This window comes from Chiloscyllium punctatum, chromosome 27 (genome assembly GCF_047496795.1).
Source record: "Chiloscyllium punctatum isolate Juve2018m chromosome 27, sChiPun1.3, whole genome shotgun sequence".
Lineage (NCBI taxonomy): Eukaryota > Metazoa > Chordata > Chondrichthyes > Orectolobiformes > Hemiscylliidae > Chiloscyllium > Chiloscyllium punctatum.
Genome location: NC_092765.1, coordinates 44231728 through 44375634, shown reverse-complemented (window position 1 = coordinate 44375634; position 143907 = coordinate 44231728). Strand labels below are relative to the sequence as shown.

Sequence of the window (143907 nt, the reverse complement as noted above, 5' to 3'; positions counted from 1 at the left end):
GTTAGTTAACAGGCTCCCTGACCAATGCATGCTGCCCACCTCCCCATCGTCTTTCCTGTCATTCTCTGGCCTTTGCCACCTTGCTATCACTCTCTGCTTTCACTGCTTCCCTGTCTATTCATCCTCTCCCTTCTGTCCTTTTACCTTCGAATGCTATTACCAGTTGAATCGTTTGTCGTACCTTTGAGTCATAGACATCTACAGCATGGACTGGATTAGTGGTGCTGGAAGAGCACAGCAGTTCAGGCAGCATCCAACGAGCAGCGAAATCGACGTTTCGGGCAAAAGCCCTTCTACAGCATGGAAACAGGCCCTTCAGCCAACTTGTCCATGCTGCCTAGTTTTCATAATTAAACTAATCCCATTTGGATGGGTTTGGTCCTTATCCCTCCTTACCCATCCCATCCATGTATCTTTCCAAATGTTTCTTAAATGATGAAATTGTACTCACTTCCACCACTACATCTCAGACACTCACCAGCCTGTGTGAAAAAAATGCCCCTCTGGACCCTTTTGTATCCCTCCCCTTTCATCTTAAACATATGCCCCCCTGCTTTCTGCTGCACTCACCTGAGTGTTGTTTACTCCCTTCAAAGTGTGTCTTGCAGAGACTGCAACTGGTTTCTCAGGGTTGTGAGGCAGTTCACTCTGAACACCAATTGTTGCACCTGAGGCTTCTCAGTGACACCACCTTGCACAGTTCACCGGCTTATTCAAGTACCCACCACTGCCTCGTTGAGGAGGGCACTAAGCAGGACCCCAACCTCAACAAACTCACCGAGAGCACCCATCATCCATTTGCAGGTCCTTGTTCTAAGATTTGACAGCATTCTCACCCTCCTATCCAACTAAGAGTTTCGAGTAACTGATTAAACAAAGTCCACAACATCATGATCCACATCACAAGTTCAACGCTCTGTGTTTCTAGAATGTGACACAGCTGACTCCTTATCGACAGAGTACTGACCTGCTAGGTTCAGCCAGTGAGTTGTGGGAATGGGGGTAGGGCCTACTATCGTAAAGGAGCAGCCGATTGCATTTATCAGCTCACGGAATTGTTGCAAAGAATTTTCCACCAAACCACGCACCCCATAAGCTCTTTTTAAAATGGCCATTTGATTCTGACTAGAAAAGTGCTTTCTAAAACTTTAAAAAGGGAGAAATAGGAATGATAACCATGAGAACGTCAACCATAGGAACAGGAGGAGGCCATTAAGCTTTTCATGCCTACCCTGCCATTCAATACAAGTATGGTTGAACAAGCTTTCCCATGCCTTTTACTCATCCTCGTGACCCTGTAATCAGAAAGCTATCAATCTCCACCATAAACATACTCAAAGACTGAACCTCCACAGGATCCAAAGATACACAACATTTGGAGTAAAATAATTTTTACCCCATCTTGGACCTAAGTGACAGCGTCTTTATTTTAAAATTGTGCCCTAGTTTTATTCTCCCCGCGTCTGCGTGGGTTTCCTCTGGGTGCTCCGGTTTCCTCCCATTGTCCAAAGATGTTCAGGTTAGGTGGATTGGCCTACTAAATTGCCAGTGGTGTCTAGGGATGTGTAGGTTAGGTGGATTAACTGTAGGAAATGCAGGGTTACAGGGATAAGGTAGGGAGGTGAGTCTGGGTGGGATGCTGTTCGGACAGTCTGTGTGGACTTGTTGGGCTGAATGGCCTGTTTCCATACTGTAGGGATTCTATTTCACTCTATCTTATTTGTTTTGCCTATCAATGATTTGTCTATCATTTAAATATTTTTCATAAAACCATGAGAACATAAAATGCAAGAGCAGAAGTAGGCCATTCAGCCCATTGAGTTTGTTCCACCATTCAATGACATCATGGCTGATAATGCTCAGCCTCAACGCCACTTTCCTGCCTTTTCCCCAGAACCCTCAATTCCCTTGCTGATTACATTCTTTCATTCTTTCATTCTTCAAAGTCCTCGAGAATACAGACTCAGTTTGCCCAATTTCTCTTCATAGGACAGACCCGCCATCTTGGGAACAAGTCTGGTGACCCTTTATTGAACTCCCTTGAAGGTCTTAATATTTTTCCAGAGATAAGGAAATCAAAAATGCACACTGTGATCCAGGTATGGTCTAACCAGATGGAAGTAATGATGTAATTATGCTTTACATCCAAATGCATTGTGTGTGTTAATATAACAAGTGTGTTCACCATGCTATTCCCTCTTCAAATGATTTACCAGTCTAAGCACTTTCAGTCTGTATTACAATGTAAAAGCCGACTATTCTGTACTGAAACAATAACCTGTTGATTCTGCAGTCCAATCACAATAGGAGTAACAAAATCACACTGGGAGCCAATCGGGGTGTGATTTCGGAGTTGAATTCTCATTGCAAGATCCAAGCCCTTGAGAAAAACTGACTTGTATTTATACAGCCTCTTTCACTGCCTCAGCCTGTCTCAAAGGAAGTGCATTGCGTTGTTACTGATGTAAAGTAATGTGGCAGTCACCTTGCATCAATTTGCACAAATAAGGGCAATGATTTACAATTATGTAGTGCCTTTAATGTGGTCAAAAGCCTCACAGTCCTTTATTATTAAACAATCTGGTAATGCAGCAGTAATCTGTCACTGTAATGAACCAGTTACTGAAGTTGTTTGAGGGCTACATATTAGTCAGGATGGGTGGAAGAAAGTCCTGATCTTTGAAATAGCACTAGGAATCAGTTATACCTATCTGAGAAGGCAATTCACCGTCTCCTCTGACAGTGCAGCATTCCCTCTGTCACTCTAAACTATGTGTGTGAAACGCTGAGGAGCACTGATTTCATCAGCCGAGGGAGAATGATATGTAGAGGTTTCCTTGCCCGTGTTTGACTTGAAGCAATGAGACATCATGAGGACTGGAGTCAATGTTGAGGAACTCCCTCCTGACTGTGTAGGGATTCTAATCATTCTAAAAAAAAGGGTTTTAAGAATATGTGAAGGGGAACCTTTTTACACAGAGAGTGGTTCATGTCTGGAATGAACTGCCACAGTTACAATATTGAAAGGACATTTGGATAAGCTCATGAATAGGAAGATCTGGAGGAATATGGGCCAAGAGCAGGCAGGTGGGGCTGGTTTAATTTAGGAACATGGTTGGTGTGGACTGGTTGGACCAAAGGGTCTGTTTCTGTGCTGTATGACTCTATGACTCTATGGATTTTGGTTACAATTATGGAGGAATTTGACATTCCACAGATGTCAAATTAGCTTTTCAGAGCTAGGGAAAATGTTTAGCAATAGTTATTCATGCCTTTAAAAATCCATAATTTGGAGATGCCGGTGTTGGACTGGGGTGTACAAAGTTAAAAATCACACAACACCAAATTATAGTCCAACAGGTTTAATTGGAAGCACACTAGCATTCGGAGCGACGCTCCTTCATCAGGTGATTATGGAGAGCTCAATCATAACACAGAATTTATAGCAAAAATTTACAGTATGATGTAACTGAAATTATACATTGACACATTGATTGTCTGTTAAGCCTTTCATCTGTTAGAATACAGTGATAGTTTCACTTCTTTCATGTGTAAATCACAAAACCTTTTTTTAAAAGTTGCATTCTTGACTTAGCTGTTAACAATGGTGATAGCTAGACAATATGTTGAAGGTGTTGGCCCCCTGTGTCCTCTGTCTATGACCTGCTGTTTAGATTGATTCTAATCTAAAAAGTGAGATAACAGAGTTTTACATAAATTCATGCAGTTTTTGAGCTCAGAGTTCTACATGAAAGCATGCAGTTTTTGAGCAAAGTACAATGTAACTCTTCAAGTACAAATTCACCCCACAAAATATATGTGTGCATGTGGGTCTTTGTCTGTCTGTGTGTGTCTGTCTGTCTGGGGTGGGGGTTGTGAGTGTGAGAAAGTGTGTGTGTGTGTGTGTGTGTAGTGAGTGCAGAGTGTCTTAAGTCTGTGAGGGGGTGCATGTGTGAATGTGGGAGTGTGTGTGTCTATAAGGGTGTGTGTGGGTGTCTGTGTGCGCGTCTGTATGTACCTTGTCTGTGTGTATGTGAGAGTGCGTGTGTGTAGGAATATCTGTATGTGTGTGTATAGTGCAATGGTGATCACCTGTAATGTGATATGAACCCAAGGTTGAGGCCCTCCCTATGGGTACCGAACTTAGCTATCAGCCTCTGCTCAGCCACTTTCCTCTGCTGCCTGTCCCGAAGTCCACCTTGGAGGATGGTAACCCGAAGGTCCGAGGCTGAATGTCCTGGACCACTGAAGTGTTCCCCAACTGGGAGAGAACCCTCCTGTCTGTTGATTGTTGTGCGGTGCCCATTCATCCGTTGTCGTAGCCTTTGCTCGGTTTCCCCAATGTACCATGCCTCTGGGCATCCTTGCCTGCAACGTATAAGATAGACAATGTTGGCTGAGTCACATGCGTACCTGCCATGTACAAGGTGGGAGGTGTTCCCACGCGTAATAGTGGTATCTATGTCCACAATCTGACACGTCTTGCAGCGTCCACCGTGACAGGGTTATATGGAGTTGGCCTGAGAGCCGGGCAGTTTGCTATGAACAATGATCTGTTTAAGGTTTGCCGGTTGTTTAAAGGCAAGTAGTGGAGGTGTGGGTCTTGGTGAGGTGCTCATCCTCATTGATAATGTGTTGCAGGTCACGAAGAACATGGCGTAATTTTTCAGCCCCTGGGAAGTACTGAACAATGAAGGGTACCCTGTCAATTGCAGCCCGTGTCTGTCTCCTGAGGAGGTCATTGCGGTTCCTTGCTGTGGCACGTCAGAATTGGCTGTCGATGAGTTGAGCATCGTACCCCATTCTTGTGAGGGCATCTTTGAGTACTTCCAGGTGTCTGTCTTCATCTGAGCAGATCCGGTGTATGCGTAGGGCTTGTCCATAGGGAATGGCTGTTTTAATCTGTTTTGGGTGGAAGCTGGAGAAGTGTAGCATTGTGAGGTTGTCTGTGGGTTTGCAGTAGAGTGTGGTACTGAGGTGTCCAGCCTTGATGGAGACACACGTGTCCAAGAATGAGACAGATAGTCGGGAGTAGTCCATGGTGAGTTTGATGGTGGGATGAAACTTGTTGATGTCACTGTGTAGCTTTATCAGTGACTCCTTGCCATGGTCCGGTTGGTTGGAGATCCTGCATAGAGAAGAAGTCTTGTTCAAACATGTGCATAAAAATGTTGGCATATTGGGGTGCAAGTTTGGTCCCCATGGCTGTTCCATGTGTCTGGATGAAGAATTGGTTGTCAAAGGTGAAGATGTTGTGATCGAGGATAAAGCGGATGAGTTGTAGGATGATGTTTGGAGACTGGCAGTTGTTGGTGTTGAGTACTGAGGCTGTTGCCGCGATGCCATCATTGTGGGGGATGCTGGTATAGAGTGCGGAAACGTCCATTGTGATGAGGAATGTTCCCGGTTCAACTGGTCCGTGGGTGCTGAGTTTCTGTAAGAAATCCATAGTGTCGCCACAGAAGCTGGAGATCCCCTGTACAATAGGTTTCAAGATGCCTTCCACATAGCCGGAGAGATTCTCACATAGGGAGGGCCTCAACCGGGACCTTGGGTTCATGTCACATTACAGGTGATCACCATTGCACTACACACACACACACAGATACTCCTACACACACGCACTCTCACATACACACAGACAAGGTACATACAGACACGCACACAGACACCCACACACACCCTTATAGACACACACACTCCCACATTCACACATGCACCCCCTCACAGACTTAAGACACTCTGCACTCACTACACACACAAACACACACACACACACTTTCTCACACTCACAACCCCCAACCCAGACAGACAGACACACACAGACAGACAAAGACCCACATGCACACATATATTTTGTGGGTTGAATTTGTAATTGCAGGGTTACATGATAGTTTGCTCAAAAACTGCATGAATTTATGTAAGACTCTTGTTATCTCACTTTTTAGATTAGAATCAATCTAAACATCAGGTCATAGACAGAGAACACAGGGGGCTAACTCCTTCAACATATTGTCTAGCTATCACCATTGTTAACAGCTAACCCGAGAATGCAACTTTTTAAAAAAGGTTTTGTGATTTACACATGAAAGAAGTGAAACTATCACTGTATTCTAACAGATGAAAGGCTTAACAGACAATCAATGTATCAATGTATAATTTCAGTTACATCACACTAAATTTTTGCTATAAATTCTGTGTTACGATCGAGCCCTCCACTATCACCTGATGAAGGTTTAATTATAGTCCAATTAAACCTGTTGGACTATAACCTGGTGTTGTGTGATTTTTAACTTTAAAAACCCAGTTACACCTCATTCAAGGGGCTTAACTTTTTCAAGTGTTTTAACAGTGTAAAGAGTGCACATTTTCTTCACTGCCAGTACATTGGGAATAGCAAACTGGAACCCTCTACAGCACACCCTGTCGAGTTATTGTACGAATAATAATATCTGGATTCCACGCCATTCTGGCTTGTCCAGAATCCCAGAATTGTCAGAAGCATCAGTGGTGGTTACAGACAGTTTCACGACAGCAAACTTCCAGTCACAATCTAAGCTGACACTCAAGTTCAGTACCAAAGTAGAATTGCGTTGTTGAAGGTGCCATCTTCCAGGTGAGACTTTAAAATGCATTGCTGTTAACACTGTCTGATCTTAATATTCCTTTTTGAAGAAAGGCAGTTCCATGGCTAATATTTAACTTTCGTAACTTGAAAAAAATATTGGTTATTTCATTTCTGTTTTGGGATCCTGCTGTGCTCAAGTTGGCCACTGCATTTCCTACAGTAACAGCATTTCAAAAGCACTTCATTGACTCTAAGGCATTTTTGGGTGACCTGAAGTTGTGTGTTCATTTTTTTAATTTCAAAAGTGTATTTGATTCATAATATATGTATCTATATATTATATATACATACATTCGAAGTCCCAAAAGCCGTTCAGTTCTCCACAGTGGCATATGAAGAAAACAAACAAACATTGGAGTTTGATTCTATTCAACAAATAAACCAAAGGCATCGTGTACTTGTGCAAGATTATGTGTGGCTGAGGTACTGGACAGGTCTGATAACTGAACCATCCCCCACTTACCTTCAGCAAAGTTAAAAATCACCTCAGTCCAACACCAGCATCTCCAAATCATGACTACTTATCTTCAGCAGGAAGACCTTAGATAGTGGTCTTTCTCCATTGCGCCTTGGCAGCAGCTGCCCTGAGCTTTAATGTGTACCTAAGCACGTAGTCCTGGACCTCAGAATGTGCCAGTCTGTAACACTCAGTCAGATCGACACTTTGCTCTGGAAGACCAACTTGTTTCAGGCAGACCAAAGAGTGTCTTTCACCAGGTTTATGGCCCTCCAAGCACAGTTGATGTTTGGCTCTATGTGCGTCCCGGGGAACAGACCGTACAGCACAGAATCCTGCATCATGGAACTGCTTGGGATGAACCTTGACAAAAACCACTCTTCGCTGCACTGGAAACCTCCTACATATCATTCTCCCTCAGCTGATGAGTCAGTCCTCCTCTATGCTGAACAGCCCATGGAGGAAACACTGAGGATGGCAAGGGTACAAAATGTACTATGGGTGGAGGTTTCAATGTCCAACAGCAAGAGAGACTCGGCAGCAGTACTATTGATCGAGCTGGTCAGGTCCTAAAAGACATAGCTGCTAGTCTGGGTCTGCGGTAGATGGTGAGGGAACCAACAAGAGGGAAAATCTTACTTGACCTTATCCTTACCAATCTGCTGGCTGCAGATGCATCTGTCCATGACACTGTGGACCATCAAGAGCACAACCTGTAACCTCATACCCGGAATAACTAACACTCAACCATTACCATTAAGCCAGGAGATCAATGGAGCCTGGTTGAATGGAGAGTGCAGGAGGGCATGCCAGGAGCAGCACCAGGTATACCTGAAGATGAGGTGTAACCCTGGTGAAGCTACTAGATTGGACTAGGCGAACTTGGGTATTGCAGATGCTGGAATTAGAGTCAAGATTAGAGTGGTGCTTCCTGATGATGGGGTCCTGCCCAAAATGTTGATTTTCCTGCTCCTCAGATGCTGCCTGATCTGCTGTGCTTTACGAGACAGGACTACTTGAATACCAAACAGCACAAGCAGCAAGTGATAGAGTTGAGTGATCCTACAACCAACAGATCAGATCCAAGCTCCATAGTCCTGCCTCATCCAGTTGTGCATAGTGGGCAATTAAAGACCTCACTGGTGGAGGAAGCAGTAATCCGCTCAGTGACACTCAGTTTGGGTTCTGCCAGGACCACTCAGCTCCTGACCTCATTACAGTCTTAGTTCAAACATGGACGAGGGGAGGTGAGAGTTTCAGCCCTTGACATCAAGGCTATATTCAACCGAGTGTGGCATCAAGCAGAACCTAGCAAAACAGGAATCAATAGGAATCGGGAGAAAGCTCTCCAGTGATTAGAATCATACCTGACACATAGGAAGATGGTTGTGGTTGTTGGAGGTCAGTCATCTCAGCTCCAGGGCATCTCTGCAAGAGTTCCTCAGAGTAGTGTCCACAGCCCATCAACGTTGCTTCATCAATGACCTTCCCTCCATCTTAAAGTCATAGGTGGGGATGCTTGTCAATGATTGCACAATGTTCAGCACCATTCATGGCTCCTCAGGTATTGAAGCAGTCCAAGTCCAAATGCAACAGGATCTGGACAGTATCCAGGCTTGGGCTGACAGGTGGCAAGTAACATTTGCACCACAGAAATGCCAGGCAACGGCCATCCCAATAAGAGACATTCTATCCACTGCCCCTTCACATTCAATGGTGTTACCATCTCTGAATCCCTCAGTTTCAACATCCTAGGGGTTACTATTGACCAGAAACTCAACTGGCCTTGCCACATAAACACAGTGGCTATGAGAGCTGTTCAAAGGCTAGGAATACTGTGGCAAGTAACTCACCTTCTGACTCCCCAAAATGTGTCCACTATCTACAAGGCACAAGTCAGGAGTGTGATGGAATACTCCCGACTTGCCTGACTGACTGCAGCCCCAAAAACACTCAAGACGCTTGACATCTTCCAGGATGAAGCAGCCCATCTGACTGGCACTGCATCCACTCCCTCCACCATCGACATTCAGTAGCAGCAATGTGTACTATCTACAAGATACAGTGCAGAAATTCACCAAAGGTCCTCAGACAGCTCCTTCCAAACCCACCACCACTTCCAACTAGAAGGACAAAGGCAGCAGAGATATAGGAACACCACCACCTTCAGGTTCCCCTCCAAGTCACTCACCATCCTGACTTGGAAATATATTGCCATTCATTCACTGTCACTGGGTCAAAATCCTGGAATTCCCTCCCTAATGGCATTGTGGGTCAACCATCAGCAGGTGGACTGTAGCAGCCAGCATTGCCCACATCCCACAAATGAATATAAGAAAAATTGAGTAAAGTTATCATGGAAAATGGGGCAAATGTGGGAGCTAAAGGTATTATTACCAGGTGTGAACATATGAAGATAACAAATAGGAGTGGAAGTAGACCATTCAGCCCTTCAAACCTGCTATACTATTTAATAAAATCTTGGCTGATGTGTTTGTGTTTCGGGTTCCACATTCCGAACTACCTATATAACTTTTGATTCTCTGTCTATCCAACTCTGTCTTAAAAATATTTAATAATCCCCACGTCTACCGCCTTCTAACACAGTGAAGGTGAGAAGGGTGTGCTGGATTTGATTGGTTTAATCCTTTAATTGGTCACAACGAAGGTTTAAATCTTATCTCCAATTAAATATATATTTTGCTATTTTTTACTGGAAGCAACAAGGAGCCAATCACAAGATTTTTCTGAATTAAAGAAACAGCAAATGTATTATCTGCTAAACCTGAGCAAATAAAAAAACGAGGTCAAACATACAGCCTCTGTGCAGTCATTTGGATTCACTCGCTCAATCACCCAATTACTCAATCCCTCAATCAATTCAGAGCAAGCCACTCAGTTCCAGGGCAATTAGGGATGGGCAATAAATGTCGGCCTTACCAACGGCACCCACATCCATGAGCGAAGAAAGAAAAGAGTTTGCTTTGTCCCATCTCAGTTTGTAGCAGTTCTAACCAGTTGAACATTCAAAAATCTTCAAAACTAATGGAGAATAGCCTCGTCACAAGGAACAGTGAAGCAATGATCTAATGGGATGGTGCAAAAGGGCTGTGGGGCTGAGTGGCTTCCTGCTGTTCCTATATTGGATTTAGTAACAAGTTGGCAATAGTGTAGGACTCCTGAGTTGGAGCTCATCCACTCCATCCATTTCTTTTCATTTTCTCTCTCCTTTTTCACCTCTTCCTCTTTTCTTTTTTCCTCCCTTCCTCAGGTGACATCAACGATGTCCAAGATGAAAGCCAGCATGGACTTTCAGCCTCAGTGTGGACTCAAACTCCTGGCCTCAGTGTGGACTCAAACTCCCGGCCTCAGTGTGGACTCAGACACTCGGCCTCAGTGTGGACTCAAACTCCCGGCCTCAGTGTGGACTCAAACTCCCAGTCTCAGTGTGGACTCAAACTCCCGGCCTCAGTGTGGACTCAAACTCCTGGCCTCAGTGTGGACTCAAACTCCAGGCCTCAGTGTGGACTCAAACTCCTGGCCTCAGTGTGGACTCAAACTCCCGGCCTCAGTGTGGACTCAAACTCCCAGCCTCAGTGTGGACTCAAATTCTTGGCCTCAGTGTGGACTCGAACTCCCAGCCTCAGTGTGGACTCAAATTCCTAGCCTCAGTGTGGACTCAAACTCCCAGTCTCAGTGTGGACTCAAACTCCCGGCCTCAGTGTGGACTCAAACTCCTGGCCTCAGTGTGGACTCAAACTCCAGGCCTCAGTGTGGACTCAAACTCCAGGCCTCAGTGTGGACTCAAACTCCTGGCCTCAGTGTGGACTCAAACTCCCGGTCTCAGTGTGGACTCAAACTCCCGGCCTCAGTGTGGACTCAAACTCCCGGCCTCAGTGTGGACTCAAACTCCCGGCCTCAGTGTGGACTCAAATTCTTGGCCTCAGTGTGGACTCGAACTCCCAGCCTCAGTGTGGACTCAAATTCCTAGCCTCAGTGTGGACTCAAACTCCCAGCCTCAGTGTGGACTCAGACACTCGGCCTCAGCGTGGACTCAAACTCCAGGCCTCAGTGTGGACTCAAACTCCTGGCCTCAGTGTGGACTCAAACTCCCGGCCTCAGTGTGGACTCAAACTCCCAGCCTCAGTGTGGACTCAAATTCTTGGCCTCAGTGTGGACTCGAACTCCCAGCCTCAGTGTGGACTCAAATTCCTAGCCTCAGTGTGGACTCAAACTCCCAGTCTCAGTGTGGACTCAAACTCCCGGCCTCAGTGTGGACTCAAACTCCTGGCCTCAGTGTGGACTCAAACTCCAGGCCTCAGTGTGGACTCAAACTCCTGGCCTCAGTGTGGACTCAAACTCCCGGTCTCAGTGTGGACTCAAACTCCCGGCCTCAGTGTGGACTCAAACTCCCGGCCTCAGTGTGGACTCAAACTCCCGGCCTCAGTGTGGACTCAAACTCCCGGCCTCAGTGTGGACTCAAATTCTTGGCCTCAGTGTGGACTCGAACTCCCAGCCTCAGTGTGGACTCAAATTCCTAGCCTCAGTGTGGACTCAAACTCCCAGCCTCAGTGTGGACTCAGACACTCGGCCTCAGCGTGGACTCAAACTCCAGGCCTCAGTGTGGACTCAAACTCCCGGCCTCAGTGTGGACTCAAATTCTTGGCCTCAGTGTGGACTCGAACTCCCAGCCTCAGTGTGGACTCAAATTCCTAGCCTCAGTGTGGACTCAAACTCCCAGCCTCAGCGTGGACTCAAACTCCTGGCCTCAGCGTGGACTCAAACTCCCAGTTTCAGTGTGGACTCGGACCCCCGGCCTCAGCGTGGACCTGGACCCCCGGCCTCAGCGTGGACTCAAACTCCCAGTCTCAGTGTGGACTCGGACCTCGGCCTCAGTGTGGACTCGGACACTCAACCTCAGTGTGGACTCGGACACTCGACCTCAGTGTGGACTCGGACCCCCGGCTTCAGCGTGGACTCGGACCTCCGGCCTCAGCGTGGACTCGGACCCCCAGCCTCAGTGTGGACTCAAACTCCCAGTCTCAGCGTGGACTCAGATCCCTGGCCTCAGCGTGGACTCAAACTCCCAGTCTCAGCATGGACTGAGATCCCTGGCCTCAGCGTGGACTCAAACTCCCGGCCTCAGCGTGGACTCAGATCCCTGGCCTCAGCGTGGACTCAAACTCCCAGCCTCAGTGTGTACTTGGACACCCGGCCTCAGCATGGACTCAGATCCCTGGCCTCAGCGTGGACTCAAACTCCCAGTCTCAGTGTGGACTCGGACCTCGGCCTCAGCGTGGACTCGGATCCCTGGCCTCAATGTGGACTTGACTCCTAGCACTCTAGCCTTTAGTTGAAGCAGGACGGGTCTGGGTTAGAAGGACTGTTATTCTGAACTCTTATTTCTCTATTTTTCTAATTTATTGCTGGACTTATAATTTCTTTATTTTTCTAATTCTTTCCCACTTAAGAATCTGTACCTAGGTACCTTGGTATCTAAGATGGCGCCACAACTGGGGACTTGTAAACCTTTCACTGTACTCATGAGCTTGTGACAATAAAGCTAATTCTAATATTGTACAGATCTGTAGAGTGTTAAGACCTGTCTCCTCCAGATATGAAGAGAACAAAAAGGAAGGCGATAATAAACCATGAAACAATGATCAGGTCACAGTACACTCAACTTTCAAAAGCCTGAGGAATATAGGAAAGACTGGGGACTTCCAGCTCTAAGGTTCTGGGAAAGAATAAATTAGAGTAGGAAACATCAAAATGTACTTTGATTAAAAGTAGTTTTAAAAAGAGTCAAAATTTTTTCAGTGTTATCCATTCAATTTAATCCCATTGTTTATAGTCAATAGCTGAATGCTATGGCAACAGTATTTAATGTAATTTAATCTCTTTGTTCCATTTGCTTTAAATTTAGAACAAAATATTCAATTGATACAAAAGAAATTTTGAAACTAAAAACTAAAACATAGTGACATCTGGTTGAGGGGCTCTTTCCCAGTAATCGCAACAAATAGCTAACAAAAATCACTTCCCAATCTGCAATACTCGAGAAACAGCATCCCAAAGGGAATGATAAATGGATATATACTGGGAAATCTCAGTAGGGCTGAGGAATTCACTATCATTGGAGGAATGCATGAGACTCGAATCTGGCCCTATGGGTCAAGCCACAGCTTGCCAGGCACACAACTCCAATTAAAATTAATGGGAATTCCTGAAATTCCATGGGTCGCAAAGTTAAACATTATATTCACTTCCAGTAGTGAGTCAAAGAATATACTTGTAGCTACACAGACTAATAGGGATGCCACTATCAGATTAGATCACGGTACAGTGCTAATACAATGGGTGCAGCACCAGTATACAACACAAACTAAATCTGATACATATAATCAGGATCACATAAGTGGCAACACAACATTGGTGAAAACATTGCAGTGAGTTCCCACTTTGAAAAGATCAACTTGATTAAAAATTCCAAGCTGCTTTTGCTACTTGAGCTCCTAGAGACATTGAGTCATACAACACAGAACAGTTTAACAACGTCCTTCCTACATTAGGGCAACCAGAATTGTACGCTGTGCTCTAAATGTGCCCTTACCAATGTCTTGTACAGCTGTAACATGACGGGTTAACTCCTGTACTGAATGCTCCAGCTAATAAAGGCAAGTATGCCAAACACCTTCTTCCCTACCCTGTGATGCCACTTTCAAGGAACTGTGTACCTGAACCTCTAGGTCCTTCTGCCTGACAACACAGCCCAAGGCTCTAGCATTAAAGTCCTGCCCTGGTTTGTCTTACCAAAATGCAACACCTCACATTTACCTAAATTAAACTCCATCGACCATTCCTCAGCCCGCTGGCCCGTCGTACTCCTGGATAACTTCTCCACAGTCCACTACACTATCAATTTTGGTGTCCAAAGTTAAAAATCACATAATACCAGGTTATAGTCCAACAGGTTTATTTGGAAGCACTAGCTTTCAGAGAGCTGCTTCATCATCAGGTGGTGTGGAGTATGTATTCCACAACCACCTGATAAAGGAGCAGCACTCCAACAGCTAGCGCTTCCAAATAAACCTGTTGGACTATAACCTGGTACTGTGTGATTTTTAACTTTGTACACCCCAGTCCAACACAGGCACATCCAAATCAACTTACTAACCATTTTACCTATAATCTCATCCAAACCATTTATATAAATGACAAACAACAGTGGAGCCACCACTAAACCTGAGTAAACATCGCTGGTCACAGGCCCCCAGTCTGAACAACAGCCCTCTACCACCACCCCTGCCTCCAACCATCAATTTTGTATCGATTTGACAAGCTGTCCCTGAATCCCATGAGATTGAACTTTACTAACCCATCTACCTTGTGGAATCTTGTCAAACAGTCTTGTTAAAGTTCATGAGGGAAACGTCTGCCGCTCTGCTAGCTCTCTGCTCCTCAGTTCTTCCTATCAAAGTGTGTGATCTCAAACTTACCTTTTAATGATATTGCTGGGCTATGCCCTTGCTCACTCACTCAGCCTGTCTAAATCTCCTCAAAGCCTCATTGCATCCTCCTCACATTCCGATCAGGTTTTGTGTCTTCCACAAACTTAGAACTATGAAATTGATCTCCACATTCAAATCGTTAACTTCCTACTACTGTCATTAGCCTCACAGTCCCAGACAAAACTGGCCAAAATGTGTCTACTACTTGCCTTTCTCTCGCTTCGTAGCCTGCCTGCTATGCAATTCTCTCTTGGCCTACCTCAGTGGAGGACGAGAGGCAACATAGGAATATATGGCTGATGTTATCCTAGCATCATCAGCAGCACAGAGAGTCATTGATGTTAGACCTGCTGTTCTGCACTTTGAATTTTTTAATGTTAATGTCAGTGGATGGGGATGTCCAGTGGCAGACACTTCAACAGATATTTCATAAGTCTGAGCAAATATTGATTACGATCAAAAATGAACCACATCTGGTTAACAATTGTGTCAAGGAGAGTATTCGATCAAGCAACTAAGTCATACGGAGGAACATATGAACAGGAGTAGACCATTCAGCCCTTCAAGCCTGTTCTGCAATTTAATGAGACATGGTATGATCTGTGGCCTAACTCTATATGTGTATCTTTCACATAAATCCCTTAATAACTTTGCTTTACAAATATTTATCTATCTCAGATTAAAATTAATGACTGATTCTGCCTCAACTGCTGTTTATTGAAGAGATTTCCAAGCCTGTTTGTGTGTAGAAGTACTTCCTAACATCTCTCCTGAATGGTCTGGTGCTAATGCTCAGATTGTGCCCCTAGTTTTGGAATTCCCAATGAGTGGAAATGGTTTATCTTTATCTACCCTGACCTTTCCAGTTAATAACTTGAAGACTTTGATCAGATCACCCCTTAACCTTCCAAATGCTTGAGTAAACAGGCTCAATTTGTACAATCACTCCTCATTGCCCCTGAAATCCAGGTATCAATCTTGAAAATCTGCATTGTCCTCCCTCCAAGGCCAATATGTCCTTCCTAAGGTGTGGTGCCCAGATCTGCTCACTGTATGTCAAGTGGGATCTTACCATGGTTGGTTTAACTGTAGCAAATCTTCTGCATTCTTATACTCCAGCCCTTTAGACATAAAGACCAGCGTTCAATTAGCTTCCTCAATTACATTTTGCAACAACAGCTGCAAAAATTACTCATAGGTATGAGGATTGATATTTTGTTAGGAACCATCAGTGAATGAGTATTAAGCGAATAAAGAGGGTGAAAATTACTGATGACAAATGTTTGATAAGTTTGCTATAGTCCTTTGAGGTTATAATAAGATGAGTTGATAAAGGGGAACTGAAAGTTGTAGTTTATATGAATATCCAGAGGGCATTTGTTAAGATGTCACATAAAAGAATATTACAATACTCATGGTATTGGGGGTAATGTATTAGCATAGTTTACGTACAGAAGAAAGAGATTTCGGATTGCCAGGTCTTTTCCAGGATGAAAATATATAACTAGTGGAGTGTCAGAAGGATCTGTCTCAGGGCCCCAATGATTATTGTCTGTATTAAGGAGTTGAAGGAAGTGGGGCCAAGTGCAATGTTTTCAAGTTTGCTAACAATATGAAAACTGGAGGATGGGCATGTTGTGATGAGGACAGAAGTAAACTGCAAGGAGATAACGCTAAGTTGATCACGTGGGTACAAAGATAGCACATGGAGTTTATTGTAGGGAAGTGTGAGGTCATGCACTTTAGTAAGAAGAATCATATGGCAGACTATTATTCAAATGGGGCGAGACTCCAAACAAAGTACAGTGCAGAGGGATCTGGGTGCACAAAAAACAAAACAGTTGCATGCAGATGCAGCAGGTAATTAAGATATCAAATGGAATTTTGGCCTTTATTGGTAGAAGGTTAGAGTTCAAAAACAGGGAAACCTTGTTGTAACTGTATAGGATGTTGGTGAGGCTGCACCTGGATTACTGTGTACAGTTTTTAAGAAAGGATATATTGGTAATGGAGGCTGTTTGACAGAGCCTCACTAGGCTGATTCCAGGGATGAAAGCATTTACTTATCAAGAACAGCTAAACAGCAAGTTAGGCTTTTAGAGTTAAGAAGACTGAGGAGTGATGTTATTGAAACATTCAAGATTCTGAGGACGTTGACAGTGTAGATGTTAGGAAGGTGTTCCCACAAAAAGTGGAGGAATCTTGAACTGGGGGCATAATTACAGAATACGGGGATATCATTTAAAACTGAGATGTAAAGGAATTTCTTTTCGCAGAGGAAGTGAATATCTGGAATTCTTTACTCTCGAGAGGTGTGAAGCCTAAATCATGGAATATTTAAAGAGAATGTAAATTTTGAAGATTTTTTGAAATATTGATCAATTGAGGGCTATGAGCAAGGAGTTGAGGCCTGGGGCAGATCAGCCACGACCTTATAGAAGTTTGGAATAGGCGAGGGCTGAAGGGTCTACCCTGCTCCTATTTCTTATGCTCTTACATCCTCATCCACATCCACCTTTGTCCTTCTCTTACTGGAGCCTTGTTCTGTAAGGAAGATAGGAATTAAACTCCATGTTTGTGATTCTCACAATGACTTAATATAACTCAAAGTGCAGACTGCAAATAGTTACATTCTCTGTGAGGTGCAAGAATTGTGGGTATCTTGTCCACAGTTGTTTTTGCATTGTCAGGGTTATTCTTACAGGAAAGATTTGCCAAGAGCAGACAGGGTGAAACTTTCCCCATCAGTGAAAAGACTGAAATACAGAACAAATACCAAAAGAAGAAATAGTGACATGAGGAGAAACTTTTTTATGCATTGAGTGGTTAGGATCCGGGCTACCTCAAACTGCAGATGTTATCACGACTTTCAAAAAGAATGTTAGGTAATTAGAGAAAAAAATAAATTTAAGGTCAAAGATGGCTTTTTAATAGCTATAAAATAAACTAGATCTAAGACTCATATTGTTATAAAATATTGTAACTCTGAATTTAAACAGAGAATATGTAATTCTACACAGAAAATATTAGTGTGTGCGAGAGTCAACTATGATTATTATTACTTCAAGGAAATAAGCAGAAATGGGTTAATTCCAGCTGTTTTCAGGAAGTGCCTCTCCATTTGAAGAGTGAGAAATGTTTAGGATGATCGACTTTCTGTGTTCTGTAGTGGAGCCAACAGGAGTTAATTCTCCTTGCTCTTTCTCCATAGCTCTGCAAATTTCTCCCTTTCCTGTTCATGTCCAAATCCCTTTGGAATGTTACTGCAGAACACATGGATTGTTGTAAAAATAAATAACCATCTCTGGCATGTATTCTTTTCAAAGCATACCTTATAATGTGTTTCTCAGAGTAGGAATCCTACATAATGAGGGTGAACAGGAAGTGCTGTGCGACAGAAGGGGAGCCAGTGCCATGAGGGTTTTTACATTGTGAGTGAATGGGAAGGAGTTTCTTCTGATGGGATTTTATCCTTGAAGCAGTTAACTACCTGTTCAAGGCAAGTTGTACAATGCAACAATGATGAAAGACCATAAGACCATAAGAATTAGGCTATTCAGCCCATCAAGTCTGATCCGCCATTTGATCATGACTGGTACATTTCTCAACCTCATTTTCCTGCTTTTTCCCTATAAGCCTTGATCCCCTACTAATCATGAACCTAACTATTGTTGTCTTAAATGCACTGAATGATTTGGACTCCACAGCCTTCTGTGACAGTGATTTCACAGATTAACCACCATGTCCACTCTATCCAGGTCTCTCAGTATTCTCTAAGTTCAATGCAATACCCCATCATCCTTCTAAACTCGACTGAGTACAGACCCAGAGTCCTCAGCCATTCCTCATATGACAAGCTCTTCATCTCTGGGATCATTCTCAGAAACCTCCTCTGGACTCCCTTCAATGACAGCACATCCTTCTTTAGACAGGGTCCCAAGACTGCTCACAATTCCAAATACAGCCTTATTCAACCACAACTGTGCATCTCTGCTCTTGTATTCTAGCCCTCTCTAAATGGATGCTAACATTGTATTTGCCTTCCTAACTGCCAACTGAACCTACATGTTACCGTAAGAGAATCCTGAACCAGGATTCCCAAATCCAATTGATCTTCAGAATTCTGAAGCCTTTTCCCATTTAGGAAATAGTCTATGCCTCTATTCTTCTTACAAAAGTACATAACCTCAAACTTTCACACATTGTATTCCATCTGCCACTTCTTTGCTCACTCTCCAAGCCTGTCCAAGTCCTTCTGTAGCCTCCCTGCTTCCTCAATACAGAACAACCTCGATTATCTGAACAAGATGGGCAGGGAGCATTTTTTTTGGATAACTGATCTGATCATAAACAAAGGAAGAATTCTCAAGTGTAAATGGAACCCTGTGACACAAAGCCTCAGTCAGAAGCACTGACTCATGTGTTACACCAGTCAACTTGATCAAGTCAAATCAAAAGGCACTCTGGGACAGAGCGGGGCAGTCTTTGCTGTAGTAGCTTTACATGGGTTCTCAAATGTCTATCTGGGTTTCTGTCAGTGTGTCTGCTCAGAGCCAAGCTGTTTCACTCATTCGTGTCATTGAACGAGGTACCCGAGACTAAAACTGATTGTCTGAAATAGTCAAACCCAAACTTCAGATTGTAATTAAAGTACAAGGGAAAAAGAAAGGTGCATGGAAGTCTGTAATATACCTCCTGAAAGAACAGCTGTCAGAAACTTCCTGCTATGTATGACACAGAGAGAGAGAGAGAGAGAATAACAGAAAAAGAAGGAGACAGGGAGAAAGGGGGCAGAGACAATGTGAGAGAGGTAGAATGAGGCAGAAGGACAGTGAAGAAAGAAAAAAAGCAAGCAAGAAAGAAAATAAATGACAGAGGCAGATCGGGAGAGAAGTTGCTGAGTTCATTGCTAGGCAGTCTGTCTCAGAAAGAGAGTTTCTGCAAGCAGTGACGGTCTGGTTTCTGATCTCAAACTTCGGGACCTTCAGTTCTTGTTCGGATAATCCAAAATTCGGATAATTGATGTTCGGATAACAGAGGTTATCCTGTACCACCCATCCCATCTTTATTTCATCTGCAAACTTTGCAAAAATGCCCTCAGTCCTTTCATCCAGTTTGTGAATATATGACATGAACAGTTGTGATTCCAACAGTGACCCCTGCAGAACTCCACTAGTCACAGGCAGACATCGTGAGAAAGACCTCTTTATCCCCATTCTCTGCTCACTGCCAGACAGCCAATCCTCTATCCATGCCAGTACCTTGCCCTTAACACCATGAGCTTTTATTTTTGGACTACCTCTCCAGCCACATTTTCCAGCAGTGTGATGTCAACTCTTGTCACTCCTTGACCTTGTACAGTGGAACCTCAATTATCCGAATACCAATTGTCCAAAAATCGGATTATCCGAAGGAGATGTTGAGGTCCCGATGGAAACATTACATCCAAGACGTGTTTCCAACAGTGATCGTGTCTTTTGTTTACAGTGATTAGACAGGCACCATCTCCAAACATCTGACTGCACGCCCTCTCTTTCTCTCTCTCTCCCCACACTTTCCCTGGAGTTCTACACAGGGGTGAACCCTAAACTCCCCTTCCCCAGATAAGCTCTCTAATATTGTCCTGTACAGGGCAAAGGTGAAACCTGTTAAAAAGTTGCACTAAAAAGTTGTGTGTGTGGCTGCGGCTTTGTGTGTGGTAATTGGAGACTTACCCCACCAAGGCAACTGTAGCAGCAGCAGTCTTGTTGGGGGTGTACAGTCCAGCTGCCCTGGAGAGGGGCCGAGTGTGTACAGGGTTGGGGGGCGGGGGGTGGGTGGGGGGATGGGGGGGTGGTGTTGGACGTGTTTGGGGGCGGGATTGCGTGGGGTCGGGATGGGGGGGTGCGTGTTGCACGGTGTCAGGGGTGGGGTTGCACGGTGTCAGGGCGGGGTTGCACAGGGTTGGGGTGGTGGGATGTGTTGCATGGTGTCGGGGTGAGGTTGCACAGCGTCAGGGCGGGGTTGCACAGGGTTGGGGGTGGGGGGTGCGTGTTGCACAGCGTCAGGGCGGGGTTGCACAGGGTTGGGGGTGGGGGGTGCGTGTTGCACAGCGTCAGGGCGGGGTTGCACAGGGTTGGGGGTGGGGGGTGCGTGTTGCACAGCGTCAGGGCGGGGTTGCACAGGGTTCGGGGTGGGGGTGCGTGTTGCACGGTGTCAGGGCGGGGTTGCACAGGGTTGGGGATGGGGGTTGCGTGTTGCACGTTGTCAGGGCGGGATGCACAGGGTTGAGGGTCGGGGGGGTGCGTGTTGCACAGTGTCAGGGAGGGGTTGCACAGGGTTGGGGGTGGGAGGGTGTGTTGCACGGTGTCAGGGGTGGGGGGTCTGTGTTGCACAGTGTCAGGGCGGGGTTGCACAGGGTTGGGGGTGGGAGGGTGTGTTGCACGGTGTCAGGGGCACGTCTTGTGCGCTATGTACTGCTGGAGTCTCCTGAACGGGGAGCAGACTTTAAAAACTCCGAACCCCAGAGGAAAGGCATTTGATCAATTAACTGAATAATCGATTATCTGAACGAAATTATGCTTGCCCATCTTGTTCTGATAATCGAGGTTCCCCTGTATATATCTAAAAAATTTCTTACAATATTTTTTAATATTACTAGCTAGCTTACTCTCATATTTCATCATCCTCCCCGCTCCCCCACACCCCCCAATGTTTTTTCTTTATCCTCTGATGGTTTTTAAGATTTCTCAATCCTCTGGTTTCTGACTTGTCTTCACCATATTGTATGCTTTCTCTTTTGTGCTTATGCTGTCCCTAACTTCCCTTGTCAGCTATGGTTGCCTCATCCTGCCCTTAGTATGTATTTTCTTGGATGATTTTTTTGCCTTGCCTCCCGAATTATCCCCATAAACTCCTGCCATTGCTGCCCCACCTTCTTCCCTGCTAGGCTCCCCTTCCAATCACTGGATTAGTGGTGCTGGAAGAGCACAGCAGTTCAGGCAGCATCCAAGTAGTTTCGAAATCGACGTTTCGGGCAAAAGCCCTTCATCAGGAATAAAGGCAGTGGCCAGCTCTACTCTCATGTCTTTGTAGTTCCCTTTATTCAGTTATAGCACTGTTACATTTGATTTCAGTTTGTCCCCCTCAAACTGCATGCTGAATTCCATTACTTACAGTCACTGCCCATGAAAACATCCTTCACCTTAAGTTCTGTAATCAAGTCTGCTTTGGTACACATCACCAAATCCAGAATTGCTTGTTCCTTAGTGGGTTGTACCATAAGCTGCTCCAAAAACCAATCTTGAAGATATTCTACAAACTCCTTTTCTTGAGATTCACTACCAGCCTGATGTTTCCAGTTTCCCATGATTATTGAGACAATGCCTTTCTTACATGCTTTTTCATCTCTTGATTTATTTTCTTCCCCACATCCTGACTACTGCTTGGAGGCCAATAAATAATTCCCATCAGGGTCATTTCCTCTTTACGATTCCTCAACTCTATCCACCTGGATTTTACACTTCCGTCTCTACTATCCTTGCTATCCATTTAATTTCATTTCTTATTAACAAAGCAACCTCATCCCTCTGCCCATCTGCCTGCCCCTTTGATAGGACGTATATCTTTAGAATTTTAGTTCCCATCCCTATCCCCTTGCAGCCACTTCTCTGTGATATTCACAACATCATTCCAGCCAATTTGAATTTGCACTAACAGCTCATTTACCTTGTTTCGTATACTGTATGCATTTAAACACAATACCCTCGGTCCTGCATTGACTGCTCCCTTCCCATAGTTGTCACTTTATCTACTTAGAACTGGAATTAGAATTAGGTTTTATTGTCACATGTACTCAAGTGCATAAGTACAGTGAAAAGTGTATAAAGTCATCGGTTCCACTGCTATCTGAGGTACAGAGATACCTAGGTACAAAATCCAAGGTATAAAATACCTCTTCAATCTTGTTGATCCGGTGCCAATTATTTTGTGCCTCAGGGACTAATCTAGAGAATATTATCTTTTTTGGTTCTGCTTTCTAAATTTGCTCCTAGCTGTCCATATTCCCTCATAACCCTCTTTATTCTTTCTACTTATATCACCTACGTGGGCCACAACAACTGGATCCTTCTCCTCCAATTCCAAGTTCCTCTGCAGCCCAGATGAGATCCAGGCACCAGGCAAACAATACACCCTTTGGGACTCTCAATCCTGGCCACAGAAAACAATGTCTGTTCCCCTGGCTATACTATCCCCAATTACAATTACGTTTCTTTTCTCTCGTCCCTCTTGACCACGTACCATGGTGCTATGGTCAGTTTGCTCATCCTCCCTACAGCCCCCACTCTCATCCACATAGAGAGCAAGAAACTAGGCCTATTGGATAAGCTCAAGGACTGAAGGTCTTTCATAACGACCTCCTGGATCACATGTGAAGAAGCCATAGCAAAGCTCATGATAGGAAGAATTGGGAGGAAACTCTTTGCTGCTTGGAGTTATCCCTGGCGCAAAGAAAGATGGTTGTTAGTATCCAGGGTCAGTTATCTCAGCTCCTAGGCCCAACCATCTTCAGCTGCTTCATCAATGATGTTCCCTCCATTATAATGTCGGAAGTGGGATGTTTGCTGATGACTGCACAATGTTCGGCACCATTTGCAACTCCTCAGATACTTAAGCAGTCCATGTTTGAATACAACAAAACATGGATAACAATATATGGCAAGTAATAAATTGGGGCGGCATTGTGGCTCAATGGTTAGCCCCGCTGCCTCGCAGCACCAGGGACCTGGGTTTGAATCCAGCCTTGGATGACTGTGTGGAGTTTGCACATTCTCCCTGTGTCTGTGTGGGTTTCTTCCCACATTCCAAAGATGTGCAGGTTAGCCGAGTTAGCCATATTAAATTGCCCATAGTGTGCAGGGATGTCTAGGTTAGGTGAATATTGAATAATAGGGTAGAGGAATGGGTCTGGATGGGTTACTCTTCGGAGGGTCGGTGTGGATTTGTTGGGCCTAAGGGCCTGTTTCCACACTGTAGGGATTCTATAAAATATTTGCATCGCATAAGTGCCAGGCAATGGCAATCTCCAACAAGAGAGAATTTTAACACTGCCTCTTGACATTCAACGGCATCATCATCATCATCATCACTGAATCATCCACTATCAACATCCGTTGACCTAAAGCTGAAGTGGATTCACCATATAAACACAGGGGTTACAAGAGCACGTCGGAGGTTAGGAATATTGCAGCAAGTAACTCACCTCCTGACTCCTCAAAGCCTGTCCACCAACTATAAGGTACACGTTAGGAGTGTGATGGGATACTCACTTGCCTAGATAGGTGCAACTCCAGCAACATTCAAGAAGCCTGACACTATCCAAAACAAAGCATCCCGCGTAATTGGCACCACGTCCACCACCTTCAACATCTACTCCCTCCACCACCGACACACTGTCATAGTAGGATGTGCCATTTACAACATGCAACAATTCACCAAGTCTCTTTAGACCAGTCCTTGCAAAGCCATGATCTTTACAAACTAGTAGGAGAAGAGCAGTAGACATGTGGACATACAACCTATTTGCCAATTCCTTTTCAAGCCAGTCTCCACCCTGACTTAGAAATTTATTGTACTTTCCTCACAGTCCATGGGACAAAATCCTGGAACTGCCTCCTTAACAGCCCTATGGATACGCCTACACCTCAAGAACTGTATTGGTACAAAAGGGCAGCTCATCACCATCTTTTCCAGGTCAATTAGAGCTAGGCAATGAATGCTAGACAAGCCAGTGATGTCCAGATCCCATGAATGAATATAAACAAATGCACAGAGAAATCAGTGCAATTTCAGACTTGCCAGAGTTCGTCTGATGAATCAAAGTGCGCACGAACCTGGCACCAAACCCAACTCTGTTTTGCCTCACATTTGTGGATCCACCCTGCTCCAGATAAGACCAGGCATCAAGCCAGGCTGGCTCCCATCCTAATTACCATTGAGTCAATCTGGCTTTCAGGATCCATGCAGTGTGAACATTCTGAGAATGCAGTACAGAGCAATCTCATCCTGAACCAGTTAACATCTTCTGAGTCCCTTGGTCTGAATTAAATTCTCGGAGCTACCTTTATTTCTGTGCAGTTTCATATGCAGTCAATTACATCAACACAGCAGCACACGTGAAAGCAAAATACTGCAGATGCTTTAAATCGGAAATAGAAGCAGAAAATGCTGGAAATTTCCAACTTGCCTGGTAACATCAGTGGAATAGTTCAGTCTAATTGATGTATGCCTGTCTTTAATCTCCTCAAAATTCTCTTCCACACACTTCATCTCTCTTTATAAGCAAATGCACCTATTTCTTTCTGGCCTTCCTGCGCTTCAACTTCACTTGACCGTCACATTAGTAAGAAAGCCAGTTAAACAGCAGCAACAAACATTTCCATAGCACATTTAATGCAATGAAACATCCCAAGGTTCACAGGAGCTGAACCAGACTCGTCAGGAGATATTGGGACACAAGATCAAATGTTTTGCTAATAAAGAAGGCATAAGGGAGTATCTGAAAGGAGGAGAGAAAGACATAGTGGTTGAGGGAGGGCTATCAGATCTTGGCACCTAAGAGGCTGTACCAGGGTTGTAGAGGTTAGAATTGAAGACATCTAGAGATCAGGAGCATGAAGAGCCCAGCTGCTTTTACCTTTCCATGAGCTAGGAGCTTTGTGGTGAATCGTATCAGTTGTCCCCACACAGAGAGCTAGCACACAGATGCAGCAGGTAAACAGGAAGGCTAATGGAATGTTGGCCTTATGTCAAAGGGGTTGGAGTATGAGCAGGATTTGCTTCTCTTATTTAAAGAAAGATATCATTTCATTGGAGGCAGTTCAGAGAAAGTTCACTTGGATGATCCTTCGTATGCAGGGATTCTCTTGTGAGCAAAGGAATTGGGACTCTACTGACTGGAGTTTAGGAGAATGAGAGAGTGATCTCATTGAAACATATCGGATTATTAAGGAGTTTGACAGATCAGCCACGATGCTACTGAATGGTGAAGCAGACTCGATGGGCTGAATGGCCCACTCCTGTTCCTACTTCTTATGGTCTAACCACCTACACATTCAGTCACCTTCACCAGTCTGACATTAAACAGCGAGCGTGGATCAGGAATTAGGTGTCACATACCCCTTGGTCTGTGTGGTTCAGGACTACACTAAGCAGTGCCACTGGGATGTTGTAAGCCCTAAGACTGGTTTCTTCATAATTCATCTACGATATGTGAGCATCGATGCTGAGATCAGTATTTATTTCCCTTCCCTAATTGCCCGAAGAAGCTGGCAATAGGCTGCCTTCTTTGTCTGCTACAATCCTTCCGGAGCAGGGACACCCAAACTGCTGTTAAAGAGGGAGGTGCAGGATTTTAACCGAGTCACGGTGACAGTGAAGTAACAACATTACTCTTCTAAATCTGAATGGTGACTGGCGTGGAGGGGAATCTGCAGCGGGTGATACGCCCATGTATCTGCTACCTTTGGCCTTCTAGATGGTCGGATTGGGAAGGTGCTGTCAGGGGAGCTTTGTTAAACAGCTGAAGGTATCTTGTAGATGGTATACCCTACTGTTACTGTGCATCAGTGGTGTAGGGAGTTCATAAGTTCTTAAGATACAGGAGCAGATTTAGGCCATTTGGCCCATTGAGTCTGCTCCGCCATTCGACCATGGCTGATATGCTCCTCACCCCCATTTTCCTGCCTTCTCCCCATTACTCTTCAACCCATTACCAATTAAAAATCTGTCTAACTCCTCCTTAAACTTAGTCACTGTCGCAGCATCCACAGCACTTTGGGGTAGCGAATTCCACAGGTTCACAACCCCTTGGGAAAAGTAGGATCTTCTCAACTCTGTTCTAAATTTGCCGCCCCTTATCCTAAGACTATAATCTCTCACCCCTAGAATGCCTCACAAGAGGAAGCATCTGCTCCACATCTATTTTATCCACACCTTTTGTCATCTTGAAAATGTCAATTTGATCTCCCCTCATTCTTCTAAATTGCAGAGAGTGGTCTAAACTGTTCAATCTCTCTTCATGGGACAAACCCCTCATCTCTGGGATCGATCTAGTGAATCTTCTCTGAATTGCCTCCAATGCTGCTATATCTTTCCTCAAATAAGAGGACCAAAACTGTGTGCAATACTCCAGGTGCGGTCTCACCAGTACCGTGCATAGTCGCAACAATATTTCCTTACCTCTATCTTCTATTCCTTTTAGTGAATGTTGAAGGTGGTGAATATTGTGATAATTGAGTGGGCTGCTTTGTCCTGGATGGTATCAAGCTTGAGTGTTGTTGGAGCAGCACCCATCCAGGTAAATGAGGACTATTCCATCATACTCCCACTTATCAATGGTGGACAGGCTTTGGGGAGTCAGAAGGTGAGTTAGTCTGCAGGATTCCTGACCTCTGATCTTTCTTGTAGCCATATATCCATTTCATTTGTGAGGAATAAGCCAAAGTTATAAACTGAGTTGAGAAATTGGTCAAATATTGCATTTGAAATATTAACTCTGTGCAACCAGGTTAATACTGAGGTGTATACAGCGGGAAATGTTTTTTATTTTAGCCTGAGCACAATGGCCTAGGAAGAATGGACTGTTGGGACTGAGATACCAGAGAGCATCAATATTCTTACAGAGAGAATCAGAGGCTACAGCACTGAACTGTGTGATCTGACTGGACAAAGCTCCATATAACCCTTCTCTTGCCCTACTTCATCTCTGTTTATCAGAATGTCCTTTCATTCCTTTTTCCCTCATGGACCTATCAACCTTGCCTTTAAAGACAAACCTTAACTGGAAGAGAAGCTAAAACCTGTGGATTAGCTTCTCTCTCACACACACACACACACACACAGTCACACACAGACATACACAGATACACATACAGACACACACAGATACACACACAGACACACACAGATACATACTCAAACACACACACACAAACACACAGACACACACAGATACATACACAAACACACACACATACAGACACACAGACACACACACACACACAGATACATACACAAACACACACACAGACACAGACACACACAGATACATACACAAACACACACACAGACACAGACACACACAGATACACACACAGAGACACAGACACACACACACATACAGATACGCACACACAGATACACACACACACACACACACACACAGACCCACACAGATACACACACAGACACACACAGATACACACACAGATACATACACAGACACACACAGATACACACACAGATACATACACAAACACACACATGCACACACAGATACAGATACTCACGCACAAACACACACACAGCTCCTTGGCTCTGTATAGGGAGAGCTCATCACTCATTGAGTTGTGTTTTTTTTTGAGATTCGTTACACACAGAATTCGTGATCCAGATGTCTCATTTTCTAAGCAATTTTCAACCTCTCAAAGGTCACCAGCAAACAGCGAGGGTAGATTTACAGCAGGAAAACGGGTCACAGATTATTTTTGGAATTGAGAGAATGCATTCCTCTCTTTCGGCACGCACACAGATCCCAGCTGGTGGACTCAAATGTTTTCATAAACTCTTGTCTAGTTGCTGTAATATTGCTGCTAACAAGCTTCCTGCATTTGAGCGGCTTGACTGCACCAGAGATTCCGCAGCGCCCACACCTACAACAGACTTGTGGAAATATAACGCCCGTGGCTGCCTGGGGACCTCACTGAGACTGATTGGCACTGAGGCAGCCGATGCCAACTTTACACGTGGCCGAACAAGCAGAAGTTAAAGGGACCATCCCTGGCCACAACCAACAAGATCAGGGTTTGGAAAGATAGCTGCCCGAAGGTGGAGCTGGGGAAGTTGTTTACCTCCCCTGCCTCCCACACCACCTTCATCCACCCCAACCACCCTCACCCCAGCCTCACAGTTAAAGCGAACCTTGCCCACTTCCCATGTCCCTGCCACCACTGTATAAGCTCCCTACTGGCATCACCTCCTGGCAAGAATGATCAGCCTTTTCCTCACTGGCTTGAGGGCCAATACAGACCCGATCCTTGACCATATTTTACCAGTTAACTGCCCACCTTTCCACACAGTGACTCAATACTGAGTGGCTGAAGTCCTACCATTAAGGGGCAGGGGATAGTCCCAATGTCTGCTGCCTGCCCAAACTTAGATTGGATTGAATTTCTGGGCCAGAAAATTTGCACTTGAGCATCATCTACCTCATCTGTCATGAACAGATCAGTAAACTAAAACACACCAAAATGGAATATCACCCCAGGTTTGGGAATAAATTAACCAACAATAACTTTTATATCTTTTTAATAAATGATAACTTTATAAATTTGTCTTCACAATGAGAACAATGTGTCCCTAATGGCTCCCTACTTAACACACTGAGCTTGACAATCCCATGGCGGTTCAGGGTTGCTGCTTCGCCTGTTGTAGCCTAAAGCAGAGCAGCAGTTGCAACATACGAATTGATAGCAGCACCACTTACAAATGAAAGGAAGGACTTGAATTTCTGTAGTGCCTTTCACAATCTCAGAAAGTCACTGAATGTTGTAAAGCCAATGATGTGCATTGTACTAGTCTCTTAGAATCATAGATTCCCTCCAATGTTGAAACAGGCCATTTGGCCCAACAAGTCCACACCGATCCTCCGAAGAGTAATCCACCAAGACCCATTCTCCTACCCTATTACTCAACATTTACCCGACTAATGCACCAAACATACACATTCATGAACATGGGCAATTTAGCATAGCCAATTCACCGAACCTGCACATCTTTGGACTGTGGGAGGAAACCAGAACACCTGGAGGAAACTCACGCAGACGCAGGGAGAATGTGCAAACTCCACACAGACAGTCACCCAAGGCTGGAATCGAACCCAGGTCCCTGTCACTGTGAGGCAGCAAAGTTAACCAATGAGCCACCGTGCTAGCACAGAGACAAGCCCTTTGGCCCAAATTGGTCCATGCTGAATAAAATGTCCATCCACACTAACCCTACTTCCCTGCACTTGGCCCATATCCTTCTAAACCTTTGCTATCCATATATTTGTCCAAATGCCTTTTAAATGTTGTTAATGTACCTGCCTCAGCCACTTCTGCTGGCAGCTTATTCCATATATATACCTCCCTCTGTAAAAAAGTTGCCCCTCAGGTTGCCTTTTATTCTTTCCCCTGTCACCTTAAACCGATGCTATCTAGTCCTTGATTCCCCAACCCTGGAAAAAAGACTGAGTGTATTCACTCTATCCATACCTCTTGTCATCTTGCACACTTCTAAAAGATCTCTCCTCAGTGTCCTACGCTATCAAGAAAAATGTCCTAGTTTGTCCAACCTCTCCCTGTAACTCAGACCGTTGAGTCCTGGCAACATCCTTGTAAACTTTTTCTGCATTCTTTCCAGCTTAGTAACATCCTTCCTATAGCAAGGTGACCAAAACTGAACACAATACTAAAATGCGGCCTCACCAATGTCGTATATAACTGCAACATAACTTCACAGTTCTATCCTCAGTGCCCTCCTGCCCTGTCTGGCCGTGACTCCACTTTCAGAGAACCGTGAACCCGACTTCCATGTTTCCTCTGTTCCACTGCGCTCCTTAAGGCCCTACCATTCACCATGAAACTCCTACCTTGGTTTGATTTTCCAAAATGCAACCCCTCACACTATGTTAAACCCCATTTGCCATTTGTCAGCCCACTTCCCCAGCTGATCAAGATCCTGCTGCAATTTCTGATCATTGTCTTCACTGTCCGTGATAACCCCTATTTTAGTGTCATCTGCAAACTTACTAATCATATACATTCTCATCCAAATCATTGATATAGATAAGATCTGCAATAGGCCCAGCACTGACCCACAGGCACTCCAATAGTCACAGGCCTCCAGTCCAACAAGCATCCTTCCACTATTACTGCCTGCCTCCTACCATCAAGCCAGTTGTGTATCCAATTTACCAGCTCCCCGTGGATTCCATGAGATCTAACCTTCCAGAGCAACCTACCATGTGCAACCTTATCAAAGGTTATACTGAAATCCATATGGACTATATCTACTGCCCTGCCCTTGTCACCTTCCTAGTCACTTCCTCAAAGAACTCTAACAAATTTGTGAGGCATGATCTCCCACACACAAATCTATGCTGACTATGCCTAATCAAACCCTGTCATTCCAAATGCATGTATATCTTATCTCTCAGAATCTTCTCAAGTAACTTACCCATCGCAGATGTTAGGCTTACTGGTCTATAGTTCCCAGGTTTTTCTTTGCAGCCCTTCTTGAATAAGGGCATGACATTCACTAACCTCCAATCTTCTGGAACCTTACCCATGGCTAATGATGATGCAAAAATATCAGCCAGGGCTCCTGCAATTTCTTCTCCAGCCTCTTGCAGTGTTCTTTGATATATCTGGTCATGAGGCCCCTTTCAGTCATGGCTGACAATGGGTTGCACCCTCGTTGTTCTGGTTTTCTGCTTCCCTGAAGCAACATTGCTGGTCAGGACCAGGAGATTTATCCACTTTCATACTTCTAATACATCCACCACCTCCTCTACTGGGATATGGACTGTCCCCAAGGTATCACCACTAACTTCCCCAAGTTCCCAAGTCTTCATGTCTTTCTCCATGGTAAACACAGAGGAGATATATTCATTGAGGACCTTGCCCATCTCCTATGGCTCTACACCTAGATGTCAATGCTGGTCCTATAGGAGATCTATTCTCTCGCGAGTTACTCTTTTTTTCTTCAATAAACTTACCTTTTTGGATTCACCCTAATCTTCTCAGCCAAGGCTAACGCATGCCCCTTTTTGCCTGCCTGATTTCCTTCATCAGTAAATTCCTGTATCCCCCGTATACCTCCAGGGATTTCTTTGATCCCAGCTGCCTGTACCTGAGCAATGCCTCCTTTTTTCTGGTAATTCAGGGTTCCATGTTCCTGCCAAACTTGCCTTTCACTTTCACAGGAACATATAGACCTTGAACTCTAAGCTATCTCGCTTTTAAAGGCCTCCCACTTATTAGAGGTCCTTTTGCTTGCAAATAGACAACTCCAATCAACCCCTGCACGTTCCTGTCTAGTTCCATCAAAATTCGATTTGCACCAGTTTAGAACTTGAACCTGTGGACCAGTTTTGTCCCTCTCCATAACTATTTTAGAATTATTAGAAACATGGTCATTGGTCCCAAAGTGCTCCTCCATTGTAACCTCCATCACCTGTCCTGCCCTATTTCCCAAGAGTTGGTCCAGTTTTGCCCCTTCCCAAGTAGGGACCTTTATATACTGCTTGAGGAAAATTTCACCCATCAAAACCCTTGATGCTCTGGCAGTCCCAGTCTACATTAGGAAAATTAAAAACCGTTACTATGACAACCCTACTGCTCCTGCAAGTCTCCTCAGTCTTCCTGCATATTTATTCTTCTAAGTCCTGTTGACTCTTTGGAGACAATCATACATTCCCAACAATGTGGCTCAGAAGGGAAGAGGGGAGAATAGAAAAGTGCTACTTTTAGGAGACTCAATAGTTAGAGGAACGGACAGGAGATTCTGTGGTCACGAACGGGACTCCCGGAAGGTATGTTGCCTCCCAGTTGCCACGGTCCGGGATGTCTCTGATCGAGTCTACAAGATTCTGAAGGGAGAGGATGAGCAGCCAGAAGTCGTGGTGCACATTGGCACCAATGACATAGCCAGCAAAAGCGATGAGGGTCTAAAAAATGATTTCAGGGAGTTAGGTTGGAAGCTAAAGAGCAGGGCAAGCAGAGCAGTAATCTCAGTTTTACTACTGGTGCCACGTGGTAGTGAGGCGAGGAACAGGGAGTGAGTGCAGCTAAACACGTGGCTACAGGGGTGGTGCACAAGGGAGGGCTTCATTCTGGGCAAGGTAGGACCTGTACATGAAGGACGGGTTGCACTTAAACTGGAGGGGCACTAATGTCTTGGGTGGGAACTTCCAAGCACACTTTGGGAGGGTTTAAACTCATTTGGCAGTGGGATGGCAACCAGAGCTACAGATCAGAGGAGAGGGTAGTTGTTGAACAGGCAGAAATAAAATGCAGAGAGTCTGTCAGGAAGGATACACAGTTGATAGGGCAAAGGCATGCGTTAAAGTGTGTCTGTTTCAATGAGTGTCAGGAATAGGAGTGATGAACTTAGAGTATGGATAAGTACTCGGAACAACAATGTTGTGGACATAACGGAGACATGGATTTCATAAGAGCAGGAGTGGTTGCTGGATGTTCCAGAGTTTAGATCTTTTAAAAAGAACAGGGAGTAGGATAAAAGAGGAGGGGGAGTAGCATTTTTAATTCGAGAGTGCACCACAGCTGCATAAAAGGAGATTTTTGAGGAGGGTTTGTCTACTAAGTCAGTATGGGTGGAAATCAGTAACAGGAAAGGAGCAGTAACTTTATTCGGTGTTTTCTATACACCCCCTCCCAATAGCAGCAGAGAGATGGAAGAACAGATTGGACAGCAGATCTTGGAAGGTGCAGAATTACCAGGGTTGTTGTCATGGGTGACTTCAACGTCCTTAATATAGATTGGAACCTCCTGAGTGCAAATAGTTTGGATGGAGCAGATTTGTCAGGTGTGTCCATGAAGGATTCCTGACTCAATATGTAGATAGGCCATTTCCGGGGGTGGCCATATTGGATTTGGTGCTAGGCAGCGAGCTAGGCCAGATGTCAGATCTCTCATTGGGACAGTATTTCGGTGACAATGATCATGACTACCTCATCTTTACCATCACCATGGAGAGGGACAGGAACAGACAGTATGGGAAGATACTTAATTGGGCAAGGGGAAATTATACTGCTATTAGACAGGAGCTGTGGAGTATGAATTGGGAACAATTGTTCTATGGGAAATGCACAACAGAAATGTGGAGGCTGTTTAAGGAGCATTTGTTGCGAGTGTTGGATAACTTTGTCCCACTGAGAGAGGCAAGGAATGGTAATGTGAAGGAGCCTTGGATGACAAGTGCAGAGGAGCTTCTTGTCAAGAGGAAGAAGGAAGCTTACTTAATGTTGAAGAAGCAAGAATCTGGCACAGCTTAGAGGATTACAGGGCAGCTAGGAAAAAACATAAAAATGGACTAAAGAGAGCTAGGAGGGGGCACAAAAAAGCCTTGGTGGGAAGGATTAGGGAAAACCGAAAGACATTCTACACTTATGTGAGGAATAAGAGAATGATCAGAGAGAGGGTAGGGCCGATCAGGGATAGTAGAGGGAACTTGTGCCTGGAGTCTGAAGAGGTAGGGGAGGCCCTAAATGAGATTTTTGCTTCAGTATTCACTAGAGAGGGGGACCTTGTTGATAGTGAGAATACCGTGGACCAGGTTAATAGGCTTGACCAGATTGATATTAAGGAAGTGGATGTGCTGGAAATTCTGGGAAGCAACAAAATAGATAAGTCCCCAGGGCCAGATCTGATATATCGAAGGTTACTATGGGAATCGAGAAATGAGATCACCGCGCCTCTGACAGTGATCATTGCATCCTCACTCTCCACAGGACTAGTACCGGATAATTGGAGGGAGGCGAATGTTGTTCCTCTGTTCAAAAAAGGGAATAGGGAAATCTCTGGGAAATACAGACCAATCAGTCTTACGTCTGTGATAAGCAAGGTACTGGAAAGGATTCTGAGAGATAGGATTTATGACTACTTGGAAAAACATAGTTTGATTAAAGATAGTCAGCATGGCTTTGTGTGGGGTAGGTCATGCCCCACAAGCCTTATTGAGTTCTCTAAGGATGTGACGAGACAGGTTGACAATGATCGACAATGATGTGGCGTATATGGATTTCAGTAAGGCATTTGATAAGGCTCGTCACGGTAGGCTAATTCAGAAAGTTAGGACGTATGGGATACAGGGAGGTTTGTCTGTCTGGATACAGAATTGACTGGCCAAAAGAAGTCAGCGAGTGGTATTGGATGGAAAATATTCTGCCTGGAGGTTGGTGACCTATGGTGTCCCGCAGGGATCTGCTCTTGGGCCTTTGCTGTTTGTAGCTTTTAAATGACTTGGATGAAGAAGTGGAAGGGTGAGTTAGTAAGTTGCTGATGACACAAAGGTCAGCGATGTTGTAGATAATATCAAGGGCTGTTGCATCCTGCAACATGAAATTGATGCAGAGCTGGGCTGAGAAGTGGCAGGTGGAGTTCAACCTGGATAAATGCAAAATGATTCACTTTGGAAGGTTGAATTTGAATGCTGAATACAGGGTTAAAGACAGGATTCTTGGCAGTGTGAAGGAACAGTGGGATCTTAGGGTCCACATACATAGATCCTATAAAGGTGCCACCCAAGTTCATCGGGTTGTTAAGAAGGCATATGGTATTTTGGCTTTCATTAACAGGGGGATTGAGTTTAAGTGCCGTGAGATTTTTCTGCAGCTGTATAAAACCCTGGTTAGACCGCACTTGGAATATTGTGTCCAGTTCTGGTCACCTCATTATAGAAGGATGTGGATGTTTTAGAGAGGGCACAGAGGAGATTTACCAGGATGCTGCCTGTATTGGAGGGCTTGTCTTATGAAGAGAGGTTGAGTGAGCTCAGGCCTTTCACAATGGAGAGAAGGAGAAAGAGAGGTGACTTGATAGAGGTGTACAAGGTAATGAGAGGCATAGATAGAGTAGATAGTCAGAGACTTTTCCCCAGGGCAGAAATGGCTGTCACAAGGGGTCATAAGGTGATTGGAGGAAGGTATAGGGGAGATGTCAGAGGTAGGTTCTTTACGCAGAGAGTGTGTGTGTGGAAGGCACTGCCAGTAATGGTGGTAGAGCCATTAGGGACACTTAAGCGACTGCTGGACAAACACATGGATGGCAGTAAATTGAGGGGTGTGTCGGTTATGTTGATCTTAGAATGAGGTAAATACTTGGCACAACATCGTAGGCTGAAGGGCCTGTACTGTGCTACACTGTTCTATGCTCTATGTCACACTTCCCTTCTTATTTCTTAGCTCCACCCACAAAGCCTCACCGGATGATCTTTCAGTTATTTTCTGTCTGATCACTGCTGTGATACTCACCTTAATCAAAAATGCAACTCCCACTCCCCTCCTTCCACAACCTCTGTCCCGCCTAAAGCAACTGTACCCTGACACATTAAGCCGCCAGTCCTGTCCCTCCCTTAGCCAAGTTTCTGTAATGGCTATAATATCCCAGTCCCACTATAATATCCACGCCCTGAGTTCATTGGCCTTACCTACTGTGTCGAAAGGAGCCAGTCAGCCTATCAAATCTGCATGGATCCTTTGAAATGTATCCCACCAGGTCCAGCCCTCTACCTTATCCCTGCATTCCCATGGCTAATCCACCTCGTCTGCACATCCCTGGACACAATTGGCAATTTAGCACGGTCAATCCACCTAGTCTGCACATCTCTGGACACAATTGGCAATTTAGCACGGTCAATTCACCTAACCTGCACATCCCTGGACACAATGAGCAATTTAGCACGGTCACTCCACCTAGTCTGCACATCCCTGGACACAATTGGCAATTTAGCACCGTCAATCCACCTAGTCTGCACATCTCTGGACACAATTGGCAATTTAGCACGGTCACTCCACCTAGTCTGCACATCCCTGGACACAATAGGCAATTTAGCACGGTCAATCCACCTAGTCTGCATATCCCTGGACACAATGGGCAATGTAGCACAGTCAATCCATCTAGTCTGCACAATTTGGACTCTTGCAGTATTCTTGGATGTATCTGGTGGGAGAAAACCAGAGCAAACCCACACAGATACGGGGAAAATGTGCAAACTCCACATCGACAGTCACCCAAGGCTGGAATCATACCCAGGTCCCTGGCACTGTGAAGCAGCAGTGCTAACCACTGAACCACTGCACCATTCTAACTCCATTGAATTGTAGTTAAAAAAACAGCCAATTATACATAGCAAACTCCGACAACCCAAGCAATTTTAATTAGAGGCAACTTGTTCTTCTGAGTGATGTTGCGTTAGGGGATAAATACCAATCAGGACACTTGAGAGAGTTATTTCCTCTTCTTCAAGCTATGCAAGGGGATCATTTATATCTGCCTGAGAGGACAGATGGGGATTCTATTTAATAGCTTATCTGAGTGACCTCACTTCCAACAATGCAGCACTCCCTCAGTACTGCCCTGGAGTGTTATAGATCGGAACACAGAAACTAGGAGCAAGAGTAGGCCATTCTGTCTTTTGAGCCTGCTCCACTATTCAATCTGATTATGGCTAATCATCCACCTTGTTCCTGCTTTCTCCCCATACTCTTTGATCCTTATAGCCCTACGAACCATATTTAATATCTTCTTAAAAAATTCAATGTTTTGATTGCAATCGTTTTCTGTGGTAAAGGTTTCCACTAAGTCTCTTGGTGCATTTCTCTTTATCTCACTCCTAAATAGTTACCCTGTATTCCTGTAACCCTGTATCCCTGTAACCCTGTAACCCCTTGTCCTGACTCCCCAGTCACTGGGAACACCCTTCCTGCATCTACCCTGTCTAGCCTTGTTAGAATTTTATAGGTTTCCATATGATTCCCTCCTCATTTTTCTAAACACCAGTGAATATAGTCCTAACCGATTCAATCTCGCCTCATATGTCAGTTTTGCCATATCAGGAAAATCTCAATGTTCACCTTGACCTGTGTGTTCAGGTTTCTGCAGTGGAGCTTTGACACATTGTCCCTTGATTAAGTTGAGAGTGTCACCACTGAGTCACAGTTGGCAGTGGACTAGAAAACAGGAGCTCCATCAGGGCTCACCCTTCTCACGACTATTCTAAAAGACAGACATTTGCTGGGGCACAAGGCACTGGCAGCACCTCATGGGTCCCATGAGACACTGGAGTCATTATCAACATTTTATTGTTTAAGATTCCAGTCGTAACCTTGGTTACATTGGCCAAGCAAACTGGGGGGAGATGATCCTGATCTTGATCCCCATTATGATCCAACTCCTGACATCAGCCATGATCCCAAACTTGAAGCCAATCCCATCTATAACCCTACCTCCAATCCCACATCATGATCCAGTTCTGAATCATGCTGGCACTAATGAATTGAATTGAATTGAACTGAATTGAATTTATTGTCACATGTACCAAGGCACAGTGAAAAGCTTTGTTTTGTGAGCAATACTAAGATCACAGAGTTAAGTAGCATAGATACTACATAACAGGTAAACAGCAGCAAAACAAAAACACAGGTACAGGCGAATGTTAAGAGTTTGTGAGTCCATTTAGTATTCTAACAACAATAGGGTAGAAACTGTTTCGAAACCAGCTGGTGTGTATGTTCAGGCTTCTGTACCTTCTCCCCGATGGTAGAGGTTGTAGAAAAACATTGTGGGATGGATCTTTGAGAATGCTGGCGGCCTATCCTTGACAGTGGGCCTGGTAGATGGATTCTATCGGTGGGAGGTTGGCCTTTGTGATTGTCCGGGCCAAGTTCACTACTCTCTGTAACCGTCTGAATGATACAGTTGCTCCAGACAGAATGCTCTCGATGGCGAACCTATAAAAGTTGGCAAGGGTAGTCACCGTCATGCCAAATTTCCTCAGCTGCCTGAGGAAGAAGAGATGTTGTTGGGTCTTTGTAACCAGTGCATCCACACAAAGAGTCCAAGAAAGCTTGTTGTAGATGACCACTCCCTGGAGCTTGACACTCTCGACACGTTCCTCATCTGTGCTGTTAATGTGTAGGGGTCATGAGAAACATCTCGCAGAAAGTCAATAATGAGTTCCTTGGTTTTGCCAGCATTGAGAGTTAGGTTGTTCTCAGTGCACCATTTTGCCAGGTCTTCCACCTCCCGTATGTAATCTGTTTCATCGCCATCTGAGATTCGACCAATTATAGTGGTGTCATCAGCGAACTTGTAAATGGCATTAGTTTGATATTTGGCAATGCAGTCAAGGGTATACAGTGAGTACAGTAGGGGGCTGAGTACACACCCCTGGGGGCTCAAGTGTTAGTGACGATGAAATATTGTCCCAATCTTCACTGATTGTTGCCTGTGGATCAGGAAACTGAGGATCTATTTGCAGAGTGGGGCTTAGTCTGAGATCACTAAGTTTAGTAATCAGTCACGAGGGGATAATAGTGTTGAAGGCTGAACAATTGAAGGTCAATGAGTAGGATTCTTATGTAGCTGATCTTGGTGTCAAAATATTCTAGGAAGGAGTGAAGGGCAAGTGATGCACCATCTGACGTGGATCTGTTGGTCTGATAGGCAAATTGGAGTGGGTCAAGAGTGGTGGGGAGGCTGGAGTTGATTAATGCCATCACCAGCCTTTCAAAGCACTTCATGACCACTGAAGTTAGGGTCACTGGGTGGTAGTCATTGAGACATGCCACATGGACCTTCCTAGGCACATGGATGATGTGGGCCATCTTGAAACAGGCAGGGACAGTGGCAAGATGAGGTGGTAAGAGTCTATGTTCAGCCTGTTACTGTCCCACTAACATGGATGAGGAGTCATGTGTAGGCTGACCATGGCATTTTCCCTTCCCTAAAGGACATTACTGAACCAGATGGCTTTTTATGACAATCAATATTGGTTACACAATCATCGTGAGGGTAACCTATAATTCACACCTTTCTTGAATTTAAGCTTTCACAATCTGTCAAGGTGAGATGAGTCCCCATGCCTGAGGTTCTGGTTTCCTACTCGAGTGACATTACAACAACATCATCATCTCAAAATAAAGAACACTAAACAGTAGAACTGTGGAACTTAATCCCAGTCGTGCTGAAGGGAATGTGTTTAGATTGCGCATTGTGTGGCTATCACATGGGAAATTTGCCTTTTTATTGGAAGTGTTATTTTGACTTCATTCATATATAATCAGTATAGGTTCTGATTCTTGTTAAAGTAAAAGTTACCACAAGTGAAATCTTCTCAGCAATTTTTTCACTGGGTGGTTGCTTGATAACTTTGGTGAACAGTTGCCCCAGGGGGATTGGTAATACTTTCAGGACGAAGATCAACAGATTTCTATTGGGTCAGGGAAAGAGGTGGATGGAGCTGAGGAGGGTAAACAAGCCAGGAACTAACAGAAGGAGAGAGGAACAGGGTGAGAAGCTGAATCAAGTACTCCAGCTCCACAAATGGGTCTTGAACCCAGACCTCCGGGTCTCGGGGTAGGGACAATACCACTGCACCACAAGAGTGCCCCTCCCAAGATTTCCAATGTGTATTTAACCTATTTTTCTAATCAATCTGTTCAGAGATGTTGTTACACATTTCTGGAGCAGGTGGGACTTGAACCTGTGTCTCCCAGTCCAGAGATAAGGATACTCCCATGGGGCCACAGCAGGGCCATATTTTCAATTGACAGTCTACAATTGTTTTCAGGCAAGAGACAGTCAGCAGCTGTTGAAGATCTTCCAGAGCCTATAAACTATAACCTAGTCAGTGTCACTGAGCACATTTTTCCAATATTGGACAGAAGCTTTCCATGTACTTTAAGCCCAAGAAGATAGTCACTATGTATTCAGACATAATTGATTTCCTAACATCAATAAGAAAAAGGCTTTCTTCACGGAATGATCTGCATCTTGGAATGTGCCAGCCCTCTTATTTACAGAGATGACGATGATTGATAACTTTGGCATGTTTGAACTGTTATCAGAGAGTCTCCTGTGGTGAGGTCAAAGTGTCTGTTGAAATGGCTGGTTTGAATGTTCCTGCAGCCGAAATTTCACAACTGTGGCTGAAAATATTCCAAATCAACTACCTATCAACAAGGGTAGAGGTTTTACAATTTTACTCTTGTTGATGAAGAGCAGGGGGCCATCAAGTCTTTTAAACCTTTTCCAGCACTTCAGTTGAATGATGTCTGTCTGTGTCCATAACCCTCCTTAACCAAATCAACAGCTATTAATCTTAGTTTTGAAATTTTTAACTTTTGGTGAATTCCACATTACCACTAGCCTTTGTGAGGAGACGTGTTTTCTGATATTGTCCTGAATAGCTTAGTTGGATTGTCCAACAAAAGGAATTAGTTTTTCTCAATCTATTTAAACAAATCCTTTGATAATGTTAAACACCTCAATAAGATCCCTTGTTAGACTTCTAAATTCAAGCAAGTACAAGCTCAGTCAATGCCATGATCACAGATCGTAACCATAATCACTTGTGGACCTCACGAATGTTAACTCCAACATGTGTATTTTTGAAAGAGGACGGATACAACCAAATAACTGAAGATGTAATTTCAGTGATTGTCTGGTGAAAAGTTCTCAAATGTTACACCTGTACAGAATCAGTGAAGCTTCAAAGGACTTGAAGGGGACAAATGAACTTAAATCTCTGCGAGTTTGTGAACATGACAGCAAAAAACACAGCAGTCTGGGTGCGAGACATTTTTGTCTTCCGCTTTCAAGAATATAGAAGAATACAGAAGATGTGGTAATGAGCTGACATGCTCACTTGAACTAGTCTGGGTATGAGCACCAATGCATTGGAAAGGCCATGGCCAAGAACCACCCACCAGTCACCCTTGTATTGCAAGTAAAGAACTTTCTCACTCTGAGTGCTATAAGCCAGCTAGTTGGTAGCTCATTATGGGAGGAAACCGCATTAAAAGAACTTTGATTAACCTGAGAAACCAGGAATCTTACTATTCACTATTCACCATGAATACTACGGGCAAAATGTATTTTAAAGACTGCAATGTTCTTCCCTCTAATCTTCATAAATGACTCTTTTTTTAACTTTCATCTTTATCTGAACTTATTTCTCATTCCTAATCCGTGTGCAAGAATATTGTTTTATGTCTTCTCATGTTTAGTAATTAATAAACTCACCCTCTTGTTAACTCAAGAAAGCTTGGTTACATTGACCTTTTTCAAGTTCCTTTTGATAGTAGCTTAATGGCCGCTGGTTTATAGAGTCATACAGCATGGAAGCAGACCCTTCAGTTCAACTCATCCATGCTGACCATATTTCTCAAACTAAACTAGTCATATTTGCCTGCAAAACACCTCTAAACCTTTCCCACCCATATACCTGTCCAACTGTCTTTTAAATGTTATAACTATACCTGCATTTACCACTTCCACTGGCAGTTCATTCTGCACATGAACCACCCTTCTGTGAAAAAGCTGCTCCTCAGGTCCTTTTTAAATCTTTCTCCTCTCACCTTAAAAACATGCACCCTTGTTTGGAACTCCAGCACCCTCGGAAAAAGTCATTTGTTATTCACCCTATCTATGCCCCTCATGGTCTTATAAACCCCTTTAAGATCATTTCTCAACCTCCTATGCTCCAGCTAAAAAAGTCCCAGCCTATCCAACCTCTCCTTCTAACTCAAACCCTTCAGTCCTGGCAACGTCCAGGTAAACCTTGTCTGAACCCTTTCCAATTTAATAATATCCTTTCTATAGCAGAGTGACCAGAACTGGACACAGTACTCCAGAAGTGACCTCTCAAATGTTCCAAACAACCTCTATATGATGTCACAACTTCTGTACTCAATAGTGTGAGTAATGAAGGAAAGCATGCTAAACATCTTCTTAAACACCCTGTCTACCTGTGACACAACTTTCAAAGAACTATATACGCAAACTCCTAGGTCTCTCTGTTCGAAAATACTATTCAAGTCCCTACCATCAATGATATAAATCATGCCCTTGTTTGTTTTACCAAAATGGAATATCTTGCATTTATTCAAATTAAATTCCATCTGCCACTCCTCAGCCCAATGGCCCAAGATCTCTTTGTAATCTTAGATTATTTTCTTCACTGTTGACGACATCACCAATTTTGATGTCATCCGCAAACTTACTAACCATGTCTCCTAAATTCTCATCCAAATCGTTTATATAAATGACAAACAATCGTGGACCCACCTCAATCCCTGTGGAACACTGCTGGTTACAGGTCTCAGATATGAAAAATAACCCATCCACCACCACCCCCAGTCTCCTACCATCAAGGCAATTTTATATCCATTTGGCAAGCTCTCCCTAAATTCCATATGAACTAACTTTACTAGTTACCTACCATGCGGAACCTTGTCAAAGGCTTTATTAAAGTCCATGTAGACAATATCTACCACTCTGCCCTCATTAATCTTATTGGTTATGTCCTCAAAAAGCTCAATCAAATTAGTGAAGCTCTATTTCCAAGGCATTCTGCCATGTTGACTATCCCTAATCATTCCTTGCCTCTCCAAATGTATGTAACTCCTATCTCTCAGAATCCCCCTCGAACAATTTACCCACCAGTGATGTCAGAGTCACCACTCTATAGTTCCCTGGCTTTCCATACAGCATTTCTTAAACAGAGGCAAAATGTTAACTACCCTCCAGTCTTTCAGCAATCCACCCGTGGCTGCAAATGATACAAAAATCTCTGCTAGGGATCCCGTAATTTCGCTCCTATCTTCCCACAACGTCCTGGGATACCCTTGATCAGGTCCTGGAGATCTATCTACTTTTATGTTTTGTAAGACCTCCAGCACTCCTGTTCTGTAATGTGGACTCTTTTCAAGACATCAGTATTAGTTTCCTTAAGTCCCAGAACTTTCATATCTTCCTCCACAGTAAAACTAAAACTATGTTGGTGGCACTGTGGCACAGTGGTTAGCACTGCTGCCTCACAGCACCAGAGACCCGGGTTCAATTCCCGACTCAGGCGACTGACTGTGTGGAGTTTGCACATTCTCCCCGTGTCGGCGTGGGTTTCCTCCAGGTGCTCTGGTTTCCTCCCACAGTCCAAAGATGTGCAGGTCAGGTGAATTGGCCATGCTAAATTGCCCATAGTTTTGGGAAAGGGGTAAATGTAGGGGAATGGGTGGGTTACACTTCGGCGGGTCGGTGTGGACTTGTTGGGCCGAAGGGCCTGTTTCCACACTGTAAGTAATCTAATTTAATACAGACGAACCTCGATTATCCAAATACCAATTATCCAAATATCGAATTATCCGAAGGGGATCTCAAGGTCCCGATAGAAACATTGTGTCAAAGAGCCAGGGTTGGGGGTGGTTGGGGGTGGTCGGGGGTGGGGTGGGTTGGATGGCTTTGGGGGTGGGCAGGGCTGGATGGGTTTGTGGGGGTAGGCGGGGTGGGAATGGAGAGGGTTGGGGGGGGCAGGCGGAGGGACGGACAGTGTTGGGGGTCAGGGGCTCACGCTCACTGCTGCCTAGTCTCCTGCATGGGGAGCAGACTTCACAGAAAACTCCGAGTCCCAGAGGAAATCAATTGACCGAATAATAAATTATCCAAATGAAATAGTGCCCGCCCATCTCGTTAGGACAATTGAGGTTCCTCTGTATTCGGTAGTATCTCATCATTTTAAAAGATAAATTCACTTGGCCATGATTTTGATACACAGACAAAACAAAATGTTTAGAGTGGGCAAATTGTCACTTTTAAATCAAAATCTAAAAAGCTGCGAAAGGCTCTTCTTGAGTTCGCTCTGCTACAGGATAGAGATGTACGTATTCTAAGCCAGCACATTCCTAGAAGAATTAGGGTAAATTACTCTTAAGGATTTAGAAGTTTTGTCCCTAGAAGAGCTAAGAGGCTTAGTGAGGCACTTGGGGTTAGAATTTCATTTGAAAGCCAGAAAACTGTGGAGTCTTGTATAAAGTGGGGGCTTGAAATGGATAAAGTTGTGATAGAGAGCTTACAATTGGAATAGAGGAAATCAGAACTTCAAGAAAAAGAGGAAAGAGAGAAAAATGGGAAAGAGGATGGAGGAGGAGAAAACAGAAAGAAGATTCAGGAAAAAGAGAGGGAGCTCAAATAAAGACAGTTCAAACCAAAGAGCAAAAGTTCTACTGTGTTTCATGAAGACAGCATTGGCTGGGAGTTAAAGTTATTATAGACTTACCAAACACACAGGCTTGGTCTTCCATTACAGAGTTGACTGGTGGTGGTTTAACCTGAGGGTCACCACACCTCAGACAAGGGGAGAAGAAGTGTCCTTCATGGTAACCTCAGCCAGTGTGAGAATGGAACCCAGCTTGTTGGTATCACTCTGTATCATAAACCAGGTGTCTAGCTGACTCAGCTAACCAATGAGACTTAAGGGTGAGGGCAACACAGTTGGTTCCTGTAATTCCTAAGTTTGAGAAGGAAGAGATAGCAGCTTTCATTGGAGTGATGTTAACACCAAAGGCAAAAAGATTCTTCAATTCCCTCAAACCAATGGCTCCTCACAGTCAGCAGATAACAGGAAAGCTTAGGTGCACTCCTGTGAATTTCCTGTTCTATGTTCTATTTTCCAAAACCAACAGCTGGACCTAAAAGAGAAAAAGAAAGTCTACAAAATTAAACTATTTGTTTTGAATATACTTTGTGAAAAAAATGGTTGGCTTATTTACAGTAGAGATGGGCATTGTGTATGTATGTGAGGTAGCCTCTCAAAACAAGAATGACACTTGCTTAGGGCAAGATCCTGTATGTAGAGGCTTTTAACATGGGAGGATGTTGTACTGCAAGTACATATTGTTCTGCCTGACCAGGAAAACCTCCCACGCTTACTGCCTCCCATCCGTGTGCCAGGAGGAGTTACAGATAGATCATCAATCTATCTGACTGCTTTAGGACACATTCCACTGCTCTCATGCCCTTAAGTGAGTGTAGACCCTGGACCTTCTGGTCCACAGATAGGAACATTACCAACTGCACCACAAAACCTTCTGGAGAGAGACTCACCCTTTTTTTAAAAAGGTAAACCATTGTAAGGATTGACAAAGAGGCAAAGCCTTGCTCATTAGTTGGATAAGTGATACATCAATCACAGTCTTATCTCTGAAGACCCAGGTCAGCTTCTCATCCAGTCTGCTGCTGTGCTGAGGGAGAACATACTACATTGCAACAGGGCTGCTCTTCACATAAGGCACTAGCGATTCAAAGCAGACAAAAATGGGGAGTGCTTCAACAAACACTTTCCTATCATATTCTCCTGTCTTCACAGATGCATGTTTTTTTTAAACATTGAGAGGAGGTTTGAGTACATTACTTTCCTTAACTATATCCATCATTTTTAGAAAGGTTTCAGTATGTGAAACTACTTGTTTAACATTTCAAATGATCTGACTGTTATAAGACCAATTTTGTGGGCCCTTGATAAACCTTCCAGCTACAATCAACACTGACTTATAACTAATTCAAACATGTCAGTGAATGAGACAAATGAGTGTCTGACATGGTTCTGCATAACTTGTCTCCTGGGGCAGGTTTTACACTGAACACTTAATGTGCCCTTGTTAAAACTGGCCTGTACAGGTCTGTATGGATTCTTTGAACCTCAGGGAAAGGAGTATTTACAGAGTGCTGAATGAAGGAGAAGCTGCCGGCTTTTCCAATCTAATTTATGAGTTGCCACGAGCCACAGGATAAATATCTAACTTTGCAGAAGGCGGTGCATTCCTAACCCACCTTTCAGTGTAGCTTGCTCACAGTCAACTCACATGACCAGAGGGTTAAAGCTAATCGACAGTGTGTCTCATGTTTAACTTAATCCTTCCGAAATAAACAATGATCAATTCTTCCTTCGAATCAATACGAAAGCAGTACTACCACTGATAAAACAAAACCAATGCTCTCAGGTGTTAGTTAGTGCCTGGATCGAAGTCATTTGGAATCCTAGTATGTTTTACAAACAGCTTTCTCACTCAGTAACTTACCAATGGGGTAAAAACAATGACTGCAGATGCTGGAAAGCAAATACTGGATTAGTGGTGCTGGAAGAGCACAGCAGTTCAGGCAGCATCCAACGAGCAACGAAATCAACGTTTCGGGCAAAAGCCCTTCATCAGGAATAAAGGCAGTCTCTCCATGCTTCAGGCTCACTGCCTTTATTCCTGATGAAGGGCTTTTGCCCGAAACGTCGATTTCGTTGCTCGTTGGATGCTGCCTGAACTGCTGCGCTCTTCCAGCACCACTAATCCAGTATTAACTTACCAATGGGTCCAGTAAGCAGGCCTCATCTCCTAGAGACTTACCTTGTACACAGTAGTTCTGCAGTAGGCATACAGTATCACAGCATTAACTATCACACCATCTGCAGCCATCTGGATATTACATAGTCTGCCACACACTACAGCAACAAGCTCTTGATCATCATGAAGTACACATTATGTTGTATACACTGTTTGGCTGAATGGCCTGTTTCCACATTGGAGGAATTCTATGAATGAACTTGCCGAGGTTTTTTTTTCATAGGTCAAGCCAATTTATATCTACATTTAGAAATAATAAGTAAAATGAAACAACAATTCTGCCATTGGGGGAGAATGTTAATGAGAGATTAGATAGAGGTGTTTAACATGAAAAAGGGGCTTTAGTAGAGGAAACAAACTACCGTTAGCAGGAAGGTCAATAACTAGAGAAAAATTGGCAAAACCAAAAGCTGTGGGGAGTTGTGGAGAATTGTTTTACACAGTAGGTTGCAGTGTGGAATGCTCTGCCTGACAGAGAGGTGGAAGCAGATTTAACAGCAACTTGCAAAAGGGAGTTAGATACAGACATTTTTAAAAAATTGTAAGACTTTTTGGGTAAGAGTGGCAAAGACGCACTAATTGCTTCGCGCTTTCAAAAAGCCACTTTATTAATGATCGGCAAAAAGGTCTCCTTCTGTACTGTATGATTCCAAGTACCATTACTACAAACTTCATTAACATAATGGGAATGTTTTTATTGAATGGTAACATGAACAGACCCTGCATACTGGCCAAATTCTAGGTTGTCTGTATAACAGAAGTAGCACAATCGAATCAAACTAATGTATCCACATTATCTTTGAATTGCAATACACAATTGGAGCTTTTTCAGTACACCAAAGGAGATGATCAAACATTATGCTAAAATTACATTCAGTGGTACTGGCTGAAGGAGTGGAAAAACAGAGCAGCAGAATTCATTTTCCTTTCCCACAGATCCTGTCCTAAAATATCCATTGGGAAGGACAAAGTTGAGCTGAACTGCAGTGCCACTGAAAGAACAGTGGCCCAGTTAGTAGCATGCTTCCCTCGACGCAGAGATCACATACTCAAGTCACATTTCAGAAAATCTGATTGATGGCACTGAAGGAGTGCTGTTCTGGTGGCGTTATTGCCTTATGTTTGAGATATTAAATCAGAGTCCTCATCTTCCCTCCCAGGTAAACATGAAGACCCTAATCCTGCTAATCAATGGAGATCAGTGGAGTTCTCCCTAATACCTTGATAAACATTTCTCAATCAATATTTTTAAAACTGACTAGTTCTTATCACACTTTTGTTTGTGGGAATTTGCTGTGAACAAGTAGCACAAACTGCACCTTCTACTTTCTACAGCAGTGACCAAATTTAAAAGCTTATTCATAGGTTGTAAAACATTTTGGGATGCAGTTCAAGTCCTTCTGTCTTTTAACACTCATTGGTTTCAGTTTTGAAGGATCAATGCATTCTAACCAAGCTACCCTCACATTCTGGTAGTGAAGAAGTAAGACAAACCAGGGCAAGATTTACACAGTTAATGATTGATCCCTTAGGAGAGCTGTTGAACAGAGAGATCTAGGGGCTCAAGTACACAATTCTTTGAAAGTGGAGTTGCAGATGGACAGGGTGGTGAAGATTGTGTTTGGCACAATAGAGGATTTGAGTTATAAGGAGATTGGCTGGGACTTTTTTTCGAGTGTTGGAGGTTGTGGGTTGAATTTATAGAGGTTTTAAAATCATGAGGGGCATAGATAAGATAAATAGCCAAGGTCTTTTCCTCGGGTAGGGAAGTTCAAAAGTACATGACATAAAGTGAGAGGGGAAAGATTTAGAAGGGACCTGAGGGGCAACATTTTCTCACAGTGGGTGGTGCATATGTGGAATGAATTGCCAGAGGAAATGGTAGATGCAGATACAGTTAGAACATTTAAAAAACATGTGGACAAATACTGTACATGAATAAGAAAGGTTTACAAGGATGTGGATCAGATGCAGGCAAATGGGACTAACTTAGTTTGGGAAACCCTAGTTGGCATGAATGAGATGGGGGAAGGGTCTGTTTCCATGCAGTATGACTGTATGACTCTGAGTTCCTTGTGATCTTCAGGCCTCAACTTTATTTAAATCTGGTAGGCCAGCAGCCAAAACTGAAATGGTGGTGGGTGTCCCGGATATAGCACAGGTATCTATCAGTACTCAGTGGGGATCTATTTCCTGAAACAGCCAACCACTTTCAACACTTGACAGTAAGCCCCATTACTGCTAGGTGAGGAGACTCAAAACCGACCCCATTGTCTTCACTCAAAGTTGGCCATTGGGGTGAGGCCCATGAAAGATGAACACATGGAAGGAGTCTGTTTGGGAAAGAGCAGGTGAGTGGGATAAAGAAAGAAATTTATATCTGAGAAAAGTTGAACAGCAAAACAGCTAAGGAGCAGTTGCTGTATGAATAATTATTTCCCAATCCCACACAGATGAGGAAAGCATCCCTTGAAGAGGATAGAGAAAGCCAAGTCCGAACAAATCAGCCATTCACTGCTTATTGGGTTCAAGGTGCAGTTTATTTTGGCAAAATAAAATTTGAAAGCAGCAGGCATTTGAGAGCTGCTGACCCCTTTCCTGACCAGGAGTACAGCAGATAAATTATTTGAGTTCAATCAGCACAGACCACTCAGTGAACCCTTTCCCTTGGGTTAGAATCCAAGAGTCAGAGAGCTGAATTACATTCAACTGAGATACAATTTGGGAAATCCATGCGTTATACTTTCTGAGCAACTGTGATCAGAACGCAAGGTTTCTACTGTTCAGGTGACATGGGAGCACTGGATAGAGGGTGTAGCTGGGGAAAAGGTGATTTTAAGTTGCTCAGGCCTAAAGGATACGTCACTGAGTCTTCTGACTGACTGAACATTACAACCTCAATTTCCTTCTCCTGCCCAGAGGGGCCAAAACAGTAAAATAAAAGGATAATACTTGAAAGTGCACATTCTGGTCATTATGGACACCATTTTGTAGTCAGAACAATAGGCAGAATCTTATAATGGGCGTGTGCCTTGGCGAGACATGTAGCAGAATCAGACAAAAAGTGCAGCAAAGTCTAACCCATCTGGATGCTGAGATTATCTCATTCCATCTTTTATAATTTTCGCAAACAGTGTGGTGAGATTCTCACCAGGCAGTGGTGAGATTCCAACTGATGCTCACTTGCTAAACACTCTGTTAACTCCTCACAGCCTGAAGCCCTCCCACACTCACATTCCATCCTGAGTTACTCAATCGTGATTATGAGGGGAATTTCCTCTCACCTTCATTCCGTGTCTGCAGACAGTGGGGCCAATGATAGTCTAACTGCACAGCTGGGAATAGCTAACACAGCATAGGCTGCAGATGAAACCTCAAATGTTCTGGTCCATATAAACTTGTTACCACATTTAATTTTGAACCAAAGGGAAGGACATTTGTTTACTTAATAAATTCCTCCAGCAATTTACTACAAAAACATTTACTGCAAAGTCTAGGTGCAGTGTCAACTTGTAAAAGTATCGATTATGAATTCATCTGGAGTGTTATGGAATCACTGTTTACAAGGTCAGTTGTAGTAGCTGAAGTTAACATACTAGCTTTTACACACTAAATATATCTTTTTCTTCTCTCCTGAAACACAATTACCTGAAATTGGGCAAAACCTATCAGATGGATGAAACCTATCCCAGTGTTGGGGAAGTTCTGAACCAGGGGGTCACAGTCAAAAAGTAAGGGGTAAGCCATTCAGGATTGAGATAAGGAAGAATTCCTTCACTCAGAGAGTTGTAAACCTGTGGAATTCTCTCCCACAGGGGCTAGTTCATTAGATATATTCAAGGGAGAGCTGGATGTGGCTCTTGCAGCTAAAGGGATCAAGGGGTTTGGAGACAAAGTGGGAGGGAGATACTGAGATTGCATGATCAGTAATGATCGTATTGAATGGTTAGTGCAGGCTTGAAGGGCTGAATGGCCTACTCCTGCACCTACTTTCCAAATTCCCATGATTTTCTGATGTGGGCAAATGTAAGGCAGAATGGCAGAATGAATAGAGGAGTTGAACAGTAAAGGAGCAGAGAAAGACATTTGGGTGTATTCGTACATAAATCACAAAAGCTAGCTAGCATCCACGTTTAGCAGATACTAGGAAAGGCAAAAATGCAACGTTCATCTTTATTTCAATGGGAATGGAGTTGTAAAGTGGGGCAGTTTTGCTAAAACTACACCAGGCAGCAGTTAGACCACAGCTGGAATATTGTGATCAATTTTGGATCCATTATCTAAGGAAAGATAGACTGGAATTGGAAACAGATCAGAGAAGGTTCACCAACCCTGTCCTAGTTGTGAAAGAACGATCTTCCAAGGAAAGGTTGAGTGAGTTGGGCATGTTACTTGTTGGAGTTTAGAAAAATGAATGGTGACCATATTGAAATGTCCAAGATTTTAAAGGAGCTTTCGCATGGAGATGTGGAAAGGTTGTTTCCCTTAGTGATGGAGTCTCGAACCCGAGAGTATAATCTCGGGTCACACTTCAGAGAAAAAGGGCCACATTTAAGAGAGAAACAAGGAGGAATTTCTTCCCTCACAGTGTACTGAAATTGTGGAATTCATGACAGTAGAGGACTGTAGATGAGTGGTCAGTAAGTATATTCAAGGCTGAGATGGACAGATTTTTAATCAATAAGTGTTTCAAGGGTTATGGAGAAAAGGTAGGAAAGTGGAGTGGAGGATGATCTTTGTGATCTCATTGAATCTAGGAGCAGACCCGATGGGCTGAATGGTCTATTTCTGTTCCTACTTCTATGGTCTTAAACCATCAACATTCCCATCATTGCCAAATAGTTTGTCAATATTGACTTATGAAGTACAAATAGAAACAATGACCATTGCGGGGGCTCAAACAGAACCGACCCACAACAAGAATCTTTCAGAAAGGACGAAGGAAAATCTCTTGGGGTACAAATATAAAAAGGTGCCTTTCTGGATGGGGGAACTTTCAGTGAAACCAATCATGTGTTTTTCTGGAGGCTGAACAGTAATCCTGTTATGTTTGTGCAGATTCAACAGGATATGATAAATCTGGCTCTTCAAAGCTTGTACAATCCGTCTCAGAATGGGGACATCTGGTTCGCATGTGACCTTCTGGTTTAACAGAGCGTTCATTGAAGCAACAACCTTCAGGATAGTGGAAGTCTCAGCTACAGCAGCCAAGCAGTGTTTGTGCTGAAGGCCAGCACAGTTCACAAGGTAAAAGCAGCAAAAGAAAATAAAATGGTGGCAGTCCATCCTGTACATTATTGATTCTCTATGTTGGACACATGCAAAGGAAGTGCAGTCACATGTAGTGAGGGAGAACCCCTACATCCAGATAACTCCACATTCTTAGATTGTATTAGGGACAATAAGAGTCTTTCACAATACAAAAATAGTGTCCAAGGGTGTGCAGGCTAAGTAGGTTAGCCATGGGAAATGCACGATTACAGGGATAGGGTAGCAGAGTGGGACTGGGTGGGATGCTTTTTGGAGGGTCAGTGTGGGGTCAATGGACCAAATGGAACTGCAGGAACTCTATGATTCTATGAGAGTGCAGTAGAGGAATGGGCGGCACAGTGGCTCAGTGGTTAGCACTGCTGCCTTACAGCACTAGGGACCCAGGTTTGATTCCTGCCTCAGGCAACTGTCTGTGTGGAGTTTGTACATTCTCCCTGTGTCTGCGTGGATTTCCTCCCACAACCCAAAGATGTGCAGGTTAGGTAGATTGACCATGGTAAATTTCCTGTAATGTCCAGGTATGTGTAGGTTACGTGAATTAGCCATGGGAAGTGCAGGGTTACTGGGATGGGTTGGGTCAGAGTGGGCTGCTCTTTGCAAGGTCTGTGTGGACTCAAGCTGAATGGTCTGCTTCCACACTGTGGGGATTCTATGAAATGAATAACAGAGACATGGATTAATACAAACAGAGGATCCTTGGAGGGTACAGACTCACTAACATTTATAGCACAGAAGGAAACCACTCGCTCTATTGTGTCCCCAACAGGTCAACAAAGATCTGATTGCCAGCTCTTGGCCATAACCCTGGAGGCTATGGCGATATGAGTGAATTTCTGAAGACTGCTTAAATGTACGAGAGTTTCTGACTCAACCACTTCTTCAGGCAGAGTGTTCCACACTCCTAACACCCTCCAGCTGAAAAGAATCTCTTCTCAACTCTCATCTTAATCTTCTATCTCTTACATTAAATCTCTGCTCTCTGGTTATTGAACCCTCTACTAACAGTAAAAGGGCTTTGCTCTCCTCTCTATTTATGCCCTTCCTCAAACTGTACACCTCCATTAGGCCCCTTCTCAACCTTCACTGCTCCAAGGGAAAGAGCCCCATCCTAGCCATTCATAGCTCAGACCTTTCAGTCCAGGCAGAATCGTGGTAAATCTCCTCTGTACTCTCTCTAGTGCTATCACATAATCCTCCTATAATGTGGTGACCACAGCTGTACACAGTACCCCAGTTTTGGCCTAACCTCCCCACTTTTTATTCCATGCCTTGGCTAATAAAGACAAGTATCTCACCTGCCTTTTTCACCATCTTATCTATCTGACCTGCTCCTTCAGGGATTCAGGGATGTGCACAAGCGGGTCCCTCTGATCTTCAGTTCTTTCCAAGTCCTACCATCTAAGATGTAATACTTGCCTTGTTAACCCTCCCCAAACACAGTTGATAGATTTTCATTTTTGGTTTCACTTTCTTCCAGCATTCTGGGACTTCCCCATTCTTTATGTCATTTGTTCACTCTTGGGATGTGGGCATCACTAGCTGGGTCAGCATTGATTGCCCATCCCTAATGGCCCTGGAGATGGTGGTGATGTGCTGCCTTCTTGAGCTGCTGCAATCCATTTGGTGTATGTACACTCCTGATGCCCTTAGGGAAGGAGTTTGCAGGATTCTGAAGCAGTAACACTGAAGGAACAGTGATATCTTTCTAAGTCAGCAGAGTGAGTGGCTTGGAGGGCAAATGGTAGAGGTTGTGGGTTTGGAGGCTGCTGTTGGTAAGCTATTGCAGTGGATTCAGTAGATGGCATGCACAGCTGCCACTGAGCGTTGATGGTGAAGAGGGTGTGTGGGTGGACTTGTTCAGACATAACTGATTATCTGCCTCCACCAATGAGAATCTGTGCTGTATTGCACTCCGATCCCTTATTAAGAACAGACCAGTGAGATTCTCAGCAAATCATTGGTCTCCTGCCTCATCAAAAGTTGCCAGCCAATCAGAGACCATTGGATTTTGGGGTGTAGAGACCATCATTGAGGTCTAACCTTCAAAGGCCATTTGCTTTTGGGTCTCACAGGGTAGGGTTCGGTGTAAAAGGAATATGGGGTCTGAGGCAAACGTAAGGAGTATAGCTTCCAATGACCATGCCAAGCCCAATATCCCAAGTGGCCCCACACCAGTGCAAATAGCCCACCCCCTTAACCTGTTGGGCAGGTCACCCTAGCTTCCCAATCGTGAAACTCACTCTATTTGCCATGTGCAGGGGAGCCAGGTAACCAGGTTGGTGGTGAACTGAGGCCCTTGGCAAGGCTGCCAATTCATCATTGAAGGGAACTCATTGATGGCCAGTTGAGATGGCCTCCACTGGATCTTCTTGACCAGCATTTAATTGCTGAGGTGGCACTAAGTGGGTACATTTTGATCCTGAGACAAATCGCCCAATTATCCACCCTTCTTGACAACTTCCTTGTAAATCCAGAGAGAGGAGAAATTGTGCTCATTGCAAATATATGTCATAGACGGAAACCATTTAGTTCACTGTATGTGATGTCCAAAGTAAATCTAGCCAACTTTATCCCACGTTTCTGCACATGGTTTGTAGCTTTGTCGTTACAGTACCTCAAGCACATATCCAAGTGTTTTATTTTAAATGTGATGAAGGTTTCTGTCTCTCCCACTCTTTTAGGAAGGGGGTTCCAGTTTAATTGAAATAACATCTCCTCAACTCACATCTGATCCTTCAGGCTATTATTTCCATTCCAACTTCCCAAGTTATTGCTTTCTCTGCAAAGGGAAATATTTCCTTCCTATCCACTCTATTGTGGTCCATCATAATTTTACCCACTTCAGTTAAATCTCCCCTTGGCCTCCTCTGTTTCAAAGAAAACAGCCCTAGCCTGTGGAAAGCTACTCCAGCTGATCCAGTCCAATCAACAACGGAGATACCTGCATACCCCTAAATCTGGGTTCTTCATAACTCTCAGCGTCATTCATTCCTCACTATTAGTTGCTGACTCTTTATTTACCAAAAGCTTTAAAACTCCCTCCACAAATCTTTCCATCTCTCTCTCTCTCTCCCTTTTGCTCCAAAATATTCTGTAAAACCCACGTTCAGTCCTAATTTCATTTTAGATTGTTCTGTGTCAAATTGTGCTCGGTGACATTTCTATGGGGCACTTTGGGATATTTGCCGTGTTAAAGGTGCTTTACAAACACTTATTTAAGTGATTTGATTTAGAATCACTTCTTCCTCATCTCTGGAATTCTGCTCTGTTGTCCACTCTTGGAGAAAGGATGTAATGAGGTCAGCTGCTGTGTGGCCTTGAACAAAACCCAAATTGAGCACCATTGAATGTTATTTGTGAGTAGGTGTTACACTATCAAGGATCCTCCCATCACATGATTAATGACTGAGTGATCGATGGGTCAGCAATTGGCCCAAGTTTGATTTGTCTATTTTTTTGTGGACAGGACATACCTAGGCAGTGTTTTGCTTCTTCAGGTGGATGCCAGTTTTGTAGCTGCACGAGAACAGCTTTGCTGAGAGAATGCCTCATTCTGTACAACAAGTCTGCACGTTGACATACCTTTGATTCATCCAGTGCCTTCAGCCGATATTTGATATCACGTGAAATAAGTTGAAATGGCTTGCAAGTTGACAAATATGAAGCTGGGATTAGATTACTTACAGTGTGGAAACAGGCCCTTCGGCCCAACAAGTCCACACCGCCCCGCCGAAGCGCAACCCAACCATACCCCTACATTTACCCCTTTACCTAACACTACGGTCAATTTAGCATGGCCAATTCACCTGGCCCTGCACATCTTTGGACTGTGGGAGGAAACCGGAGCACCCAGAGGAAACCCACGCAGACACGGGGAGAACGTGCAAACTCCACACAGTCAGTCGCCTGAGTCGGGAATTGAACCCAGGTCTCTGGCGCTGTGAGGCAGCAGTGCTAACCACTGTGCCACCGTGCCGCCCACAAATCTTTGGGAAGAGACCTGGATAGATCATCTACAGGCCACTTCTGGCCACAGATGGTTGTAAATGCTTCAACCTTGTCTTTTGGACTCATGTGGGGCTCCCCCCACCCATGGAGTGCCTCCCTCCTGACTGGTTTAATTGTCCACCCACAGTCAAGATGGAGCAGGACTGCAGGGCTTAGTCTCAATGGTTGGTTGTGGGATTACTTAGCTCTGTTTCTACTGTTAGGCCTGTATGTAGCCCTGGCTTGTGGTTTCGCCTGATGCTGCCCTGGGGACCTTCCAGTGAAATCAGGAATGATGAAGGCCTGAGGGAAATCCAGTGCTGGAAGATCACAGGGGATTAACATTTTGCTGTAATGGTTCACAGCATTACATCGATTTCTTGATCAAATCTGAATATCTAGCATGATGGCAATGCTAAATAACGCAAGTCTCCACAAGAACTGTGAGGTTGTCACCTCTTCCAATACTCTCAGGCACAAAGTGTCTGTGACATGGAAGTTGGAGAGGAAAAATCAGGTATTTTATGTTTCATATTGATTCTCTCACCACCAACAAATTTGATTTGGTAGCTATGTCCATAAACTCAAGCCACTCTTGGTGATGGACCAAAGTATATTCTGTTCCCTTCCTACCCTCAATGCTTCTTCTAAGTGCTTTTCAACATGATAGAGCATTGATTTAACAGCTCAGGGAAAGGGTGGAATGGAGATTTTGTGGCTGTGCTTAGCCAGAAGCCGCAAGACATCATAGAGACCCATTATTGTTGTGGTCTCCAAGGAACAGTACCATCAGACTGTAAGTATCCCACTCTCTCCAAAGAGGAGGACAGGACATATTCATAGAATCCCGACAGTGGCAGAAGCAAGTCATTCAGCCCACTGAGTCTGTACTGATCCTCCAAAGAGTATCCGATCCTCCCTACCCTTTTCCTGTAATCCTGTGTTCCCCATGGCTAATTCACCTAACCTACACATCCCTGGACACTACAGGCAATTTAGCATGTTCAGTCTATCTAACTTGCACATAGAGTCATAGAGTCATAGAGATATACAGCACGGAAACAGACCCTTCGGTCCAACCTGTCCATGCGGACCAGATATCCCACCTGCCAGCATCCGGCCCATATCCCTCCAAACCCTTCCTATTCATATACCCATCCAAATGCCTCTTAAATGTTGCAATTGTACCAGCCTTCACCACATCCTCTGGCAGCTCATTCCATACACGTACCACCCTCTGTGTGAAAAAGTTGCCCCTTAGGTCTCTTTTATATCTTTCCCCTCTCACCCTAAACCTATGCTCTCTAGTTCTGGACTCCCTGACCCCAGGAAAAGACTTTGTCTATTTATCCTATCCATGCCCCTCATAATTTTGTAAACCTCTACAAGGTCACCCCTCAGCCTCCGACGCTCCAGGGTAAACAGCCCCAGCCTGTTCAGCCTCTCCCTGTAGCTCAGATCCTCCAACCCTGGCAACATCCTTGTAAATCTTTTCTGAACCCTTTCAAGTTTCACAACATCTTTCCGATCGGAAGGAGACCAGAATTGCACACAATATCTTTGGACTGTGGGAGGAAACTGGAGCAGCTGGAGGAAACCCACGCAAACATGAGGAGAATATGTAGACTCCACATAAACAGTCGCCTGAGAGTAGAATCCAATCTGAGTCCCTGGTGCTGTGAGGCAGCAGTGCTGACCATTGGGCTACCGTGTCGTCCACTATCTGGGAACAGTGATGGAGATGTTTGAAATGTCTGTTGATATATGACCCAGGAAGTATGATTATGTCAAACTGTTAGGTGACTGGCTGGAATAAATTTCATCAGTGGGAATACCAGATCAGTCCCCAGATGTTAGTGAGGAGGATTTTGCAACATCAAGTGGACCCAATGTGCATTTCTTGGGTCCAACTCAATGCCAGGGTCCCAGCTGAGTGTTCCAACCAGCATCCTTACAGCAATTTGATACAATTGAGTGACAGTTAGAAGCCAATGACATGAGTATGAAATTCTTTACACTTGCACCCCCCTGTTCCTATTATAGAATGGAGTTATTATGCATCAATATATTAGAAAGACAAGGGCAGCAGACATATAGGGACATCTTCACCTGCAAATTCCCCTCCAAGCCACTCACCATCCTGACTTGGAAGCATATCGTCGTTCCTTCACTGTCGCTGGGTCAAAATCCTGGTGCTCCCTTCCTTAGGGCATTATGGGTCAACCTCTAGTACATGGACCTCAGTGGTTCACAAAGATGACTCACCACTATCTTCTCAAGGGCAATTAGGGGATGGACAATAAATATTGGTTTTTGGCTACCAAGTTTGCGTCCCGAAACTGAATTGAAAGAAAATGATCTAAACTGTGTAATGAGAGCTTTTAAACACATGTCCATTATATATGCCTTGTCTACGTTTATTGTGTGAAAAATGCTACTGACTTTCCATGCATATTTGAATTGTCAAACAAATGCATGATACAAAATAAGATATTTCAGGTAATTTTCTAATCAACCTGCTCAGAGACGGTATTACACACCTCTGGAGTAGGTGGGACTTGAACCAGGGCTTCCCAGTCAGGGGTGGGGACATTACCACAATGTCACATAACTATATTTTGTGATAATTGAAGTGAAAGGCACAGGCAAGTTGTGTGCTGTGCTGATTTCTTTTTCATTTGTTGATGAGGAGTGAGTGTCACTGGCTAGGCCAACATTTACTTCCAATCTCTAATTGCCCAGAGGCCAGTGAAGAGTCTACCACATTGCTGGGTTAGGATGGTAGATTGATGTCTCTAAAGGTGAAGCAAATGGGTTTTTTTAATGATAACCAGCAGTGGTTACAGATATTTCTGCTAATCAACCTGTTCAAGGATGTTATGACACCCCTTTGGAATAGGTGGGACTTGAACTCCTGACACCTAGCCCAGAGATAGAAATATTACCACTGTGCCATGAGCACCATTTTGATAATGGTTACACAGTTGCAATTTGGCCTGTTTTTTACTGAATTCAAACTTCTCCATTTGCCATGGTGAGATTCGAACCCATGTTCCCTGAAAATTAGTTTGGGGGTAACTAGTTCAGTTGGTGTTGGGGTCAGTGGTCAGGGTGAATCAGAGCTTCAGTTCCATAGTTACGCAGGAGTTACAGTAGGTTTTATCCTTTAACCATTCCTGGGTAGCTATTAAGCATATACAAGTTGGAAGCTTCGAAATTCTCCAACTTTAAGAGGCTTTTGCTAAGGGTTCCAGACCCGGGGGAATTGCCCATAAGAACTTTCAATTACCCTGGCAATTTTCAGGGACTGTGCTGCACTGGGAATCCTGCATGGTCCCAAAGTGCAACTCCAGTCTGTGCTGCAGCAACTACTATCTGGCCATCAAAGTATCTGGGCCAATAATAACCAAAGACTTCTCTCTTATAGCATTCTTTCAATGACTTCTTTAGTGATGAATGTATTAGATTCAGTATAAGTGAAAGGCCTACTGATTTTGATTTGATTGGATTTATTGTTGTTGCATGTACCAAGATACAATGAAAAGTATTGTTTTGCATGCTCTGCAGGCAGATCGTACCTTCCAAAATGCATCAGGTGGCAAAACAGAGTGTGAATACAATGCTATGGCAACAGAGAAGGGGCAGAGAGAGAGAGATCAACGCATTCCTGATGAAGAGCTTATGTTTGAAACGACGACTCTCCGGCTCCTTGGATACTGCCTGACCGACTGTGCTTTTCCAGTGTCACACGTTTTGACTCTGACCTCAAGCAGCTGCAGCCCTCACTTTCTCCTATTAATATTTAAGAGGTCCATTCAAAAACCTGATACTCGTACTGAAGTTTACAAATCACACAACACCAGGTTATAGTCCAACAGGTTTAATTGGAAGCACTAGCTTTCGGACTGCCGCTCCTTCATCAGGCGGTTGTGGAGTGCATCACTGCAAAAGCTAGTGTGCTTCCAATTAAACCTGTTATACTATAACCTGGTGTTGTGTGGTTTGTAACTTTGTATACCCCAGTCCAACACCAGCATCTCCAAATCATTACTGAAGCTGACAGTCATAAGACCAACAGTGCCACTGCCTGGTGGTTTGCAGTATCACAAGTACAGCCCATACTGTATAAACCTTTTCCTCAAAGTGAATTACTGTACTCAGAAGAGAAGGAACAGCTTGATTCACTTTACAATCCTGAAGCAGGCAGTCAGTACTTGCAGCTGAGGAAAGGACACTACTGCATTGTACTTCCCCCTTCCCCAGCTATTCCCATGAAAGACTGGCTTATCGCTGCTGCTTCACAGTGCCAGCGACCCAAGTTTGATTCCGGCCTCAGGTGACTACCTGTATGGAGTTTACGTGTTCTCCCTGTGTCTTTACGGGTTTCCTCCAGGTGCTCTGGTTTCCTCCCACGGTCCAAAGATCTGCAGGCTAGGTTGATTGGCCATGATAAATTGCCTATAGCGTCCGGAGATGTGTAGGTTGGGTGGACTGGCCATGGGAAATGTAGGCTAACAGGGATACAGTCGGCATGGGGGTCTGGGTAGGATGGTCTTCAGAGGGTCGATGTGGGCTTGATGGGCTAAATGGCCTGCATCCACATTGTAGGGTTCTATGATTCTCCAGCTCAGTGCTAACTGTGGCCAGTAGGGGACAGTCATACTTTCAAGTTCTATTTCAGTGTCTTGAGCACAAAATATTGTTACAGTCAAGAGTGCTGCATTGTCGGTACTTTTATTTTCAAGCTTAGGCCTCATCCACCATTTCTGTATTGACCCAACTCTATGGCATTATTTAAAAGCAAGTTAGTGTCCTGGACAACATATATCTAACAACCAACCTAGGTTTGAGGCAAAATGCTACCTATATCTTGGAAAATAAGAATCAAAGTACAAGAGTCACAAGGGACCCAGGGGTACAGATACACAAAACTATTAAAAGTGACAAGATCGACTAATAAAGACTTTAAAAAATGCAAATTGTTGACATTTATTTGAAGAAGAATGACTTCCAAAGAAGAAAATTTATATAAAACATACACAGAGCCTTGGTTAGACTTCAGTTGGATCTCTGTTTTCTTCATTATATAAAAAAAACACAGGCCCTAGAGAAAAGTGGAATAAAAGATTTGCAATGATGATACCAGCATCAGGATAATATAACTATAAAGACAAATCATGGGGCTCTTTTCCTCAGCAAATGAAAACTAAAGGCTGATCTGTTAGAGGTCTTCAAAATTATGCTGATTTGATTTGATTTATTATTATTGTCGCATGCACCTAGGTACAGTGAAAAGTTTTGTTCTGCGTGCAGCACAGGCAGATCATACCATACCAAGTGCATTTGGGTAATAGAACAGAGCGAAGAATACAACGTTACGGCTACAGAGAAGATGCACAAAGAGTAGGATAGGCGTTAAATTTGAAATTTGAGAGGTCCACTCAGAAGTCTAATAAGAGTGGGGAAGAATCTGTTCTTGAATGTGTTGGTACGTGCGTTTAAGCTTTTTATCTCCAGCTCGTCGGAAGAAATTATAAATTTTCAGTGGGGTAGATGTAGAGATACTTCCACTGGTGACAAAATCCAAAACTAGGATAATAAATGTAATATAGTCACTAATAAACTCAACAAGTCATTCCACTTCCTTTGGAATGTGATGAGAATGAAAACCTTGCTCCCATGTGGAGTGTTTGAGATGAATAGCATCAAATACATTTAAGAATTAGCCACTTAAAATAGTGAAGAAAACAAGAACCCTGATGAAGATGGTGGGAGCAGGAGGGTGCATGGGGGTTTTGAGGGAGGGTCTTTTAAAAATTCCTTTATGGGATATGTACATTGCTGGCTGGCCAGTATTTATAGCCCATCCCTAGTTGCCATCCTGAAACTCTGCAGTGCACCTGCTGTGGGGAGGACATTCCAGGATTTTGACCCAGTAACGGTGATACATTTCCTAGTCAGGATGGTGAGTGACTTGCAGGGGAACTTGCAGGTGATGGTATTCCCATATATCTGCTGCCCTTGACATTCTAGATGAAAGCAGTCATGAGTTTCAAAGAATCTGATTGAGGATCTTTGGTGAATGTCTGCAGTGCATCTGTAGATTGTACACACTGATGCTACTGAATGTAGGTGGTGGGTGAAGTGGATGCTTGTGGATGTAATGCCAATCAAGCAAGCTGTTTTGTCCTGGATGGAGTCAAGTTTCTTGAGAGTTGTTGGACTTGCATCCAGCCAGACAAATGGGGAGTATTCCACCACAGTCCTGATTTGTACCTTGTAGATGGTGGATGGGCAGGAGTCAGGAGGTGAGTTCCTCCCCACAGCATTCCTAGCCTCTGACCTGCTCTTATAGCCACAGTGTTTATGTGGTGAGTCAAGTTAAATTTCTGGTCAATGATGTTGAAAATGGAGGATTTAGTGATGGCAACACCATTGAATGTCAAAGGGTGATGGCTAGATTGTCTCTTAATGGTGATGGTTATAGTCTGGCATTTGTGTGGTACGAATGTTACTTCCCACTTGTCAGCCCAAATCCGGATATTGTCCAGATCTTGATGTATTTGGACACGGACTGTTACAGAATCTGAGGAGAATTGCTGAACACTGTGTAATCATTGGCAAAAATCCCCACTTCTGACATTATAATGGAGGGAAGGTCATTGATGGATAATGGTTGGGTCATTGTTCAAGAAACATCAGCATAGACGTAATGAACCAAACAGGTTTTATTCTGTTACTGTAAGATTCTGTTTTAAAGATTTAACATTTCTTACACCAATGTTCTTCACAGGATCTTGCTGTGCTCCAATTTGGTATATGTTTAAAAATTAATTGGAATATCTTGAGGTCATGAAATACATCATGTAAATGCAAGTCTTTATGATGCGTTTATTGTGTCCCACCTCTATACCTCTGCGATTGGTAGTGGGACACTCTCGCTCAGAAAAGCAGCCGTGGGAAATGGACTTTCGGATCTCTTTAAAACCTTCTGAGCTGGTTTCTATATGGGTGATACAGGAAATGAAAGACATGTGTCACTGCAATAGCAGACAGCCTGTTCCTGCCACCTCCTCAACACCAACAACTTTAACTGCCTGCCTTCTGAATCAAAGTTACAGTTCATTTATACAGTGCAAAATCAGAGTATATGTTTTAACTTAATAATCAGGAAACTGGTAGCCAAGTATACTTGTCAAGTAATGGTACATGCTTCTCAAACAGATGGGGCAGGTATCACCTATACAAGGCAAGTAGATTCTTTTCTTAAAAAAAATTACAGATACTGGAAATCAGAAACAAAAACTAATATTGTGGAAAAATTCAACAGGTCTGGCAGCATCTGTGGAGAGGAAACTGAGATAACATTTTGGGTCCAGTGACCCTTCTTCAGAAGAGGTTCATTTCTTGGTGTGCGTTTTTCAATTCCTTCGGACCAGGAACTTGTATCCTATCCCTTTCTATCTCTGCTGCTTTAAAATGGGATTTAAAGTTGAACTCTCGCCAAGTTGTAAATAGATTAGAACCCCCACAGTATGGAAACAGGCCCTTCAGCCCAACAAGTCCACACCACCCCCTCTGAAGAGTAACCCACCCAGACCCCATTCGCCTACCCTATATTTACCCCTGACCAATGCACCCTAACACTATAGGCAATTTAACATGGTCAATTCACTTAACTGCACATCTTTGGATTGTGGGAGAAAACCTATACAGACGCAAGTAGAATGTGAAACTCCACACAGTCGCCTGAGGCTGGAATTGAACCTGGGTCCTTGGTACAGTGAGGCAGCAGTGCTAACCGCTGAGCCACTGTGCCACCCCAAGTTGTTAGTCAAATTGTTTGCTGAGGTGTAACTTTTTGTCTGATTCTTCTCATAAGATTCTTGGTGTTTTAGTGTGTGATATAAGTTGCTGCTGTTCTTTGTTCAATGAAACGCTCTTAGCTGTGGTTGCAGTAGATGGGTACCATCAGCATGGAGTTTAGCCCCAGTTACATCCCTGTACCCATCTTCACTCTGTACAGGGGTAGGCTAGTCTCCAGTTATGCTTCCTCCCATAGTTCCACAGCAAATACTCAGACCTGACTAACTCCATCATCATAATTCAGCATGGATACCTCACTCTCTTAGAATTATTTCAAGAGAGGATAACATTCAAAAGAAAATGGATGGAAAGTGGAGTCATGTGCTACCTTACAGGATCTGAGTGTTGGTCAGAAACTGGGTAAAGCTTGTAGCCTCCATGGATGGAGGTGCTTTTTGTACTGGCTGCTGTTACACATCATCTCAACTCCAAGCTTCACTTCCCCAGACATGGCTTAGTGTAGTTATTGGTCACTTGGCGGTGAAATCCCTTGTGGAGGGCTATGATGGAGCTCTCCCTCTTTCTCTCAGGCTCCTGGGGTGGAGGGTGTTACACACAGCAGTACTTTATAACCGCTGATTGTGGCTGTTCACAAACTCCCAACCCAACTTTTTTTTTGGAAAAGGCAGCAGAATCTTGTTTTTAAAAAAGCCCCCACACTACCACCTAACTGCAGTAGTACTTATTCTTCTTCTCCCACCCCCCTGTTGTGTGCGTTCTGGTGCGAGACACAGTGAAAAACAACAGGTGTACAAGTCTTTATTCAAATCCCACCACCAGGGAGAAAAGAGACAGCCAAGAGGCCAGTAACCCGACTGTTTAGTTTGCAGCACTGTGGAGGCTGTGGATTGTACTTAAATATTTTTCTTTTTTAAAAAGACAAAGGAAAATCTTCAGTTCCAGCAGTAACACACTGACTGGTGCACCAGCCAGCACCCCAAATTTAGGCAACTCAATCTCCTGGTTATACATTTTATTCCTCTTTTTTAAAAAAGCCCCAGCACTATGGCCTAACTGAAGTAGTGCTTATTTTCCCCCAGCATCCATGTTGTGTGTGTGCAGGTACGAGACACAGCAAAAGACAACAGATGTACAAATCTTTATCCAATTCCCACCACCAGGGAGAAAGGAGATAGCCAAGTGGCCGGTAACCCAACTGTTTAGTTTGCAGCACTGTGGAGGCTGTGGATTATACTTAGATTGGTTGTGGGTAGTTGCACCCCCTTTTCTGTTACTTAATAAAGTTTCTTGTTGCCATTCAGCCCCACACACTCCTGACCTTTGGGCATCTGGTGCAGAGGGGGGATGGATAGATCAGAGGATCTCCTCAAATGGGCATGGCTAGGCTGGCTATAAGCAGCTCCAAGCAACAGGTCAGGAGGGGGTCATAACTGCTGTGGGGGTCACCCTGGCTATCTTTGTGCCTAAGTATCCTTAGAGAGGTAGCATGGTGCCCATCAATACTCTTGATGCTTTTAGTGAGAAGTGTGCAGCGTGGGGGATAGAGTGCTTCATCTCCCCCTCCAACTGCATTTTGATCTCACCTCTTCCTGGTTTCCATCACCCAAAATAGACACTACATGTAGACTTTAATTGGCTGCATGGTTGACTACTGGGTACAGTTAATAGATTTAAAATAAAAACTCAATTTTTGAGTTCAACAACAATAATAACAAAGATTTCCTTTCCAGTTATTGCAAACAGGAATCTCTAATCACTCATAAGATAGTAAGTGCCTGCCCATATCTGATCATTTAAATACACCGTACATACAGCTGAAGAGAACAATTCATCCCAAATGTTACTATCCCATCTACTGTACAGTGATTAACCTCGTGCATTCATAGATAAAAATCTAACTAACAGTTCAGTCTAAAGTAACTTGTGGATGAACTTGATTCTGATGATGATCCTCCACTTTATGTACAATGAAGTGAAGGTGGGTGGGCTGCTCCTGAGAGGGTAGGTGACACATTATGGCAAAGCCCTACAACCTCCCTTTCAGCAAAGCGAGAGACAAAGCAGTGCGTGCTCTGGTCACACAATACAGTGATGCTGAAATGGACTGTACCCAGAACCCGTGAGATGAATTTTATTGCCCTATGAAATTTTCAAGTGCAGGTAAGTCACTCCAAACTTATACACAAAACACTGATTAGACCTCAGCCTGAGTACTGTTCTGGACTAAAAGGTCATCTCACCCACTCACCCCCCGTCCCCCACTCTATCCCTGTGACCATGCATTTACCATAGCTAATCCATCTAACTTGCATATCTTTGAAGTGTGGGATGAAACCAGAGAACTCAGTGGAAACCCACAGACACAGGAAGAACGTGTGTGGAGTTTGCACAGCCTGGTGCTTGGAGGCAGCAGTGCTAACTACACAGACACCCGCAAATAGGAAGCATGTAAATGCACTGGGGAGAATCCAGAAGAGGTTTATGAGAATGGTTTTCCAGGAATGAGACACTTCAGTTATCAGGAAAAATTGGAGAGGGTGGAACTCCTCTGCCTGGTGATGGAGAAAGCCAAGGCGATTTGAGAGACCTTTTTATAATCATGAAGGGTCGAGACAGAGTGGCTAGAGAGAAATGGATCCTGCTGGTAAACAAATGTACTGCCTAAAAGTGTGATGGAGCGGGTTCAATTGAGGCAGTGATTATTCAGAAAGAATGTGCAGGGTTGCAGAGAAAGAGCAAAAAATGTGCAGTCAGTGCAAATACAAACAATTGTCAACTTCTACATCGTAACATTCTGTGATTGACAGCATTTCAGTCCAGCTAAGTTGGTTTGTGACGCAGAGTGATGACAACAGAGGTGGGCTCTTTTCCCAGGCTGATTGGAGGTTCCTGCCTTCTCAACCTCACCCCTTGCCTAAAAAGTGTCTCTCTCTCTCTCTCTCTCTCTCTCTCTCTCACTCACACTCACACTCACACACACACACACCCATTCAGGCAATGGCACCTTTTTTTAAATTCACAGTTCTACTGGTAGTGTTGGAGGCTTGACATGATGTAGCATTCAGGAGGACTATTCACACCCAACCATCAGGCAAGCAAATAACCCCAAGAACAAAACCTTCAAAGATTATAACAGAGAGATGGCTGAATGGTACCACATCTATACTCCAAGAGTAAACTTTAAAAGAAATGCCATTGTGTACATTTTAGACACAGCTCTCATTCAGCCCTCAAGAACACAAGGAATGTGAACACAGTTAGATAATAGAGCAGCATGAGACTGTTCAGCAAATCAATACAATCATGGTTGATGCTTTGGGGTCAAGACACAGGAAGGAGCTATACTTGATAGCACATTCTAAAATGACCCATAGCAGCTCTCTTCTCCAAATGTTCACTCTCACGTCCTTCATCAAGCACAGTCACTGATTTTGACACAAAGCGGGGCTGGTGATTTTTGAGACCAACACATCAACCAAAAAGGAATACAACTTCGCAGGGGCAGTGAACCTATCTGGGTGAGATATACACTGCCAAATAAAGTTGGTAAGCTAATAGGAAAGGAATATGAAAATATTAACTGGAATATCTACACTACTTTCATGATTAATTGTTGAGCTGGATATCAGTTTATGCTTTCATTGTTAATTACAGTTTGCAGTGCACATCATTAAATAATTTATTTGTGTCATAATAGCACGTTGTCCCTAGAGGGCGCATCCCATGCCTGTAGCTACATCCAAAGCTGCCTTTGCAGCCACAATTTAGAGATGGTGCTGGACTGGGGTTTATAAAAATTTTAAAAATCTCACAACACCAGGTTATAGTTCAATAGGTTTATTTGGAAGCACTAGCTTTTGGAGTGCTGCTCCTTCATCAGGTGATTGGCACCTGATGAAGGAGCAGCACTCCGAAAGCATGTGCTTCCAAATAAACCTGATGGTCTATAACCTGGTGTTGTGTGATTTTTAACTTTGCAGCCACAGGTAGTAATCGCAGAGGCAGTGAGAATGAAGTTAGTGCAATGAAAATAAATGATAACTAAATTCAAACTTAATGGAAGCATTACATCAGCTTTACAGCAAACATTAACGGCACTAAGACATGGGGAAGAATTGCCCGACTGTTCTCCACAATAATATGCTGGGCCACTTGAAAATGTAGACAGGAGTCAAACTTTGCATCTCCATGCACCTCAGCTGCAGCAACAGCCCAGACTTTACACTCAATTGTCTGAAGTGGGTCTTCAAAACAACACCTTACATTTCAGAGCAAAAATAGAGTGCTATAGAGAACCACCTTAACAAAAGGGAGTAAAAAGCAGAACACAGCACAGCAACATGAAGCAGACTAATAATCACGAGATATACAGAAAGGCTGTCGCTGCAGGAATGTGGATATTATCAGCCTTAATGAGCAGCACATCATATTTTGACAGCACAGCATTCATGATCTGCGTAGCATGAACTAGAACTTAAAAAGCCATTAACCTGGACAGAATCAGATATTGAATAGAATAGCAGAGAACAACACACAGTCGTTAAACGTATTATTTTTTCACATACATGAATAAACACTAAACAAGGTACACTCGGGCTCTTTTTTTGAAAAATAATCCATAGAAAGTCAGGAATGGAACAGAGTCTCAGATAGACTTAGTTTAGGTTGGTTCCCTGCTCTTGGCTGATACAGCTGTAGCAGTGTGACAACACTGTCGTATGCCTCGAATAAGGACTACAAATGTGTTGGTGGAATTCCCACCACAGCAAATGGTGAAGTTTAAATTGATAAATTAATTTGGAATATAAAACTGACAATTTTTTATTAATTATCATTTTTTGTAAAAACCCATCTGGTTCACAAATGTCCTTTAGGGAAGGAAATCTGCCATCCTTGGTCTGGCCTACATATTATAGGAAGGATGTGGAGGCACTGGAACGGGTGCAGAGGAGGTTTACCAGGATGTTGCCCGGTATGGTAGGAAGATCGTATGAGGAAAGGCTGAGGCACTTGGGGCTGTTTTCATTGGAGAAAAGAAGTTTGAGGGGTGAATTGATAGAGGTGTACAAGATGATTAGGGGTTTAGATAGGGTTGACCATGAGAACCTTTTTCCACGTATGGAGTCAGCTATTACGAGGGGGCATAGCTTTAAATTAAGGGGTGGTAGGTATAGGACAGATGTTAGGGGTAGATTCTTTACTCAGCGAGTTGAGTGTTCATGGAATGCCCTGCCAGTAGCAGTGGTGGACTCTCCCTCTTTATGGGCATTTAAACGGGCATTGGATAGGCATATGGAGGATAGTGGGCTAGTGTAGGTTAGGTGGGCTTGGATCGGCACAATATTGAGGGCCAAAGGGTCTGTACTGCGCTGTATTTTTTCTATGTTTCTATGTTTTCTATGAGACTATAACCCAAGGCAATGTGGTTGACTCTTTACTACCCTCTGAAATAGCTGAGCAACCAACTCAGTTTTGGGACAATTAGGGGAAGACAACAACTAGCCTCATCAGTGATACCTACATTACACGAAAGAATAAATAATCACAACTTTTAAGACATCCCACTTGCCGTTCAGTGACAGATCTCTAAACAATGCAACATAAACCAAAAATGAATACAACTCAGCAGGGGTAATAAAATTAACTGGGAGAAGGGGAGATATTACCAATTAAGATTGCTAAGTTAATTAGAAAGGATGTGAAAATATTCACTGGAATATTCTATGAATACCTATTCATTTTGTAGGAAAAGCAGCAATATATTTGCACACAGCAATGTCTCAAACAGCGCAATAAATGACCAAGGAGAATAATTCGAAGAAATGGAGGTGTTCCCATTTCTGAGAGAACACACACAACGCAGATCTAATAAACCTTGTTACTGTAGCTCAAGCACTGAAAATGCATCCATGCTGTACCAGTGTAACATGATCAAAGGAAACTAAGTAGAGAGAGCTTTCAGCTTCATCTGGCCTGGGAGTATGGCTGAGGATACTCATGACTTGAAATGACAAATATCTCATTCGAAAGGAGCAGCACTCTTTTAACCTTGAGCCTAATCACCACAGGAGTTGTGGCCATCCTTGAACATAATGGTCTCTGTGACACTGAGATCAACTTTACATGATTCCATTGGAGACTGACAACAGGTAACTTGATATGAACCCATTCAACCACAAATCAAAATGAACATCTCTACAGTATGAAATTTATTGCTGACATGCAAGTAGATTTTAAATGAAGTACAAAAATATGTCATCTTTATTTATACAAATTTGTATACAATGATCACAATTCCTTTCTACTGACATCTCATACAACGTACTTCAATTGGTACACCCAGAGGCAGCTCAAAGCACACAAATCATCGACATGCATGGGCTGCTGCATTATTCCAGTCTGATTAGATAATCACTTTTATCATAAAGACATAATTCGAGGGAAACAAAAGAAAATTGCTCAATAAAAAGATTTCCCAGGATGAAGTAAAAAGCCACAGCTTCTAATTGTGACAAATTGTAATACTTTGCCTTTCCACTGAATTAAGGTTATCAGGAATTATATACAATTTATTGTATTACAAAAAAAAGTAACTGGAGCAGCCAGACTGGAGTAAGGCTCAGAGAACTCAGTGAATGAGGAGTTGAAGAAACAGTCTACGATGTAACAAGTGATGGGGCCACTCCTCTGCTGATCTCTCCATTGGGCTCAGCACTCCCCAAAGCAGTTATTTTTTGGAAAAGCACGAGCCAAGACCCAATAGCAGCACAGCAGGGTCTTTGGTGAAACCCTTCATCCTCTACAGCACTGATGTGCCCTCAGTGGCAAAATCATAGTTACCTCACCATTAATAACATCTAATTCAGGAAGGTGAATTCCACAGTGCTGATAAGTACCCCCCAAAAAAAACTAATTTTCATGGATCCTGAGCACTGTGGTTAAGAGTCAGTAAAAAATACAGCCTCTGATTCCAAAATGCCAACTTCCAACAAGAATACATTGAAGATCAACAAGTTCATGGGTCGAGACCTCAACGTGAGCATTACTCTACCAGCATCACAATATCTTCAGACCCAACTCAAGCTGGTCAGTGAAATGGGGACTATTTCTTCAACAACCCTCCTGTCGCACCATTAAAAGCTACTTTGGCCTTTAAAGGCCGTTCAAAAATTATTTACTTAAGCATTTTAAAGACCTTCTATGCTTTACTGCATTCATATTGGAGTCTTATCATAAACTGCTACTTTGTGTTCCACCAAAATTGATTAAAATACCACACTCAAAATGGGACACATTCACTTACCCAAGTTGTCCCCAATGGTGGGATCAGGGGCTCTTCAAACTCACTTTAGTGAAGCACCGAATGGACAGTGCGACTTCCATGAAAACCTGTCTCATTAATATAAGCAAACATTTGCAGTACAGTTTCAGGACTTCACCTCTGTACATATGAGTCCGCTTGCTGCATGATAATGGACGGCAGTCAGATGCCCCAACAATATACACACTAGCACCAAAAAACCCACTTCCACAAGGACCCAAAGATCTGCAGAATGTTGGAAATCATCAACGTAAGACCAAACTTCACCCTACCCCAAGCATTCAATTTGTTTACCCAATCACACAATATAAAGCTTTGAGGAACACTGTATTTAATAAATATAACCCTTGACCGCATCACAGCATTTCTCTCCCCTCCCAACAAAAACAACCTACAAGTTCACACTGACCAGAGATCACTTGAGATCATCCCTGAATGGTAGAGGTTTCCTTGTTTAACCACCTGTCACACAAGAGACCAAACCTTCCCTCAATTGTTAAATTTGAAATAAATCGACTTGAGTCCTTGTATATTTTCACAGGTTCAACAAATTTGGGCAAGACAGGCATTTATCACTGGTTTTAATACTAACTAAAATTCTCAACATTGAGAAAACTCAAAGAAGTTGAAAGCCATCACAAAACAAAACATACACCAAGCTCCATGTTACTGCAGACCGCCCTGGAATCATTATACATACCCTCCCCTCATTAAAATATGGGTTTTAAAAAAAAACCCAACACAATTCCAAAGTCACTTAGGCAACATTTGGCTGGCATAAGTAATTTGTGCTACAGTTAAATGACACTCCCAAGACCCAGCCTTGAAAAAGGATCACCAGAACCAGGAGTATGGTCTGTCAATCAGGAAGCAAGCACCTGAACCTCAATCTTTGGATGGTTGGAATAAGATTAAGTAGTCTCTGTTGTCATTTTACAGAGCGATGGGAAAATGAAAATGCAGAGTAGGTTGAGATCTATTGCCCTTATTAAAGGGTCCATATATGTTCTTCACTGGTGACTCTTCTGGGACTGACAGCAAACTAGAACAGATCTGAAAAGATCAGATTGTACTGGCCCATCATAAAAGCAGACCTGATGTATTCACAGATCCCCAAAAGGTACAAGCTTTATACCTGAGCCAGACTGACTGGATGAGGTGGCAAGCAATAAATGGATTATTCCCCAATAAATGGTAAGATAGAGAATTGGCCGAGCATGACCATTATTGTGTAATGTGATGGCCACTTCTAAAACAGTAAATCAAAAAGTTCATTGTTACTTACAGACAAAGTAAAATGCATGCCCAGAGAAAAGGCAAGTGGGAAGAGGCAGACATGACACAAATGGTCCAGGCAGCAGCACAAAATCTGTGCAATGGTTATAATAAAAGAAAGATTTGCCTCATAATTGTCCAGTTAACCAATTCTGCAGGTGATGAATGTTTTACAATTACAAATCCTGTGCACTTAATGCAATGAAACCTAAACTGAAGGGACTCACTGAATGCTCAGAAACACAACAATGTCACGTTGTCACCAGGCCCACTGCTACCAAACCAAACTACAATTCTGTCAGGTCATTTGATTGGGAGATGACTAATTCATGTCAAAATCACTCCCAACACAAGCAAGATGCCTGCTGCCACCAGTCTTCTATAAATTCAAAGTCTCCATTGACTCAAAAGTGATGTATGAAAGGGCAAAACCACTACTGGGCACTGAAGCACCATGAATAGTTGTGTGGGAATCTCTCTTGTTCAATGCTTTAGTGAAATCCTGGTGGCAACGCTGAATGTTCTCCCTGAGCTTGTAAAATAAAAGAAAATGACACACTCAACTGCTCTTTAGTGTTCTAACAGTTTCTGCAGCTCAGTGAACTTGACAAATTCCAGTAGCTCTGGATCAAAAACAACTGCTGAAGTATGTCATGAGTTTTTATAAATCCAACCTCCAAGCTAACAGCTTTCAAATTCCAAAATAAAAATGACTAGAAAAAGATGGGAAAGGCCAATTAAAGTGATCTTTGCTGTTAAGTACAATAAAAGCAACATATCTACGGATCACATTGATTTTCTTTCCTTCACATTTTCCTTTGTTGGGCATTTTGTACCACACTGAATTCTGCTCGAAAATCTTTCACAAAAAGGGGATGAGGAAGGGAAAAAGAAAACCCAACAAGCTACATTTTAGTCTACTATTCAGCGGGTAATGCAGGCAAAAGGGATTCCACAGCGAATGAACACACCCAATTCTTAATGCTCTTAAAATCTCTTGCAGTACAAGTCCTTTCCAGAATCACAACATAGGACAAAACAAAACTTAGCTCAGTCTCTCAATCTATAGTTCTGAGAATGTCTTGGTTAAATGAAGAAAGAGGTAGATTATATAAAGTAAAAACTAAACATCTACTACGGCCCCAGACGATGTTGCAATACTGTCCTTTCTTTATATGGGTATATAAAAAAAGCCGTCTTATTTTGCCTCTTAAAATTACAGTTTTCCTTTCGAAGAGACTCCGTCCAATGCTACATATCGGTCACAGAATACTGTATTGCTCAGGATTGGTACTACGTGGCATGATGAGTATTACTGTGCTGTGAACTTGGCTTGTGGAGCTTCAGATGCTGTTTCCAGCTGTCATTTCCGCAAGTAACGCTGAGCAAGGATTGCCGCATCGAGGGGATTTATGGGCTGAGCATCATGGCCCAGGCGTCGCACTGGCGGGATGTTGCTGAACTGTCGCTTGTGTGCAAAACTCTTCACCTCGTGCATAGTGTTTCCCTCAGCCAGCATCAACTGCTGCCGCATGTAGTTTTCAAATTCATATTGTGAGGACTCTTCTGTGACTTTTGCCTGAGAAGGAAAGCAAGATTTTTAAAAAAAAATATGCAGTCTTTTCCTCTCCACACACCATCACTATAAAGAGCTGGGAGTCAAGTCATTAGAAAAATGTAAGGTTCCCAACTGCAACAAACTTCTCATCTGCCACCCCACGCCCAGCACATTTAGTGTTGTGGTGTAAATACATCTGAGGATGGAAAGCTGTGGCACTGTTAGGTGCACCAGATTTGATCCCAATATAGTGGGACTGTCCAATGAAGGGGAGATTGGACAAACAGGACCCAGATTCATCAGTGTTTCAAAGACTGACAGGCGATCTCATTGAAATCTACAAAATATCAAAAAAGATTAAACATTGGTGAGGAAGACTAGTAGCAGGGAGCACAAATTTAAAGAGGGAGTTGCCATTTAGGATGGCAATGAGAAGAATTTACATTCATTCAGAGGGCTGTGAATCTTCAGAATTTCACACCCCTGTCAACCATGATTGTATTCAAGCAGGATCAATATGTTGAATGACCTACTCCTGTCTTTAGGCATCAGTTGCTGAGAGTAGTATAAACATTTAGCCAATCATACTTCACCCTGGTACCTGGTAACTCTTTGTGCAACCTACATTTGGAATTAAATCTTCTAAATGTAATGCTGTGTGCTTACATTGTTCAGTTGGATATAATAAAAAGACCCAGCATGATCTTCCTCAAAAAGGGCATTTTAAGAAGGGACTTTAATGACAATATATTAGATTAGATTACTTACAGCGTGGAAACAGGCCCTTCGGCCCAACAAGTCCACACCGACCCGCCAAAGCGCACCCACCCACACCCGTTCCCCTATATTTACCCTGCACCTGACACTACGGGCAATTTACCATGGCCAATTCACCCAACCTGTACATTTTTGACTGAGAGAGGAAACCGGAGCACCCGGAGGAAACCCACGCAGACACGGGGAGAATGTGGAAACTCTACACAGTCAGTCGCCCGAGGCGGGAATTGAACCCGGGTCTCTGGCGCTGTGAGGCAGCAGTGCTAACCACTGTGCCACCGTGCAATCTTGAGTTTGAACGCGTCAAGTCAGTAACTGTTTAGAAAGCAGTTAGGAGCTGGTATCTAAACTTACATGTGGTTTTGGTGAAACTTCTGTTCAGCACAGTAAATTAATTCTAGGGAATAATATACTTTTTTCCATTTGTGGTATTTAATCACTCCCTCGTTAGGTACAGCAGCTTGACGCAGAGCAAACTCCTATACTTACAGTAACAACTTTGCACTGTCCCAATGTACCTCCATCCTAATAAGTTGATGGTGTGTGGCCCTTTCCCACAGAAGACTCTGCAGTCTCTCAACACAAGTATACATTAAAAGCAAATGAATTTGTCTAGTCCTGTATTTGTAAAGAGACTGCCAATATTTCTTATACATTAGAACCTTCTTTCAATCAGAGACAGGGGGCTTTTAACTGCAATGCTTTGCTGGATTTAACCTCAGACACCACAAATGAAGAAAATTTAACTGTAATTTTAAAAATGCATGATTACTGGCAATGGTCTATTCATCAGCCTACTGCCTTCCAATGTTCCTTAAAGTGCAAGTGAAGGAATGGTTAGAACACACAGCTCAACCTCTTATTGCTCAACATGTGATCCCATCCAAATACCAAATTATAATGTATGTATCTAAAACACAGCACATCACAAGATCACACACTTCACTCTGCATCAATTGTGCTGTCCCATCAGCAGTGGAAAAATGTTTCCACTTCAGAAACCTCTGCTTGCTGTGAAGACAATTATTGAAAGACAGCAACAAAAATCAAGATGGACGTGGCTGACAGCTGGTCTCTAGCATTTAATTTGATAATATTAACAACTGAAAAAACCAATTAAATCAATGATTGGTTACACAGCCCTTCAACACTGAAGAATCACTAATTCCAACACTTTGCTAACTCTGGGATCAGTGATAACTGCACAGCATTACTGTGAAACCAGGAGTAAATCTTGAATGAGAATCAAAATTCAAATGTACAACAAAAACAAAAAATGCTGGAGAACGCAGCTGTCTAGCAGCATCCATCGAGAGACAGAGAAAGAGAGTTAACATTTTGAGTATGATGATTCTTCTGTGAAGTCCTCTAGCACTTGCGGCTTTTTTGCTGCTTTTATTTCTAACATCTGTTTTATTTTGTTCTTTTCCAAAATAATCACAGCTCAATATCCAGTCATAGACTTCAAGGATGACTAACTTATCATCTTTCCTCTAAGGATCTGGATGAAGGCTTTAATTTTTTTGTAATCTATGTATAATTGATTTGATTTTAGAAAAGCCTGCAAGTTGTAAATCTAAGTTTACAGATGGCACTAAATTAGGAGACACAGCAAATAGTGCAATTGGCAGTCGAAAGGTAAAATGAAGGAACAAGACTGACAGGCAAGACAGTTGTAGGGAAATGAAAGGTTACTCACTTTGTATCTAAAACACAAATCAGAATAAATTCTAATGGAAAGAGCCTAGAGCCATGGATGAGCACAGGCATTTAAGTAAATGTCAACATATTACTAAAATCTAATGCACAATCACAAAGGCAATTGGAATATTGGTCTCTAACTCAAGGGGTTTAGAGTGAGGAAGCAATTTGTCTTCAAGCCACTGAGACATTCAGCTTTGCTGATGCTGTGTGGGGGGAGAAAAAAACATGACCATGGAAGAGTTACAATGCAGGTACACTGGAACAATCTCAGAACTTAAAGGATTAAATTGAACGCACGTCAAACATATAAACCTGACTTGCATTTCCTCGAGTTTACAAGATTGAGGGATGATGTAATCGCAGTCTTTAACATTAAAGTACTGAGTCAACACAGGGAAGTCTTTCCACTTGGTGAGGGAGGTTTCCAAAGAAAAAGAGCTACAATATTTTAAAAAAATAATTTGTGCTAGGCTATTAAGGTTAGAAATCAGGAAGTACTCTGTATCACAGAATTGTTATGGTGCAAAAGGAGGCCATTCAGCCCATCATATCTGCACCAAATCTCTAAAACAAGGATTTTATTTAATTCCATTCTCCTGCCTACTGCCTATAACGACATATTTTGTTCCTTTTCTAAACAGTTGATTTCCCTTTTGAATGCAACAATTGTATCTGCCTCTACTATTCTCTCAGGCAGTACATTCCAGACTTCAACCACATACAGCATGAAAAAGCTTCATCTCATCTTACTTTTGCTTCTTTTGATAATTTCATTAAATTTGTGCTCTCTTGTTCTCAACTCTTTCACACAAAAGGTAGTCGAAATTTGGAACACTTTTCCCAAATGGATATGGAGGTTGACAATTTTTGAAAGTTTCAAAGTTAAAAAATCATAACACCAGATTATGGTCCAACAGGTTTATTTGGAAATACTAGCTTTCGGAGCGGTGCTCCTTCATCAGTGAGTAGTGGGGCAGGATCACAAGAAACAGAATTTACACCAAGAGATCATAGTGTCATGCAACTGACATGATATATTGAACAAACCTAGATTGCTGTTAAGTCTTTCATCTTTTCGAATATGTTGCATGTATCGATTCATTAATATGTAAATACGCACACACAAATACTCTCCCCCTCACATGCATCCATACACACAAGTCTACAGTCTATTGCACAATTGTATTTGTAGATGGATTCTATTTTATTCAAAAAGTAGACAATCTGCAGGGAGTCAATCCATGTGACATTTCATAAATTCCTACTTTGGAAATAGAACCAGTCGGAGTCGAGGTTGGGATACAGACAGACTCTAACCTCACACCTTTAATGCACTGTGACATCACTTTTTTTTAAAACAAAACCTCAAGTTATCTCAGCAAAATGACTTAAAAGAAGCCTGGGGCTTACATCTAAAGCATCAACACTTGCAAAGATAAAAGATGAAAGACTTAACAGCAATCTAGGTTTGTTCAATATATCGTATCAGTTGCACGACACTATGATCTTCTGCTATAAATTCTGGATCTTATGATCCTGCACCACTAGTTACCTGATGGAAGGAGTACCGTAACGAAAGCTTGTACTTCCAAATAAACCCGTTGGACTATGACCTAGTGTGATGTGATTTTTAACTTTGTCCACTGCAGTTCAACATCAGCACCTCCACATCATGAAACTTTCAAAGCAGAGACTGACAGGTGAGGGGAGAGACAGGAAGGAAAATGAAGTTGAGGTACAGAAGTCACAATTGAGTGGAACATATTCAAAGGATTAAAATGTTGATACTTCTGGTCCTCACTCTTTCCCAGTCAATGAATGCTCTCGTAGTTTATTCTATCATATAATCAACAGCATTTCTCACTGAGAAGTCAGCCAGTGGACAAATATGGCACGGAATCAATAGAACAGAATGGCTCAGGTGGCAGTCTTTTCTGAAGTTCAGATGAAACAGCAGTTGGGAAGCTCACATTTATCTATGGAGAAGGGCATTCCCGTGCCTGATCACTATTCAGGGTCACTTTATTCCGAGTGTGTGCAGTTATTAAAAGGGAATAGAATCCACTTGGCTATGATGCCCCTTATGGGCAAATGAGGACACTCATCACTTGGGAGTTGCTACTCACTAAGAATTAAAAAGAACACAAAGAATACTAGTTTTAATGAGTTGTCAGTGGAGAAGGTACCAGCCTTCAAAGACAGGAAGCAATGTCAGCAACCAGCTTGATGGATTGATTGAAGTGATCTTGTCTCAGTACCAAAAGCAAGGACATACTGCATGATAACTGCCCAGATTAATCCAGGTGCACACCCTGGTTGAGTCCATGTCCAAATATCTGGATTCTTTGCAACTTAAACCAAGCACTAGCTGCCAAATTAACAGCAGAAACATAAGGGGTTAAAGGCAAATGAAACAGGTGGTGAATTTTAAGAAATATTCAAAACTGTCATGAAGCCAAAGAGCAAATTTTACAGGTTCAATGACAAAAATAAATTAAAAGTTCACGCTTAAACATCTTCTGGGTCATGAAGCAGTATATCAGAAAATTGCTTACTTGCAAGGTTGGACTCATGCTATGTGCAAATAGTTCCAATTCAGACTAATTAATTCCTGGTTACAGAAATAAACTTAATACACTCGAGTAACTTGATTCAGGCGGACTTATTTTATTCCTACTGTTAGCAAACTGAAAGGTACAATATATCAGGCACAGCAACTCAGGCCTAGGAGTTCTTACCTCCTGTAGGATTTCTGGATTGTTGACTTGGTCATCAATATCTGGCACCACCTGCAAAGGGCCATGAAGTGACGAAAGAGATTGCCTACAAGAGGATATAGAAGCACTGTATCAGAAAAATCTGCTATTGCACTTCATCTAAACAGTTGATGAATAATGTTACAACTTGCATTTTAATACAATAGCAAACACTTAGAAACAGCAATTCCATTAGTAGAAATCTGATGCAAAGCAACATCTTCAGCCAGGGAACTAGGCTTAAACCTAGGAAGCTGGGGTGGGGAGAAAGAAATGAAGAGATTCCCTTTTGGAAGTCATAATGGAGATTCACTCAATAAAAGGTACTATCGATGGATTCACAGGGCAATGAGATATCTTCCAGGAAATTAATCAGCATGGCAAGAAGGGAAGTAGTGGGAATTGAGATTTCAAAAGATGGTTGGCCTCAAGAGATAAAGACTTGCATTTGAATAGCACTTTCCACATACACTAGAGGTCTGAAGATACTTCACAGCCGAAGTAGTAAGTTTTGAAGTGTAGCCATTATTATAATGTTGCAAGTGTGGCTGTTAATTTGCACACAGCAAACTCCAAGAAACAGCAATGCGATAATGACCAGATAATCTGTTTTTGTGATGTTGACCAGGACACAGGGACTCCGCTCTTCTTTACCAAAACGACATGGGACATTTTTGCATCCACTCACGCAGGCGGATGAGGTTTCAGTTTAGTGTCCCAGCAGAAGAATGGCATCCGCAACAATGCAGCACTCCCTCTGTACTGAAGTGTCAGCCTTGAGTTTAACGCTCAGGTACTTGGTTGGGATTTGAATCTCATGAAGAGAAAGTGAGGACTGCAGATACTGGAGATCAGAGTAGAATGTGTGGTGCTGGAAAAGCATCAGGCAGCATCCAAGGAGGAGCATCAACGTTTCGGGCATAATTCCTGATGAACGGCTTTGCCCGAAACATCAAATCTCCTGCTCCTGGGATGCTGCCTGACCTCTGATTTTCCAGCACCACATTCTCGACAGCTTGGTAAGAAACCATTATTTAATAGTAAGGTCATGCATCATTTGCACTGCTTCAAAAATGTAGTCAAAATTGTTCAAACCAAAACTATTTTTCATCCAAATGTGCTGAAGGTACACTTTTCTACTCATGCTTTTGCAACACCCTGAAATTTGCAAGTTACAGTTAGCTGTGCAAGTTTAAGTAGTTAATTCTGTTATGAAATGACTCAACAAAATTTACAGTTCCAGGTGACAAAAGCTCCGAGTGGCATTTGATGAGGGAAAAAAAGACATGAGGCTTTAAAAGGGATCAGTCTGACTGCAAATCTTCTCCTGATTGATTTGACTGCATGCTTGCAATCAGAGTGATACAGGCAAGCTAGACAGGACCTCAAAGACAGAACCTCTGACAATATGGATTTGAAGTGAAGTGTGTCGAGAGGAAGGTAAGAAATCTATAGCTGTGTTAAGAGATGAATGGTTTAAGGTAGGGTCATAAACAAAATAATTTTGTATGTACAACATAGCAAACTCACCATGTAGCTATGATGGAGCTCAGTGAATCCAGCACTTCAGTGGCAGTCAGCCTTTGCTGAGGGTCCAGAAGCAACAGCTTTTGAATCAAACAAACTGTGTTTTCTGACACACGGCAATCCCTGCACGAGGGAAGGAAAAATAAAGCAGACAGTTATGGCTGGACAGTATTTTTAATGGAAAAAGACAACATATATTGACCACATAACAATATTATGCCAGCTGTATAGTAAGACTTGTATCAATTTGACACAAAGCAGCGTAAAACATGTAAACCTATGAGTCACAAAGCAGCACACCCAATACTTCAGGCACAAGACAAGCAACTAGAAACCAGTGAGTAATGCTCACAAAATCCATCTCCCCAAACAAAACAACCCCTACAGATCTATGCAGTAATGAGACTTTTCAAAACACAGCAAGCTTAAAGGTTTCAGAACAAATGCTCCCACATTTGGAATCAAAGCAACGTTTCTTGGAAAATGAATAAGAGCTTAACAAATCATTGATCAATAAGTGTATTGTTCCAAGCACTGCTTTTGCTTTTAATTATAAAGCAGATGTCTGTGAAATGGCAATTTGATTTTTTTTTAAAAACAATGAACTATCGTTCAACAGTTCTTTGAAAGGCAGGAAGGGAAATTGCCAGGTTGGCATATAAACCCGTGAAGTGGTGAATACTGAGTAAATCATTTCTTGCAAATCTCAAGTCATTTGGTGAATACCGGGCTTTAAATTTTCATTCCCCATTTATAGTCAAACCTACGACAAACTTTTCTTAAGCAGTTCTCAGTGTCAGACTCCACAATTAATCATTACAAAGGATTGCAATTAACATGCTCGGTTGTGCCTCCTCCATCTGATTATCCTTTAAATTAGCAAGTCCTGGCGCCATCAGGAAACTGCCAGAGGGAATGATCAAGTCTTAGAGAGTTGAATCATTCTTCAAGAGTTAGATCAAAGAATGATTCAGCAGGAACACACCCATTCATTTATCACTCTCACATTATATTTACAATTCTGATCTTCAGCACTCATTCTAACCCAAACTGTTTGGTTTGCAGAGGACTTTCTGACTACGACAAATTTTACATGATTTCTCTGACTTGAGAAGCTTTCCATTCTTTTCACCTCAGTACTCTCACTTCAGCAGAATGTGGGCACAAGAAATATTCCAGAAATTGACTACAATTTGTGCTGACACTTCAATACAGTATGGGTAGAGTAGGGCATAGTATTAATGCAATCTTTTAGGTGAGACATGTCTGCCTGTTCAGCTGGATGAAGGAAAGCACATGGCAATTTTTGAATGAAGAGAAAGAGTGTGATCACTGTCAGCAACATTCCTCCCTCAACGTCAAGTAATGTGGGGTATAGAAGTATGGCTGACAGTGCCACATGGTTGATACTGGAAATGTTGCATCAAGTCATTGTGGAATCCTGCTAAGGCTACCCAAGACTGAGCAGCAGAACATGGCTGACAATAGTTAGAGGGCTTGGGAAAATAGTTGCTTAATGCAGTCTTCATAAGTAGAACGATAGTAACTCTGTAGACTCAAGGTTACTGGACTGAGATACAATATGCAGCTGCAGTATTTATGTATAATGACATTTCACATTAATTAATACTCTTGAATTACTAAATCAATCTGTTACAATACCAAGAATAGGCTTTAGGTAAGATTCTTCAGATAATCATAAATATAGATTCAGAAGTAGCTTTAGATCCACTTATATAGGAGATGAAAAGATTCAAACTAGTCTCAGACAGACAAAGCAGCCCCCATATTATTAGAGAGAGTTAAGAAAGTCTGGTAGAATCATGAAACCGTGGAGAACCGGGGTTGACCACAAGCCTGTCCATCTCTTTGTGTCATTCAGTGATATGATTAGCTTAATTGCTGTACGTCCTTCGGGTTAAGGATTATCGACAGTTAAACTACGTACGCGACAGCAAGTAAATTGCTAAGGCAAGCTTGAACTGTATAAGATGCTGTACTTGGGATTGGGGTGGTGGTGATGGCACTTTCAGCTTGAGCTCTTTGAAATAAATTACTTACAAACTTTGTGCGCCTTATTGCTCTGGAGAAATGACACTGAACTGAAAATCTGAAAATACAGGTTACCTGAAACCACCCTGTGACTCAGACTCTCATTGGAAACTAACAAATCCTTTAACAGTTTTTGTTTTAAATGCCTAAATTTGCTTGGTGCTTTCATTCCACTTCCACCTCACGTGACTGCATGATTGGTGGATAGCGAGGGAACAACAGGTCAGTTTAGTGTAACAATTAAGTTACACTATTGAAAAAAAATGGACCTACTGGAACTTTTCCCAGCTTTCACTTTCATCAGTTTGCAACTAAACACCCAAATGGAATCAGTGGTCATCCACCACAACTTTTGTTTCTAAAAAACAAAGGAATTTGTGCATAGACTTATCATATTTGCCTACAAATGAATGTTTGAAAAGGAATTTCCTAGCTGCAAAAAGAACATAAAACCACTCCTTGATTTCACAATTAAAGCACAAATGTTGAACTCTCTTTCCTTAAGGTGTCACTAATTTCTGAGCTAGTCCTACAGGTGCCACAGCATTCCAGGATTTAGCCCAACTGGCAAATCTTTACAAGCTAGTACAGACATTGTTCAACAAAGAGTGCTAGCTTTCAGGACTAACTTGTATAAAGGCAACACAGTAGCATATTTGTCCTTATGTTGCTGAGATCCCAAAGTGCTGTCTCCCAGTTACATCATTTAACATTGAGCTGAATAGGCTGATGAGAGATATAGATAGATTCAGCCTGCTCACAAAGAAAACTGAAGCATTTTCATTTCCCTTTAATAATGGAAGCATATTTTTAAAGAACTCTGAACATATATTTCATGGTGTTTGTTTTGAGTAGTGTTGTTTAAACACTGACTAATAACCAGAAAGCTGACATGGAGGCACTGTGGAGCCTAGCCAGTATGTGGCAAGTGACTCATCAGCAATAAAAGCTACAGTCACCAATCCCACTCCCAGAAATTTCAGCAACTTTGTTCATTTCAGTTGTACATGCAATTCAGCTTCTTCAGATTGTCAGGGTCAGCAACACTTTCAACAGCGGTACAAATTTGCACCTTATGCAAGCAAAAATAGAAAGAAATAGACAAGTCAGTTCATTAAAGACAATATCTTAAAAAAACCAAGAGAACAGATACAACACTCTGACTCATGCAAGAATAATGGCAGAGTAATGCAAAGTGGTCAGATTGGAAGAAACAATGAAATAGATCCAGGAGCCTTCATAGATATGGCTTTTAACAATGAGTAAACAATGAAGAACTGCAAACTAGGCCCATTAATTACGTAATTACAGATCCAATACAAGCAAGAAGAAAATATGCCCAATTAATGCAGTGCTCTGGTCAGACAGCACCTCAACTCTGTTCACTAAGACATTTAAGGTCTGGAGGTAGGACTGGCCCAGCTCAGAGGCCGCACAGTAAAGAAATTTGAGCTCTTCAGCTTTGAAGGCAGATGTCGAAGAGGTAATCTTAGAGATACTGAACATTGTTAAATGGTTTAAAAAAGACAAATCCAAACAGTAAAACAAGATGACATTGGTGTGAACCAACAAAAGCTAAAAAATGGAAAATATATCAAAAAGCACTTTACATGAGGGGTAATCGACAGATGGATATACTCCCAAGCAGTGAAATAAAAACCACTGAATCACTTAGGTCAGGTGCGGCAATGAAGGGATCACAAGGACTTACTGCAGGGACAAATACTTCCTTTAAAAGTGAAAATCTTATGAATAAGCAGATTACTTTCATCTGCATTTAACAAAAAAAAATCCACTTTTAACTTGTTTAACTGTCTCTTGAACTCTCAATTACTAACTGTTGTAACATGGCCACTCTAAACTGGCTTGTGAAAATAACAAATACCTCAGATCGAGAATTGCTCCATCTAGCTGTCCATTACATATTACAGTCAACATCCAGAGGATATGACAAATATAAAAAACACTGACATAAAATCATATTTGTAACAAGTACACAAGTTATTTTTAAGCCAAAGACAAAATTACCAACTTACTCTGGGATGGTATATTCAGCTGCTTTTATTTTCCTGAAGAGCTCTTGAGGTATGCTGTCATAAAATGGAAACTGCCCATAAAGCATGGTGAAGAGCACTACACCAAGTGCCCACATGTCACTGGGTTTGCCCCTGTACGGTCGACCTGAAAAAAAAACACAAAATAATGTACTTGGCTAAAGCTGCAGCGTTCTTCGTACATGTGACTCATTAACTAAGAAACTTGGCTGTCTTACAATCGGCTTCCAGGCCCCTGCCAATCCAACACTACAACAGTACAAAGGGTTGACAATGTAACCAAGGACGTCTTGCATTAAAGATTGGTTTTTAATTATTTTCATTTCTACGTCATCACAGATACCATTAAGTGCCTGTGCAGACACAAACATTAACCTTCAGCGCAAGGCTTAGCAGAGCGCCACAGGCCCTGAATGCTCACTGCTCTAATTTCCCCCATCCTTAACCATGACGGAACATGGAACTGTTGCTTGGAATCCTACATGAAATAATACTGTTCTCTGCACATTTAACAATGTTAAGCTTTGCTTAGATCACAGAAGCATTTCACTCAATGATTCATTTTTGCATTTCAATCTTCTATGCAAACTTAAATAAGATCTTAAACGTTCATTACCATGACCTACACAATTTGGTTTCAATGTGTACAGTACTATCTCCAAGATGCATTTTGGAAACTCTTCATCAGCATCTCCAAAACCTGCAACCTCTACGACATGAATATGGGTCTGCAATTCAAGCTGCAGACAGCTCCTTAGCATCTCATTTACTGATTCCAAAGCTTTTCTGAATACTGCGTCATTAGGAGAAGAGTTTTAATTTTTAAAAAAACATAGTAAGAGTTGTGTTTACATTGTGAAAATATAAAGCTCATCATGATTCCCCACTTTCCTGTTTAAAATTATTTTAACAGAAACCATCATGCTCTAAAATAAACTTATTTGAGTGGTACAGCTACGCCAATCAATATAGGCCACAATTATTAGTGTTTCTAATATTGCCAGACACAATTAGCTAGGTTTGGCTCGAGAATAAGCAAGCAAAAAATTGTCTTAATTATACGCATCTTAAGTAAACTTTTAGTTTCAAAGAGACTTTACTGAACAATTTACAAAGAAATTATAAAAGTGAAAATTAAGTCTGCTTCAATTTATTTTTCTTGATATTAATAGAAAATGGACTTAGTTATTATATGTACAAACTAAGCAACGTACTAGAGTATTTGTCACGTTAGGTACTTGGTTTAGAAATGCCAAATTTTCAGCACATAGTTCCCAACAGTCTTTACTTTGAGCAATTTTTCTTTTAAAGAAAGTTGCTTCAGGTAAAAAAAAACGCCCCCGGCCCAGAACAAGGGTTGCAAGCACAAGGCAACATCACCTGAAATTATCCCCTAAAACATCCTGATAGAGAACTACATTGCAGTTCCTCCACTGTCATAAAGTCAATGTAGTGGCACTCCTAACTAAACAGCCCTATGAAAGTGCTTTCACCACAGTGAAAAATCACACAACACCAGGTTATAGTCCAACAGGTTTGCTTGGAAGCACTAGCTTTCAGAGCGCTGTTCCTTCATCAGGTGGTTGCGGCTGTGACGGTTGTGATTCTCCACAAACACCTGATGAAGGAGCAGTGCTCCAATAGCTAGTGCTTCCAAATAAACCTGTTGGACTGTGACCTGGTGCTGTGGAATTTTTAACTGTGTGATTTTTAACTTTGTACATCCCTGTCCAACACTGGCATCGCCAAATCATTTCACCATATAGACTGCTGAGTTCCAAGTGCTTTTATTTACTCGTGATATGGGCATAATTGGTCGTCCAGCATTTATTGCCTATCCCTAGTTGCCCTTGAGAAGGTGCTAGTGAGCTTCCTTCTTGAACTACTGCAGCCCATGTGCTGCAGGTTGACAAAATGCCCTTCAGTTTAGAATTCCATGATTCTGACCAGCAATCATAATTAATCGTTTAATGAATAAGAGAAGGTCAATGAAGAAGCAGCTGAAGATGGTTGGACCTCGGACACGACCCTGCGGAAATCCTGCAGAGAAGCACTGCAGCTGAGATGACTGACCAACAACCACAACCATCTTCCCATATGCCATTTACGACTTCAGTAAGTAGAGTTTGCCCCCTGATATCCAGTGATTTCAGTTTACGATGATGGTTCACAATGCCTCACCGATGTTCAGCCTTGAGTAGCTAGATCGGTTTGAAGCCTGTCCCATTTAGTACAGTGATAGTGCTACAAACATGATGGAGATCATTCTCAATGAGAAGGCAGGACTCGTCTCCACAAGGACCGTGTGGTGATCACTCTTATTGATACTGTCATGGACAGATGTATCTGCAGCTGACAGATTGGTAAGAATGAAGTCAGGTATGTTTTCCCTCTTGTTGGTTCCCTCACCACCAGCTGCAAACCCAGTCTAGAAGCAATGTCCTTTTGAACCCCACCAACTCAATCAATAGTGCTGCTGCAGAGGCACTTTTGGTGGTGGAAAAGTGTGCATTTTTCACCCTTGCTGTCCTCACTGCTTTCTCCATTGTTCAACATGGAGGAGCACTGATTCGTTAGCAGAGGGAGGACAGTTTGTGATAATCAAGGAGGTTTCCTTGCAAATGTTTAACCCAAAGCACAAGACTTTATGGGGTCCAGGATCAACATTGAGGACTCCCAAGACAACTGCTACCAGTGGGACAAGACATATCCAGGGATGATGGTGTCAGGAACATGCTCTGTAAGGTATGACTGTGTCAGGCTGTTGCTTGACTGGTCTGTGAGCGAGTGCTCCCAATTTCGGCACTAGCCCCCAGATATTAGTAAGGAGGGTTTTGCAAGGTTGACAGAGCTATCTCTGCCATTGTCTTTTCCTGTGCCCAGGTTAATGCCAGGTGGTCTGGCATTTCATTTCTTTGTTGAGACTTCACAGCAATTAATAGAACTGAGTGGGTCCTAGACCATTTCAGAGGGCAGCTGCGTTTTCAGACCCATTGCGGTGGGTCTGGAGACACATTTAGAAGGCCACATCAGGTGAGGATGGCAAATTACCTTCCCTGAAGGACATTAGTGAGCCAGATGGATTTTTCAGACAATCGACAATGGTTTCATTATCACTGGTGAATTCTTAATTCTAGAAAGCTTTTTAATCAAATTCAAATTCCCACGTACTGTGGTGGGAATGAACCTGGCACCCGAGATCATTAGTTAATTTTCTGGGTTAATAGTTTAGCGATACCACCGCTAGGCCATCATTTCCACTTAACTCATCATAATCCTATAACAGAAATGAGTGCAACAATTTAGCACCAATGACACTTCCAAACCAGGTTACAAATGAAATTACTAAATTCTGGGATAGCTGGGGTTTTGTGGTTTGTGCATGATCTATTCAGAATGTGAAGTGTGAACTCCTGACTCATTCCTGTAAAGAGAATGAAAATGAAAACAGAACGTTCACACCATATTTTGAGTTTCAAGACGTATTTGACATAATAAAAATTGAAGTGAATGAACGGTAAAACGATATCCCACAATAAAACTGAAGGCCATCGTTTAACTAATGTGCTTACATTGATTTTGGTTCAGAACAGCCAAAATTAAGACAGATTACACTCAAGACATCAAGCACAGAAATTTATATCATGCGTGGCAAACAATGACAGCAAGTCGTTCCCCCCACAGCCTGCTGAAACTGTAGAACGTTTCTTCAATTCAAAATTGAACCTACTCCACACAGGAGAATTAAAATTGAAAGTAGCATTTTTACCACAGGAAATCTAGGCACTATGTAAATGAGAATAAAATGTGCTGACAGAGTTAAATATGTTCGGGAGCCAGTTTTTTTCCCCCCCTTTATTGTTGTGTGGGATGCTGACAGTGTTGCTAAGCATTTATAATTTAGCTAGTATTTGTCGTCCATTCCTAACTGCATTGAACTGAAGGGCCCTCTTCAGAGGGCAGCCAATAATCAATCACACTGCTTTGGGTTTGGTAAACATGACAGATTTAAAGGGCATTAGTGAATAATATTTTGTTTCAAACAGCAACTTTGATGATGGCTGTACTGACCACCAGGACGAAGCCTAGCTTTATATTCCAGTGTTATTAACGGCCTTTAAATTCCACTGGCTGTCCCGGTGAGATGCGAATGCCTCATTGCCAGAATATTAGCCTCGGCCGCTGCATTACTCGCCAAGTGATGTTACCAATATACCATAGTCTACCATGAAGCACAGATCAGTGGGCTGAACGGCCTGTACTGCACCATAAGTTTTGATGAATTGTATATAATGATTTCTGAAGTTGCTGATTCCTTGCCCTCTAACTTGCCTGTTAGTTAATAAAGGATACCAGAGGCAGGGAGGGAGCAGAACTTGAGCTTTTTCTCATGTAATATCCAATCTTAGGAACACAGGAACAACAGCAGGCCATCCAGCCCATCAAACCTGTTCCACCATTCAATCAGATCATGGCCAATCTTTTGCCTAATTCCCTGTACCTGCCTGTAGCCCATAGCCCTTAATAGCTTTGCTCAATACAAAAAAGAGCATGTAAGATTTAAAGCTAACAAGTGATCTTAGCATCAACTGCAGATGTGGAAGAGAATTCCAAACCTCTTCCACCTCTGTACAAGAAAGTGCCTAACATCCCTCCTCACTGGTCTGGTCTGAAGCTTTACACTACGCCTCCTGGTTTTGAACCCCAACCAGTGGAAACAGTTCATCTTTATCTACCCTGTCTTTTCCTGCTAACGTCTTGAAGACTTAACTTTCTAAATTCTAGAGAAGCAGACCTAATTTGTAAAATTTGTGCTCATAACTTAACCCCCAAGGTCCAAGAGCCAGTTTTGTAAACCTATGTTGAACTCCCAAGAGGCCAATATATCCTCCCTAAAGTATAGTGCCCAGATCTGCTCTCAACACTCCAATAGAATCTAAGCAGGGCTTTGGATAACTGCAGCATAATGTCTACATCCTGACACTCCAGCTCTCTTGAGAAAAAGACCAGTATTCTATTAGTCTTCTTGATTATTTTCTGCACCTGTTCATGACTTTTTAACATCTGAACTGCGAAGTGTCTTTGGAGATCCACTGTATGCAAGTTCATGCCATCTAGAAAGTACCTGACCTATCCTTTGTGGACCCAAAATGGATAACCTCACAGTTTCATGCATTGAACTTCATCTGCCAAAGTTTTGCCTATTCACCTAGTCTATCAATATGCCTTTGTTAACTTTATGTTATCATCTGCACTGCCTACAATGCAGAATAACTGTGTCATCATATTTAGTGATATGACTTTCTTTATTTATTAGCAACTTGAATAAAAGCAATGAGAATAATTGAAAACCTAGCAGATCTGTGGAAGACCACCAGTCACATCCTGCCAATTTGAGTGCCTACCCATTCGCCTGACTTTGTTACCTGCCAATCAACTAATTTCAATAATTTGCACCCAATTCCGTGGGCTTTTACTTGAGTTAACAGTTTCTTCTGTACGACCTTATCAAATGCCTTCTGGAAGTCCAGAGAAACAACATCCATAGGCATTCCCCTGTCCAATACCTCCATCACCTCTTCAAAACATTCAATGAGGTTTGTCAGGCATGACCTAATTGTCACAAATCCATGCTGGCTCTCCTTGATTCACTGAAAATTTGAGGTGCTCTTGATTTCAGACTCTTAAAAATTTCTCCATCACCAATGTTAGGCTAACATGCCTGTAATTCACTGGTTTTCCTCTTTTATCCTTCTTAGTAAGCAGCGTCAGACAATTTTACAATCCAGAGTACCTGGGAAATGCAAATGTTATAATTAGGGCATTTACAATGTGCTCTCCCAAATTCTTTAACACACGTGGGATGGATACTGTTGAAGAATTATCTAGACTCTAAACGCTAGCTTGCGCTGTCTCCACGCATGCTGCCTTACCTGCTGTGATTTCCAGCATTTTTTTATTTTCTGTGTGGTTCCATTACTTTCCTCATGATCAATGTCTTAAGTTAATTTTATTCAGTCCCTGTCCCTCATCCACTATTAATTTCCTCAGGACTTCTCGAAAGCTCTCTTTCTTTTGTACCAGAAATACTGAGTCAAAGTAATTATTCAACATGACTGCTTCTTGCTCATCATGATTGACAATAGCCCACTTTGAGCAAAACCAACTCAAAATAAGGAATGCAATGCTTTCTGATGTTTTTAGAGTAATTCCAAAAAGAGGATCACCATTGGGAGAAAAATATTTTATATCCATTCACTATACTATGATTAGGCAATCATTGCCAATCCAAATGCTTTTTTAACTAAAATGCATAAGTTTTCAAAAATAAGGCAGTAACTTAATCAGAAATGCATCAAGTTCATACAACTCCAAGAAGCTTGTCCAGAACCTATTTCCCAATAAATCCAGTTATCTTTTTACAACGCCAGCCAAAATAAAGATGTAAAGTGCAACGCACTATACAATGATTAAGCAACATACAACTATTCCCACATGCTCACAAATTGCTCAGCAGAAGGTCTTGTTTATTCAGGACAAAGCTTTGTTGGTTTGTACACTGCAATTCCCAAGGTTTTATTGCTAAATCAGTATGAACTTTAATTACCTAAATATAATTTAGCTAAATATAATCATAGATTTGTTTTATAACTGTTAGCCTATTAATAATTTAATTAAATGAGTAAAATTTCAGGAATTCTGTTATAAATCAGAAGTATTGAAAGGAATTGCAGATTGAAAAATATTGGTTCTCTCCCCTGTGGATTCCTGACAAAAGGAGGAGACAATCAAGGTCAGAGGACACAGTGGATCATTAGTGAAATAAACAGCCAGTGGGTAATATTAGGAGTGCTCAGGTTGCTTGGTTTCTTTTAGAACACAAGTTCTTGCTTCAATGGGCAGAAGTCCAAGAGTGTAGAGCTCGGCTCAATAGTGCCAGACACGAGTGGTACAGTTCCAAGAGTGGAATCTGTTATATAAGGTAAGTCTGGTTTTATTTTTCACTCCCCCTCACCATGACAGACAGTTTTATTGGAGATTCAAATTTCAAAAACAAAGCCACACAGTAATCAACTTTTAAACAGGTTGTTGATGTGGCTGGCCCAGTTAACTTATTGGCCAATGGCAACCACCATGTTGCTGATAGTCGGGGAAAATACTGGTGAAGATTGTAGGGGTGGGACTAACCAATGCAGCAGTTACAAATTTGATGTGGGTTGTATCCTGCACACAATGACTCGGATAATTTAGCAGATGCTGGAACAAATAAACAACTTGACTCAATAAAAGAGGGACCCTTTTGATGATACAGCTTAAGGCAGGCAGGTTGAGTCTGCTTTTAGTAATCTCTACAGCAATATCCTCTAACCACAGTGAGCAGCCTCCAATAACCACGATCATCTTTCTCTGCGATAACTGTAACTACAGCCACTGAATGTTTCTTTCCCTCAATAGCCTCAACCTGACTAATATCTCCCAATTTGAAACTAATGAATCTCACTTTTCCTCAACATTAAGCTCTTGTCCACCATTTCTCAGATTTTTCATATACTGACCCAAAGCCACATGTTTGGACATCACTTGGCAGGGCTGAGACAATCATGTCAACTTTGTAATCTTTTGTTGGGAAGGCAGTATGGTAGAACAATGAATATCCAACCCCAATTCCTCCAACAGCCAATAGTCATGGTCAGTCTCAAGTGCCTTTGTTGATCCTACAGATAATCAGATGATTCTGATGCAAATTCCAACAAGCATAACTCAAATAATGGATATAGAGAAAATGAAAACATGTCTAACACTGCGAGTAACAACAGATACGCACAAATGCTTGGTATGTTATATTACAGAATTGGTGTCAGCGATGAACATGGGGATCAATGCCACACCATATAGATAATCTAAGTGAAACTGACCAATGACCACTGGTATCCAATATCACATCTGCTTTTTTTGGCATCCCAACTATTTTGTAGAAAATTGTGTAATTTGACACATCCACTGCAGAAAAAAAATGTTTTATAACACACACACTTATCACATCTTGTTTATAAAAGATGAAGGAATGCTATCACAACAATTTGCTACATCCAGATTCTACTCCTCAATTATTATGGCTGTGCACTGCTGCTCATTCAAATCCCATCAACTGTCGTGACCAGAAAGCCGTCACATCAGCTTTTGACACCTAACTAGTTTATAGAAAGCCGATTACTCCGTTAGTTAACAGGTGGTTCTTGATTGATTTTGTTTTTAGATTTACACATTCTCAAAATGTCAGTGTTGCTGGTGAGACCAACATTTCTTGCCATCCCTCAATTATCTGAATATGGAGGAGGCGAGACCAGAGCATTGAAATGCTGTAGTATGGTAGATCTTTAGCCAAACAAGTGGCTTCCTCGGCTATTTCAGCAAGCAATCTAGAGTCAACACCAACGGTATGTATTTGATATCACATACAGACGAACTAAATTGATACCTCAAATTTTTTTTAAAAAATTACTTGTTCATAGGCAGTTGCCTTTGGTGGCCATCAACACTTCAGACCAGGAAGCAGTTTCAGTTATAAAACTTTTGTCACTTTTCTCTAAAACTTGTGAATACATACCATCACTTAGGGAATTACAACTGAGCAAGCAGATAGTGAACAAGAAATGCCCATTTCCAGCTGACTTATTCTGACATACTATGCTCAAGGCTTGGTCTATGTACTTGTTCAAAACCTAATTTATTGTTTAAGTTATTGAGATTTAATTTGCTTTGCAAGGTCAGAGCGATTAAACTGATGGCTGCTCTTTCGTTTGACAGGTAAACATGGTACACCGCCGTGTTTGCAATCCTCTTAAAATCTACATGACAATAGTTACACATCTACTCGCCCCAAAACTGTGAAGTTAACACACAAATTGTGATAAACATTCATAAATACACCCATCCAAATGTGAAGATTCTCCTACTGCTTACTTGGTAAATTTACTAATGCAATACTGAGTTGCAGAGAGCTGAAGGTCCAAGATTCAAACTCTGGCTTTTACACGATTTACTAATTTCACCAAAATGGCAAGACAAAGGTTGCGTTAGTATCATAGTTAAGTCAGGGCAACAGAGAGAAAGAACAATTCTGCTCCCTAAAGTCACTGTTTGGGTAAATATCAGTGTTGGCTGCAATGTCTTCCCACTGCTTGTCACCACTTACTATTAAGGCTTTGATGAAATACTGTCCATTAGGAAACCAGTTAGAAATCTTGAGCAAATATATTCAGAACAGGAGGAAAGAAATGGAGTGGGAAAGGAGGAATACTGAGCAGCCACAACTCAAACACTAACAACATTATTTCCTCCAAACAATTTGCAAAGGAAAAGCAGTATTATCATAACACGAAACAGGAGTCAAGTGCTTTTGAGGGTGATGGGAAAAAAAATTGATAAAAGCTTCATAAAGAAGGTAAATTGTTGACAATTCAAAATAATAGTAATCCAATTAAACATATTGTTGCTAATTGACCAACCTAAACATACTGTTAGATCATGTCAAGTATACAAAATACAAATCAAATCTCTAATTAAAGTTACTGCTGCAAGATTGCAGAATTAAGATTGGTAACAAGACTAAGCTGAACAGGCTGGATGCCATTTGTGTTGCAGTACATTAGAATTTAGAAATACGCACACTCCATTCCTGTCATTGTGAATTGTGAAGGTGAACAAGGAAAAGCTTGCAAGCTGAGAGAAAAAGTGAGGAGTGCAGATACTGAAGAGTGAGTCAAGAAGTGTGTCGCTGGAAAAGCACAGCAGGTCAGGCAGCATCCAAGGAGCAGGAAAGTTGACATTTCGGGCATAAGTCCTTCATCAGCGTGGAAGCTGCCAATTTCTTGGAGAATATTGCTGTGTAAGAAAACAAACATTGCAGTATAACACAACCAGTCATACATGCGATGCCAGCCCCACACTGCACAGTTGACTTGAGTGCTCATTAATGCACTCAGCCACAAAGAAAATCACTTCAAGACATTGCACTGCAAACCTTTGGACAACTAGAGTTGCAAAACAACTCTAGCAACATTGGTATATCAAGAAACATATGATAAAAGCACAACAAAAAGTTAGAACAATCAGAAAAATCACAGATTTAATTCCCACCATGCCCAATGAGCGATCACCTGAAGTGTGACAACTGGTTTCAGTATTTATGGAAGAGAAGCAGCCGAACTCCATATTCTGGTCACTTACCAATGACTCGATGGAGGAAACTGCACAGACGCGAGTCTCAAAATAAAACAGCAAATCAAGTTCAACTGCGATATCCCCTCTCCTTTTTTATTCATTCTTGGGTCTTGTGCAATGCTGGCGTTTTATTGCCTATCCTTAAGTTTTCCTTATTGACTTGTTGGATCATTTCAGAGGCAAATAAAAGTCAAGCACTCCTGTGGGAGTGAGGTCACATACCAACCAAGTTGATTAGATTACTTACAGTGTTGAAACAGGCCCTTCAGCCCAACAAGTCCACACCGCCCAGCCAAAGCGCAACCCACCCATACCCCTACATCTACCCCTTACCTAACGCTACGGACAATTTAGCATGGCCAATTCACCTGACCTGCACATCTTTGGACTGTGGGAGGAAACCGGAGCACCCGGAGGAAACCCACGCAGACACGGGGAGAATGTGCAAACTCCACACAGTTAGTCGCCTGAGGCGGGAATTGAACCCGGGTCTCTGGCGCTGTGAGGCAGCAGTGCTAACCACTGTGCCACCGTGCCGCCCACTTGGATATGGACAGATCTTTTTCTCTGAAGGACATGAGTGAACAGGAGAGGTTTTTACACCAATTCAACAGTTTAATGATCATGAATGAGACAAACTCTGGATTCCAGACTAAATTAACAAAATTTAAATTTCATCAGCTGCCACAATGTTTCAAGTCACATCTATGAACATCTGGATTACCCAGAGTTATCAGTTGTCAGAAGACCTGAAACAGTCTTGTAACCAAGAACCGCACAATTACTGCACTAATGCAGATCTACAGTGAATTGCAAATACCTCTACACTACTTCAAGTAGACAGAATAATTAAACTGATGAATAGAAACATTGGTATTCTAGAAACATTTTCTATCATCATCAATACCACTAACCAATACAACTGTAGCAAATATCTGAAGTAATCTCAGCATTTCAGTACTCAGTCTGGCTGGTAAATTCATGTTGAAGTTCTCTTTTCAAACTCATAACTCACTGAGCCGCTCCACTTCACAACCCTCTCCTTTCCACTCAGTTACCATAACTCTAACACCAAGCTACCCAGGCTCTTTATAGCCGCACCACCACTACTGACCCTCTCTTGACTCAAGCTGGAGCTAAGTTGCACAGAATCTTGTTTGTCCTCTCCACTCCCTCTGCTTTGCTGACGTTTCAAACATGAGTCATGTGACCTGCTCTGAAGTCTGCCTCACACAAAGTCTGGTGGTTTGAAACGATCAAAAGAAAAGCTCATTTTACAGAGAAGGCTGTGCAAGGTATTACGTTGCACGACAATGGTTGCAGATCCTGAGGTTTTAAAAAAAAGGCTCTGCCTCCAAACGTCCCTACAAGAGGTTGTAGGTATCAGATTTCAAACAGTTTGCACTATAAATTGTCTATTTATTTCAAACATAAAAGGGAGTTGAGGACGAGTCAAGGTAAAATCATCAGTTTTTTTTCCCTAGATGAAAGTTTGTATGTTTATATGGCTTTGAGTGTAAGATGGCAGAGAAAGTCAGTTGGCTTTCTATTGGTTTACAAACTTCTCACTGAACCAAGGAACAGAGAGAGTAGTTCTAGGAGGTCAGTAGTGTGAAGTTGTGATCTTTTGTAAGGTACTGCATCCGGATGCAGAAGGGAGACTAGTTGAAATGATACATTCAGCAGCCATCTCAAAGATCTGGGGAAATTTCTCTGGAATCTGGAAAGCTAGAGAAAGAAGCAGCAACAGAAATAGATTTACTGTTATCCAGGGTTTAAGAAGCTCCTAAAACTTATCAAAGTACCTTGGAATAGTCATTCAAAATTAATACGCAGCAAAGTGGAGTCAGAGAAACTCACTGAAGGTTGGGTCCTGGACTGTTGGCTTTAAGGAGTGTAATGTGCAGAGTGCGTTTCAAAAAATAAGTAATAATAAAAAACATTTTTTTTCCTGAACTGCTTTTAGTCAGTACAAGTTTTAAAAGATGAATTCCTGTGTATATTTTCAACAAGAAATTCAAATCTCTTCAAAAGAGTTATAGAAACTTACAAGAACTGAAAATTTGAATATTCATATCTGAACTAGAATGAAGACCTCTTTTCAAAAGCAAAAAAAAAGGTACTTCCTCACATTCTCTTACATCTGTTTTACCAGTTGTTAAAGCATCTAGATGATACATATGATTACAGTACAGAAACACTTCAGTGGAAGCTGGAAGGACTGAATAACAGGAAAAAATAGTGGGTGTAGAGACTGGAGAAGGCTTTCCTGTCTCATATTGCTATACTCAGTAAACACTGATGCAAGAACACAGGCAGCCTTAACATTGCAAACCACCCACTCTCCTGCCAACAGTATATAGTCATCAGACAGAATTGGGAACTCACCACTCAGAACATCAGGGCTAATGTAGGCAGGACTCCCCCGCTGATCTTTCAGTAAATCATCCTCACTAACTAGATGCTTTCCAAGACAGAAGTTAGTGATGGTGATTCTGTGCGTCCTATGGGCAAAAGAAATAAAAAAAAAGAGTAAGTGTGCACCAAACGTATTTATTTCAAAGCACTGAAGGTGGAGAACAGAAAGGAGACCAGAGAAGCAAGTTAGAAGTAGCCTGCTTTTAAACAAGCTGTAAAATAAGCCATGAACATCTAATTCTTTTTTTTCTGAGAATGAGAATTTGACATTCCTACAACCAGCTTCACAAATAGAAATACCAAATGTCAGTGTCCAAGCAGCATATGTAGATTATATCATGTATTATACAGTAATGATGTTTTCTGTGGACAGCTAAGATTCTGGAAATCAGGAAGTTGTTGAATCAGTAGATTCTCTACATCAATAATGCAGTTGGTTACAGCCAACACCCTCCAAGGCGACAAGTTGGTCAAATGCACAACTTTGCACATTAACACACTATAATTCTTTGGAGAGATTGTTGAGCATATTATAATACTAACAGCACGTTCCGATTAACTGATCTTGTTGCACACCACGTACAACCCCCCAAAAATTAATGGTAAAACAGATTACATAAATATTATCTCAATTTTATCTTGAAAAATAGCCAACAACAAACCAAGATCAAGGTTGAAGTTTGCCACTGAACAACTGGACTAAAACAACAGTTATAGGATAAAAAGACACAGCAAAGCAACTTCAGAGAAACTTCAGCTCTGACTCGAAATGTTAGTCTGTTCTCTCTCTCCATGGATGCTGCCTGACCCGCTGTGATCTCCAGTATTTGTAGTTTTCAGTACAGATTCCAATATCAACAGCAATTTGTTCCTACGCCTTCAGAAAAAGTAGCCAATTTTAAAAATCTACCTCTTGCATTCTCAGGACATTTTGATAGGAGATATTTCAAGTTGAAGGTTATGAAGGTGGGTTGGGGGAGAAAGAGGGGTAGCTAAGAGTGCGATAGGTGCCACACCCTAACCACCCAAAGCCTGTAGGAAGAACGCCTCATCTTCTGCCATGGGACCCTCCAACCACATGGCATCAATTTGAACTTCACCAGTTTCCTGATTTCTCCACCACCCCCCACCCCATTATCCCAGATCCAACCTTAGAAGTCAGCACCGCCCGCGGCCTGTCATACCTGTCCATCTTCCTTCCCACCTATCCACTCTACCCTCCTCTCTGACTACCACCATTACCTCTACCTCCAACTACCTTCTCCTGCTCCCACCCACCCCTATTCACCTCTCATTTACCTCTCCACCCCCATGCCTCACAAGCCGCATTCCTGATGAAGGGCTCCTCCCAAAATGTCAACTTTCCTGCTATTCGCATCTGCCTGACCAGCTGTGATTTTCCAGCACCACACTCTCGACTCTGATCTTCAGCATCTGCAGTCCTCACTTACTTCAGTGAATATAGACCAGTCACTCTTCATACATCAGGCTTGTCATCCCAAGAATCAGTCTGGTAAATCAGTCTCCTTCCACCTCCGACATAAAAGGAACATTCTTCCTCAAATAAAGAGGCCAAAGCTGCACACAATACTCCAGGTGTGATCTCAGCAAAGGCCCTTGGCAATTACAGGAAGGCATCCTGTACTCAAATCCTCACACGTAGAAGACGAATGTACTATTTGCCTTCTTCACAGCCCACTGATCTGCATGCTTACTTTCAGCAACTAGCTTAGAAGAACACCCAGGTCACACTGCACCTCACTCTTTCCCAATCTACTGCCGATCAGATAATGATGATCTTCTTGTTACAATTACCAAAGTAGATCACCTCATTTATCCACATGATACTCCATTTGTCATGCATTTGTCCATTCACTCAAATTTTGTCCAAATCACACTGAAGCATCTCTGCATTCTTCTCACAGTTCACCCTTCCAACCAACGTTGTCTTGTCTGAAAAGTTCTCTTTTAGTTCCCTCATCTTAATCATCAACATATTATATATATATATATATATATATATATATATATATATATAAAAAGAAGAACTGGGGTGCAGGCATGAACTTCCTGTTATACCCCATGAATCATTGACTCCACTTGTAAATAGACCTGGTTCATCCTTTTTTGTGTTTGTCTGCCAATTAGTTCCTTATATACATCAGTACAGTACACCCAGTCCCAAGGATTTATATTTCACATTCCAATCTTTGGCGTGGGACCTTATCAAAAGTCTTTTGAAAGTCCAAGCAAACCATATCCACTGGGTTCCCCATAGCAACTCTAGTCTAATTACACACTCGAAAAATTCCAGTACATTGGTCAGTGGTTAGAACTGCTGCCTCACAGCGCCAGAGACCCGGGTTCAATTCCTGCCTCAGGCGACTCTCTGTATGGAGTTTGCACATTCTCCCCGTGTCTGCGTGGGTTTCCTCCGGGTGCTCCGGTTTCCTCCCACAATCCAAAAATGTGCAGGTTGGGTGAATTGGCCATACTAAATTGCCCGTAGTGTTAGGTGAAGGGGTAAATGTAAGAGAATGGGTCTGGGTGGGTTACGCTTCGGCGGGTCAGTGCGGACTTGTTGGGCCGAAGGGCCTGTTTCCACACTAAGTAATCTAATCTAAATTGTGAAGCATGATTTCCACTCTGTAAATCCATGGCGATCCTGTCACTGTTTCCAAGTGCACAACTGTAAAATTTTCTCTAATGAACTCTAAGCCATTACAGCATTTCCCCAAATCATTTCAATAACGGCTCATTGACACTGGCACTCAGTTCAGCAATGATTTTGAAACTTCTTACTTTGAGATCTCATGGTTTCACCCTATCTAAGCTCCTCTAGCCCTACAATACTCAAAACACATACACAAGCAGCTAAAATTAGTGGGATGCATTCCAAGTTTCTCATGCCATTAGTTGTGGTTGTGCCTCGTCTCCAAGCTCTGAAATTCACATCCTCGACAGCACTCCTCCGTTAAAGTGCTTGATCATAGCTCTTTACATGGCTCAGTTTTAAAGTCTGTGTGAATGAGAGGTTTTTTTAATTATAGGAATACTCTCAAATCCAGCGACCTAAAAACTGGTGTTGGCCAAACAACGGACATTTAAAAACTTTTTTTTTCATTTTAAACGGTGCTCATGTCGGGGGAGGTCTGAAGGAGTTAGTACATCTAATCCATGAGAAGTGAATTAATGTCAGCAGCAACATGGCCATTATCCTGAAATGCTTTCCCTATTTCTCCTATTATCTGGGTTAAGGCATTTCAATCTGAATTAACAATGCTCAGATGGTTTTGTTTTCTGGATACCTGCAAGCTCTGAAATTTTGAATGGCTTGATCTCAAGGCTCCCAGATTTGAGAGAGTGCACCTGTACATAAAAGAGCCACCACCTAAAATGCACCTTTGTCATTTGGGAAGCCTTTCGAAAGTGGAGTGAGACGAGGAAGTTGGAAATGTCTTAGGAAGAAAATTTCATAGTTAAATGGATTACTGACACTTCTACCATTATGATCAATGGGAGGAAGCCAGGAACGTTTGGACGAAAGCAGCCAATATCAAGTAGGTCAACGGAGGGACAGAAAGGTGAAGGAAGGACAAGAGGATTCCCAACCATCCTCATGTCAGCCTGTTGGGAGCAGGAAGCCAATCAAGAAAATGACCAGTGAGTAGAATTGAACAGCAGAATAAGGCTGGGAAATTACAGAGGCGCTCTGGATTAATTAAACCTTCATATTGGATGGAGCTCAAGTGGCAAACAAAGAGGCAGAGAAGTCAAGCTTGGAGATGGTGAAGACAAGAATGGATAAAAATTACTAAGGTATACATGGGAGAAGCAGGTATTATGGTAGAAACAGATGGTGTCAGTCATGGATACAACATGAAGTTCGAAGCTCAGCTCAAGGTTGCGAACAGTCTGAGCAAACAGTAGGGAAAATATCAGAACACAGATTTTCTGGCATCCACTACTACTATCAAACAAGCAGTCACCAAGGGTCATTACATAAATGTGAAATAGGAAGGTTGAATAAGAGAGGATGAAGTCCATTTTCTGATCATATGGGGAAAATGCAAAATCACATGTAGGTCACATGACAAAGGTGAAGCAACAGAGCGAGCAGATCAGAAATCTTCAATAAAGACAAAGGGGTAAATGCATTTTGACTCCAAGTGTCATTCTAAAAGGTGTGAGTAGGATAAAAATGTGCTGTAAAGATTGAAGAGATGACCACAGTGTCAGATGGCAATGGCACATGAATGGGACAATCACTGTGAACTCAATTACAGCTGTTTTAAAAAGGAGGGAATCCAACACTGTGGTTAAAGAGACGCCTGACATTTTTCCATAATAGTGCAGGCAACACCCAAAAGAACTGAACCTTAGCATGAGTCAGTGCCTTCAGGAAATGAGGACTTTTTAAAAATTGAACATTTTTTCCATCCTTTAGCTTCTCAAATACAATTTCACATTTCTAAGCAGGCTGACTAGATCGTTAACCAGATATATATATCTTTGGTTTAAACATCCAATTAACAAAATACATCCACAGGCTAAAAAAGAAAACGTAACCTTTGCTTGAACTGGTTGCAACAATTTCTAATGCATACTGACGTCAATTTGATTTGAACTGTGGGAATATGCTTCCTTGCAACAATCTTGAGGAAAAGTTAACTTAAGTCTGCAAGAAATGGAAGTCTGAAATGTTTGAGGACATTCATGCTCTCGTCTTATTCCATCAGAAAGAAGATGAACAGAAACTAACAGCGCCCTCAAATCTCTGCCACTCGCCTTCCTGCCAAAGATTTACCACTTCACATATGAACTTGATGAGAAAATTCCTGACAAATGAGCTCCATCTGAAATATTAAGCAGGATTCCCCTTTCAGAAGTTGAGCATTGCTGACACATTACGAAAAGCACACATTTATGAACTGCATAGTTTCTGTAGTTCTATGTTGCAAATATACCTACGAGGGAATGTCAGTTACCCTCAAAGGCAAAGCAAATTAATTTTCAAGAGGGCAACCCAAATAAATTTCTTAGTCATAAACTATGAACACTATTAAATCCCCCTTTAATCTTCTTGCTAAGGAGAACTACCCCAGCCCCTCTGGTCTCTCTACATTAAAAGAAACAATTCAAACAGAATTGTGATTAGAATTTGAATAAAATGTCATGGAACATGTGCCCATGTGAATTGTACAACACCCAGCAGTGCCACAACAGACTGTCCAAGTTTAAGCTAAGCCTGTAAGTCAAGGGTCAATATAATGCATAGATGGCTGAACTTCCCACCCAAACAGCATTTCCAATAAGCTAAGTAATCCTAATGGTTACAAAAGGCTATATAATATTGCACCCAATAGCACTAGCTGCAAGGGTGAATATATCTGGGGCAGGTTTGGTATGGTAGCTCAGTAGGTAGCACTGCTGCCTCACAGCTCCAGGAACCTGGGTTCGATTCCTGCCTCGGGCAACTATCTGTGTGAAGTTTGCACATTGTGCGAGGAAACTCATGCAGACACACAGTGACAATCTAAAGATGTGCAGGCTAGGTTAATTGGCCATGCTAAATTGCCCAGAGTGTTCAGGGATATATACGTTAGGTGCATTAGTTAGGGGTAAATGTAGAGTAATAGGGTAGGGGAATGGGTGTGGGTGGTTTACTCTTCGGAGGGTCGATGTCGACTTGTTGGGCCAAATAGCCTGTTTCCACACTGTACAGAATCCATGATTCAAACTAACTTGTGATGGAAGCTCATGGTTGAAACGTTCTTCAACCAAGGGAAACTTATACCAGACACATCTTGGTATGAACAATGCAATAAGAACAACTGTTAGGTCCCTACAATGTCCTTAAGGTCATCACATGAACAAACTTTTTAAAGAACAAAAGACTTAATTTGACAATTCTACAGTAGTACTGTTTTGAAAGCTTGGAACAGGTACACATCAGTCAGCAACTCAAACTACAGATGGCTGCAATTAAACTCGCATATGTGACTCACCTTTCAGCAATGCCCCACCACAATAACAACCAGCACCAAATATAGACCAACAGCCTGAAGCTAAATTTGTATTTCCAAACACGAGTCTGGTAAAGATTAGGGAAATGATAAACACATATGGAAAGGATTTCATAGAATACGCATTTGATTACAGAACCTAAATATTGCAAGGGTGGATCACTGCAAAATAGAAGGACATTATAATCAACAGTCCCCAGCACCTGCCCCCAACCTTCAACCTACGCAAGTCCTTGCAGCTAGTGGCTATGCATGTAATTCATGGCCAGACGGTGCAAGATCCAGTGAAATACAAATAGATACTAATTAATCTTGAAGATGAAATGACCAACTGGACTACACTTCATGGGTACTACTCCACTTACATGCAGTTATAACATATTATGTCAAGTTTCAGCATCAAAGTTGCAAAGTATCATTATGTATGAAAACAAAGTCATTCATAGCATCTCAGTTCCAGGTTAATTCCATCGAAGCTCCTCAAGCAGTGTCTAAGACCCAAACATCTTCAGATGCTTCATCAACAATCTTCCTTCAATCACAAGATCAGAAGTAATGATGTTCTCTGATGATTGCAATGGTACCTTTCACGACTCCTCAGACTCTGAATCAGATAATGTCTACACATACTAAGACCTACACAACATGCAGGCTTAGATTGATAAGTGGCAATGACCATGTGATGACTAAGAAAGACTCCCTTCCAACAAGAGAGAATCCATCATCCCTTGACATCCAGTGGCACTGCCATTGCTGAACTCCCCATTGACATCCTGAGGGTTACCACTGAGCAGAAACATGATCAGTAATTTAAATACTGACTACAACAACAGATCATAGCCTACAAATCCTGTGGCAAGTAACTCACTACCTGACTCCACAGAGCCTGGACGACATCCGTGAATGCACATGTCACATGTATGATATTCCATGAAATCAATAAAATTTGAAGGAGTTGTACAGGGTTAAACAGACCAAAAGACAGGCTCAAATCTTACTTTACATCATCTGCTCACCAGGGCCTTCCCTGAAAATGATTTGCTTTTGGGAAGGGGGCACACATAGCAGAAAGGAGTGAATCTACTTGAACATTTTAAGTCATTTAAAAAACCAGCAAGTTATGACAAATATTATAACATTTGAGGCACGCAACGTAACCACACATCAAATCCAACTCTCAAACAATGGGCTGTGGATGCCGCCAGAATTGCAAGGCACAGCACAGAAATTCTTAATGTACATTAATGTAATTCATTTTAGGCTTACTATGCCTACATCCAAATAGTGTTGTATATGAACACATTGCAAAATAAATAATAGACAGGACTTCTAAAATAAGGAATTCTAACTTTAGCTCCACAGATTGATTTTAATTTGGAGGTGGGGACAGAGAGACATTCAGGCAGGAAGGAAAGAAAAGGGAAATGCAACTGCAATGACATCATTCCATATAACCCAAGTCACATTTTCCCATCACCATGCTATTCCTGATATGTGGTCAGGTCTAAAAAGAAAGCCAAGTGTTGCACTGGTATTCTTGATCTCTGATCAATGGTCCATATTGAGGTTTTGACCAGATAATGGGGCTTCCAGAATTAGCCAGTGTCACCAGAAGAAGGATGCAGTCTAATACAGACACACATACAGCTTGCATGCTGCCTCAAGCTGCTACACAGGATATACATGTGCACTCTCTAGATTATCAATTTATGCCCCTTCTCATCCAACAACACAACTGCTCTCGCTTACAATTCCAGATGCTCATGGCTTGCTACACTGGCAGAGGTGCTGTACTGCAGAATCTTAACACAACAACATGGCACCCCTCACAGGTGGGCAGAAATGTTCCACAGTACTATTCTGCTGGATACTATTCATTCCTCAATAAGAAACAGGTTATCTGCGATAATTCTCACATTGCTGTTCATGAGAGCTTGTTGTGTACAAATTGGATACCATATCTCCTTTATTATAACAGCGAATGGACTTCAAATGAACCTCAGCAGTTGGAAACTGCATTGTGATGTCTTTTGTGAAAGGCACTATGTAAAGGTCTTTTCTCTTTTCTAATAATAATAGTATTATTATTAATTCTCCAGTGCAGGATTTCTTATTCAGATTAAAACATTGAAGATACTTAGCATGTTCTTAATAAAGTGACCTAATTGTAATGCATTGTGCTTGACTTGTTTAGATATTTACAATACAGCAATACTAAACAACTGCAGCAGTGCCTATTTTAAGAATGATTTCTGAAGTTCACAAACCATGCTATGTTTATTACTTCTGGTACCCTCCTCACAGAATATTTCACATATTTTGACAAATTACTTCTGTAGAGGACTTACCAGGGAAAAGCCACAGCGGCCAGGTCTCTGGCACTGAGCCTGTGTTGCTCAGAGGGGAAAGGGGGAGAATGGAAGAGCGACAGTGATAGGAGATTCTGTGGTCGCGAACAAGACACACTGATGGTACGTTGCCTCCCAAGGGCCAGGGTCAGGGATGTCTCGGATTAAGTCAACTGGATTCTTAAGGGGGAGGGTGAGCAGCCAGGGGTCGTGGTGCATATTGGCACTAATGACATAGCTAGGAAAAGAAGATCTGAAAAGTGAATATAGGGAGTTAGGTTGGAAGCTAACAGACAGGACGAGCAAAGTAGTAGTCTCAGGATAGCTATTAGTTCCACAGGCTGGTGAGGTTAGGGACAGAGAGCAAGTGCAGATGAATACATAGTTGCAGGGCTGGTGTAGGAAAGAAGGCTTCAGATATGTGGATCATTGGGATACCTTCTGGGGAATGTAGGACCTGTACAAGGAGGACGGGTTGCACCTGAACTGGAAGGGCACCAATAACCTGTGTGGGAGCTCTTTGGGAGGGTTTAGACTAGTTTGACAGGGGTATGGGAACCAGAGTGACGGATCAGAGGATAGGTAGTAGTTGAACAGGCAAATGCAGAGGGTCTGTGAGGAAGGATAGACAGTTGATAGGGCAAAGTTGGAGGCAGTGTGATGGTTTGCAATGTGTCTATTTTAACGCAAAAAGTGATGACTTTACAGCATGGATCAGTACTTGGAGGGATGATGCTGTGACCATTGCGGAGATTTGGATATCACACGGGCAGGAATGATTGGTGGATGCTCCGGAGTACAGATGTTTCAAAAGGAATAGGGAGGGACATAAAAGAGGTGAGGGGATGGCATTGCTGATAGTATCACAGCTGCAGAAAGGGAAGCCGTCAAACAGCGTTTGTCTACTGAGTCATCATGGATGGAAGGTAGAAACAGGAAAGGAGCAGTCACTTCATTAGGAGTTTTCTACAGAGACACAGAGGAGCAGATTGGGAGGCAAATTTTGGAAAGGTGCAGAAAACAGGGTTGTTGTCAAGGGTGACTTCAACTTCCCTAACATTGATGGGAACCTCCTTAGCGCAAATAGTTTGGATGGAGCAATTTTGTGAGGTGTATCCAGGAAGGATTCCTGACTCAATATGTAGATAGGCCGACTACAGGGGAAGCCAAATTGGGTTTGGTGCTTGGCAATGAACCAGGCCAGGTAGCAGATCACTATCACAGAAATGCTGTCCCACCGAGAGATCACAGCTCCTTGATCTTTACTATATTCAAGGAGAGGGATAGGAGCAGATGGTATGGGAAGGTATTTAATTGGGTGAGGGGAATTACAATGCTATTAGGCAGGAACTGCAAAGCACAAGTTGGGAGCAGATATTCTCAGGGAAATGCATGACAGAAATGTGGAGGTTGTTTAGGGAGCATTTCCTGTGAGTGCTGTATAGGTTTGTCCCACTGACACAAGGAGGGGATGGTAGGGTAAAGGAACCTTGGATGACAAGAGATGTGGACCACCTAGTCAAGAGAAAGGAGGAAGCTTAAGGCTGAGGAAGCAAGGATCAGGCAGGGTTTTACAGGGTTACAAAGCAGTCAGGAAAGAACTGAAGGATAGACGTAGGAGAGCTAGAAGGTGACATGAAAAAGCCTTGATGGGTAGGATTAAGGAAAACCCCAAGGTGTTCTACACTTATGTGAGGAACAAGAGGATGGTGAGCTTGATGGTAGGGCCAATCAACGATAGTGGAGGGAACTTGTGCCTGGAGTCAGATGAGGTCGGTGAGGTCCATAATGAATATTTTGCTTCAGTATTTATTAGTGATAGGGACTTTGTTGTTTGTGAGGACAGTGTCAAACAGACTGGCTTGCTTAAACAGGCTGAGGTTAAGAAAGAGAATGTGCTGGAAATTTAGAAAAATATGAGGATAGGTCAGACCCCTCAGCCAGACAAGATATACCCAAGGTTACTGTGGGATGTGAAGGAAAAGATTGCTGTGCCTTTGGCAATGGTCTTTGCATCTTCACTGTCCACTGTCGTAGTACCAGATGATTGGATGGCGGCAAATGTTATTCCCTTGTTCAAGTAAAGAAAAAGGGATAATCCTGGGAATTACAGATCAGTCAGTCTTACGTCAGTGGTGAGCAAATTATTGGAGGGGATTCTGAGAGACCAGATTTATGATTATTTGGAAAAGCATAGAGATAGTCAGACAGTTTTGAGAGGGGCAGGTCATGCCTATCAAACTTTACTGAATTCTTTGAGAATGTGACAAAAGACATTGATGAAGGTAGAACAGAGGATGTAGTGGAAATGGATTTTAGCAAAACATTTGATAAGGATCCCACTGGTAGACACAAATAGAAAATAAGGAGGCATGGGATACAAGGAAATTTGGCTGTCAGGATACAGAACTGGCTGGCCCATAGGAGACAGAGGGTGGTAGCAGATGGAAAGTATTCAACCTGGAGCTTGGTAACCAGTGGCATTCCAAAGGGAGCTACTCTGCTCTTTGTGATTTTATAAATGACTTGGATGAGGAAGCGGAAGGGTGGGTTACTAAATTTTCCGATGACGTGAAGGTTGGAGGAGTTGTGGATAGTGTGGAGGGCTGTTGTAGATGCAATAAGACACTGACAGAAAGCAGAACTGGGCTGAGAAGTGGCAGATGGGGTTCAACTTGGTAAAGTGTGAAGTGATTCATTTTGAAAGGTTGAATTTGAATGCAAATTACAGGGTTAAATGCAGGATTCTTGGCAATGTGAAGGAACAGAAGGATCTTGGGGGGCCATGTCCATAGACCCTTCAAAGTTGTCACCCAAGTTGATAGGATTAATAAGGCAGTTTATGGTGTGTTGCCTTTCATTAGCAAGGGGATTGGGTTTAAGAGCTGTGAGATTATGCTGCAGCTTGATAAAGCCCTGGTTAGACTACACTTTGAGTATTGTGTTCAGTTCTGGTCACCTCGTTATAGGAAAGATGTGGAACTTTAGAGAGGGTGCAGAGGAGATTTACCAGGATGCTGTCTGTGCTGAAGGGCATGTCTTATGAAGAAAGGTTGAAGGAGCTAGGGCTTTTCTCATTGGAACAAAGAAGGATGAGTGATGACTTGGTAGAGATGTACAAGACGATAAGAGGCATAGATAGAGTGGATAGCCAGAGACATGTTCCCAGGACGGAAATGGCTATCATGAGGGGTCATAATTTTAAAGGTGATTAGAGGAAGGTTTTGGGAAGATACCAGATGTAGGTTCTTTACACAGAGTGGTGATTGCGTGGAATGCACTGCCAACCATGGTAGTAGAGTCAGATACATTAGGGACATTTAAGCAACTCTTGGATATGTAGGTTAGTTTGATCTTAGAGTGGGATAAAAGGTCAGCACAACAGTGAGGGCTGAATACTATGCTGTATTGTTCTGTGTAAGATGGAAAGCCCAGAAAGTCAATGGTGGCAGAGTGACGGGGTGGGAGTGGGGGGAGAGAGTAAAAGTGTAAGCAAACAGTTTTCATTCAAGACTTTAGCCAGAAGGGACTTTTTACATCTAAAAGACATTTGATTTGGGATATTACAAGACAAGACTCTAACAGGAAGCTCTGAGCTCATGGACAAACTCTGTGGGCCCACTCAAACGTAAATATGCTTCTGGCACAATTCCTGAATCAAGACAATAGAAGCAGAATAAAATCACATTGTTAAGGGAACACGATACTCTATCACTGGGAATCAACACTTTTACTCTCTTGAATCCATCCCAAAATCTCTTGCAAAATTCCAGCTGAGCCGAATGGAGTAGCTTCAATTCAATATCTCAGGCTAAAAGAAAGATAAAACAGAAGAAATTGCGCCTTGCTAATCAGCAAGTCAGGGCCAGATGCCCAAGATAGAAATCAACTCACCCTCATGTACATATTTGTTTAAAAAAGGGGAGACACTGATAGTGAACAAACATTTTAGAATTACTCTGGCTGGCACTGATTTAGGGTTACAAACCAAGCAGCAGATTTCCATTAGAACACCACTTAAAACAGCATTATACTCATTTTGCCAAATTCATTGCATTTATCATTCATTAGTTTCAACCAAGTGGGAGCTGTTTTTGCTGGCCAGCTTGTTTGCAGCCATTTTCATCAGTTATGATATTGCTCTCACCTGGCTTGGCCCCTTGCCCTGGGTGAGCCCTAGCCTGCTAGAACATTCTGAAACAATCACATAACTACTTCTTTTCCCACAATGTTTATCTGCAGACACCTGTTAAGCAAAACTGCAACCCAGCTAGACGCTATCAATGGGTGTATGTAGTATTTGGAGTATGCATTGACTCAAGGTCTGAGAACAATAACTCGTTATGTACAGTCTTAGATGAGGCCAACTTCAGACTCTGCCTGGTGTATGCTCACATCGACTCACTCTTGATTATCATGTGGATCTGTGTCTGATTGAGCAACTGTCAGATCGGCATCTGTTGTACTATTTAAATCCGTGGCGACCTGCAGCACTTTGGAGTATCATCTGACAGTACTAAGACAAGGTGTGCTCCCCATGATATCACGCAATAAAGTATATCAATGCTCTGAGGTCTGAGTCTGCAGAATTTCTTCAGCAGGTCGTACAACAGTTTTGGTTTAGTTGTGTGACTTCACAGCCTAGTTGGAGGAAAGTTATATCACTGATATTGATTTGGAATTGGATCACTTCTTAGCAAGACCAAGTATGGACAGCAATTTTCCTTCCCTTCAGGACAACAATTCATTTGTTTTTTTGTTAAATGAAACCCTGACAACTTTCACCAATTTCAGCTTCACTTTTAAATTTGAATTCAAATTCCCAGTCATGAACTCACTTTCTGAATTACTGCTCCAGTCATCACTATTCTTACTATAAAGTTCAAGTGTTCAAGGCAAAAATAAGCTAGTCTGTACTAACTCCTATGCTTAAACTTGCAAATACTCACGACCTGGCTCACATACAAAGAACAGGCACATGGGACTATTGGGATGCTGATGGATGTAGCATGAAATCCCCTAACAGCAGTCTGTGTCTTGAGAGGAGACAGAAAAAAAATGGAAAAAAATGCTTGCAAAGAGGTCAAATTTTATTCTTCATTTATACACAGTGATTGGAGTTTGCAGCATCAAGATACCTAGCATTTTGCAGCCTCTCTCGAAGGGCTCCTGGATGTCTGGTTAAACAAAAAGAAAATTTCATATTGGCGCAATATGAAATCGAGATTATTTATATTGGTTATGGGCATAAATATATCACGTTGGAATTTTCACCTTAAAAATTAGAGGAGAATAAACCTACAGTGCAAAGCATGAAGCTGTTGTATAGCCACAGGGGAGAATTTGAACAGAAATACCGGTTACATTGAATTTATCACTGTATCTGAAACCCCTCTATAACCAAGGTATTTTGAACAGATTCTGTCCCACACAGATCTGGTTCAACTCTTCAAAATGAAAATCATACTCAACAAGACAGAAGTAACAGAATTCAGAAGCAGCAGTTACAATGATGAACTAAAATATTCAAAAGATATGTAACACAAAAGTATTTCAATATGGCACTGTCTTATCACAAAGCAAAACCAGGTTGTTAAATCGATGGCATGCTTTTGAGAAAGAACAGAAGCACTCGTGAGGTCTCATTACTGCTTACAAACTGCCATCAGCTTAAACCAAACATTAAACTACATTTATGTAATGTATTTGCATAACTTTCGAAACTGGAATGCTTGAAGTATGTTTCTTGCAGTATCTGAAAGTTTAAAAGCAAATGGGGGAGATGGTAATGGGTGGGAAATAGAAGGTACATGCACACCCCCACATTGGGTAATGCAGCACAGGGAGCAATTAAAGCAGCAAGTGTCCTACCCAGAGTTATAAATATGAGCAAGCCTTCTCTTGCGTCAGCACAATTTACACTGCATGAGTCATCCAAGCCATGGTTCCTCTGGCAAAGGACTATTGTTTGCTTCTGGTGAAGGGCTCGGAAAGCCTCTCCCTTTACACGAGAGGAAGAACTTTAACCCTTCAACTACCTAATGTTGCTAGCCTCCCATACTACAGAAACATTTCCTATCCTTGCCTGTCTCCAAAAATTATCAGAGCAAAGCGCAACACAGTGTGGAGCTATGTAGATGAATGCGGTGCAGAAAAAGCCAGATATGCTAAAACAAAAAAAATTTCAACAGTATGCACTCTCAAAATGTTATCTTGTCTCCAAAGGGTTATGGGAATTTTAGCCATTGCACAATTAAATTGAAATATTCGGTATCAAACCACTGAGTGAAACAAAATCATGACGGTGTGTACACTGGCTTCAATTCAGCATTGTGGATAGATATTATTTCCTTTCTTCTTATAAAGATTGTGTGCAATCTGTGTGCTCCTCAGCTAACAGCAATTAACTATAAAACTAAGTTGTTTGTTAATTCAATATTGTGTAGAGCGAGATACTCTTGTCGAACTGTTTTCAAAATAAAATACAAAAGTTGACAGGATGCTCAACCTATAAAATGAAACAAAAAGTTGCAAGCTGCTTCTTGTTAGTTAAATTAAGATATCACAAATTTCACAATGAAAATCAATGTTCTTTCAATGGATAATCAGAGCAACCAATCAAGCTGCATTCCTAAAGCACTAAATGTAGAGATTTATTCTCATGATTCAGGCGTTATCAGTTCTAGACAGTTCTTGTTTAAAAATTGCCAGCTACATTCAAATATCTTATTGTTTGTATAAGGATTGGAAAAACTGAAATTCAAAACATCTGTTCATACCAAAGTTGAAAACAAAGGCAAAACCAAAAGCAAAGAAAACACTGTCAGGGAACTTGCACATGTGTTGCATAGTATACGTTCAACTGTAGGATGAACCTCATTGATTTTACCTTCCTGAAAGACAAGCTTTTGGTGAAATTTAGCACAGATTCCACAGCTATATCAACAGAGAACTTAGAACAATACAGTACAAAACAGGCACTTTGGCCCTCGACATTGCGCCGACCTGTGAATTATTCTCAGCTTGTCCCCCTATACTATTGTTTAAATCTCCTTAATGTGGCTGAGTTGACTACATTAGCAGGTAGGGCATTCCATGCCCTTACCACTCTCTGCGTAAAGAATCTGCCTCTGACATCTGTCTTAAATCGATCACCCCTCAATTTGTAGTTATGCCCTCTCGTATAAGCTGACGTCATCACTGTCCTTCACTTTCTACCATGTCTAATCATCTGACCATCTTGTATATCTCTATTAAATCCCCCCTTAGCCTTCTTCTTTCCAATGAGAACAGACCCAAGTCGCTCAGCCTTTCCACATAAAACCTTTCCTCCAGACCAGGCAACATCCTGGTAAATCTCCTCTGCACCTTTTCCAATGCTTCCACATCCTTCCTGTAATGGGGTGACCAGAACTGTACACAATATTCCAAGTGTGGCCGCACCAGCGTTTTGTATAGTTGCAGCATGACATTGCGGTTCCGGAACTCAGTCCCTCTACCAATGAATCCTAAGACACTGTACACCTTTTTAAGAGCACTATCCACCTGGGTGGCAACTTTCAGAGATCTTTGCACATGGACTCCAAGATCCCTCTGCACATTCACACTACCAAGAATCTTTCCATTGACCTCGTACTCTGCCTTCCTGTTATTCTTCCCAAAGTGAATCACCTCACATTTAGCTGCATTGAACTCCATTTGCCACATCTCAGCCCAATTCTGCAGTTTATCCAAGTCCCCCCCGCAACCTGTAACATTCTTCCAAACTGTCTACTACTCAACAGACTTAAGTCTCGTCTGCAAATTTACTACTCCATCCACCTATGCTTGCGTCTAAGTCATTTATAAAAATGACAAACAGCAGTGGTCCCAAAACAGATCCTTGTGGCACACCACTAGTAACTGGACTCCAGACTGAATATTTTCCATCAACCACCACTCGCTGCCTTCTTTCAGAAAGCCAGTTTCTAATCCAAACGGCTAAATCACCCTCAATTCCATGCCTCTGCATTTTCTCCATCAAGCCTATCATGTGGAACCTTATCAAAGGCTTTACTGAAGTCCATGTATACCACGTCAACAGCCCTACCCTCATCGACATGCTTGGTCACCTTCTCAAAAAACTCAATGAGGTTTGTGAGACATGACCTGCCCTTGATGAAACCATGTGGACTACCTGAAATCAAATTGTTGCTTGCTAGATGATTATAAATCTTACCTCTTATAATCTTTTCCAAAACCTTTCCTACAACAGAAGTAAGGCTCACTGGTCTATAATTATCTGAGTCATCTCTGCTGCCCTTCGTGAACAAGGGCACAACATTTGCAATCCTCCAGTCCTCAGGTACTAAACCTTTGGGACAATGATGACTCAAATATCAAAGCCAAAGGTTCTGCTATCTCCTCTCTAGCTTCCCAGAGAATCCTCGGATAAATCCCATCCGGCCCAGGGGACTTGTCTACTATCACTCCTTCTAGAATTGATAAAACCTGTTTATAACTAACCTCGATCCTTTCTAGTCTAATATCTCGAACCTCATTCTTCTCCTCAACAATATTCTCCTTTTCCTGAGTGAACACCGACGAGAAATGTTCATTTAGTACCTCTCCAATCTCTACATGGTCCACACTCAACTTCCCACTTCTGTCTTTGGCCCTATTCCTACCCTAAGCATCCTTTTATTCCTCACATACCTATAGAAAGCTTTAGGGTTCTCCTTTATTCTATTTGCTAAAGACTGGTTGCGTCCTCTCTTTGCTCCTCTTAGTTCTCTTTTAAATCCTTCCTCGCTGATCTGTAACTCTCCATCGCCTCATCTTACCATCTTACCTCATCAACATAAAAAGGAAAGAAACCTGAACACTTTTTCAACAGATGTTAATGTAAAGTCCTACCATGTGCAATTAAAGAACAAGGTTACTTTTGCTTGTTTCTTCATTTCCTTCCCCTTGTGCAGTATAGACACAGCAATTTACACCTATGTAGTATAGGTTCTCTGACAGACTAACAGAGATAGCCAAAAGAAACAATTTAAAATCTCATTGAGTCTATGGAATACTAGAAACTGTTCTCTTAACAATTTAATAAAAATAATCTTGACTTACTGACTTAATATTATTAAGTGCATGCTTTTTAAGGGGGAAGTCTCTCCAACTGTAACCATTATAGTGCAGTATTAATAGACGTTACATAACTTACTGTGGGCAGGAGTAATATTGTGGTTTTCAAAAAGGCAGGATTCATGTAAGTGCTCATTTCTTAAAAAAATTGACCATGTAATTGGCAAATTTGCCCAGTTTACAGACATGGTTAAATACATTTAGCAAGATGTGCATAAGGAACAATGACAGAATCCAAATACAAAACATACTCCCTCACAGGACTGAATGATACAGCGGTAAGTATCTTTTGCAAAAGTAAATTGAGTTACATTCATAAAGCATGTGGAAGCAGGTCCAAACTTTGTTCTTTTATGGATGCAATGGGGTTATTGTTCCAGACTACTGAACTCAGACTTCACAAATGCAGTCGTCATTTAAATGTGATCTAACTACACGAACTTGCTTTCAATCTTTTGAAAAATGCGAACAAATTAAGACCGACAATTCTGAGTTGCGCAGCACAATATCATATGCTGTACTGAAGGTACATTTATTTGGCCAAGAATTCCTCTATTAATGCTCAATTATTTTCCATCAATTGATAAGCTTTGGGAACTTTGTAATTAAACAAATCTCTACACAGAATTAGTAAGCATTGTGATATTTTTGACTTGGGATTTTCTTTTTTGTACTGACTTTTGATCAACACATTTTGGACGGCACAGGAAAGGGCGGGCATTGTAAAGATAAGGAAGGTAAGAAACAAGGCAAAAAGGGACTGCAGTGACAAGACAGATCAAACATCAATCCTTATACAAGGGAAAAAAAAAACTCATTTGTTGAGCTGAATAAACACTTGGTTAAACTGGTCTCACACATCTCCAAGCAACTGATCAGAGAACACCATTCATTACAATGTTTCCCTTCCATGAAGGGCAAGTGTGCAGTTTTTTTTCTGATTAGGAATGAAGGAAGATGTCAAAACACAAAACCAAAGTATATATATATATATATATATATATTACACATATATGTGAAATAATAAAATCAAATGGTACAACACATCACCTAAATCTGAAAGAAAAAGACAGTTTCCTTTCAGGCATCCATTGACCAGATTTACACTGAGTAATTGGTGGTTTTATTACAGATTTCCAGCTCTCATGTTTTTCTCTGCAATGCCTGAACTGCTTCACATGGTCACATGAATTAGTGCTTTCAAGTTTCATATTTACAGCTAGAATACCAAGACTCATGACACTGTCAAGTAGTGACTTATTGGTGCCTCCTGGCTGACTCAAGTCAAACCAGTTACAACTGGTTGCTTTACAGAAACAGCATTACTAAATAAAGAAGCAATGAGATATGGCTATGCATTGTGTTGGACACTAGCACTGTCCTTTTGAGCTGGGTTAAAAACAGTGTTTAGGAGAACAGTTTGAAAATTTCTCCTTATCCACCACTCATTACCTGCCAGGTGAGAAATGATTTTTAAGTAACTGTAGCCCAATCTGTGTGGATATTGGGACCACAATGCACACTTGCTTGCAACTGGCAATCACACGCAGAAAGGCCACGAGTGACTAATGGGAGAGAAGCAAAACATCAGTGATGCAACAGACTGACCTTTCAAAGCTTTGAGTCAAATTATACCAAGTGAAATAGAAGAGTTTAGAATTAGCAGTGCCAAATCTTATCTGGAAATGCTTAACACAGTAGCCACAGCAAGTGTTACATTCTCCTTGCACCAATATCACTCAACTTGATGAGCCAAGTATTAACACTATATTGATTCAATAACCGATACATAATCAATTTCAAATTACCTTTTATTTAGCACCATGTTCCCCAGCTTCAGGTCCCTGTGCACAATGTTCTTCTGCAGAAGAAAGGAAAACAAAGATTTTTTCTGTAATCGATCAGCCTTCAGCAATGCAACCTGCTTGAAGCTGAACATAAATTAATTTATAAAAGGTTCATACAGTCAGAAGCTTGGTTTACATCAAACCACACAGCCACAAATTTTAAAGATCAGGTTTCTCAGTAGCAAAATCACAAACGACATTATGAATTACAAGGATGGGAACGTCATCATTTTTGATCTGATGTCAGAATGGTCCAGTAGAGTTTGGAGCATCAATTCAGGGCTGCTTTCTTATGATAACAACAACTGACTGATGATCTGTCCAATGTCTGCCCTGTCACATATGAAGTATCATTTTCTGACTGCCAGAATATATCTGATTTCTAAATGAGGATATTTTCAGAAACCTTTCCAAATGAATTCCTACCCCACAATGTTCATAGAAAAAAAGCAACAGATAATCAGCAGTTAAGTACACAGCATGCAATAGCACTGCTTGAATCACTTGTGAAATGGTTCAGGTTTGTGCCACTAATTCTTCCTTACATTGAAAAAAAAGTGAGGTAAAAACAAAACGGAGAAGTAAGGAAAGAGTAGATTAAATACTACATTCCCTCGGAAATATAGCTAGTCTTAGTCACAAGGTAGGTACTTAGTCCCCACTGAGATGCTTACTGCATATTTAAAACTAGACAAATTAGATTAAGTTAAACTAATAGGTGTTTACTTAAACGACTAAGTCAATGGAATGATATGGTCATACGGGGAAGCACATCAAGGAAGTTCAGAATATAAACAGAAACTAGACGGGGTGAACCTGTCTAGTACAGCAATGAGCTAAATGGAAATTTACATATTATTAGTTATGACTATGAAAAATGAATCAAGGTCAAGGTACATAACTGCAGCAATCTAACAATGTTCTTCAATGGTTCTAGTGACTGAGTGGCCATTTTGTTGTTGTTTTGTTCTTTCATCACAGGTATTCGAGACCCTGTGATATTAATATTATTTTTCCTTTAAAGTCACAGGCGTTTGCAGTGGTTCTTCTCAATCAACTGGATTACTGCCTCCCCAGTCTTTGCAGATATATGCATTGGCTCCAAACAAAAAAAAACAAACTCAATGCAGACAATAGGGGTTAGGAAAACAGCATCTGCTGCAACATCAACATCAACATCCTGATCACAAGTAAAAAATTAATTAAACACACAATCCTTTTACCTTATGTAAAGCTTCCACTACCCGTACCACATCATAGAATATTGCGATTGTTTCACGCTCACTGAGCCTCTTCTCTTTGATGACATAATGTTGTAGATTGATGAGATCTGCAGTTTTATCACTAAAGTCATGGGCACAGAGACAGTCAAGAACTAAACAGATCCTTTTCTTCATCCTCCGCATAAGCTTGCTGGATTCAAACTCTTCGACAACAGCCCTATCCTATAAAAGAGTAAACATTGAGAATTAGTCCATCTTTAGAGCCACTTGTAGACTTTAAGCATACAAGTATTCCTTGAATGCTTGGAAACTTTTTCTCCAGAATGCCTAGAATTTGCCAAATTCAAGAGAAAATTGGATTATTGCTTGATAAGGATGAATGTACTGGGCTCCAAGAGAACGCAGGAGAGTAACACTCCATAACTTGCTCTATATGAGAACCAACAGGGCAAATGGCACCTGTGCTATAACCATTGAGTGTACAAGAAAAATGTTATTAATGGGATTAGTAAAAATACATACATTCTGTGCTTTCTTACAGTTACCTGAAAGAGGCCATGGTGATGCACCACTCCATCTTGATTGGGAAGCAAGGACAGAAGCGAGTATTCTGTATGCAGAAGCATCTTTCCTTGTCTTTCTTCCTGAGTTTCCATTCTCTCACCTCGATCTTCAAGTGTGAGAATCTAAAAGGGAGGAAAAAGTCAGAATTCAAACGTTTATTTACCATGAAGAGTATTTTTCTTTATTTTAACAACTGATTGTCACAAGGTTTATAAAACACATTGAAGTTGTAATATAGAAGTAAAAATATTGTTCTTTGATCTCATGGAAGCAACTTTTCCTGGAAAGATACAAGTATTTTTCAGCAAATATGAACCCTAAATAATAGGATGACAAATTCAATACAGGTCATAGCCACTGGAATCCCTGTACATCTGCTATTTCCACATTTAAACTACTTATTCTAATCCAATTTCCCACTTCTTCCCACCGGCCCTCCAATATTTTCTCATGTAAACAACTAGTAACATCTTTATAAGGAAAAAAAATTGTTGTTCTCTGTTTTCACACTTCCACCAACCTCAATTTATGGCTGCTTACAGATTCAGTGAAATAATCTTGTTCTCTTAAAACATTTGATCCTTTGTACTGATAGCCCTAGCTTGTCAGTGTCTCACCATTAAGATAATAGTGCACTATTTTGACCACTCTGCAGTTCAAGAAGATCTATCCTACTTTTATTTTTAGCCCCTTTATAAATAACATGCAGAATCCTACTCCACCAAGAATCATGCTCTTCAGAGATTTGTCCATCTGTATTCTGTCACCATACTTGATAATTTTAGAGTTACATTCCATTAGCTGTTTTGTTCCAAGAAAACAAAACAGGCCATCAGATGAGATGTCTGAGCATGTGTATATGCAAATGAAAGGTATTGGACAGATCACAATCTAATTCTAATCACAGTTTTCCAGCAGCAGGAAGGAAAAAAAAAGGAAACCAAACATGTTATGCTTTTACACATGTTACAAAGTGGTACGCACATTTCCTTAAGGGATTCTGCATTTATTTAATTTGAAGTAAATAGCATTCTGGTGTCTAGTCTTGACAGCCATTCATCTTGAGAGAACCTGGACAACAAATGCGTCAGCAAGAAAGCACCAAAGTTCAACTCAATCAAGCCTTTTAATGCAGACATGGTTTTGCTTTCCCTGGGGGCTTAAAAAATGTACTGTAGCAACTAGATACAACAGTAAAATGTAGTTACAAATAAACAGTGCAGACTTGCGGGCACTTGGAGATACATAAATATCAGTGACTGAAATTTGGCCTCATGTCAGCACCTTTCTAGGTAAGGATCCTCAAAGCAGCGCAGCTGCAAGTGAGGAGATCAGAATGGCTTTGGAGCTCAACCTTCACTGGGTTAAATGTATTACACTAACATAATAACATACTTTTACTGTAAAATATGCTTTGCAACTATATTATGCTGTCACCTTAGTAACTATAGTTCTTTGGACTATTTTTGATGTGTGATGGAAAGGTTTATAACTGAACTCAAGGACTCTTGTGGTATAGTGGCAGTGTTGCTATCTCCGAGCCAGGAGGTCCAGGTTAGGGTCCCACCTGCTCTGGATGGGTCATAACATCTATAAACATATTGGTTACAAAAAACATCTGTAATTGAACGTATCAAAGTATATTTGTTCTTCCATGTAACAGGTTTTTATTTTAAGTACAGTGTTAGTCGGCTTTCTTCACTTACTTTTAATTGATAGAAGTCATCTGTTCCATCTTTTCTCGCCAAACACTGAACAATGCTCTGTACAGGCGAATTTCCCAAACGAGGACCTAACCAAGAGAAATAAAACTGCTTTAAAAACAAAGCACACACCCTAGAGATTCCTTTCAATTTAGTGGAAGGCCTATGACTAACTCTCAATTACATAAAAGACTTCCCCAATGTGTAGGACTTCTTACTCATTTCAAAAATCAAGGTCATTTTGTGTAATAAGTGCCACTGAGAACAGTTCAGTGAGTGACTAATCGTTTTTGAGTCACTGAAAACCATAAAAACAACATACAGCTGACAAGTCCTGCTGAAGGATAAAGCTAATTTTCTAAACCGTTTCAGGACACAGCAAAGCAACTTTGTTGTTTGTTTCAAACATGCCTTGAAACACAAAAATAAAATTGACAAGAGCTCAAGTAGTTCTTGAATCTAAATAAATTTCCTTCTTTCCTCCACTGTTCAAGTCAAATCTGGATTTACATGGCCTGGTCCTGCAATCAATTCTGTCTGGGCCTCAGTGTTGGCACGTTGCTCAACCTCATGTGACGTCTTAACCCTGTCCTCAATCAAAATTTCCAGCAGACAACCAATAGAGACAGAAATCCCAGGTGATCTTTCTCCCTCCCTCTGCATACACCATCAGGTTGGAGTTTTAACAGGTCTTCTACAATAAAACTGCGATAGGACCACAAAAAAGTTATGTCACAAAAATAAACCATTCAGCTCATGGTATCGCTCCTGACAATAAAATAAAAACAAGCTGCCCATTCTACAGTATTTCAAATCTGCCAATTCACCTAAGCTAGAGATCAAACTCAGGAATTCCTGGCCCAGCAAACTCCACCACAGATTATCCTCCAGCTTCTTCACATGCTCAAAATGATTTGTATTCAGTTAGCAACCCTTGTGGTAATTTACCAAACCTGTGTTTTGGAAAGAACAATCAGCTTTTTTTTAAGATTAGATTACTTACAGCGTGGAAACAGACCCTTCGGCCCAACAAGTCCACACTGACCCGCCAAAGCGCAACCCACCCAGACCCATTCCTCTACATTTACCCATTCTACTAACACTACGGGCAATTTAGCATGGCCAATTCACCTAACCTGCACATCTTTGGACTGTGGGAGGAAACCGGAGCACCTGGAGGAAACCCACGCAGACATGGGGAGAATGTGCAAACTCCACACCGTCGCTAAGGTGGGAATTGAACCCGGGTCTCTTGCGCTGTGAGGCAACAATGCTAACCACTGTGCCACCGTGCCGCCCACTCAAAATACCACAGACTCCCTGGCGGGGAATTGAACCCTGGTCTGCCACGTGACAGGCAGGGAACACTAACCACTACACTATCAAGGATTGGATCAGCTTCACCTTCAACAAAAAAATCTCTGCTGGCCGAAAGTACAGCTACCACCTCATCCTCCAAACCACTATGGCTCAAGTCTGGACATTGGATTTTGGTAGGATATTACAACACAGTTGATTGCATTTGAGCAGAATCTCTGGTCAGTATTTTTTTTAATTGAGTCTGTGCACAGACTATTTTGTTATGGAGCTGCTTTGATGGTTCCATTCAGAAAAGCAATTGGTCTCCCAGCCACAGAAACCAACTGTCCTTGGCGTGACTTCCCTTTAACTGAGCTGATCTTACACAAGCGTGACTACTGGCCTCAGTTTCCTAGGTGACTGAAGGAAGGACAATAACCTATGGTCCAGCTGTTCACAATCAAAGACTGAAAACTGGACAGAGCAGGAATATGCTCTATAGCAGAAATCATCTGTCAACACTCACCATCCCAGCCTGCTCATGAAGAGCAGCAAATAAGGGGTAAATGGTGCCTCTGGAACGGAACATGAAATAAGTTCCAAGAGCAGGAGGGATATGGTAAGAAAACAAATTGATGGCCCAACACCAATATTCAAAGAACTGAAATTGGATAAACTCACCCAAGATGAATGGCCCAGCTCTTTTGCTGTTACTTCCAGAGATTCCTGTACAAAGAGCCTTCGAGCGTGCTGAGGATTCACCAGCTCCTCTGTCTGCTGCTCTCCTCTTCATCCTGCAGTCTCCACTCTAAAGAGAAGGAAACATTTTGAAACATTTGCTATGCCTAGTTTGATTCGACAGAATTATTTTAAAATGACCCAAACTAACCTGTTTAACAAGATGCAAATGATCTATTTCATATACACAAATTAATCCCTATTAGGATCTAAATTGGGTTTGGCAGCTCAGAGAAGCAGAGGCACTGACGCTGTGAGAGAAGCAGTGGTAGTTGATGTGCTGCAACCAGCAAATCAGAGTCATGAAAAGGAAGAATGAGTAATCATCACAGAATCTACTCAGTATCATAATGGACAGAGCTTTTCCATGAAATTGTGGATATTTGATTATATATATCCCTTTTGTCATGAATGATGTCATAGCAAATTAAACAGTAAAAATAAAATGTCAATAAAATGTCATTTTATTCTTTAAAGAAACACTGAGTAGCTTCCCAGTAAAATTGTGTTTTGCATCCTTTTGTCTTCATCTGCTAAACGCTTGCTGCCTTCGATTATTTTTGTCTATCAGTGTTCTTTCCAAATTACGAACTACCAATATCCTGACAAGGAACCACTCTATTGCCTTTTCTCTTGTATTGAGGTGAAGTGAATTTTTACTTGACACATGGAAAGTGATATTGCACCCTCCCAGAACGGAGCACTTGCAATTACGTTCACCGTCCTTAAGTCGAAACCTAAAGTGCTGACAGCAGCACAATGATTTTGGATTGTTCATTCAGTTTAGGGTGATCACGTGATTAAATTTTCCAACTTCAGTATTTCAAAGTTGATTATCAACATTATGATTCAAGTAAACAAAAAACTTGAAGATACTTATTAAACAAAGATCAAGTCTGTTTTAGTTAAAGTGGAAATTTACTGCTGTCGTGTTTACAGAGAGCTAGGTTTTCACTGATTTAAAAAGGTACAATACGCCACAATTTGTGTGAAAACAGGATATGACTGATTGAGAGAAACGGACTTTCAGCAAGCCTGAAATCTCACTCTCAGTGGAGTCTGTGTACTCTGCTTCTGTTGTCACTGCATCAACTATGAAGCTTGGAGAGGCAGTAGGAGTCTTTTGAGCACTTCAACAACTTCAATTTGCCCAAGTTCTCAACCATTAACTGCAAAACAGTATGCTTCTCCTTAAAAGGATTAAACACAAACTATTTAACACATTCTGAATAAATTGTGCTGAGCATTTCAATTAACATTAAAATCGGAAGAAGAAAATGAAGATTTAAAAGAATCTGCAGTGATTGTAACTAGGTCAGCCAAATGGATCTCAGAATATGAGTTGCCAGATTGGACCAGATTAACAGCCCCGACTGACAGATAAGAACAGGAATGTCAGACATCTTGTTCACCTGGAGATGGCAAAGATTCTCCTGGGTAAATAAAGGGTGACTTGGTAATGGGATACCAGCGTTTGTGGAGCTACTTCAGTGGCGATTAGAAAAAAGCACACTCCTGAAGAAATTCACTCGCAACAGTGACTTTGAGTTTTGTTAAGCATTTGTGGCATCATGGGAAGCGTGACTCCTTCAATCCTGCCAAAGACTGAGCACAGGTATGTGGAAAGAACGTGTTATTTTCTCCTGAGCAAATTATTTTGGGGCAGACAAAAAGCAATGAGTAATTCTCCTTACAGCTTGTGGACCCACAGCTTTTTCAGTTATTAGGAACCAAATATTCCCTGAGGCACCACACATTAAAATCTTTAAGAGTTGATGGATTTAGTTAAGGAATGTAATTACCCAAGCTGCCTCTAATTCTGGGATGCTATCGGTTTTACTTGACAGTTCAAGAGATTTGACTAGGTTAACACAACTTGCAGAGACATGCGACTTTGGTTTAACCCTTAGTAAGATACTGAGAGATCATCAGGTATATGGGGTTAATGGTTTAACCATGCAAAAGCATCTATTAGCCGAAGCCCAACAGGACTTCAAACAGTCGCGAGAACTGGCTTTACCATTGGAAAATGCAGCAAGTGGAGCATGATTTGCAGGGTATTCTGATGGAAATGAACACTGTCGCCAGTCAGACTGAGCTTGGGGAACACCACTTGAGTGAAAACAATTGCATAGCCTCACTTAGGACATATGCTGAGCAGAGGGACTCTAGGTCAGGTCAAAGCAAAACCCCAAAACAAAGCCAAGCCTCAGCCAAATGGTTAAATTCTCTTCAGGGATAGCTCTAGCAGAATTGCTAATGGGGAAAATACTTTGTAGCAGGTTAAATCAGATCTCCCCTGACCTAGGGAGGTTGAAATGGCATCAGGGATGTAGCGATTATACTGAGGTCAGTCAGGTGATCACAGAATGAGTTGCCTGATTGGACCAGATAAATGTTCCCAATCAAGGAGCCCTAGCTGACAGACATGAATAGGTTCTGTTCACTCAGAGTTGGATGAGAGGGAACTGGATTCATGTTACGGAGTCTCCCCATGGAAATGAATGGCGACTTTGGTGACTGGATACCAGCTTCTGTGGAGTTACTTCAAATCTCTTCTCTGCAATAGGACAAACACTATCACAATTTAGGCTTGTCCCAGTTTCTAGGAAACCACTTTTTTCAACTCAAACGACACTTCAGAATATTCATTTTCTCTTCAAAGAAAGTGAGTGAAGGGAGGGAAGAGGGGTGAGAAACTTGTGATCATAAAATTTTCCAACCAGTACATTTGTAGATGCAACATTGCTCTTAAATTTTAAAAGTTTAACGTAACATCTTAGTATGCACCACTAACCTAACTTTGACTCAAATGTTACGTTAAAAATGCATCTATCGTATGCTTCTCATAACATCAGTATATTCTTTGCCCAAAATCGTAGACCATAAGACATCAGGGCAGAAGTGGGCCTCTCAAGTCTGCTCCAACAATCAATGAGATCACTTCTAATCTGATAATCCTCAGATATACTTTCTCAATCTTGGATGCACTTACTGATGAAAAATCTGTCTATTTCAGTCTTGAGTATACTCAACCCTTGTCTCCCTAATCTGCTGCAGTAAATAATTTCACAAACTCACTACTTTCTTGGGGGGGGGGGGGGTGGGGAGGAGGAGTAGTAGACAGCGAGAGAGAGAGCGAGAGAGCGAGAGCGTCAGTCTTAAGAGAATGACCCCCAGAGTCTAAGGTTCTCCCCTATGGTCCCAGACTTTCACAAAGAAAGAAACAACTTTTCTAAACACCTACCCTGACAAGCCCCCAAGTATTGTACATGTTATAGTAAGTCACCCTTGCAGATGTGTCAAAATTATGTCTCCAAAATGACATTATTATGTATAACTTTTATGCTTGCAATCTGTGCAGCAACAAATACTGTGTCATATAACATGGATTAAAGCCATCATAGTCATGTTATCTACTCTGCTGCTGAACGAACAGGGCCTCTAAACCTATAACTACACTACAACACACAAAGAAATTCAAAAAGACAATGTCCATGAAAACTGGCTAGAGCAGACAGACATTGAATTTTATCTATCAAAATAATGGGTTTTTTTCCTCCCCTTCAGACCTACAAGTGCCTTTGTGTATTGATCTTATTCTTCAGCATTCAAGGTTTCAATTCAAGCTTACACATTCTACATTATAAAGTACACAACGATTTCTCCATTCACATTTATTGGGTAACTAAGTTAGAAGGTGGTTGAGGCACCAGTTGGTCACTTATTTCACAAGAGCAATGGTGACAAGTCTCATGTAAATTTTCCAAGAAATAACAGAAAGCTTCTCAAAAATGAACTGCTGGTTCCCACATAATCACACAATTTAGTTTCAAAATATGTGATGCATTAACACACCCTTGTTCATGCAAGATGAGTGTCTGCCACGTCCTTCTGCAAACAGCTGCATTTTTCTAATAAAAGGCCACAGACCTGCTCCTTCTGTCTGCACAGACGCTACTCAAATTGCTGAGTACATCCAGCCTTCGTTAGAACAAAAAATTGTGAATAATAGAGGCCTAATCAAGTCAACAAAACTAGCAAGAAGGTCAGCCAAATTGAGGAATTAAAGAACAGAAGAGAGGTTGAGAAGCCAAGTTTAGCGTAGAAGATGCAGCAAGGAAACTGAAGAGAGGGGTAGTCCAAGGACTAGAAAGTGAATGATGCTACAGAAAAGATGAGAGTAAATAAATGTTATTCATGAATTTATGATAGGAAGACTAATGAAGATGAAAATAATGGACAAGCAAGATTATAGTACCGGTTAAGATACATTTATCTGATTGCAAGATTCCACAGGGATGGGGAAATCACACACTTGTAAGGACAAAGCTGGAGAAGTAGAATTTACAACCTATAACTGCTCCACACTTCAGTATAGAGTTTATACAGTTGGTTCTGCAACAGCACGTGTTTCTTCAACTTGAATTAGCTTTAACACGATTGAAGAATTTAGACTGAACACAAACTTTCCTTACCTGGATTGGCTAAAATACGATTCCAGCCCTATTTATTTTAAATGGTGCAGCTATTGCGTGACTTTCCTATATTGCGAGATTGAATGAGAACGGGACTATTGCATTATATCAGAACCAACTGCAGTTTCAACCTGACAGAGCAGCATAATGAAATCCAGAGAGGCTGCACCACATTGACACTATCAATACAGCTATATGCAGTCTAAAAGCTAGCAGGGCACCAGTACCTCTTGTGTAAGCTGAAAACAGGCTTCATATGATAAATCAATCCATTGCAACTTGCTATATTTTTATAACATTAAATCACTTAATTAATACAAGTATTGCTTCTCTGGCAGTTTAAAAACATCGATCATTTACAGCTGCTTCTGTTTAAAGGATGCGACTCTAAATTCTCATGCTTCTTTGGAGATAAGCAGAGAGGGTAGAAAAAAAAAACTAGCTTCATATAAAAGTGGTTCAAGAACCAGAGATCATAGATTCAACATCATTGGCAAAAGATCTACAGAGGAAAACAGACAAAAAGAAATGAAGAGAAACCAAATATATCAGCTCTTAGAAAAATCCAGCAAAGACACAAAAAGCAAAATGATCTCTTTCCAAGCATAGACTCAACAACATTATGCACTATTTTATGAGGAGTGGTAAGGTTTCCAATTGTGGGGAAAGTCCAAGACTAAAGGGAATAAACTCAGAATAAAAGGTTGATGATGATTTGAAACAGATGAGGAGAAATATCTTTTCTCAAAAGGATAGTAAATTTGTGGATTCTGTACCACAGGGAACTGTCATGGTTGGGTCATTAAGTATATTCAAGGCTGAAATAGATTTTTATTCAGCAAGGGAATCGAGAGTCATCAGGCTAAGGCAAGAAAGTGGAGCAGAGGATGATCAGATCAGCCATGACCTCATTGAATGGCGAAGCAGACTCAATGGGCTGAAGAGCTTACTTCTCCTACATCTTATGGTTTTATGCAATATTAGTAGCTTACTCCACAAAAAAAAACAGGTACTAATCTACAGATAAGAAGCATGGAATCAGAGTTATCCATATAGCCCACATGTTCACAACAGACAATTACAAAATAACACGAGAACTGGAGCTCTATTCAGCTGCCTAGAAAACAAATTGGAACAGTAAAAATAAAATGTTCAAATCAACTAGCTACAGGATTATTGAAATAAAAAGTTTAAAAATAACCTAAGGCAAAAATTATTCAAAGCATAATATTCAAATTATGTCAGAAATGTATTGGCAGTGATCTGCCAAAATATGGCCAAATAAGACAAGTTATAAAAATCAATTCAGACTGCACAGGAGGTCACCTATTGTGCCAGGGATGGCTTTTGAAAGAGATACCCAATTAGGTTCATTTCACTGCTCATTTCCATAGCACTACAAAATTCTCTTGAATACATCTAACTTTCCTTTTTTTAAAGTCATTGAATCAGCTGCTACCATTCTTTCAGACACAGTGCATTATCATCATCTGCCAGGTACAATGTAAAATCAAACATTTCAGCACATTATCTCTGGCTCTTTTGCTCATTACCTTCCATCTGTATATTTTGCTACCATTCCTTCCTCCTGGTAATGGAAACAGTTTTTCCCACCTACTCTACTTATATATTCTACACTTTTTAACAGCTCAAAATCTCCCTGAACATTTTCTGCTTTAAGGAGAGCAATTCTGGTTTCTCAAGCAATTCAAAAACTTCCAATTCCTGATATGTCCCAGGAGAGACCAAATATTACATTCAAAATACTGAAGTATTTTTAAAGATGCTGATTGATGGGTTTAATATCTCAAGTATTTCTTGTCCTGTTCAAAATCCATAATTTTCTAATTTTTTTTGTTTTCTCAGCTCCTTGGATATGATGAAGTCTATGATGTGTGTCACACTGATAGAGACCCAAAAGCAAAGTTCCAGTCTCAAGCATTAAATTCACCAATGTTCCCCTGGAATCTGGAACTGCAACCTCTCAGTTAAACATGAAAACTGCAGCCAAAGACTTTTCTTATAGTTCTGTACAATCAGCTTTAAAATCTGTTTGAATAATACAGATTCAAAGCATAAAAGCAGATCAGTTCTCTTGGATTCACTATCAAATTATGCTGGTACATGTCAGATTTCACTTCCTAAAAGGCAGCGTGGATGTTTCAATCACTCCTATACATTTCCTTCAAATACTGTAAATGGAACTACTTAATCCTTTCACAGGATTAAATTCCTGTGGTTAACACTCAAAGCAACAATTTTCAATGAGCAATCCTGTGAAGTCATTCCTAGGCAACAGTAGCGAGTACTTCCTTCTGAATTCAGTGTTTCTTTCAAAGAAAATCAACTTTTTTTTCGAACAAATTAGGACGATACAGTTCCACAGCATTCAACTTCAATCCAGAGCAACTTCTAATAACATGGAGGGGGAAAAACTATCAAATAACTTTATCTTACAGACATGACAGCAAGGAGGTCAGAATATAAGTTTCTACTACACCCAATTCTGCGTGGCAACACTCTAAAGAACAACACTTACTGAAAAAGAACACCCAGGTTTTTAAGCCTTAACCAGTTTGTATAAGCATGGTAACAGACACACTGGGTTCTGAGGACTAAATAGTAAAGCCAATCTATTTCATAACTGAGTTTATGGTCAGCTTCACGAGTGTGGATACTTACCAGTTGTCCAAATTATATGATGTGTAATTCCAGAGAGAAAGCATCTATAGCTATCCAACGTGAAGGAATAGGACAAAACTCAATTCCTCACAATACCCCTCATGATATGCATCAAACACAACAGTAGCATTTTCAAAGCTGTACTGATCAATAGCAGGTACAACTCAAACAGGCAGTAGGACCAGTGATTGTCCAGTTCAGCCCAAACACTGTGCGAGAGAGAGGGAGAGAGAGGGGGAGAGAGGGAACGCGTGCATGTGTACACAGCTTTTATTGCACTTGAACCTCTGACTTTGAAATGGGACTTGGAAACCATAAACATCTTATACTGTTCAAGCCTACTTGGATGTAAGGAACTGCACCATCCATGGCTCCTGTCAGTCTGATTTTAATGAAAACTAGTAATTTGCGGGGTGTCATGAGAAGGGACCAAAAGCATCCTGCAGGAAAACAATGAGGCTGAATAGACACATGACTGCAGTGCCACATGGTTAAGGAACAAGTTGCTTTGTTACAAACATGTGACTGTAAGGCCCAGCCTACTACATAGGGCTGAAAGTGCAGCCTTCTTCAGAACTCAGAAGACGTTTAAAATGAGTTGATGAGTGCATTATTGTCTATTTGTTGTCTGGATCAGCCCATTATCCTCATAAGAATGATTGCGCTACCACAGAGTCATCAAAAGATTAAAAATAATTGGTAGTCTGGTTGGGTGCTGTCACCATTTATTTCCCAAGAAAGTATTCACACTTTCACAAGATAAGCAGTTGCAAATTACTACAGCCAAAATCAAGGGTCACAAAGCATACAGCTGCATTTAAGTCAAAGCTGTGCTCTACATCTTCAAACCCAGTTGAAAATCTGGTACATGAAGCCCTTTAAACCAAGCTTGACTCAGCATGAGCCCAAATTTAAAGACCGTGCCTTTCTATATATTTGACTGAACTGAAATGGGAAAAAAGAACTGTTTTTAAAAGACAAGGTTTGTTGTAGGATTACTGCATTACTTTTGCAAGTGACACTTAAGTACTGTTTATAAAGCCACCTGTTCAAGCAGTAGTAAAGGGTTTGCAGCTGAGCCTGAACTAAGGACGGTGTTAAAATGGAGATTCAACCAGCAACAAGTTGCTGATTGGTCTGTGGACTAGTGACCAGTTGTCAATGACAAAAGCCTTCTGCCTGCCAACATCTGTATGAATGGGCTCCAAGGGAGATGAATAGCCCCAGGCTGTGAACAAGTTACTGAGAAGCCATTAATTCTCTGAAAACTCAGGAGCTTTGTTAACCTCTGCCATAAGAAAAAAAATCACCAAATCCTGAAGAATGCCAGTTTATTTTTCCTTCAGCAGTTGCTATAAGCTGTTAGTGTTAAGAATAAATTAAAACCTTTTATAAGTGTGAACCAGTCAAATCTATATACTCTAAACGACTCAGATCATCCGGAGAAGGAAGATCAATAATGTTCCGATCAGCACAAATATAATTTCAACAAATCCTGTTAACAGAGGCCACTGAACTGCCTTCCCTCTGCCCACATAACCCTTGTTTTTTTTCCACCTGTCTGTATATAAAATATAAAGGGGGAGGTGATATTTTAACCAGTAGAGCTGATATATCAAAAGTCCATAATTACTTACCTGCAGCTCTAATCTACTTATTTAAAAGAATCAGTCAGCTTGATAAATGTGTGCTTTCTGTTCATTGAAGTCTGAGATTCCAGTATATTGGAAAATTATACGTACTTCTAAAAAATCTTGAACTTTTGAGATAAATCTAGGAAACGCAGAGCTTGACTTCCAGCACATGATTTTGTGTTCTGCCTCACTGGATTAATCATATAAAATAATCACACTGGGTCAAAAGATCCCAGATCCTGGAGTTGTGGCACAGTTCGCTTAAGCAGATTAAAGACAATTTTAGCCAGCTCTCTTAACAGTGTTAGCATCCTGAGCTCTTGACGAGAAAGTAGAGGTTGAAATCCTACCTGCCTTTGGAGTGGATCAGGACACAGATAATTTGGCATACTGAACATAAAACTCATAAATTAATAGCAATTAAATTTTAAGGAAAACACTCAAAATGGAAAAGCATCTCAACAATTAGCAAATAATAAATGTAACAAAGGCTGTGATGATCTAAAAGTACCAACATAAATACAAAAATGAAACAGAAATTCAAAGGGTTTAAACGAGGTGAATGGAAACTATTAGCAGTAATCCAGATTGGAGGACATGCACTAATGATTTTGAAATTGAACAGTGAACCGAAAAGAAATGTGATTATAATTTGACACAAACTCTGTGGTAAGGAAAATAAATTTCTTTTCAGTAATTCAGTTCTGTCTATTCCTGTTTCTTTTTCTCTTCCAAAGTTAACACTTATTAATTCTTGTACCAACCAGTGACCAAAGACAGCATTCCACAGAGATGTCAGACTTCACACCTTTTAAGAAAAAAAACGCAAAAGGATTTTCAATCCCACAATTTCATTCCGAAGAAATAGGCTGCGCTCCCCAGAGTTCTCTCTGGTCTTTAGCCCTCACTGGCCACCAACAAACAAATTATTTATTTCACCATGGGGCCTTGCTGGTCAGAAATTAGCTGTTGCATTTTCTACATCATAACATTAACTGCACTTCAAAAGTGTTGCTCAGCTAGAAAACATTTTGGTTCTTCCAAAGGTTGCAAAAAAAAAGTACTAAGCAAACATACGTTGATCTTTATCTACAATATATTCAGCACAATAAAATCCAAAACTTCATGAAAGCAAATAAATATTTTCACATGAAAGCTTCATTTATACAGTACTCAATACACTAAAATATTAGGAATCTTTGCACAATAATATTTTGTGTGGAAGCGTGAATATTGTACAATTGTTCATTGTATTAGACTTTGCTGATCTTTAAAGTAACTGGATTTCCAGTAAACCTACAGATAAGCATGAAACTGTTCATACTTTCCGCATGTAGTTGAAAATCACAACACCAGGTTATAGCCCAACAGGTTTATTTGGAAGCACTAGCTTTTGGAGCACTGCTCCTTCATCAGGTGATTGTGAACATGTGCATGTAAACAGTGAGCAATACCCAGTAGCACATAGCTTCTTCAAGACTTTAGTTGCGACTGGAGATCTAGCTGTTTAAAATCAAAGTGAGGTGTTGATAATTTCAGATCTGTCAGTGATGACAGTAATGTTAAAGGCAATTAAAAATGTAAAACATAAGTACAAGCAAAACTCAAGATGGGATTTATTTATTTCCCTCAACTGTAACTAAATAAACCTAAAAGTTGCTTGGACTGCTTTACATAAAGGAGCAAAGAGAGTGCTACAGAGCTGGAGATTCCAGATACCAACTGAATAGGACTAAACAGAAAGCATTTGGAAGCAAAAGTTTAAATAGTGACTAATTACCACAGGTTCCCAAAGGAGAACTCCCAAAACCACCAAATAACCTTACCACAGTCAGCCCCATCTAAATATTTCCAAGAAAGAGTGTCAAGATGTTATCCTTCACAGATCTTTAAAATTCACATTTGGGAGGCCAAATTACATATTTTATCAACCAATTATTAATGTGATGATATTGCCAGTACTAAATTTAGCAGCAATTTTTATTCAAATAAAAAAGGATTGCAACATAGGTCAAGGTAGAGACTATTGGCACCTCTACACCACAAGTGCAGGCAAGTTTGCCTTTGTTGGACACATGCTCTGATCAGAACGAGTCCGGGTCTCAATGCAAAGCGAAGTGTTAAGGTCTTGCCATTGGATGCTGGCTTCTAGTTTTGGCAATGTAAATACAAAGCCAGTTGCGCACACTCACTCTCTGTATTTATAGAGGACTAGCAAAGACACCAGGCTTCTACTGACAGCAAGGAGATAACTCTCTCTAAACAGTGTATGATTTTACACGTGAAATGCTTCAAAGGATGTTACAACGGAGGCTAGCATTTTACTCTGAGTACAGTCTTTTTTTGAAAAAGGGTTGCACGATTATTACAGCTAAGTACAAGACCAGTATCAATGTTCACATAATCATGATTATAATAAGTGATTATTCTTTCTGTAAAATAAAATCGCACATATCCAGAATTTCAGGGAAAAGTAGAAAATCACATAAACCTTCTAGACAGGAACACACAATGAACAAAGCAGTCTTTGATTCCATTACAAAGCTTGTTTTTCCCACAAAAAAAAGGAGCCAATAGTCACATCTTTAGCCTGCTTCTTAGAAACAGACCAGAATTTTTCGCTTGCCACAACTACCATATTATGCGACAGCCTACAATCATAAAGTAACCACAGCTATGACAGGAGCTTAAATTCCTCTGTTCCGTATGGTCACTTTCACAATCCCCAACATTGTGAGCAGCAGCAGCAATTAACATAAAAAACATTATAAAGATCAGATCACTTACACCAGGTTTTATTCATTTTCTTTGCACTCACCCCAACCAATCCATGAAGTACAGACTTGAACTGCTATGCACAGTCCAGAGCTCTCAAAGGCAGCCATTCTTGACCATTTATATCTGCGTTAAGGCACCATAACCAAATCTAATATTTCCTTTATGAATGCAGTGTTCGGTTTTACTTGAAATGTGCAGGAAGCCAATTATCACACTCTTAGCCGCTGCCAAAGTTCTGATCAACTACACCAGCAGAAACAATTATCATATCTTGGATTGTCTGTTTGCCCAGGTATTTGATCTGTATTGGCTGGGCATATCTGTTGAGACTAAACAAACGTGCCTGTCACCTTTGAACACTGCTTGACAAAGATACTGCTTCTCATTTCAGAAAAGCAAGCTGCAGTTCTAACTGATGTTCTCACCAATGTAATAAAACGAAGAAATGCAAATGCTGAAAATCTGAAACAAAGACAGAAATTGCTAGAAAGACTCGACAGGCCCATGAGCATCTGTGGAGAGAATGCAGAATTAATGCTTTGGATCCAGGTCACTGGACCAAAATGTTAACTCTGCTTTCTCTCCACAGGTGCTGCCAAACCTGCAGAGTTTTTCTAGCAATTTCTGTCTTTGTTCGTCACCAATGTATTTATTTTGTCAGTCAGTTAACACCAGCGTCATTAGCAGCAGCAGCAAACTGATAGTGTAAACAAGAGTGTTGATGCTACCACTACTAGGATCAGCGCACAGCTGCCAAACAGGTGGTTCAAACCATCACCTGCACCAGCAACACTAACTGTTTGGCCACTGAAAACAGCCTTCATAGTCCATCACCAGCAAACACAATAGCAGGAGCATTCTTAACCTTTATAGGCCACTTTTGGAATATTGCGTGCAATTCTGGTCTCCTTCCTAGCGGAAGGATGTTTGAAACTTGAAAGGGTTCAGAAAAGATTTACAAGGATGTCGCCAGGATTGGAGGATTTGAGCTACAGGGAGAGGTTGAATAGGCTGGGGCTGTTTTCCCTGGAGCGTCGGCAGCTGAGGTTTATAAAATCATGAAGGGCATGGAAAGGATAAATAGACATGGTCTTTTCCCTGGGATCAGGAAGTCCAGAACTAAAGGCCATAGGTTTAGGGTGAGGGGGGAAAGATATAAAAAAGACCGAAGGGGCAACCTTTTCACAATGGGTGGTGCATGTGTGGAATGGGCTGCCAGAGGAAGTGGTGGAGGCTGGTACAATTGCAACATTTAAGAGGTATCTGGATGGGTATATGAATAGGAAAGGTTTGGAGGGATATGGGCCAGGTGCTGGCCAGTGGGACTAGATTAGGTTGAGATATCTGGTCAGCATGAACAAGTTGGACCAAAGGGTCTGTTTCTGTGCCGTACATCTCTATGACTCTAGATACCATTGAACTGCACCCTGGCATCAGGCGAGCTTCTTTCAGAAAAACAATTCCAAACAACACATACGTACAGTGGTTTTAAATTGGAACCTGGTGTAATGTGAACCCATCACTAGAAGTAGGGCTGATCGAACAGTGAAGTTAGGAGCCAGTACTGGAAACCACTTTAGCAACCAGTTCTACAATATAACTAGACCACAGGATATAGTGATATCACTCCATTACACTGGTTCATTATTATACACAAAGATAAAAGTTGTCAAATGCTCAGCAAAAACACGAAATTTTAGTGGTTCAGATGCACTTGAAGATCCAAGTACCTATTTGCAAACAAAAGCAAAGTAGCAAAATCATTTCAAACAAGATCACTTCAAAAGCTCAAAACTGAAACCCACTCAACGTATTAAAGCAATTACGAGTAGGAACAAAGTAGGACTGGACCTCTAAGTCATAAGGTGAGACATCCACTTTAAGAATGTTTCTAAATCTCATGCGGGGCCAGGGAGATGGCAAGCCACCTATGCAAGCATCCATTACAGACATTATTTCAAAAGGTCAAGGTATAATGCACCCAATCAAGATAAAAATTGGCACTACCCATTTCTGTTGGCAAAGAGTCATCAATAGACAGTCGCAGTTCAGCTGCCCCACCAAGCTGAAGGACCACCACTTTGGCAATGAGCCAGTAGAATAGTTCAGCTAAATTGTAGGAAGCAGTACAAGTTTGAAAGCTCATGAACGACAGCATAAAATGAACGCCAATCTCCTCTGGGTCAGGAAAACTTAAGTCAATAGAGAGCTCAATATGGACATTTCACTACAAATCAAGGAACTAAGATTGCCAAACTTTTGGTGGTCTTTCAGATCCATTCCTCTTCTGGGGCTAGCTTACACTGAATCTAATGCTTTCAAATCAGTTTCATGGAATTAATCCATCGGGCTAGTAGACAGAAATGCTCAGAAATAGAATATGGATCTATCTAGGTTGCTATTTTATAGAAGGAGACAAAAGAACTCATGCTAACTCAAAAAAAAGGCAATGGAAACAAATTTCAAAATGAGGAAATTAATGTCAGTGAGGCAAATAGGAGCAATGCATTTACAGAACAAAATTCTGGACAGGGCAAATTCCCAGAGCGAATCTCCTGATTGAAAAATCTGCAAGATGGGGCCACAGCCTCAGGTTAGGGTGGGATTCCTCAACTGGAAGAAACCTCTTCACTCAAAAGACGGCTATTATTTGGTGTTCTCTGCCCCAGAGGGTAGCGAATGGCTCATCATTCAAATATTAGGGATTTGGACTTCTCAAAATTAAGATCAGTCATCACCATACTGAATGAAGCAGATTCAAGAAGTCTTATAGACCACATTCGCTCCTCATAGTCCTTTTGTCAATAGAAGGAGATGTTGCTAAAGAGAGATGAAGTCGAGTGGCAGGAGGCACTAGCGAAGCATATAAACTAGTACTGGGCCAAATAGCTTCACTTAACTAAACTTAAAACAAAATGTAAGTTATTGTTAAATGATTGCTTTGAAAGCACAACCGCAAAGGCCCAGCATGTGGAATTTATGTTCAGATCAAAAGGTAAGTTATAGCACATAAATAAAAGGACAAAGGATGAGAATGTCACTGGCTAGCCCAGCATTTATAAGCAATCTCGAATTGCCCAGAAAAAGGTGAGCATCAACCACTTTCTTGAACTGCCCCAGTGCATCAGGTGTAGGTACACCCATAGTGTTGTTAAAAAGGGAGGTTCAAGATTTTGATCCACTAACAGCGAAGAAACCATGTAAGCACCAGGAGTTCATCACCCTGCACTTGCGACCGTTTGAAGGAAGAAAATAAGACCTATTGCATAACTATTGCAGGGATAACGCTGCCTCTTTAAGTCGGTTCCTTCAAGTGGTTGAACAGCTTCTGCTGGAATCAGAAAACAGATTCCAACTATCAATAGGCAGTGGACATGACCTTTCAAGCGTGACAAATTCAAAAACAGCAGAGACTGCAGCAGTTATCTTGATACATTACCTTCTTTGACCTCACAAAGGCCTTAGACTCTATCTACCAGGAGGGTTAAGGGAGGTCCTCCTCAATTTGGTTGCCGACAGAAATAAGCATTGTCCTTTGCTTGCTGTGTGACAATATGCAAGACATGATTTTCACCAATAATTCTGACCGACCCAATACCTGAGCAAACTAAAATCAAGCAAACCTGTGTCATCGCACCAACACTCTTCTCCACCTTCTTTCCTACAATATTTGCCCCCATTTCTGTAAAGATTCCACAAGAATGGAACTTCTTTGCCAGATACTCTGGAGACCATTCAATCAAAGTTTGGGAGAAGATTTGTAGCTCGGGTGCTCGTTGTTGTGGTTCTGTTTGCAGAGCTGGGAATTTGTGTTGCAGACATTTCGTCCCCTGTCTAGATGACATCCACAGTGCTTGGGAGCCTCCTGTGAAGCGTTTCTGTGATGTTTCCTCCGGCATTTATAGTGATTTGTTTCTGCCGCTTCCAGTTGTCAGTTCCAGCTGTCCGCTGCAGTGGCCGGTATATTGGATCCAGGTCGATGAGCTTATTGACTGAATCTGTGGATGAGTGCCATGCCTCTAGGAATTCCCTGGCTGTTCTCTGTTTTGACCAATGTAGTGTACAAAATCCCACGCAAGGACTGTACAAAACACTACATAGGACAAACAGGAAGACAGCTAACGATCTGCATCCATGAACACCAACTAGCCACGAAACGACATGACCAGCTATCCTTAGTAGCCACACACTAAGCAACATGAGTTTGACTGGGACAACACTACTATTTTCAGACAAGCCAAACAGAGAACAGCCAGGGAATTCCTGGAGGCATGGCATTCATCCACAGATTCAATCAATAAGCACACCAACCTGGACCCAATATACCGGCCACTGCAGCGGACAGCTGGAACTGACAACTGGAAGCGGCAGATACAAATCACTATAAATGCAGGAGGAAACATCACAGAAGCGCTTCACAGGAGGCTCCCAAGCACTGAGGATGTCACCTAGACAGGGGACAAAACGTCCGCAACACGAATTTCCAGCTCGGCGAACAGAACCACAACACCATTCAATCAGCATCACGTTCAGTCCATAACTAAGACCACCTCAATGTCTATTGTCATTGATCTGTATTGTGGCCCAGATGTGAAGTTTTGACACTAAAATACTCAGCCTCTTTCAAATCCCTCCAGAGCTTTGTTCTTATCTATCTTTGCAGCCTCCCATATCAACACTACGATGAGGACTGTGCCTTCAGTTGCCTCGTCCCCCAAGTCTGGAATGCACTCCTTACCTTGAGATCAGAGTGGTGCTGGAAAAGCACAGCAGGTCAGGCAGCATCCGAGGAGCAGGAAAATCGACATCTCGGGCAAAAGCCCTTCATCAAGAATGTTATCACACTTTTGTGACGAAGGGCTTTTACCTGAAGCCTCGATTTCCCTGCTCCTCAGAAGCTGCCTGACCTGCTGCGCTTTTCCAGCACCACTCTGACCTAAACTCTGGTTTCCAGCATCTGCAGTCCTCACTTTTGCCTAATGCACTCCTTACACCCATCTCACTTCTCTCTAAGATATATGTCTTCAACTTATCCAGATTTTAGTCACTTGAACTAATATCAAGTTATGTGACTTGGTGCAACATCTTACTCTATCACACCCTTGCAAAGCACCTTGGGACATTTAATCACAAGACAACGCAATTACTGTGGTTAGACATTTTGAGGGTGGCATATGATCCAGAAAAAAAAGCTACACATCTCCAAATTCCTTCTTTGAAAAAAATTCTCAGGCTAGTAATCTGTCTGTGGAGTTATTCTGCCAACAAACTAAGAGGGCTTTGTTAGCTCAGTCAGCTGAACAGACTGTTTGGGGAGCCAATGGCCTAAGGGTATTATCGCTGTACTGTTAATCCAGACAGCCCGGTAATGTTCTGGCGACCCAGGTTCAAATCCTGCCACAGCAGATGGTAGGATTTGAATTCACTTTTTTTAAAAATCTGGAATTAGGAGTCTAATGATGACAATGAATCCATTATTGATTGTCAGAAAAATCCATGTGTGTCCTTTAGGGAAGGAAACTGCCACTGTTGCCTGGTCTGGCCTGGCCTACAAATGACTCTAGACCCACAGTAATATGGTTGACACTTAACTGCCCGCTGGGCAATCGGATGCTGGTCTAGCTAGCGTCACACTGATTCTGTGAATGAATTTTTTAAAATTATAAATAGGAAGGTTTACTATCTCAGACGGCAGAAGTTCCACCACCTCCCCCTCAAGGCAATCAAAATTCTAGCATCCATATTTGTAAAAATCATTTATCCTATCACATATACTTAGCTTATCAATAAGATGCACATTTATTTCACACAACAGCATGACAGTGATTCCTGGTAGCTTAATATTGAAAATCTCAAAAGGGGAATAGAATAGGAACGGCAGCCATCAGTACCATCATAACATGACATGGGATGTGGAATATTAGTCCCTTAGCCAAGAACACTTGCTTGAGGATCAGAGAATAAATGGGCATTCAAGAAATTTTGTCATTACAGCCTGACCATCCATCACTATGTTTGCACATCAGATTCTTGGTTTGGAAGTTTTAAGCTCTGATGTCTGCACATGCTTCAGAGATCCTGAGCAGCTTTCTGCTTCAAGGCTACACACTTTTGGGAAAACAGGACCATAGTAATCTCAGCAATCAGAAACAAATTCCCATGGCCTTGGCCCTTCTAATCAACTTGCATGAGAAAACATCGCCAAGCAGGCATTTAACAGCAAGCACCAGAAGAGTAAGGCTGAGCCAGTAAGCACTTATAGTTATGTGCTGCTCCACTAGATGCTCGAAATGCAAAATCAAGGGAGACCTGTGCTCATGTCTCCGAAGTGGAAAGTTGGCTTTTGAGCAAATATCAGTGATTCTACAATTAAAATGACAACTTACAAAGTTCAAAGCCAACACCTTTCTCATATTAATCAATGTAGAAATCAACTTCAAGGTTCACAGCTATCCAGGATTATTCTAACTCATTTCATACCAGTATTGTCAAAGGGATCAGTATTGTCAAAGCTGGTCAAATTATGACATAAGCATTGTAAAGCAAAGGACAAACAGAGTGAGACGATGACACTCTTCAGTGACACTGCAGAGGTGCGAGGTTATGCCCCTGAACAGGTTAATTAGAAAATTAGAAAAATACTCAACTTGCATAAATATCATCTTGTTTGGATTTTCCAATTACAAGAAACAGAAACTTCAAATCTCCATATGATAATGGAAGCTACTATGAAGATGAAGGAACAAAGACATTCCTTCCAACCAAAGTCTTTGTTCCAGGCTTTATGAAATATAAAGCAGGTGACTATAGTGGGGGTGGCTCAGTAAAAAGATGAGAAGATGAAGATGTTGGCGGCGGTGGTGGTAGGGGGGGGGCAGTGGTGCACATGTGGAGGGATGCCAAGACAGTGGGGTGTCACACAATTGGAGGAATACAGAAGGGCCATGGTACATGATCAGGGGCTTACAGGGGTCAATAGAAGTTCAGGTGGTATACAGGGGGGCATCCCTAGATCAGGGGGTATCTCTAGATCAGGGGGCATACAGGAGGGCACAAGATCAGGGTAACATAAGGAGGGAGCAGTGGTGATCGGAGGGAATTGGGCAGACAGGGTCCATACGGAAGAGGGCCAGTGAAGGGAAACGGGGCAGGGGAAGAGTTTGTGGGGGCTAGGGTGCGGGTAGTTTGCAGGGGCTGGGGGGGGGCAGTTTGCAGGAGCGGGGGGGGTAGTTTGCAGGGGCAGGATGTTAGTTTGTGGGGGTAGGGGGGGTAGTTTGTGGGGGTGGGGGGGTAGTTTGTGGGGGTGGGGGTAGTTTGTGGGGGTGGGGGGGGTAGTTTGTGGGGGTAGTTTGTGGGGGTGGGGGGGTAGTTTGTGGGGGTGGGGGGGTAGTTTGTGGGGGGTAGTTTGTGGGGGTAGTCTCCCCCCCCAGGACCCCGCGGCCCTCTCCAAGTCGCTCACTCACCCCGTGTGCTGGCTCTCGGCACCGACTCCACTAAAGCCACTGTCCGCCTCTCATCGCCAGGGAATCCCCTGCGTTGCGCCGCACCAGCCTCACCGGGACTGCGGGGCAGGCGTTCTGTGTTCTCTCTCTGGTCCGCAACGAAAACCCGGTGCAAACGCTGGCGGCGGGGAGAGGGGGGGTGCGGGTGGTACAGAGACTCCTATTTACCCCCGGCTGCAGTGGATGGTGGAAACCATCGTCGGGGAGCCCGAAGCCAGCGGGACGAGGCGACACCGAGCACCGCGGCCGCGATCTCCATCCCGCCCCGGGAGCCTCGCCTTTGCCCAGGCCAGAGACGGGAGAGTAGGGCGGGGAAGACCACCTGAAAACGGAAATGATGCACGGCCCGTCGCTCGTCTCCCCCCGCCTTGATGGACAGGTAGGAAGCCAGAGTTCGGCCAATCGCAACCAGTCACTCGGTGCTGGGGCGGGGCTAGTCTGGCAGCCAGCGCACCCTGGTGTTGTCCATCACCCGGATTGACAACACTGTCGACCAATCAGAGGCGGCACAGGGGCGGTAGGCACGCGGCCTCCCTGGAAGAGAATGTAGAGAGCACGTCTGTGCTGGCAAGGGAGCTGTTCACAACATTACGTTGCTGCTTGAACCACAACCGTTTGCATTTATCACATAAAGCCTTTTATTCATCTAAAGCATGCAACATTTTAGGGGTTTTTTTTGTATAAATTTCAAATCATCGAATCTAATCCAACTGGGGCTATCCTGATGGTGTAGGCAGTTTGTTTCAGCAATTGGGGGGGGGGGGAGATGTCATTTCACAGCATTGGCTTCAGTGGAGTCTGAATGTTGACCGAGTGATTTGCACCTTTTACTGCTTTGGACACACAGTTGCAAGTGATATTGTTGGGGTCCAAAGAAAGATTCGACTGCACCAGAAGAACTTTGGAAGTTTCGAAGCTTTATCCTATCAGCTTGCCGCTCTGCTTTAAATCAAAGTCAGGACCTTTAATCCAGCATAATTTAATTTTTATTGCCCTGATCACAGACATTGCTGGTTGAGCATTAATATGTGCCTTTGCAAGTGCCACTTCTCGACTTCTGATAAACAACCACAGCGAAGTTATTTTACATTCGTAAAACTTTTTTTAAGATGAAGGCGACTTCTCGACACCTTCTCAAAGAAAAATATCTTTCAGAGGAACAGGGAGAGCCCATTCACAAGATTACTTTTCCGAATCCACATACACCCCAATCCTGAGGAAGGATCACTTTACCCGAAACGTTAACTCTGACTTCACTCCACAGATGCTGTCAGTCCTGCTGAGCTTTTCCAGCAATTCCTATGTTTGTATTTACACCCCAGTGCCCCCCCCCCCCACCCGCTCCCCTTTTTTAAGCGGAGTACCGTAAACTTTCTTGACCTTATAATTGAAATCGAATCACTTCGTTGACCGGTAAGTGCTGGGAAAGGACAAAATTCAACACACATGGCTTTGATCAACGCTAGACCAGAAAGTCACTATTTCCAATTACTCCTGTGAGCTCGAAAAACTTGCACTTTATAAATAAATCATGCCGAATTTAGAGACGGCTGTGATATTTACAGACCAGTCAAATTCCCCCCCTCCCACACAGCTCGATGCAAGGTGAAATAGTTTCGCTGTACCTACCATTGCAGTGTCCCGCCAGCTAGATGAGGTTGAGTCTCGAGCTCAGTCAGATCTTTAACAGTCTTTCCATTCAGACTGCTGTCACTGACCCCCGCATTCTGAAGAAGCTGAAAGGTCGCAGAGCTTTTTTTTCTCGTCGAATGAATCCGATCACATTTCCTCTCTTTGAAAAGGTCCTCCCCTGCCCTCCTGCTACAATTGCTTCCTTCTCCCAGGTAGTTGCAAAGCGCAAACATACACACACTAGACAGGCAGTTCAGAGACAGCCAACAGCCAACCAACAGACCATTTGCACTGTGAGCAAATCTATCATAGTGCACAGCTCCAACCAATCCCGTCACCCCTGATATCATAAACCGTGCCCTCCTGCTGAAGCAGGTATATCAAATCGCCAGCCATTCGATAAAACAGGAGTTTAAAAAAGGAAACATGTTTGGACTTTAAAACAGGCTGTGACAGCATGAAGACACAGCCGAGAGGAGAGCTGTGCCAACGCATTTAACAGCAAAACGTCAAAAGTGCAGATTAGTCTCAAATGTGAATAGCAATAAAAAGCTGGGAAGACTGAGTCACACATGGTTTTGTCTATCAATCATTCTTGAGGAGGCGCTGCCATTAGCCAAGCTGAGATACGTGCAGTTACTGAAAAGGAATCTACATTTACATGTTACCCTTACTATGGTAAAATGTATCAAGGTGCTTAGTAGGTGTGTTATCAGTTAAAATTGGGAGCTGGCATGGACTCAGTGGGCCAAATGGCCTCAATGCTGTGCCATAATTCTCGGATTCTATGGTTGGCTTACAGAAGGATAGTGACAAAAAGCTTCATAGTGCAGACCAAAATACATCACTTCATGGAGCATCTTAATGCAGGGGAGAGAGGTTTCTGGTCATTTCAGAAGTACCAGTAGAGGCAGCTGAAGGTATGGCCATCAATGGCAGTTCGATAGAAATCAGGACATGCAAGGGGCCAACATTTGAGGGAGGCTATAAGC

At 42.1% G+C, this 143907-nt stretch overlaps 1 protein-coding gene across 2 annotated transcripts; it reads right to left on the bottom strand.

Annotated features, from left to right (window-relative positions):
* Positions 1-69871: 69871 nt before the first annotated feature.
* Positions 69872-143157, bottom strand: stk40 (serine/threonine kinase 40). Of its 2 annotated transcripts, none has more exons than XM_072548567.1 (11): positions 142913-143157; positions 122153-122279; positions 120176-120261; positions 118451-118591; positions 117906-118127; positions 116644-116696; positions 97312-97427; positions 84682-84826; positions 80597-80716; positions 79049-79133; positions 69872-73850 (listed from the first exon to the last, which is right to left on the bottom strand). In XM_072548567.1, the coding sequence occupies exons 1-11, from the start codon at positions 142913-142915 to the stop codon at positions 73635-73637; spliced, it is 1314 nt and encodes a 437-aa protein (XP_072404668.1). In that variant the 5' UTR covers positions 142916-143157; the 3' UTR covers positions 69872-73634. The 2 variants fall into 2 exon arrangements, with proteins under 2 accessions (XP_072404668.1, XP_072404669.1); XM_072548568.1 differs by lacking the exon at positions 142913-143157 and adding an exon at positions 141245-141600.
* Between the last annotated feature and the right edge of the window lie 750 nt (positions 143158-143907).

Bases quoted from the DNA above. Each gene is read 5' to 3' on its own strand.
- stk40 (XM_072548567.1), bottom strand. The intron at 80,717-84,681 runs GTAAGTTGGTAA...TCCCTCGTGCAG, and splicing joins GCTGAATATACCATCCCAGA to GGATTGCCGTGTGTCAGAAA. The intron at 79,134-80,596 runs GTGAGTTTGCTA...ATCCTCTTGTAG, and splicing joins AGCTCCATCATAGCTACATG to GCAATCTCTTTCGTCACTTC.